General features: G+C 47.1%; 1 protein-coding gene across 1 annotated transcript; it reads left to right on the forward strand.

Moving 5' to 3' along the window:
- Window positions 1-8,947: 8,947 nt before the first annotated feature.
- On the forward strand, window positions 8,948-121,586 carry LOC145338608 (acid-sensing ion channel 1-like). The gene is made up of 10 exons (XM_080182988.1): window positions 8,948-9,015; window positions 12,995-13,179; window positions 28,906-29,033; window positions 33,276-33,426; window positions 52,819-52,875; window positions 67,718-67,871; window positions 83,875-83,966; window positions 89,470-89,549; window positions 109,240-109,344; window positions 117,095-121,586. The coding sequence occupies exons 1-10, from the start codon at window positions 8,948-8,950 to the stop codon at window positions 117,197-117,199; spliced, it is 1,125 nt and encodes a 374-aa protein (XP_080039114.1). The 3' UTR covers window positions 117,200-121,586.
- Window positions 121,587-130,503: the final 8,917 nt, after the last annotated feature.

The raw sequence follows: 130,503 nt of genomic DNA on the forward strand, positions 1-130,503 counted from the left end.
CTTCCTCAGTGGAACAGGGAGATGGTGCTTGGCATTCAAAGGTTTCCACCTTTCTTCCCCTGCATGCAATGTTGGGATTCAGATCCAAGACTGTCCCCACAGTGTCTCACTCAGCTGGCCAGTAGTGTCACTGTTACATGACGCGCGCAAAAAAAATGAACAAATTGCACTTGCTACTGACTTGGGTGAGTTTGCTGTCCCATCTTCACAGCCTGGTGACAACTTAATGCCAACTTGCAGTGAAGTGCAGGCCCTCAATTGTGGGGTTTGCGTCCACAAGAAAGTAGGCCGAGAATCCTCCATTTGAGACTTCCACAGATCAGCAGATGTGCATCCCCTTGGGACGGGATTGGATTCAAGCCCGTGGCCCAGGGCTGAATGGATGCAAGTGCTCTAATCTGCTGCACAGCCCAAGCTCCTGGCAATTCCTTCCAAAATATTTTGATGAGCTGTAATTATTTCAGATAACATTAGCCAGACCTGTGATTAGGAGGTAGCCTTCTATGAAAAAATTACATATTTTAGCTTCCACGAACATTGTGGTGGCATTTATTAAATTGCCATTTATTTCTGCTTTCTAATTAGTCTTTCAATTATGTTAACCGAAATGTAAAACTGTAAAGCTTTGCCCAGTTAATTTTTGGGGAGAATGTTATGCCCAGTTAGATAAGAAGAGCAGCGTCTATTCTGACACTATAGTTAAGAAAGCCCCACCAATGCCTCTACTTTTTCAGGAGACTAAGGAAACTTGGCACGTCAGCTACGACTCTCACCAACTTTTACAGGTGCCCCATAGAAAGCATTCTTTCTGGTTGTATCACAGCTTGGTATGGGCTGCTGCTCTGCCCAAGACCACAAGGAACTACAAATGGCTGTGAATGTGGCCCAATCCATTACACAAACCAGTCTCCCATCCATTGACTCTGTCTACACTTCCCGCTGCCTCGGAAAAGCAGCCGGCATAATCAAGGGCCCCACGCACCCCGGACATTCTCTCTTCCACCTTCTTCCGTTGGGAAAAAGATACATAAGTCTGAGGTCACGTACCAACTGACTCAAGAACAGCTTCCTCCCTGCTGCCGTCAGACTTTTGAATGGACCTACCTCGCATTAAGCTGATCTTTCTCTACACCCGAGCTATGACTGTAACACTACATTCTGCACCCTGTCCTTTCCTTCTCTATGAACAGTATGCTTTGTCTTTTCACTGTGTCCCAATACATGTGACAATAATAAGTCAAATCATTTTTAAAAAGCCAGTCTGCCATTCTTTTTTCAAACACTTGCCCTCATTTTGAATGTATATTCTCATCTTTCCATATGCCTGGATGCCATTCCCTGGCAGAGGGAAAGACAGGTGTTCTTATGTATCTGCCATCCACGACCAACAGCTGCAGGGGAGGACTGGCTTGGAGGGTCGAAGGGCCTGTTCCTGTGCTGTATTTTTCTTCATTCTTTGTTCTTTAAACCTAATTTTAGACTCCCCTACCTTTGGGAAAAGGTATTGACTATCCAGCTGATCTATGCCCCTCATTATTTTATAGACCTCTATAAGATCACCCCTCAGCCTCCTATGCTCCAGAGAAAAAAGTCCCAGTCTATCCAGCCTCTCCTTATAACTCAATCCATCAAGTCCCGGTAGCATCCTAGTAAATCTTTTCTGCACTCTTTCTAAATTATTAATATCCTTTCTATCATAGGGTAATCAGAATTGCACACAATATTCCAAGTGTGGCCTCACCAATGTCTTGTACAACTTCAACAAGTCGTCCCAACTCCTGTTATCTGGTGCCTACAACATCCTAACAAGCAGCAATTATACTTCCTCTCAACTTTCTCTCACCCACTCAATAAATGCTTAATTTACACAATAGTGCACCTAATCCCTCTCTCCCTTCAAATCGTTCTGCTTGCTCCACTCCCTCCCCTATGATGGGAAATGGACTGAGAAGAGAGTGAGGTTAGGCACTGGGTCCCCCATAGAGTAGACAAATCTAGCTGCCCGAGGCTGGCACGCGAAGGGTGCCATCTGGATAGGCTAGTGGGTAGTAGTAGTAGTGTCTTTGGAACAACACCATCACAAGATTCAGAGGAATAATTCTGAGGGGAAACAAACAGCAGGTGGATCACATTATTGCTGAGTGGAAAGACATTGGGCATTTACTCAAGATCTGAAGCTGTTGATTTTGACATTAAAACTAATCCGTGCCAACGTAAGTGCCAGTTAGGGCAGGATATTCCAGCCATACTTGCTCGTACCATCTCTCCAGGCAGTGCGTTCCAGATATTCACCACCTTCTGTGTAAAAAACTTGCCTCGCACATCTCCTCTAAACATTTCCCGACACACCTTAAACCTGTGTCCCCTTGTACTTGACTTTTCTACCCTAGGAAAGAACATCTGACTATCCACTCTGTCCAGGCCACTCATAATCTTGTAGACCTCTATCAGGTCACCCCTCAACCTCCGTCGTCCCAGTGAGAACAAACCATTCCAAGGTCAACAGAGCTTTCCCTGGTCCGCCCCTCGCCTGCTACGATTCCCATGGCAGGTGGAATGAGAAAATTTGCCCCTTAACACGGACAAACTTTCCAACTCAATAGCATTGGCCACTTTCTCAACAGGTACTGCTCTCTAACTCATGGCTAAATGAATAGGGACTGGGCTAATAACAAGGAGCTGGGACTGACATGATGGGCCGAAAGGTCTCCTTCTCTGCTGTAGGAATGTATAATTGAAGCATTTTACCTGCATTCCAGTACTGGCTTGTGCGTACACAGTTCAAATATTCTTTTCCAATGCTCCATTTCCCTCTTATTCCAGGGCACTTAAAACTGACAGTAGATCACATTGCTTTTAGGCCGCGCCACACTATAGGGTAAATTTTCCAGTCCCTCCGCTGCAGGAATCATCAGTTAAAGTTTATTTATTGGTCACAAGACTTACATTCACACTGCAATTAAGTTGCTGTGAAATTCCCCTAGTCACCACACTCCGGCGCCTGTTCGGGCCAATGCACCTAACTGGCACGTCTGTCAGAACCGGGAGGAAACCGGAGCACCCGGAAGAAACCCACGCAGACACTGGGAGAACGTGCAGACTCCACACCTACAGTGACCCAAGCCGGGAATCGAACCCGGGTCCCTGGCCCTGTGAGGCAGCAGTGCTAATCACTGTGCCACTGTGCAGCCTACAGTAGGAGTGTCAAGGGAGGAATGGGCAGTTTGCCGGGCCATTTAGAGGTCTGCTGATCTCGGGCAGAAATTTCCAGTCCCGGGGCAGGCGGGGCAGGAAAATCCCACAAATTATTCTCCATTTCCTGGTGCGCGTGGAGATTGGGATGGGATAGGTCTGTCCCCATTGTAATACTGGGTTTGGGCAAGGACATTCCGGAACCGCATTTGGGTCCACTGCACTGTGCAAGCGGGGGCCTGCCACTTTAATTCCTGCATTTAAAACAAAATAATTAAGTGTGTGCGATGGATGAACAAGAGGCCTCATTACATACACAACCACCAGCAAGGCTGCTGAGCATGGCGTATTAATAGCAAAATCACTGTCAGTTCCCTTTTAAAATGTCTTTGACTGATAGTAACCCAGGATGAGCTCTTGACGTTTGGTTTTATTTATCACGAAGTGGAATAATTTGTAGTGGAGCGTCAGGACATGACAGCCGGATGGAATGCAGCGAGCGCGCCCAATTTTTCAAAGCTAATTTCTCTCACGGTCATAATGGTGATTCATCTTGTACCTTGTCGCCGAGGTACAGGGGCTGGTAGATACCGTGAGCACATCATCTTTAAATCGTTTCGGCAAGGACTGCCTTCGTACGATCCACTTATCACGCAAAATGAGTGAGTTTTCCATTAATTAGTTGGCCTTCAACAAACCTACGAGGATTTCAGCGAATGCCCCCTTTGGATAGGAAGCCTCAAATGACTGTGTTTGACAACACCTTGGTTTCAAAATGATGACCCTCGATTTGAATCCCTCCCTGCTCCCCCACCCCGCCACCTCCTCCTTACCTCTGCATCCTCCACCAGTCCACAACCCTCTGAGGTATCTGCACTCCTCTGTAATAGGCCCTCGGAGGCAGAAGTCCCTTCGCCAAGATCCCTTTATTTACAAGTCTGACTACAGCGTACACAGTGCTTTCAGTTCGCAGTCTACACTCAGAGTGCCAGAGGAACTGACACGCCTGGTTAGGTACAAAGCAAGAGGCTCCCTGATTGGCCCATCAGTTTGGCCCTTAATCCGGGGAGTTCATATTCTAACGGACCCTCACCTCAATTGCCTGATTAAAGTTGTTACATCCATATTTTGGTCTCTTGAGCACTGCCACACCCTGCTTCCATGATTGGCAGCCATGCCAATAGCCATTCCAGATCCTGAGCTTTGGCATTACCTCTCCCTCTCCTTTAAGACCTGTCTCGTTCACCAAGCATTTGGTCACCTGTCCTAATATCGCTTCCTGTGTTCACATTTTGTTTGACAATCGCTCACTGTCGGTCGTTTTACGACATGAAAGGGGCAATGTAAATGCAGTCTCCCCTACACTGTGGAGACTAAACACAGATTCAGTGACTGCTTTGCAGGCCAACTTCACTCAGGATCCCAACCTTCCTGTTATTTCCTTGGATATTAAATGGGCACAGATCATACCAATCTATGTAGGCACAGGTGCCACCACGGAACTCACGGGACCATTTTTTTCACGTGTCTTGAGTGGACACCTACAACAGACAATGGACTCCTCCTCACCGTGGAGACCTCGCAGCTGTTGAAGTACCCCTCAGCAAAATTTGTCACCGATGAGATGCATAGGTTAGGTGGATTGGCCATGCTAAATTGCCTCTTAGTGTCCAAAGATGTGCAGGTTAGGTGGATTGGCCATGCTAAGTTGTCCCTTAGTGTCCAAAGATATGTAGGTTAGGTGGATTGGCCATGCTACATTGCTAAACGCCGTTGTTTAAGAAGGGTGCCAGGCAAAAGGCGGGGAATTATAGGCCGGTTAGTTTCACGTCTGTGGTAGGTAAAATGTTAGAATCTGTCATTAAGGAGGAAATTGCGAGGCATCTTGAAGGGAATTGCTTGATAGAGCAGACGCAGCACGGTTTCATTAAAGGGAAGTCGTGTCTGACAAATTTACTGGAGTTCTATGAGGATGTGTCTAGGGCGGTGGATAGAGGAGAGCCAGTGGATGTGGTCTTTCTAGATTTTCAGAAGGCGTTTGACAAAGTACCTCACAAGAGGTTATTGCAGAAGGTCGAGGGACATGGAGTTGGGGGTAGGGTGTTAGCGTGGATAGAGGATTGGCTGTCAAATAGGAGGCAGAGAGTGGGGGTCAACGGGTGCTATTCGGATTGGCGGATGGTGACTAGTGGAGTGCCCCAGGGGTCGGTGCTGGGGCCTCAGCTTTTTACCATTTATATAGATGATCTGGAGGAGGGAACCGAGTGTAGGGTGTCGAAATTTGCTGATGACACCAAGATTGGGGGAACGGCAAATTGTGCGGAGGGTGTGGAGAGTCTGCAGAAGGATCTAGATAGGCTGGGCGAATGGGCCAGGAAATGGCAAATGGAATTTAATGTTGGCAAGTGTGAGGTGGTCCACTTTGGTAGGAAGAATGGTAGGAAGGACTATTACTTACGGGGCGAAAAACTGCAGCAGGCGACGGTGCAGAGGGACCTCGGGGTCCTTGTGCATGAGTTGCAAAAACCCAGCTTGCAGGTGCAGCAGGTGGTCAGGAAGGCGAATGGGATGCTGGCCTTCATAGCGAGGGGGATTGAATATAAAAGTAGGGAGGTCTTGCTGCAGCTGTATAGGGCATTGGTGAGGCCGCAGCTGGAGTACTGTGTGCAGTTTTGGGCGCCGCACCTGCGCAAAGATATTTTGGCCTTGGAGGGAGTGCAGAGGAGGTTTACTAGGCTGATACCGGAGTTGAGGGGGTTGAGCTATGAGGAGAGGCTGAATAAACTGGGCTTGTACTCGTTAGAGTTTAGAAGAATGAGGGGAGATCTCATTGAGATGTATAAGATGATGAATGGGATGGATAGGATAGAGGTGGAGAGACTCTTCCCGCTCAAAAAAGACAGTAGGACTAGGGGGCATAGCCTCAAGATAAAAGGGGGGCGGTTTAGAACAGAGTTGAGGAGGAACTTCTTCACTCAAAGGGTGGTGAATCTCTGGAATTCTCTGCCCGTTGAAGTGGTGGAGGCTACCTCGCTAAATATTTTTAAGACGCGGGTTGATGGGTTTTTGATAAGAGAGGGGATTAAGGGTTATGGGGAGAAAGCGGGAAAGTGGAACTGAGCAGCGACAGATCAGCCATGATCTTATTGAATGGCGGGGCAGGCTCGAAGGGCTAGATGGCCTACTCCTGCTCCTATTTCTTATGTTCTTATGTTCTAAATTGCCTCTTAGTGTCCAAAGATGTGCAGGTTAGGTGGATTGGCCATGCTAAATTGTCCCTTAGTGTCCAAAGATGTAGTGGTTAGGTGGATTGACCATGATAATTTGCCCCTTAGCGTCCAAAGATGTGTGGGTTAGGTGGATTGGTCATGCTAAATTGCCCCTTAGTGTCCAAAGATGTGTGGGTTAGGTGGATTGGCCATGCTAAATTGCCCCTTAATGTCCAAAGATGTGCAGGCTATGTGGATTGGCCATGCTAAATTGCCCCTCAATGTCAGGGGGACTAACTGGGATAAATGCATGGGGTTATGGGGATAAGGCCTGGGTGGGATAATGATTGGTGCAGACTCGATGGACTGAATGGCCTCCTTCTGCACTGTAGGATTCAATGAGCAGGATAGAATCAAGCCTAATTGACTGGGGATTCTTCAGTATCCCACAGCTGAATGAAAGATTATTCTTTAACTATCCTGTGATGCCAAGTGGTCCCCACTGACTCCAGACTCATGACAATTCCACTGTGTCTAGCCCAAAAATGGACCCAGCCTCATTCCTGACCCCAATGTCCGGGGTAACAGCATTTTCTAGGTCACTGCTGTTCCTCAAAGTTTTTGGAACAAAGCGGAGTTTTCCAATTCCACTCAATAAGTGGAAGAGTGGGCTTGGGAAGCTGCACCATACTACACCAGTCTCAGCTGCACCAAATGCAGTCACAAGCTTATTCCTGCAGAGAGTGTACTGGGCTTTCCCAGTACTATTTCCCCATTAGCCCAATGTTTCCACACCTCAGGTAAAAATGATTTGATTTTGATTTGATTCATTGATTTGTCACCTATATTGGGATACAGTGAAAAGTATTGTTTCTTGCATGCTATACAGACAAAGCATACCATTCATAGAGTACATAAGGGAGAAAGAAAGGAGAGGGTGCAGAATACAGTGTTACAATTACAGATAGGGTGTAAAGAAAGATCAGCTTAATATTTGATTTGACTTATTATTGTCACATGTATTGGGACACAGTGAAAAGTATTGTTTCTTACGTGCTATACAGACAAAGCATACCATTCGTAAAGAAAGGAGACAGTGCAGAATGTAGTGTTACAGTCATAGCTAGAGTGTAGAGAAAGACCAGCTTAATATTTGATTTGATTTATTATTGTCACATGTATTAATATACAGTGAAATGTGTTGTTTCCTGCACGCAAGACAGACAAAGCATACTGTTCAGAGAGAACATAGAGGAGGAGGAAAGGAGAGGGTGCAGAATGTAGTGTTACAGTCATAACTGGGGTGTAGAGAAAGATCAACTTAATATTTGATTTATTATTGTCACGTATTGGAATACAGTGAAAAATATTGTTTCTTGTCCGCTCTGCAGATAAAGCATACTGTTCATAGAGAAGGAAAGGAGAGAGAGCAGAAAGTAGTGTTACAGTCATAGCTAGGGTGTAGAGAAATATCAACTTAATATTTGATTTGATTTATTATTGTCACATGTATTAATATACAGTGAAATGTATTGTTTCCTGTGCGCTATATAGGCAAAGCAAAGCAAAGCATACCGTTCATAGAGGAGAAGGAAAGGAGAGAGTGCAGAATGTAGCGTTACAGTCATAGCTAGGATGTAGAGAAAGATCAACTTAATATATGCTAGGTCCATTCAAAAGTCTGACAGCAGCGGGGAAGAAGCTGTTCTTGAGTCGGTTGGTGCGTGACCTCAGACTTTTGTATCTTTTTCCTGATGGAAGAAGGTGGAAGAGAGAATGTCCGGGGTGTGTGGGGTCCTTAATTATACTGGCTGCTTTTCCGAGGCAGCGGGAAGTGTAGACAGAGTCAATGGATGGGAGGCTGGTTTGTGTGATGGACTGGGCTACATTCACGACCTTTTGTAGTTCCTTGCGGTCTTGGGCAGAGCAGGAGCCCATACCAAGCTGTGATACAACCAGAAAGAATGTTTCAAATGATCAATCCAGTGACAACAGCGCTGAATGAGGAGAAAAATGACGTAACGTAAGGTAGCAAAAAGTACCATCGGATTGATAGTGACTTTATCTCGGCAGAGCGTTCCTAGTGAAACTAAATAGAATTGAGTATCCAATTTTTGAGCTATCCATGCAGCAACCTTTCAATTGATTGCCCATTTAAACAGCAGAAAACGTACATTAGGACACTCTTTCAATGTTTGGAGTGAGGGATGTTGATGCCTTGAAGTTGACAAGCTCAAACTACCTGATCCTTACAATGGACCTGGGCCAGGATGATTTGCAGAGACAGTCAGTGAGGGTAGCACTCCTTATATCATAGAATCCCTACAGTGCAGTCAGAGGCACCGAGCACACCCAGGCCCTATCCTCGTAACCCACATATTTACTAATCCCCCTGACACTAGGGTTAATTTAGCACGGCCATTCCACCTAATCCACACATCTTTGGATGTCATGTTCTCATCTTAAAAGCCAGCTGGCGAGGGATGGGACTGGAGCCAATAATAACACGTTACAAGTGTGCGGCTCCTAACCCAGAGATGCCCAAAATGTTAGTCGCGGTCAATGGGCAGCTAGTTGTCAGTTGGCCGCGTGCTTGCTGCACACCGCGCACTTGGTAAGTATGCGGCATGTGCTTTCTGCGCACGGTGCCTTCGCGGTATTGGCATGCGTACAGTGCGCATTTTCTGTAGACGCGTGGTGTGTGCTTTCTGTGTACGCTTCTTCCGTGGGAAAGGTCAAGAGTAAACTTTGTATAATGATACAGTGAAAACTAAATTACAGACTTACCATTGCGCATTTTTTGTGAAGATAAACATAAGATGCTTGAAAGCAGAACGTCGTTAGCACGGATTTAGAACTCCCCAGGAACTCCCCAGTTCCAAGTGTTGGACAACTCCATTCTATCAAATCATCCTTGAATGTTCTGTCGACCGGAGTAGAACCAATCTGAGATTGAAGGGATTGTTCAGGTTTTCAGTTTATTTATTTGTGTCACAAGTATGCTTACATTAACACCACAATGAAGTTACTGTGACAAAGAAACATTCTGTATTGCATGGAAACATAGAAGATAGGAGCAGGTGGAGGCCATTCAGCCCTTCGAGCCTGTTCCGCCATTCTTCACGATCATGGCGGAATAGCTCAATAGCCTAATCCTGCTTTCTCCCCTTTGATCCCATTCGCCCCCAGTGCTATATCCAGCCGCCTCTTGAATACATTCAATGTTTTGGCATCAACTACTTCCTGTGGGAATGAATTCCACAGGCTCACCACTCATCCCCTAGTTACCACACTCCTGTTCGGATACACTGAGGGAGAATTTAGCGTGGCCAATGCACCTAACTAGTACGTCTTTTGGATTGTGGGAGGAAACCGGAGGAAACCCACGCAGACACGGGAAGAATGTGCAGACTCCACACAGACAGCGACTCGAGCCGGAAATCGAACCCGGGTCCCTCGCGCTGTGAGATAGCAGTGTTAACCCACTGTGCCACCCTGCCCGCTCACTGTTCAAGCAGTTCCACAAGAAGATATTAAATGCAGGGAACACTTTGAACTTCATTGTATGTGTACTCTGCTTGTCTATAAAGTTTTATTAGAGGTGAGAGTACAGGTTAGGTACAATTTTAACCTGACCTGCTTGTCAGCAATCGAAAGGAATTGGGTGTGCAATACTGACCTGGCTGATTTTACTCAGAATAGCTCAGAATATAAAAAAGATAGCAAAAGTTTCTACAAATATATGAAACAAAAAAGAGTGGCGAAAGTAAACATTGGTCCTTTAGAGGGCGAGAAGGGGGATGTAATAACTGGAAATGAGAAAATGGCTGAGGCATTGAACAGGTATTTCAGAGTGGAAGACACAAATAACAAGCCAAAAATTGATGACAGGAAGGCTATGAGGACCTAGAAACTATCATTATCATGAAAGAGATAGTGTTGGGCAAGTTAATGGGGCTAAAGGTACACAAGTCTCCTGGTCCTGATGGAATGCATCCCAGGGTACTAAATGGTAGCTGCCGGGAGAAATAGCAAATCAATTAGTGGCAACTTAGCAAAATTCGCTGGACTCCGAGGTAGTTCCCGCAGACTGGAAAACAGCAAATGTGACACCACTGTTTAAAAAAGGAGGTAGACAAAAGGCAGGTTAGTTTCACTTCTATAGAGGGAAAAAGCTTGAATCTATCATCAAGGAAGAAATAGCGAGACATCTGGATATAAATTGTCCCATTGATAAAACGCAGCATGGGTTCATAAAGGACAGGTCATGTTTGACTAATTTGGTGGAATTCTTTGAGAATGTTACATGTGCAGTGGACAATGGGGAACCTGTGGATGTGGTGTATCTGGATTTCCAGAAGGCATTTGACAAGGTGCTGCACCAAAGACTGCTACATAAATAAAGGTGCACAGTGTTACGGGTAATGTGTTAGCATGGACAGAGGATTAGTTAACTAACAGAAAGCAAAGAGTGGGGGTAAATGGGTGTTTTGCTGGTTGGCAATCAGTGACTACTGGTGTGCCTCAGGGATCAGTGTTGGGACTGCAATTGTTTACGATTTACATAGATGATTTGGAGTTGGGGACCAAGTGTAGTGTGTCAATGATTTGCAGATGACACTAAGATGGGTGGAAGAGCAAAGTGTGCAGAGGACGATGAAAGTCCGCAAAGGGATATAGATAATCTAAGTGAGTGGACGAGGGTCTGGCAAATGGAGTACAATGTTGGTAAATGCGAAGTCATCTATTTTGGTCAGAATAACAGCAAAGTGGACTATTATTTAAATGGTAAAAAATTCCAGCATGCTGCTGTGCAGAGGGACCTGGGTGTCTTTGTGCAGGAATCTCAAGGAGTTGGTTTGCAGGTGCAGCAGGTAATTAAAAAGGCAAATGGAATTTTGTCCTTCATTGCTAAAGGGATGGAGTTTAAAAACAGCGAGGTTATGTTGCAGCTGTATAAGATGCTGGTGAGGCCACACCTGGAATACTGTGTACAGTTTTAGTCTCCTTACTTGAGAAAGGACATATTGGCACTGGAGGGGGTGCAGAGGAGATTCACTAGGTTGATTCTGGAGTTGAGAGGGTTGGCTTATGAGAAGAGACTGAGTAGACTGGGGCTATACTCATTGGAATTCAGAAGAATGAGGGGAGATCTGATAGAAACATATAAGATTATGAAAGGAATAGATAAGATAGAAGCAGAGAAGTTGTTTCCACTGGTGGGTGAAACTTGAACTAAGGGGCATAGCCTCAAAATAAGGGGGAGCAGATTTAGGACTGAGTTGAGGAGGAACTTCTTCACACAAAGGGTTGTGAATCTGTGGAATTCCCTGCCCAGTTGAGGCTACCTCATTGAATGTTTTTAAGGCAAGGATAGATAGATTTTTGAACAGTAAAGGAATTAAGGGTTATGGTGAGTGGGCGGGTAAGTGGAGCTGAGTCCACGAAAAGATCAGCCATGATCTTATTGAATGGCAGAGCAGGCTCGAGGGGCCAAATGGCCTACTCCTGCTCCTAGTTCTTACGTACTTATGTACTCTCCATGCAAGTTCCTTTCCTGGCAAGTTTGATGCCCCCTGGATTTTTGATTTGGTTTGATATAATTTGACTTATTATTGTCACATGTATTGGGATACTGTGGAAAGTATTGTTTCTTGCACACTATACAGACAAAGCATACCATTCATAGAGAAGGAAAGGAGAGGGTGCAGAATGTAGTGTTACAGTCAAACCTAGGGTGTAGAGAAAGATCAACTTAATGTGAGGTAGGTCCATTCAAAAGTCTGACAGCAGCAGGGAAGAAGCTGTTCTTGAGTCAGTTGGTACGTGACCTCAGACTTTTGTATCTTTTTCCCGACGGAAGAAGGTGGAAGAGAGAATGTCCGGGGTGTGTGGAGTGCTTGATTATACTGGCTGCTTTACCAAGTCAGCGGGAAGTGTAGACAGAGTCAATGGATGGGAGGCTGGTTTGAGTGATGGACTGGGCTACATTCACGACACTTTCTGGAATGCCCTCCTTTGTAGTGGCATTTATGTTGGCATGCTATGCCACTAGAACAAGATGCTTTAGATTCAACCTGATTCATGTAGTATGAAGACATTGAGCCATTATCCCTCACCCGTCCTCCCTCCTCTCCTCACCCCTCTCTCTCTCCCCCGCTCACCCCCAGTTTCCGTTTCCTTCACAACCCTTGCCAGCTTTACTGGAATTTGGTTGCAGGGGAAAAACCAGCCAGTAATCTGGCAGACAGCTCCCAAGACAATGCAGCACTCCCGCAGGGTTACAGTAGATGATTAAGGACTTCAACCTTTTGTCCTTTTTTTCCCTTTCACAGACTTCAGTTGTGAAAACAAACGATATTTATTGATAAGAATTGTACAGCAGCATCTTGGCTGTACCGAGCTCCCATAGGATTGTCTCTTTAAGAGTAACACAGCAGAATACAGGTCACATGGCCTGTGTGATCCTTACTCTGCTGTGTTGCCCTCAAAGGGACGATCACCACAGCGCCAGAGACTCAAACTCCTGCCACCTCAGAAGCCTGATCTTGAAACAGAATGAATTGTATTGTGTAAGTTGCTTGATGTTCCAGTTTCTTACCTGAGACATTTTGTTTCCTGCAGGTGTTTACAAGGTATGGCAAGTGCTACACTTTCAACTCAGGGCAGACTAAAGACCAACCAATCCTGACGACATTGAAAGGAGGGACCGGGAATGGCCTGGAACTGATGTTGGACATTCAGCAAGATGAATATCTTCCTGTCTGGGGTGAAACAGGTAACAACTGTCTGATCCAAGAGCTAGTCATTCCAGGAGCTGCATGACATGAAGGTTGTCATTGTGTGTGTCCAAAATGTCAGTTTGCTGTTAAGATTCTACCCATGTTGAGGAAATGAGATGTCACCAGAGCATACTTTAGCAAAACATAACAGAATATAATGCACTTTGAACCAATGACAAAGCTCTTATGATATTACTTGACTTAAAATCCACTGTTAGGGATAACCAGATTTGAAATTAGTTAACCAGAGTCAATTTTTCTTTGCCTCCAGGATGTGGGCTTCATTGGCAAGGCCAGCATTTGTCCATGATTTTATTGAATTGACTGGCCATGCTAAATTGTCCCTTAGTGTCCAAAAGATGTGCGGGTCAGGTGGATTGGCCATGCTAAATTGTCCCTTAGTGTCCAAAAGATGTGCGGGTTAGGTGGATTGGCCATGCTAAATTGTCCCTTACTGTCCAAAGATGTACAGGTTAGGTGGATTGGCCATGCTAAATTGCCCCTTAGTTCCAAAGATGTGCGGGTTAGGAGGATAGGCAATACTAAATTGTCCCTTAGTGTCAGAGGGATTAGCAGGGTAAATATGTGGGGTTACAGGAATAGGGCCTGGGTGGGATTGTGGTCCATGCAGACTCGATGGGCTGAATGGCCTCCTTCTGCATTCTATGAATGGTGGAGTAGGCCTGAGGGGCAGAATGGCCTACACCTGCTCCTATTTCTTCTACTCCATCCATCTTGTATGAGTCCACCCAAATCCCTCTAAACATCAACATTTACAAACTTTGCACAACTCCCGTCGATCAGGGATCGTCCTGCTGACAGAGCAGAGACCCTGCAGAATAAAATTATAGAATCTACAGTGCAGAAAGAGACCATTCGGCCCATCGAATCTGCATAGACAACAATCCCACCAAGGCCCTATCCATGCCAATCCCACTGCCACAAAGGGTCAATTTAGCACCGCCAATCCACCTAACCCGCACATCTTTCGAACTGTGGGAGGAAACCGGAGCACCCGGAACAAACCCACGCAGACACAGGGAGAACATGCAAACTCCACACAGACAGTGACCGGAGGCCGGGAATCGAACCATGTTCCCTGGCACTGTGAGGCAGCAATGCTAACCACTGTGCCACCGTGCATGGTTCCACACTTTTGAAAAGGGCACTTTTCTGAAGTTTCCACTGTAGAATTGATGGACTTGGAAATCCCGGTGTCAAAATGCAGCACATTGTTTCGCCACTCCCAAATAACTTCATGTCCCTAGTTCCCCATTTTCCTCAGGTCCCTGGGCAGAGATCAATCCTCACCCTGCTAATAACAGCTTGGAGCAAATGTGTCCTTCAGATGGCATGTGCTTTTGTTCCCCTGTCCTCTGATGGGGCACGATTAAGTCGGGTGAGACTCCAGTTTGTATGAAGGTGATTTTTAATTGAGTGGCACTTCTGAGAAAGGAACAAATGGAAAGAGGGAACAAAATGGGGGTTCTAAAACACATTCCAGATCATCCCTGCGGCATCTGCAGGCAGCTGGCTCCAGTTAGTCGCTCTGTCTTCCTGACTGGCAGCTCATGTACCATCTTGCATCAATCATTGCCATTGTCCTTATCCCACTTAGCGGATAACATTGTACATCAGTGACATGAGGAACACTGACAGCTGTCGGCTGTGAAAGGTGCTTGAGAGATTCATTTGCCGTCTAGGAGCAGATGAGGTTCGGCTTTAGTTGTTCCTGTCACTCAAATCCCGCGGGATGTCTTCATTGCTTTCTTTCCAATGTCCATTTTCCACCTCCTTCCTGCGGAGTGCGCGGACGGCACTCCTTTTCCTCCTCTGCCACATTCGTGCGATAAACACCAAAGAACAAACACTCGCAACTGCCGACTAACCCCAAGCGCTTGTGTGGCCAAGGAAGTCCTTTCACAAAGCGCAGCCACTGTAGCGAAACGCAGCAGCCAATTGTCACACAGTAAGATCCCACAAACAGCAGCTAACAAGAAAGCCTTGCATTCAAAACTAAACTATCGCTCCAGGGACCCGGGTTCAATTCCCGGCTCGGGTCACTGTCTGTGTGGAGTTTGCACATTCTCCTCATGTCTGCATGGGTTTCCTCTGGGTGCTCCGGTTTCCTCCCACAGTCCAAAGATACGTGGGTTAGGTTGATTGGCCGTGCTAAATTGCCCTTTAGAGTCCTGAGATGTGTAGGTTCAAGGGAATAGCAGGTAAATATGTTGGGATATGGGGGGTAGGGCCTGGATGGGATTGTGGTCAGTGCAAACTCAATGGGCTGAATGGCCTCCTTCTGCACTGCAGGGTTTCTATGATTCTATACTTATTAGTCACAAGTAGGCTTACATTAACACTGCAATGAAGTTACTGTAAAAATCCCCGAGTCGCCACACTCCTACTTGGGTACACTGAGGGAGAATTTAGCATGGCCAATCCACCTAACCAGCACATCTTTGGACATTAAGGGACAATTTAGTATGGCCAATCCACCTCATCTACACATCATTGGACACTAAGGGGCAATTTAGTATGGCCAATTCACCTAACCCAAACATCTTTGGAGTGTGGAAGAAAACTGGAGCACCCGGAGGAAACCCACACAGACACGGGGAGAATGTGCAGACTCTGCACAAACAGTGACATAAGAACATAAGAAATAGGAGCAGGAGTAGGCCATCTAGCCCTTCGAGCCTGCCCCGCCATTCAATAAGATCATGGCTGATCTGTTGTGGCTCAGTTCCACATTCCCGCCCTCTCCCCATAACCCTTAATCCCCTCTCCTATCAAAAACCCATCAACCCGCGTCTTAAAAATATTTAGCGAGGTAGCCTCCACCACTTCAACGGGCAGAGAATTCCAGAGATTTTGAGTGAAGTTCTTCCTCAACTCCGTTCTAAACCGCACCCCCTTTATCTTGAGGCTGTGCCCCCTAGTCCTACTGTCCTTTCTGAGCGGGAAGAGTCTCTCCACCTCTATCCTATCCATCCCATTCATCATCTTATATGTCTCAATGAGATCTCCCCTCATTCTTCTAAACTCTAACGAGTACAAGCCTAGTTTATTCAGCCTCTCCTCATAGCTCAACCCCCTCAACTCCGGTATCAGCCTAGTAAACCTCCTCTGCACTCCCTCCAAGGCCAAAATATCCTTGCGTAAGTGCGGCGCCCAAAACTGCACACAGTACTCCAGCTGCGGCCTCACCAATGCCCTATATAGCCGCAGCAAGACCTCCCTACTTTTATATTCAATCCCCCTCGCTATGAAGGCCAGCATCCCATTCGCCTTCCTGACCACCTGCTGCACCTGCAAGCTGGGTTTTTGCGACTCATGCACAAGGACCCCAAGGTCCCTCTGCACCGTCGCCTGCTGCAGTTTTTCGCCACGTAAGTAATAATCCTTCCTACCATTATTCCGACCAAAGTGGACCACCTCGCACTTGCCAACATTAAATTTCATTTGCCAGTTCCTGGCCCATTCGCCCAGCCTATCTAGATCCTTCTGTAGACTGTCCACACCCTCCGCCCAATTTGCCGTTCCACCAATCTTGGTGTCATCAGCAAATTTCGACACCCTGCACTCAGCCCCCTCCTCCAGATCATCTATATAAATGGTAAATAGCTGAGGCCCCAGCACCGACCCCTGGGGCACTCCACTAGTCACCAAAGTGACCCAAGCAGGGAATGGAACATGGGTCCCTGGTGCTGTGAGGCAGCAGTGCGCACCACTGTGCCCCCATGCCACCTATGACACAGCACTTTTCATGATCAAGATCAGCGCTGTCTGAAAGCAAAGCAGCAGAATGTGTTAATAACAGAATAAAGGTCAGTGCTGTCTGAAAGCAAAGCAGCAGAATGTGTTCATAACAGAATAAAGGGCAGTGCTGTCTGAAAGCAAAGCAGCAGAATGTGTTCATAATAGAATAAAGGTCAGTGCTGTCTGAAAGCAAAGCAGCAGAATGTGTTAATAGCAGAATAAAGGTCAGCACTGTCTGAAAGCAAAGCAGCAGAATGTGTTACTAGCAGAATGAAGGTCAGTGCTGTCTGAAAGCAAAGCAGCAGAATGTGTTAATGACAGAATAAAGGTCAGCACTGTCTGAAAGCAAAGTAGTAGAATGTGTTAGTAACAGAATAAAGGTCAGCACTGTCTGAAAGCAAAGCAGCAGAATGTGTTAGTAGCAGAATAAAGGTCAGCGCTGTCTGGAAGCAAAGCAGCAGAATGTGTTAATAGCAGAATAAAGGTCAGTGCTGTCCGAAAGCAAAGCAGCAGACTGTGTTAATAACAGAATAAAGGTCAATGATGTCTGAAAACAAAGCAGCAGAATGTGTTAATAACAGAATAAAGGTCAGTGCTGTCTGAAAGCAAAGCAGCAGAATGTGTTCATAATAGAATAAAGGTCAGTGCTGTCTGAAAGCAAAGCAGCAGAATGTGTTAATAGCAGAATAAAGGTCAGCACTGTCTGAAAGCAAAGCAGCAGAATGTGTTAATAACAGAATAAAGGTCAATGATGTCTGAAAACAAAGCAGCAGAATGTGTTAATAGCAGAATAAAGGTCAGCACTGTCTGAAAGCAAAGCAGCAGAATGTGTTACTAGCAGAATGAAGGTCAGTGCTGTCTGAAAGCAAAGCAGCAGAATGTGTTAATGACAGAATAAAGGTCAGCACTGTCTGAAAGCAAAGTAGTAGAATGTGTTAGTAACAGAATAAAGGTCAGCACTGTCTGAAAGCAAAGCAGCAGAATGTGTTAGTAGCAGAATAAAGGTCAGCGCTGTCTGGAAGCAAAGCAGCAGAATGTGTTAATAGCAGAATAAAGGTCAGTGCTGTCCGAAAGCAAAGCAGCAGACTGTGTTAATAACAGAATAAAGGTCAATGATGTCTGAAAACAAAGCAGCAGAATGTGTTAATAACAGAATAAAGGTCAGTGCTGTCTGAAAGCAAAGCAGCAGAATGTGTTCATAATAGAATAAAGGTCAGTGCTGTCTGAAAGCAAAGCAGCAGAATGTGTTAATAGCAGAATAAAGGTCAGCACTGTCTGAAAGCAAAGCAGCAGAATGTGTTAATAACAGAATAAAGGTCAATGATGTCTGAAAACAAAGCAGCAGAATGTGTTAATAACAGAATAACGGTCAGTGCTGTCTGAAAGCAAAGCAGCAGAATGTGTTAATAACAGAATAAAGGTCAGCACTGTCTGAAAGCAAAGCAGCAGAATGTGTTAATAACAGAATAAAGGTCAGTGCTGTCTGAAGGCAAAACAGCAGAATGTGTTAATAACAGAATAAAGGTCAGCACTGTCTGAAAGCAAAGCAGCAGCATGTGTTAATAGCAGAATAAAGGTCAGTGCTGTCTGAAAGCAAAAATATGAAAAAAATACTTGGCACCTGTGGTGTTGGGGTGGGTCGGGTTGGGTTATAGTTCCTCACTATAACACTGTGGCAGGCTGAGGACTGAAACGTAAGTGTGAGAGCAAGATAGTGGATTGAAATGGCAAACAGCCGGAAGATCAGGGTCACGCTTGTGGACTGAGCGAAGGTGTTCCACAAAGCAGATTCCTTGGGGGTGTCTATCAGAGCCACTCGCTCTTGTATCAGTTTGGAGGATGTGTGCACAAAAGGTCCCTAGGCTGATACTGGAGATGAGGGGGTTGAACTATGAAGAGAGGCTGAATAGACTGGGTTTGTACTCGTTGGAGTTTAGAAGGATGAGGGGGGATCTTATAGAGACATATAAGATAATGAAGGGGATAGATAGGGTAGAGGTAGAGAGATTCTTCCCGCTCAGAAAGGATAGCAAGACTAGAGGGCACAGCCTCAAGATAAGGGGGGGCAGTTTAGAACGGAGTTGAGGAGGAACTTCTTCACTCAAAGGGTGGTGAATCTCTGGAATTCTCTGCCCATTGAAGTGGTGGAGGCTACCTCGCTAAATATATTTAAGACATGGGTAGATAGGTTTTTGGTAGACAAGGGAATTAAGGGTTATGGGGAGAAAGCGGGAAAGTAGAACTGAGCCACTTCAGATCAGCCAAGATCTTATTGAATGGCGGGGCAGGCTCGAAGGGCTTGATGGCCTACTCCTGCTCCTATTTCTTATGTTCTTATGTCCCCACCTCAGCATTTTCCTCTCTCCTTGGTATCGCCTTTGCTCCACTTGTGATAATACAGACTAGACAGGGAGCCTCCGTCCCTCAGCTGAGTGAGAGAGGCATTCTGATACTGAAACATCTGGCAAAGGGTCAAGGAGCCAGGTCTGTACTCAGTACCTAAGTGTAATCACCTGCCCGGCATTCTGTGACAGCCAAAGGAATCTCAATGAAAAATCATTTCATCATTATAATACATTAAGTGAAGTTGGTGTGATGTTTCCATCTGTTTCTGATGTCATTGAGCTGGAGTGGGCCAAAGTGATGGAACTCTTAAAGGATCTGGCCTTTCTTGTAAACTGTTTTTATTTTTGCTATCCAATGTAGCACCTCTTGAACATTTGTGTTGACATTTGTGTACAACAAAAGTCACAGGTTGACATTTTCAAGGTTCAAACAGGCAAGAAAACAGTAGGTTTTCTTGTCGCTTTTTTCAGCAAGATAAATAATGCATGTTTAAAGCACTCTGTGCAAAAGCCTCCATGTGATTCATGCCAGTAGGGGGAGGGGGGAGTGGAGCCTCAGCTCCCTTGTGAAGCTGGCTGATCACTGTATACTGGGAGATCTGCTGTCACTCCCCTCTACAGCCTCCCCCTCCCCCCACTCAGGGACATCACCCCTCTCCCTGATCACCACCCCGTTATTGCTCCCCAAATCGCCACCCCAACAGAGTTCCACCCACCCCCCCATATCACCGCCCACACTGACCAAATCCACCCTCCGCAAAATTCATCCCTTCCCTCTCCCCTCCCCTACGGAGCCCCCTCCCCCCACCAACCTCTTCCCATCAAGTACCACCCTTCTCAGTCCCTTCCCATCAGGCTCCACCTCTTTTCAGATCCCAGCCCACCTCAGGCCTTGCCCCCTTGGCTGTGCCAGGGGGCTCAGTGGGCACTGCCAGGGTGCCAGGCTGGCAGTACTAGGCTGGCCCCGCCCGATGGGCACTGAATGGCCATGCACCTAACCTCCTCAGGGCATCAATGCCCTCCAGTCCCACAGTTGAGGCCATCAGGTCTAGTTCCCACTGGTGGGGACCATCTGAATCCTGCCGGGGAGTACCTCAATCGGCAAGGGGGTTAAGGGAAGCAAGCCCGGGTGATAGAGTCCGGGACTCATTAATAACATGTAAATCATATTGAAATTTCATCAGCAAAACAGCACTGGCAAGATCGCGGGAGAAGCTGGGCACAAATCCCATTTTTTGCCTCACCCTCTCTTTCTGTCTTACCGCACCAATCGGCCAGCTGGTAAGATTGTGCCCACCATCCTTCTTGGGACAATTATATTCTTTCTCTAAACAAACTGAACATTGTCTGCAAGGCCTCAGCAGAACTGGAATTTTTTATCACTCCTCCAAAGGGTGTGGGTGTTGCTCCCAATGTTGGCCACAATCATACTCTTGCCCATTCTCCACCCCCTACACCTTCCTTCAGATCCAAGGATGGAATGGAGAGATTGCGACTGTTCTCCTTGGAGACAAAGAAGAGATTTGATCGGGACGTTCAAAATCATGAGGTGGGGTGCAGCACAGAGTAGGCAGGGAGAAACTGTTCCCGCTCATAAAAGGATCGAGAACAAGAGGGACACAGATTTAAAGTGATTTGTCAAAGAAGCAAATGTAATGTGAGAAAAACTTTCTTCACACAGTGAGTGGTTGGGGGGTCTGGAATGCTCTGCCTGGAAGGGTGGTGGAGTCATACAACCATAAGACAAAGGAGCAGAATTAGGCCACTCGGCCCATCGAGTCTGCTCTGCTATTCAATCATGGCTGATATTTTTCTCATCCCCATTCTCCTGCCTTTTCCCCATAACCCCTGATCCCCTTATTAATCAAGAACCTATCTATCTCAATGACTTGGCCCTCCACAGCCTTCTGCGGCCAAGAGTTCCATACATTCCCCACTCTCTGGCTGAAGAAATTCCTCCTCATCTCTGTTTTAAAGGATTGTCCCTTTAGCCTGAGGTTGTGCCCTCTGGTTCTAGTTTTTCCTACTAGTGGAAATCCTCTCCACGTCCACTGTATCCAGGCCTCACAGTATCCTGTAAGTTTCAATAAGATCCCCCCCTCATCCTTCTAAACTCCAATGAGTGCAGACTCAGAGTCCTCAGATTCAATCAAGGCATTCGAGAGGGAATGAAATGATTATTTGAATAGAAACAATGTGCAGGGGTACAGGGAAAATGCAGAAGAATGGCACTAAGGCATGATGGCCATTTGGAGAGTCAGTGCAGACACAATGGGCAAAATGGCCTCCTTCTACATAGTAACAATGCTGCAATTCCTTAACCACCACCAGCACTGGTTACTGCCTGGCAAACCACGCTGCTTTGATTGATTTATTATTGTCACATGTATTAGTATACAGTGAAAGGTATTGTTTCTTGCATGCTGTATAGACAAAGCATACCATTCAGAGAGAAGGAAAGGAGAGGGTGCAGAATGTAGTGTTACAGTCATAGCTAGGGTGTAGAGAAAGATCAGCTTACTAACTGATTTATTATTGTCGCATGTATTGGGATACGGTGAAAAGTATTGTTTCTTGCACACTATATAGACAAAGCATACCATTCATAGAGTACATAGAGAAGGAAAGGAGAGAGTGCAGAATGTAGTGTTACAGACATAGCTAGGGAGTAGAGAAAGATCAGTTTAATATTGGATTTGATTTATTATTGTCACATGTATTGGGATACAGTGAAAAGTATTGTTTCTTGCATGCTATACAGACAAAGCATACCGTTCATAGAGAAGGAAAGGCGAGGGTGCAGATTATAGTGTTACAGTCATAGCTAGGGTGCAGAGAAAGATCAGCTTAATATTTGATTTACTAGTGTCACACATATTGGGATACAGTGAAAAGTATTGTTTCTTGCGCGCTATACAGACAAAGCATACTGTTCATAGAGAAGGAAAGGAGAGAGTGCAGAATGTAGTGTTACAGTCATAGCTAGGGTGTAGAGAAAGATCAACCTATTGCGAGGTAGGTCCATTCAAAAATCTGACAGCAGCAGGGAAGAAGCTGTTCTTGAGTCGGTCGGTACGGGACCTCAGACTTTTGTATCTTTTTCCCAAAGGATGGAGGTGGAAGAGAGAATGTCCGGGGTGTGTGGGGTCCTTAATTATGCTGGCTGCTTTTCCCCAAGGCAGCAGGAAGTGTAGACAGAGTAGACTGTCCTCTACAGAGGATACTGTGCCATGCTAAATCAGGCAATCCATATTGCACCCATCTTATGCCAGAGCCCCTCTGCTAACAATGGGCAAAGCGCAACTCCATGGCTTTCTCACTGACCCCATCTCCTGGTGACATGTTGATTTGGACAGCCTGTATTTACTTGTGGCCTTAAACAGCCTTTGGAAAGGCTGAAATAATTTGTTGACCACCACACACTGCTGCTTACTGCTAACCTTTTAGTAGCAGTCCATTAAGTTCAGCTCACTACTTCGCAAATCATCTTTGTGAAATGTAAAAATTTCTGCCCATTTGCATAAATGTTGATTTCCGCTTCACAAAACATAGCGATCCCCGGACATGCCTGAATGGATCAGGCTGTCATTCTTGACAGCTAACATTCATTATGTGGGATCAAGCGTATTAAAGTATCAATCATATGGTTTCAACAAGACTGTTGCCAAGTGTTTTCGACAATTTTTACAGATGCCCCATAGAAAGCATTCTTTCTGTTGTATCACAGCTTGGTATGGGCTCCTGCTCTGCCCAAGACCGCAAGGAACTACAAAGGGCTGTGAATGTAGCCCAATCCATCACGCAAACCAGCCTCCCATCCATTGACTCCCATCCATTGACCAGCCAACTCAAGAACCGCTTCTTCCCTGCTGCTGTCAGACTTTTGAATGGACCTACCTCACATTAAGCTGATCTTTCTCTACACCCTAGCTATGACTGTAACACTACATTCTGCACTCTCTCCTTTCCTTTTCTATGAATGGTATGCTTTGTCTATATAGCATGCAAAAAACAATACTTTTCACTGTATCCCAATACATGTGACAATAATAAATCAAATCAAAATCAAAGTCAGAATTTTTGAGATACACTTCTGCATCTCTCCCCTCTCACGTTAAACCTATGCCCTCTAGTTTCAGACTCCCCTACCTTTGGGAAAAGATATTGACTATCTAGCTGATCTGTGCCCCTCATTATTTTATAGACCTCTACAAGATCACCCCTCAGCCTCCTATGCTCCAGAGAAAAAAGTCCCAGTCTATCCAGCCTCTCCTTAACTCAAACCATCAAGTCCCGGTAGCATCCTAGTAAATCTTTTCTGCACTCTTTCTAGTTTAATAATATCCTTTCTGTAATAGGGTGACCAGAACTGTACACAGTATTCCAAGTGTGGCCTTACCAATGTCTTGTACAACTTCAACAAGACGTCCCAATTCCTGTATTCAATGTTCTGACCAATGAAACCAAGCATGCCAAATGCCTTCTTCACCACTCTGTCCACCTGTGACTCCACTTTCAAGGAGCTATGAACCTGTACCCCGAGATCTCTTTGTTCTGTAACTCTCCCCAGTGCCCTACCATTAACTGAGTAAGTCCTGCCGTAGTTCGATCGACCAAAATGCATCACCTTGCATTTATCTAAATTAAACTCCATCTGCCATTTGTCAGCCCACTGGCCCAATTGATCAAGATCCCATTGCAATTGGAGATAACCTTCCTCACTGTCCACTAGGCCACCAATCTTGGTGTCATCTGCAAACTTGCTAACCATACCTCCTATATTCTCATCCAAATCGTTAATATAAATGGCAAATAACAACGGACCCAGAAGGGACCCGGTGAGCAGGCTCTCTGCATTTAGCCTCCCCCCAGATCACGGGCCACATCAGTGGCAACATTGTCACTGCCTGCCAATGTGACGGGCCACCTCGTCTTTTTCCAGTCCCTGGTGCCAGCGATGGCTCACATCTGGAAAGCAGCTGGCAGGACAACTCAAGCACATCTTGCAGCCAACTGCGCGGCTGTCGTATAAAAGTGCATCGTGCCGTTTCGCATCGCCAATTACAAATGACGTTAGCAAACTGTATCCAGCATCTTGAAAGTGGGATGTAACAGGGCAGGCTGAACCCATTGAGAAATTCTTTCATTGGGAAGGGATGAAGTCCGGTTGATTAAAGAACAGGATGCTGTTATCATTTAGCCAATATGTCCTTTCTTAGCTTGGAACAATTCAATAGTTACAGGAGATCGAGGCTGCAGCTGCTCTTCAGAACCAGATTAATTTGTCAGATAATCTCTTGTGCTGGAAGATTTGGATACTGAATCAGCAGAGTTGCATTCCCTGGGTTGTGACCAGTTATATCACTGGTTCTAAACAGCCTCAGTGTTACACGAGTGCCTGGTAGAAGTGGCCTCACAACATATCTTGGCGCGAGTATTTTTCAGGCTACTGTCTGGATCTGTCTCCCGCCATTTTCATAACCTCTCCCCCCGCCCACTCTTCAGCCCCACAATCCTCCGCCATCTCTGCACTCCTCCAATCCTGCTTTACGAATCTTCAGTACCGCTATTCCTCCTTCAGATGACTGTCTTTGACCAAACTGTTGATCACCTAATATGTGGCTCAGTTTCAAACTTTGTGTCATAATCATTTCTGTGCAGCACCTTGGGACATTTGAACGCATGAAAGGTGCTATATAAACGCAAGTCATTGTTTCATGCCAAGGTAATGTGGAAACCATTATCATAGAATCCCTACAGTGCAGAATGAGGCCATTCAGCCCATCGAGTCTGCACCGGCCACAATCCCACCCGGGCCCTATCTGCATAACCCCACATATTCATCCTGCTAATCCACTGCCAATATTGCCAGAATTTTACTGCCTTGCCCATCTCGGAATCGGGGCGGGCACGGCTCACAGAACGGAAGTCCTAGTTGTCCTTGGGCAGGATTTTACGAGCCTCGAGAGGTCGTAAAATCCCACCATATGGAACAATTTAACTGGCCAATTAACCTAATGTGCATATCTTTGGACACTGAGGGGCAATTTAGCATGGCCAATCCACCTAACCTACACATCTTTGGACACTAAGGGACAATTTATCATGGCCAATCCACCTAACCTACACATCTTTGGACACTGAGGGGCAATTTAGCATGGCCAATCCACCTAACCTACACATCTTTGGACACTGAGGGGCAATTTAGCATGGCCAATCCACCTAACCTACACATCTTTGGACACTAAGGGACAATTTAGCATGGCCAATCCACCTAACCTACACATCTTTGGACACTGAGGGGCAATTTAGCATGGCCAATCCACCTAACCTACACATCTTTGGACACTAAGGGGCAATTTAGCATGGCCAATCCACCTAACCTACACATCTTTGGACACTAAGGGGCAATTTAGCATGGCCAATCCACCCAAACCTACACATCTTTGGACACTAAGGGACAATTTAGCATGGCCAATCCCCCTAACCTACACATCTTTGGACTGTGGAGCACCTGGAGGAAACCCATGCAGACATGGGGAGAATGTACAAACTCCACACAGACAATGACCCAAGCCGGGAATCGAACCTGGGTCCCTGGCGCTGTGAGGCAGCAGTGCTAACCACTGTGCCACTGTGCTGCCCACATCAGCGCAAAATTGGCAGTTTATTTTCTACCAAAAATAACTGGGTCCCTCCTTGCCTGAGGTAAACCTGTTCAAAAATCTGCTTTCAAGTGGTAATCAAATATCTTTTCCTGGCAGATTGTTCAGTGTTTGTGCTCTCACCTCAGGAGAGTGGTGGAGTGTGTTGGAATTTCTGTAGGCTTTGATATCGAGGGTTGCTTGTCTTCAAGCTGGTGCTGTGCCAACCGGGGAACTGACTGGCATCACTGCATTCCCATTGGCACCGGAGACCTGGCAGCAAAGCAGGACATGGTTGTTCAGTTGTGTGGTGCTAACAGTGGCATCAATCACCAAAGCAAAGCGGAGAGGGACTTCTCGAAGCTGCACATTTCTACTTGGAACCAGCCTCCAGCTCTTTACAATGCGGAGAGTACTTCAGTCTTACATTTCCGAACATTATGTTCCAGTTATACTGCAGGTGTCCCAGCTGTAAATGATAATGACAGGCACCCCACAGTGTTACCTGGCCTACAGTGTGTTCTCTGAACAATGTTTACTCTGCGGAGGGAATAAATTGCACAAACTACACAGATACATCCAATCTAAATGACACACAACAGCTATATGATGAAGTAAAGTGTCCAAAATGTATCTGTGATGTACTGTTGGTCAATACAAATGATTCAATATTGTATCCTGACTTGAAAATATATCACCGTTCCTTCACTATTGCTGCATCACAATCCTGGAATTCCTTCCCTAACAGCACTGTGGGTGTACTTACACCACACGGACTGACTGATGTCCAATAACAATCCTGGAACTCCCTCCCTAACGGCACTGTAGGTGTACCTACACCACATAGACTGACTGATATCCAATAACAATCCTGAAACTCCCTCCCTAACAGCACTGTGGATGTACCTGCACCACACGGACTGACTGATGTCCAATAACAATCCTGGAACTCCCTCCCTAAGGATTATATTTATTTATTAGCATCACAAGTCGGCTTACATTAACACTGCAATGAAGTTACTGTGAAAATCCCCTAGTCGCCACACTCCTGTTCAGGTACACTGAGGGAGAATGCACCTAACCAGCACATCTTTCAAACTGTGGGAAGAAACCGGAGCACCCGGAGGAAACCCACGCAAACACAGGGAGAACATGCAGACTCCACACAGACAGTGACCCAAACCAGGAATCGAACCCGGGTCCCTGGCGCTGTGAGATAGCAGTGCCAACCACTGTGCCACCCGATCCACAATGTGGGTGTATCAACATCACATGTCCTTTTTTACAGTCGTGGACAAGACAGTTCCTTACAAACTGCTTTCCTACAGCCCAACAGTGACAGCACTTCAATAATTCTTCATTGGCTGTAACACATTTTGGGATGCCTTGTGGTTGCGAAAGGCATTGGTAATATATTCACCACTGAGATCACGTCACAAAGTCTCTGCATCGAATAATTAAAGCTTCACTCTTCACAATATATGCCTCTATAACATGCACTGTGCATAATATATTGTATATTATCCAATAAACTGTTTACACAATTGGATATACAACAGAAATATCTTTGTTACATAATGAATTGTACATTATTCCATGAACCAATGGAATGAGATTCAGCGCTTTTGGAAATCCTTTATGCTCCTTGTATGATATCATACTCTGTTCAATACAATGGACCATGATATTATTCTATTAAATGTAAATTGTCGCGATCAAGCTTATCAGCAATGGCGGAACTCTGGTTTAAACGGTGGCACAGTGATTAGTACTGCTGCCTCACAGTGCCAAGGGCCTGGGTTTGATTCCCAGCTTGGGTCACTGCCTGTGTGGAGTTTGCATGTTCTCTCCACATGGGTTTCCTCCGGGTGCTCCGGTTTCCTCCCACAGTCCAACAGTGTGGCTTAGGTGCGTTGGCCGTGCTAAATAGCCCCTTAGTGTTCCAGGATAAATACATGGGGTTACGGGGATAGGGCCTGGATGGGATTGTGGTTGGTGCAGTCTCGCATGGCCTCCTTCCACACTGTAGGGTTTCAGAAGCAGAAACCTACAGATCTATGCAAAATGGGTAGAATCGTTGGTTACCTAGCAACCAATGAGATAAGTGTGTTGTACTTTTGCTTTCTGATACGCTGAAGTATAATGATGTCTTTATAGAATCATCGAACTCCTACAGTGCAAAAGGAGGCCATTTGTCCCATCGAGTCTGTACTGACAACAACCCCATCCAGGTGCTATCCCCATAATTCCACACATTTACCCCACTAATCCCTCTAACCTACACATCCCGGGGCACTAAGGGGCAATTTAGCATGGCCAATGCATCTAAATCTGCACATCTTTGGAGTGTGGGAGGAAACCGGAGCACCCGGAGGAAACCCATGCAGACATGGGGAGAACATGCAAACTCCACACAGGCAGTGACCCAAGCCGGGAATTGAACCCAGGTCCCTTGAGCTGTGAGGCAGCAGTGCGAACCACTGTGCCACCCCTAATGTCTTGTACTGGGTGTCACATACAGAGCCCTGAAAATGAGTTCTGAGAGAATGGAGAAGGACTCCAGTGATCTGTGTCAGCCAACCGAATTGACCGCTTCTGACTGTGGAATTTTACTGGCACGTCCACCCCAGGTTCATACTATCCCGCCCGAGGCCAACGGAGAATCCGTTCTCCGAGCCTTGCCCCCCGCCCCCAGAATCAGGATGGGCATGCCAGTAAAATTCCAGCCTTGAGTCGAAGCCAGGGGGTCTTTACTGCCTATTCCTGGCAGTGTCTCAGCCTGCAATGCAGGAGATGGGTGGCAGGGAATTCCATTGTCTGGGCCACCAGAAGAGCTGCATTGGACTGCGAATTCACTCAGAAAGAGAGGTTGCACCGGATCCTCGGGTTAAGTTTAGTTTGAGTGGTTGCTGGCTGCAAGAGAGGGGCTTATTCATTTTGCATTAACAGCTATCTATTCTCTCCCACACAGAGGAAACCTCATTAGAAGCCGGCATAAAAGTTCAAATTCATGGACAAAATGAGCCACCATTCATCGACCAGCTGGGGTTTGGAGTGCCGCCTGGATTCCAAACATTTGTTTCCTGTCAAGAACAGCGGGTATGAGGAAATAACATCAAACTCTCTTTACTAAGAGCTAATGTCAAGGCTCCAGTGGCAATGTTTAGAGCCATATTAATATATCCCAATCCAGACCATTGCCAGTAGCTGAAGCATTGCTACATCCTTTTCTCCAGAGCAAGTGTGTTTGGTACAGTTTAAGTTTATTTATTAGTGTCACAAGTGTTACAAGTCAGATCGGATATTTCAAGATGTTCCATGAGGCTCGCCTAATCCGTACCGTTTTGTGTTGAATTTAGCTAAGATGCTAGGTTTCACTCCAGGTGCAATTCAACTCTCCCACGAGGAACTTATTATCAAAAACAAAGTTCAAATTAAGAATATTGTTGACATATCTTAAAGCTACGCTCGCTTGACAACATCAAGCTAAAAAGAAGTGTTTTCCCTCTCTCCATGTTGTTTTGGAAATGCTGCTGCTTTTCTGAAAGAAAGGTCTTACCTTCCTGCAGTAAAGATTCTCCAGTTGGTGGCTTGACCAGAGAGTCTGTCCCTGGGGTTCTGAGAAGTTGTTTTGACTTCAACAGTCAAAGGACTGCAGACTTCAACCAAAGGGCTCAATTTCCAGTATCACGTGAGCATTAGTCTTTGCTGTGTTGAACTTGTTAGCAAGAACTTTTAACAATTATAAACAACAAACACAACAACCAGGAGAATGTATAACTCTGAAGGAAATATCTCTCCTGTGTTCCAATCAAAGCCAACATCCTATACATAAAACCCTCCAAATAAACACAATACAGCATAGGTTAATGCCCACTTGTTACAGGAATCCAGCCTCCTGATTGACTGCTGAAAACCCAGTGTGGAAAAACTCAGAAGAGGTTGTAGTCGAATCTGTTTTCCAAAACACAGCTTCTTTAAGGCAGGATGGCACGAAGCCTGTCCTTCAGCTAACTGATAATAGCCTCAGAACCAAAGAGAAGAACAGGAGACTGCTTCTTAACTTGTTGCTAAACTGCTTCCAACACACTCCCCCAAACACAAAACTGAAAGACCAAAGGGTAAAAAAACCCTATTACCTGACTGTCACAGTTAGCTCCACCCCCCATGACATCGTTGAAGCTGTAAGTTGCATAATTTTTCATTAAAAATCCTTTCTTAAAGGTACATTCACATGACACAAGTAGGCTTGCATTTACACAGCAATGAAGTTACTGGATACCACTGCATAGCTGCCAATGTTTCAGACCTGAGTCTCCAAAGTTCTTGCCAGGAACCCCACCCAAAATGAGAATCGGGTTTTCCTGCTCCACATGCTGCTATCTAGGGTTACGGGGATAGTGGGTGTAAAAGACATTGCGGTATCCGATCGGCCAGATCGGAACAGATTGAATGGTGGAGCAGGTTCGATGGCCTAATCCCGTTCCTATGGCCAGCATTCTCTCTTCTGATTTCCAATATTTGTGCTTTTTGTCTTGTTTTGAGCAGATAGTGAGAGAATAAGTATTGAGTCTTTCAAAGAATTTAATAATTGCATTTGAAGATTTTTTTTGCGCTGTGGCACCTTATCAAATGCCTTCTGGAAATCTAGGTACGGTACAGCAATTGCTTCCCTTTATCAGAGAATTCCAGCCAAATCTGCATTCATTGCTGCAGGACTGGAAAATCCCAGCTGCGGGCGAGGTCAGAGAATTCCAGCCAAATCTCCATTCGTTGTGGCAGGGCTGGAAAATCCCAGCCACGGGCGGGGTCAGAGAATTCCAGTCAAATCTCCATTCATCGTGGCAGGACTGAAAAATCCCAGCCGCGGGCGAGGTCAGAGAATTCCAGCCAAATCTCCATTCATTGTGGCGGGACTGGAAAATCCCAGCCGCGGGCGGGGTCAGAGAATTCCAGTCAAATCTCCATTCATCGTGGCAGGACTGAAAAATCCCAGCCGCAGGTGAGGTTAGAGAATTCCAGCCAAATCTCCATTCATTGTGGCGGGACTGGAAAATCCCAGCCGCAGGTGAGTTCAGAGAATTCCAGCCAAACCTCCATTCATTGCAGATTTCTTCAAAGAACTCCAATAAATTGGTTTAGCATGATTTTCCTTTCACAAAACCATGTTGACTCTGCCTTGAATTTATCGAAGTGCCCTGCTATAACATCCTGAATAATAGCTTCTAACATTCTCCCCATACAGATGCTACGCTAACTGGCCTGGGGTTTCCTGCTTCCTGCCTCCCTCCCTTTTTGAATAAAGAGTCACATTTGCTATTTTCCAATTGAATGGAACCTTCCCTGAATCGAGGGAATTATGGAAAATGAAAACCAATGCATCAATATCTCGCTAGCCACTCCTTTCAAGATCCGAGGATGAAATCCATCAGGATCTTGGAGCCTGCAATTCCAACAATACCACTTCCCTGTTGATTATAACCTTCCTGAGATCCTCCCTCCCACCCATTTCCTGATTTAAGGCTGTTGCTGGGATGTTATTTATATCCTCCATAGGGAAGACGGATTCAAAATATCTGTTCAGTTCATCTGCCAATTCTTTTATTTTTCATTACCTATTTCCCCAGACGCACTTTCTCTCACACCAACGCTTGCATGGTTCACACTTCTCTTTCTACAATAGCAACAGATACTGGGCAGAATTTTCCCAAAAAATGGAGAAGGGCTGGAATTCTGTGACCTCGCCCCGTGTTTGGGATTCTCCAGTCCCACTGCAATGAGTGGAGATTTGTCTGGAATTCTCTGACCTTGCCCGTGGCTGGTATTCTCCCATCCTGCCGCAATGAATGGAGATTCGGCTGAATTCTCTGACCTCGCCCACAGCTGGGATTTTCCAGTCCCACTGCAACGAATGCAGATTTGGCTGGAATTCTCTGACCTCGCCCATGGCTGGGGTTCTCCAATCCCGCTGCAATGAATGGAGATTTGGCTGGAATTCTCTGACCTTGCCTGTGGCTGGGATCTTCATGTCCTGTCACAATGAATTGAGATTTGGCTGGAATTCTCTGACCTCGCCCACAGCTGGGATTCCCCGTCCCGCTGCAATGAATGGAGATTTTGCTGAAATTCTCTGACCTCACCCGCGGTTGGGATTTTCCAGTCCTGCTGCAGTGAATGGAGATTTGACAGGAATTCTCTGACCTTGCCCATGGCTGGGATTCTCTAGGCCTGCTGCAATGAAGGGAGATTTGTCTGGAATTCTTTGACCTTGCCTGTGACTGGGATTCTCCAGTCCCGCTGCAATGAATGGAGATTTGGCTGAGTGCCAGATTCTCTGTTCTCGCTAATAGTGATGAGTTTTTATTCTTTGATGGGAGTTAGTGAGATGTACAACAGCACCCCTCCTGGCACGCTTGAGATGAGATAACTCAAAACAGATGAAAAGCCCCGCAGGAAGGCACGTTAACAAAGTAAACCGCTTGGTTTAAAAATAAAATGTCTTCAATTGGCACATTATCTTGTTACAGCCTGTTGCACTTTGGCACAGTGGATAGCACTGCTGCCTCACAGCGCCAGGGACCCGGGTTCGATTCCCAGCTTGGGTCACTGTCTGTGTGGAGTCTGCACGTTCTCTCCGTGTCTGCGTGGGTTTCCTCCAGGTGCTCCGGTTTCCTCCCACACTCCAAAGATATGCAGGTTAGGGTGCATTGGCCGTGCTAAATTCTCCCTCAGTGTACCCAAACAGGAGTGTGGCAACGAGGGGATTTTCACCGTAACTTCATTGCAGTATTAATGTAAGCCTACTTGTGACTAATAAATAAACTTTACTTTAACTTTGTCTGTTTCCCCACCATTAAGCACCCAAAAGCAAAGTTTATTTATTAGTGTCACAAGTAGGCTTACATTAACACTGTCATGAAGTTACTGTGAAAAACCCCTAGTTGCCAGATGCCGCTGAGAGAGAATTTAGCACAGCCAATGCACCTAACCATCTTCAGAATGTGGGAGGAAATCTGAGCACCCAGGGGAAACCCACACAGACACGAGGAGAATGTGCAAACTCCACACAGACAGTGACCCGAGCCAGGAATCGAACCCTGGTGCTGTAAGGCAGCAGTGCTAACTACAGTGTCACCGTGCCTTGCACAATGCACAAATGCCTTTGCACAAGTCAGACTGGTGTACAAAATCATTGGCTATTTATCAAACTCCTGCCAAATTGTGTATTGAGTCCGGAAATCTGAAGGTATTTCCATCAGGGTCTCATGATTTTTTTAAAAATAGGTTTTACAGAAATGCCTTCGCAGCTAACCTCCAACTGAATGTTCTTCTTGTCCTCAGCTAATATACTTACCTCCGCCCTGGGGGGACTGTAAATCTACTCCAATGGACTCTGACTTCTTTGACACATACAGTATCACTGCTTGTCGAATCGATTGCGAAACCCGTTACCTGGTCGAAAACTGTAACTGTCGGATGGTACACATGCCAGGTGAGTTGCTATTTAAATCTGATTCCGGGGTGGGGGGCAGATTGATATCAATTTGTATTTTCTGCACAGAAGAATGAGGCTGGAAGGAATTATGACAAGGAATTCCGCTGAACTAATGTTCAGCATCGTCGGATAAAAGCAAATTATTGCGGATGCTGGAATCCGAAACCGAGGGAGAAAATGCTGGAAAATCTCAGCAGGTCTCTGTGAGGAGAGAAAAGAGCTGACATTTTGAGTCTGGATGACCTTTTGTCAAAGCGAAAGAGAGTGGGAGATATTTATATTGCAAGGGGAGGGAATGAAAGATGAGTCATAGCCACAGAAACAAGTTATTGCCAACTTTATAAATTATTGCCACCTTGCCAATCCCGCAGTTGGGATTTTCCAGTCCCGCCACAATGAATGGAGATTTGGCTGGAATTCTCTGACCTCATAAGAACATAAGAAATAGGAGCAGGAGTAGACCATCTAGCCCTTCGAGCCTGCCCCGCCATTCAATAAGATCATGGCTGATCTGAAGTGGATCAGTTCCACTTTCCCACTTTCTTCCCATAACCCTTAATTCCCTTGCCTACCAAAAACCTATCTAACCGTGTCTTAAATATATTTAGCGAGGTAGCCTCCACCACTTCAACGGGCAGAGAATTCCAGAGATTCAGCACCCTTTGAGTGAAGAAGTTCCTCCTCAACTCCGATCTAAACTGTCCCCCCCCTTATCTTGAGGCTGTGCCCTCTAGTCCTGCTGTCCTTTCTGAGCGGGGAGAATCTCTCTACCTCTATCCTATCCATCCCCTTCATTATCTTATACGTCTCTATAAGATCCCCCCTCATCCTTCTAAACTCTAACAAGTACAGACCCAGTCTATTTAGTCTCTCTTCATAGTCCAATCCCTTCATCTCCGGTATCAGCCTAGTGAACCTCCTCTGCACTCCCTCCAAGGCCAAAATATCCTTGCGCAAGTGTGGCGACCAAAACTGCACACAGTACTCCAGCTGCGACCTCACCAGTGCCCTGTACAGTTGCAGCAAGACCTCCCTACTTTTATATTCAATCCCCCTCGCTGTGAAGGCCAGCATCCCATTCGCCTTCTTGACCACCTGCTGCACCTGCAGACTGGGTTTTTGCGACTCATGCACAAGGACCCCCAGGTCCCTCTGCACCGTAGCATGCTGCAGCTTTTCGCCCTTTAAATAGTAATCCCTCCTACTATTATTCCTGCCAAAGTGGATAACCTCACACTTGCTAACAGTGTACTCCATCTGCCAGGTTCTCGCCCACTCGCCCAGCCAATCTAGATCCCTCTGCAGATTTTCCACAACCTCCGCACAATTTGCCTTTCCACTCATCTTCGTGTCATCAGCAAATTTCGTCACCCTACACTCAGCCCCCTCCTCCAGATCATCTATATAAATGGTAAATAGCTGAGGCCCCAGCACCGATCCCTGGGGCACTCCACTAGTTACCAACTGCCAATCAGAATAGCACCCATTGATACCAACTCTCTGCCTCCTATTAGACAACCAATCCTCAATCCACGCTAACACCTTACCCCCCAACTCCATGCCCCCTAACCTTCTGAAGCAACCTTTTGTGCGGCACCTTATCAAAGGCTTTTTGAAAATCGAGAAACACCACATCCACCGGTTCCCCTCTGTCTACCGCCCGTGGCTGGGATTTTCCAGTCCCACTGCAATGAATGGAGGTTTGGCTGGAATTCTCTGATAAAGGGAAGCGATGGATGTACTGTACCTAGATTTTCAGAAGGCATTTGATAAGGTGCCACAGCACAAAAAAAATCTTCAAACGTAATTAGTAAATTCTTTGACAGACTCAATAGTTATTCACTCACTGTCTGCTCAGAACAAGACAAGGGAGAGAGGGAAAATTGAGAAAAGGGGAAAAAAATAAAAATTTTGGAATGTTACCTCTCTCCCATCCCCGTCCCCTCTCCCCCCACATCTCCATGTATCACAGTTTACCCTCCGATTGCAGCTTCTCTGCCCATTCACACCTTCTCTCTCTATGGGCTGCCATTAGCAGCCTTTCCCCTTGTTTCCGTGGCTATGACTCATCTTCCATTCCCTCACCCTCCTGTATAAATATCTCCCACTCTCTTTAGCTTTGACAAAAGGGTCACCTGGACTCAAAACGTCAGCTCTTTTCTCTCCTCACAGCATTTTCCAGCATTTTCTCTTTTTGGGCTCAGTATTGCTCTTTCCTCCCTGCCACACTAAAATCTTCTGAAATTCAAGCTTCATCCTAACATTCGGATTCTCTTCATCTCCTTTTCTCGTTTCAACTCCCGCACTCACCATCAATCTCATTCAGCGGTTTAGACACCTGAAAATGACCAGGTCTGCCCATGGGGTGGTAATCAAATCTTCGGCTCACTGTTCCTGGTGACATTGGTTGGATTATTGCGGGGGGAAAGAAAGGCACCTCGGAAAGAGGCAGAGAGAGGGAGAGGGAAATGTAGGGAGAGAGGGAGGGAGACAAGAGCAGGGAGAGTATGAGAGGCAGAGAGAAGGGGAGAGAGGGATAGAGATGAGAGGCGTAAGGAGGAAGAGAGGTGAGGGTGAGAGGCAGAGAGAGGGAGAGGCAAAGAGGAAGGGAGGGAGACAAGAGGCAGGGAGAGTGTGAGAGGGGGAGAGAGGTGGAGAGAGGGATAGAGATGAGAGGTATAAGGAGGGAGAGGGGAGAGAGAGGTGAGAGCAAGAGGCAGAGAGAGGGAGAGGCAAAGAGAAAGGGAGAGAGGCAAGAGGTAGGGAGAGGATGAGAGGCAAAGAGAGCGGGAGAGAGGTGGAAAGAAAGATACCACAGAGGATGGTGAGTGTCTGGAACAAGCTGCCAGAGGTAGTAGTAGAGGTGGGTACAATTTTGTCTTTTAAAAAGCATTTAGGTAGTTACATGGGTAAGATGGGTAAAGAGGGCCAAATGCGGGCAACTGGGACTAGCTTTGGAGTTTAAAAAAAGAGGGCAGCATGGACAAGTTGGGCTGAAGGGCCTGTTTCCCCGCTGTAAACCTCTATGACTCTATGACGTCTCTGATAGAGATGAGTGGCAGAGAGAGGGAGAGAGACAGGGAAAAGGAGAGAGAGACAGAGAGAAAGAAAGAGACAGAGAGAAGGAGAGAGACAGAGAGAAGGATAGTGACAGAGAGGAGAGAGATAGCAAGAAGGAGAGGAGTACAATGGAGTGCAATGTTAGCAAATGTGAGGTTATCCACTTTGGCAGAAATAATAGTAGGAGGGATTACTATATAAAGGACGAAAAGCTGCAGCATGCTACGGTGCAGAGGGACCTGGGGGTCCTTGTGCATGAGTCGCAAAAACCCAGCTTGCAGGTGCAGCAGGTGGTCAGGAAGGCGAATGGAATGTTGGCCTTTAAAGCGAGGGGGATAGAATATAAAAGCAGGGAGGTCTTGCTGCAACTGTACAAGGCACTGGTGAGGCCGCAGCTGGAGTACTGTGTGCAGTTTTGGTCGCCGCACTTGCGCAAGGATATTTTGGCCTTGGGGGAGTGCAGAGGAGGTTTACTAGGCTGATACCGGAGATGAGGGGGTTAGACTATGAAGAGAGACTAAATAGACTGGGTCTGTACTCGTTGGAGTTTAGAAGGATGAGGGGGGATCTTATTGAGACGTATAAGATAATGAAAGGGATGGATAGCGTAGAGGTAGAGAGATTCTTCCCGCTCAGAAAGGACAGCAGGACTAGAGGGCACAGCCTCAAGATAAGGGGGGGGGCACAGTTTCGAACGGAGTTGAGGAGGAACTTCTTCACTCAAAGGGTGGTGAATCTCTGGAATTCTCTGCCCGTTGAAGTGGTGGAGGCTACCTCGCTAAATATATTTAAGTCACGGGTAGATAGGTTTTTGACAGACAAGGGAATTAAGGGTTATGGGGAGAGAGTGGGAAAGTGGAACTAATCCACTTCAGATCAGCCATGATCTTATTGAATGGCGGGGCAGGCTCGAAGGGCTAGATGGCCTACTCCTGCTCCTATTCCTTACGTTCTTTATGTTCTTATGAGAGCGACAGCGAGAAGGAGAGAGACAGCGAGAAGGAGAGAGACAGAGAGAAGGAGAGAGACAGCGAGAAGGAGAGAGACAGCGAGAAGGAGAGAGACAGCGAGAAGGAGAGAGACAGATGGAAGGAGAGAGACAGATGGAGAGAGGCAGAGAGAAGGAGGGAGACAGCGAGAAGGAGAGAGACAGCGAGAAGGAGAGAGACAGAGAGAAGGAGAGAGACAGAGGGAAGGAGAGAGACAGCGAGAAGGAGAGAGAAGTGAGGCAGAGAGGAGTATGTAGAGGGAGAGAGGTGGAGGGAGTGAGAGATCGAGAGAGGGAGTGAGATGGAGAGAGATGAGCGGCAGAGAGAGATGAGCGGCAGAGAGAGAGGCAAGAAGCAGAGAGAGAGGGCAGAGAGAGCGGGCGGATGGGGACGGCGGGGGGAAGGGTGAGAGGGGGAGGAGGAGAAAAGGCAGAGCGACAGACAGAACGAGAGAGAGACCGAGAGAGAGAGAAAGCGAGACAGAAATAAAACCCTTCTCCACATAATGTTCAGCATCGTTTTGACGTATCAGCATCAAATTGTTTGTGTATTTTGTTTTATAATCCTCTGCGAATTCATCTTATAATCAATTAATCCTGTCATCCTTGAGAGGAAACACCTCAGCAGGCGGATACGGTGGAGAAGGTGTAATTCTCTCACTTGCTAACACTGGAGTAGTGGGCATCCAGCACAGGCTGTGATGCATTACTCACCATCACTGATGTTAGTGATGACTGAATTATATCCAGTTTATACCTCGTGCAGAACCTTGCTGGGCTGCGACATGATCAATGTTTTTTCGAATCCCTTTACCGTGGCACAGGCTAAGGTACTGTGGTTGTCTCGGTTTCTCCTGTGTTTGTGAAATAGGCTGGCACAACAGCAGGAGAGATCTGGAGTCTCTACTGGTGATGGCACTGAGAATCCTAGGTAATATTAAGTCGAGGTGGCCAGGGAAAGGGGATAGCGAAGACGGAGAATGATGTAGCGATAGAATCTGAAACATACCGTCTGAAAGGGCAGTGGAAGCAGATTTGATCGTAACTTTTCAAAGGGGGTGTTGGATAAATACAGGAAGAAGGGGACAAATTAGAAAGCTGTGGGGAGAAAGTGGGGCAGCCTCTTTCAAAGGGCCAGGACACACGTGATGGGCCAAATGGCCCCCTTCTGTGCCGCTCCTTTCTGCGGTTGGAAGTAAAGAAGGCATTTTAGGATGGTATTTCTGGGCAGGATTCTCCAGCCGCGCTTGTCTAAAAGCCTGTCAACGGGGTTTCATTGTCCGCAACCTGCCCGCTAAAATTCCAGTGGCGGGTGGGACGAGAGAATTCCAGCCTCTGAGTCTGTGCCTTCCTGTGGGACCAAAGTGAGCCAGCTGAACATTCGTGTCCTAAAGCAAGCAACATGGCACTCACCGTCTAATGAGACTTACTATTGAATCAGTGTCGAATCAGTCTTACTTACTGAAGAGGAGCTACAATAAACTCCATTCAAGAAGATGAGGAGAATTGAAAGCCCCCATTGTATGGCAGCTGGTACAAAAGATATGCACCAATTTCTCCCTCAAAACCCTAAAATGCCTCTTTCCACCCAGAAAAGGGCTGAATTTTGATACTTCTATAGATGCCCCATAGAAAGCATTCTTTCTGGTTGTATCGCAGCTTGGTATGGGCTCCTGCTCTGCCCGAGACCGCAAGGAACTACAAAAGGTCGTGAATGTAGCCCAATCCATCACACAAACCAACCTCCCATCCATTGACTCTGTCTACACTTCCCACTGCCTCGGAAAAGCAACCAGTATAATTAAGGACCCCACGCACCCCGGACATTCTCTCTTCCACCTTCTTCCATCAGGAAAAAGATACAAAAATCTGAGGTCACGTACCAACCGACTCAAGAACAGCTCCTTCCCTGCTGCTGTTAGACTTTTGAATGCACCTTCCTTGCATTAAGTTGATCTTTCTCTACACCCTAGCTATGACTGTAACACTACATTCTGCACCCTCTCCTTTCCTTCTCTATAAACGGTATGCTTTGTCTGTATAGCACGCAAGAAACAATACTTTTCACTGTATCCCAATACATGTGACAATAATAAATCAAATCAAATATTAAGCTAATCTTTCTTTACAGCCCAGCTGTGACTGTAACACTATATTCTGCACTCTCTCCTTTCCTTCTCTATGAATGGTATGCTTTGTCTGTACAACGCACAAGAAACAATACTTTTCACTGTGTCCCAATACATGTGACAATAATAAATCAAATCAAATATTAAGTTGATCTTTCTCTACACCCTAGCTATGACTGTAACACTATATTCTGCACTCTCTCCTTTCCTTCTCCCCTATGTACTCTATGAACGGTATGCTTTGTCTGTATAGTGCGCAAGAAACAATACTTTTCACTGTATCCCAATACATGTGACAATAATAAACGAAATAATATCAGCAAACTGAGCTAAAGTTTGCTGGCGATTCTCCTTTTTATGGAGAGGGTAAAGATTGTGCTTTTGAGGGGAGCTATTTTCATAAACAATGGCTTCATTTTTGAATGTTGAGCTTTTGCGTTTATTAATGCAAGAGTGTATTTCATGCATTACACATGGAGATCCATACAATGTACAGCACAGAAACTGGCCATTCAGCCCAACATATTCGTGCCATGATTATGTTCTGTACAAGGGATTACCCCCCACCAGCCTGCCCGACCAGCATTTCCTGAAACTCCTTTCTCCCTCACGTACTTATCCAACTTCCCCTTCAGGAACAGAAACAGAAAACGCCGGGAAATCTCAGCAGATCTGTCAGTGTCTGCGGAGAGAGAATAGAGCCAATGGTTCGAGTCTGGATGACCCTTCGGCAGAGCTCTAACAGAAAATGCTGGAAAATCTCCAAGCTGTTTCACACGCACTGCTGCTAACTCAGGTCCCTACTGGAACAAGGCGCAATGGAGAATCCTTCAGGGCCTCTCTGACGGGCAAATTTGCTGGCTGGGTGACTTTGTCTGGCCGACTCGGATGGTGCCACCTGGGTACCATGGGTACCCTGTCCTAGTTCAGCTCTGCAGCCAACATTGCTCCCGGCTGCTTCTTCTGATGTGTGCCAGGAGGCGGCTGCTGTGGGTTAGTGACCAGCTGCCTATCGCTGCCAAGGGACATCGTCCGAATGACAGCCACTGAACTCGGTGAGCGGAAAGCTCTTCATTGCTGATGGACTCCTCATTCTTCCTTCGTGTGGGCACCTCTAAAACCACCTCAATTCAGCTTGATACAAGGCTTGTACAAGCCTTACTCTCCTCGACTTGTGAGCTTTTACTTAAACAAACAGGATGTCGGATGAACATATAGGTCTTACGATGGAATAAAACCAAAGCATTTCTGTCTAAGATTCTGAATAGTGTAGATTTCTTTAACTCTGCCATATTCTACAAGTCTGAGGTCACGTACCAACCGACTCAAGAACAGCTTCTTCCCTGCTGCCATCAGAATTTTGAATGGACCTACGTTGCATAAAATTGATCTTTCTCTACATCCTATCTGTGACTGTAACACTACATTCTGCACTCTGTCCTTTCCTTCCCTATGAACAGTATGCTTTGCCTGTATAGCATGCAAGAAACAATGCTTTTCACTGTATCCCAATACATGTAACAATAATAAATCAAATCAAATATTAAGTTGATCTTTCTCTACACCCTAGCTATGACTGTAACATTACATTCTGCACCCTCTCCTTTCTTTCTCCCCTATGTACTCTATGAACAGTATGCTTTGTCTGTATAGTGCACAAGAAACAATACTTTTCACTGTATCCCAATACTTGTGGCAATAATAAATCAAATCAAATCAAACAATGTGAAGAAAGAAACTAGCTTTACTGATAAGAATCATATTTTAACTGATATAATTGCTTTTATGAGATTTCACCAGCAAATTCAATCCAGTTGCCTGGCAAAAACTTTCATTGAGTGTTTGGAGAGGTCAGATTTTTCCTACACACAGGGACTGCCCAGGGCTTCTTTCCCCAGTCTGTACATTCCACTGTCTAAATATACCAAATGTCAGAATGCCATTTCCTCCTGTAAGCCCAACAATCAATTCTGGAACCATTCATCTTTGCTTGACTCCCAGAAAGTGGTCTACCTTGTGAATGGATAGATCGAGGCTGGAGCATCTAGAATCACAGTGTGGAGAGCTTGGTGCTCTGAGAGAACATTCGCCCCACTCTCAGTTAGCCAGGGGAATGTGTGTGAAGGAACAGAAACAAGTCAAAGAACAAAGAAAATTACAGCACAGGAACAGGCCCTTCAGCCCTCTTGCACCGACCATGCTGCCCAACTGAACTAAAACCCCCTACCCTTCCGGGGACCATATCCCTCGATTCCCATCCTATTCATGTATTTGTCAAGATGCCCCTTAAAACTCACTATCGTATCCGCTTCCACAACTGCAGTGGGTTCCAGGCACCCACCACCCTCTGTGTAAAAAATCTGCCTCATTCATCTCCTTTAAACCTTGCCCCTCACCCCTTAAACCTGTGCCCCCTAGTAATTGACTCTTCCACCCTGGGAAAAAGCTTCTGACTATCCACTCTGTCCATGCCCCTCATAATCTTGTAGACTTCTATCAGGTCGCCCCTCAACCTCCGACATTCCAGTGAGAACAAACCAAGTTTCTCCAACCTCTCCTCAAAGCTAATGCCCTCCATACCAGGCAACATCCTGGTAAATCTTTTCTGTGCCCTCTCCAAAGCTTCCACATCCTTCTGGTAGTGTGGTGACCAGAATCGAACACTATATTCCAAGTGCGGCCTCATGAAGGTTCTCTAAGGTTGCAACATGACGAGCCACACATTGGAAAATCTGTGCTGGATTCGGTGAATTTGCCAGGGAAAACTCGAATAACCATTGCCGCGCTGGTCAGTGAGGGGAAATGAATAATTGCCCGGATTGTGGCCCTTTGGTGGAGTTTATCAAATTTTGCATCTTCCAAATCAAAATCCATCACATTCACAACTTTATTTTGCAAAGAGGAATCGAAAACATGTTCCTCATACTGTTAATACATATTTCGCCCTGCTGAAATAAATCCTTCTGGTCCACATAACCCGGGGATCTGTTGCCAAATAATGTTGTCGCAATACAGTTCAGGCAAACAAATGGCTGTCCTGACCACTGCTTCAATCAGGGCGACCCTGGACTGCTTGTCTTCAACATCCTGGATGGCAAATCTTATTCCTGATTCCAATGATCACGATGTTGGGGTGCCGGCGTTGGACTGGGGTAAACACACTAAGAAGCCTCACAACACCAGGTTAAAGTCCAACAGGTTTATTTGTAGCCAACGACAAAAAAAAGCTACTGGCGTTTGCTACAAATAAACCAGTTGGACTTTAACCTGGTGTTGTGAGACTTCGTCCAGTGGATCATCCATGGCTTTGCACAAGTCTCCAGCATCGCTGGGGCTAACAAGGTGTCAGGGATAGAGCGGGGGAGTGGGGCAGGCTGAATTGCTCCACGTGGAGAACTGACAGGGCCTTGATGGGCAGAGTGGCCTCCTTCTGTACTGTGGGAGGCGGTGGCCTAGTGGTATTATAACTAAACTATTCATCCAGAAATTTAACTAATGCTCTGGGGACGCGGGTTCGAATCCCGCCACGGCAGATAGTGGAATTTGAATTCAATAAAAAATATCTGGAATTAAGAATTTACTGATGACCATGAAACCATTGTCGGAAAAGCCCATCTGGTTCACTACGTCCTTTAGGGAAGGAAATCTGCCGTCCTTACCCGGTCTGGCCTACATGTGACTTCAGAGCCACAGCAATGTGGGTGACTCTCAACTGCCCTTGGGCAACTAGGGATGGGCAATTAATGCTGGCCAGCCAGTGATACCCATGTCCCACTAATGAATAAAAAAAACAGTTCTCTGACTCTCTGAATAATCTGGCTTATACCTATATGGCAGCTGCTCCAAAAAAGTGAACTCAGGAAATTATAACTGCTTTATAATCACTTTCAAAGCAGCTTATAGAACCTTAGGGGTGGCACAGTGGTTAGTGCTGCTGCCTCACAGTGCCAGGGACCTGGGTTCACTGTCCTGAGTTCCGGCTTCGGGTCACTGTCTGTGTGGAGTTTGCACATTCTCCCTGTGTCTGCGTGTGTTTCCTCCGGGTGCTCCGGTTTCCTGCCACAGTCCAAAGATGTGCGGGTTAGGTTGATTGGCCGTGCTAAAATTGGACCTAGTGTCAAGGGATTAGCGGAGTAAGTATGTAAGGTTACAGGGATAGGGCCTGGGTGGATTGTGGCCGGTGCAGACTCGATGGGCCGAGTGGCTTCCTTCTGCGCTGTAGGGATTCTATGATTCTAAGAGGTGGCCGGATACAGCACTTGGGGTGAATGGGGTTAAAGGTTATGGGGAGAAAGCAGGATTAGTCGATTGAGTTGGATGATCAGCCATGATGGTGATGGATGGCGGAACAGGCTCGAAGGGCTGAATGGCCTCCTCCTGCAGTGTCGGAATTCTATGACTTTTATATCGCTGTGTCCCTCAGGTTCTGGGTCAACGGCTGGCTTTTGTTCCTTTTTTTTAAGATGGTTACGCAATCACGACAGTGTGGGGTGTGAGGGATTGCGACACAAGACGTTCACGTTGATAGGTTTTGCTGACACAGCTCAGAAAGGCCAGGGGAATCGGTGTTGTCAAAAGGGGAGGCAAAGGAAACAGTATCGAGCAAGCTCGGTATGAACAAGCAAAGCTTCCTTCTCTCTGTTGCCGTTTTATCCCTAGCCTTGGTGCACCATCTTGAACCAATTTGCTCGGAGGAAGCCTGTGCCAAACGATCACGGGATATGAACCGATAAGGATCTGGGTTGCAAATTCCCCCCAAATTCATTTTCTAGGATTGAGGCAGAGGAGAAGGAGATCCATTCTGCATCTAACTTTGCACAACACTCATACCAAAATGTCCCTGATTCTGATGACTCTCATGTGACTAAGATTGATGAACAATCTGAACTGGTTGAATGGAAGGGCTAGGCAGAGGTGAGTTTCATTTAAATTATGGGCACCGTGGCGCATTTACTCATTCAGACCACAGAGATGCAGAGTACAGTCTAAAGGAAGAGTGACCAAAAGGGCAGGAGGGCATAAGAATGGCCCGAAGAAAAGTCTTGGCAAACAAAATGGAGTCCAATTCATCATGGACCCTATCTCAGTCCATTCTCACCGTCTCCAAAGATGAATCAGAGCCATCCCTGCTTCTCGAGACACATGAGAGAGATAAAGTATGGGTGGGATTCCCCAGCGTTCCACAGTGGCCCACAATTTAGCAGGATCCACCAATCATGCCACAGGTTTTCCTGCTGTTCACACCCTCTGTTGCTGGGGATCGCTGTCGGTAGGACCGGTACATCCCGCCAGCAGGAATTCCCGGAAAACTTTGTGCTTCCACAGCTAGCTTTTCCTTGGATCAGGTCATTTGGGGAGGCCTGGTGGTATTATCGCTAGACTGTTAATCCAGAAACTCAGCGAATGTTCCGGGGGACCCGGGTTCGAATCCCACCACAGCAGATGGTGAAATTTGAATTCAATAAAGAAAATCTGGAATTAAGAATCTACTGATGAAGCCGTTGTCGGGAAAAAACCATCTGGTTCCTTTAGGGAAGGAAATCTGCCATTCTTACCCGGTCTGGCCTACATGTGACTCCAGAGCCACAGCAATGTGGTTGACCCTCAACTTCTCTCGGGCATCTAGGGATGGGCAATAAATGCTGGCCAAGCCAGCGATGCCCATGTCCCACCAATGGATAAAAAAAAAGCTTCTTCCCACATACCACAGTGCAAGAGGTGCCATTCCATATCAAGTATGGTGGACCAGGAGACTTTCCCACTCTCACAAGCTGTCGTCATTATATTTGGAAAGATTTTCACGTTATGAACGCACCTTCAAGTTCTGGAGTGGGACTTGAACCCAGAGCTTCTGGCTCAGAGGCGAAGACACTGCCCCACGAGACCTCACTCCAACAATGAAGCAAGATGCGATACCTCAAAGGATTGGCAACTTTCACGTTTAGTCACTAAACAAACTATTATAACGAGTAAACTATGTACAGAGTGCAAGATAGGTGTGGCTGACTACTTCGATTCCAGTCTCACACTGACTGGGAAAGCTTGGACTCAGTTCTAGGATTCGCGCCCGATTGGTCAATCGGGTCACATGATCCCCCTCCTTGCCCCTAAAAGGGGCTCGCCACAACACAAAACCCTATACAGCTCACCTGACCACACATCCTTCACACGATCCTTATCAATCTTTTCTACAGTATCTCCAGTACCTATATATCCTTTAATTAATATGGAGATCAAAGCTGTGCTCAGCACTCAGACTGAGGTCTGATCAATTTGGGTGCAGCACGGTGGCACAGTGGTTAGTACTGCTGCCTCACAGTGCCAGGGTTTGATTCCCGGCTTGGGTCACTGTCTGTGTGGAGTTTACACATTTTCCCTGTGTCTGCGTGGGTTTCCTCCGGGTGCTCCGGTTTCCTCCCACAGTCCAAAGATGTGAGGGTTAGGTGGATTGGCCATGCTAAATTGCCCCTTAGTGCCCAAAGATGTGCCGGTTAGGTGGATTGGCCATGCTAAATTGCCCCTTAGTGTCCAAAGATGTGCAGGTTAGGTGGATTGGCCATGCTAAATTGCCCCTTAGTGTCAGGGGACTAGCTAGGGTAAATGTATGGGGTTATGGGGATAGGGCCTGGGTGGGATTATGGTCGGTGTAGATGTGTTGGGCCAAATGGCCTCCTTCTGCACTGTCTGATTCTATGATTAGAATATACAGCAGTCAACTTCCAGAGCGCAAGAAATACAGAGCCAGATTTTTTTCAAAATCAGGAGATTTATAGTCATTTGAGGATGGTAATATGAATGTGAAAACCAGTCAATAATGCTTCTATTTTATTACTTGCCAAATGAAGCCAGCTGGATATGGTGATTGATTTAAGGATTCAGACAGAAATGGATTCATTTTGTATCTGCACCTATGACCCTCAAGCAAACAACCAAGAAAACCATTATCGAAGAATGACATTCAAATAACCTTATTGCCAGAAACAACATTTACCCGAGCTAGTCCCCCCAACACTAAGAGGCAATTTAGCATGGCCAATCCACCTAACCTATATATCTTTCGACACTAAGGGACAATTTAGCATGGCCAATCCACCTAACCTACATATCTTTGGACACTAAGAGACAATTTAGCATGGCGAATCCACCAATCATTCATGGCATCACTCTCTCCCCTGCCCAACATTGGATCTGATTTGTTCACTTGTCCAACATCCAGTCCTGGATGAGCAGAAATTTCCTCCAAGTAAACACTGGGAAGATTATTGGCAGGAATATTCTGGCCACTATCTTCAATCCCCCATTACAAACTCCATTCCCGAGCCATCAGTTCCATTCCTCTCCTCCCCACCCTCCACCCGCCATTCTCTAAGGCTCAAGCACACTGTTTGCAACCTCAACATCCTATTCAGCCTCCAGCTAAGCTTTCGATCCCACCCCTGTACTCCTGGGGCGGTGATTTTATGAGAAAAATTCTAAGTGTCCGCCTAGCATGAAAATGGGAGAGTTTCAGGTCTGTTTTTTGGGTGAGTCTTTACTCCCAGTCTTAGGCACTTAGTGCGTGACAAAATGGGCTGGACTGTTCGTAGCAACTCGAGACAGTGGGCGGGGCTTAATTCGGCAGCCAGCTTGAGGAGCTATTGTGCATGTGCAGACCTTTGTGTCTGCACATGCGCAACTGCAACAGCAGAGGCCTGACAGAGAGAGAGTGAGATCTGTCAGGCCTCTGCTGTTGCAGCTAGCCTCAGCGTCCACCCACTATCATGGGGGCCAGCGGCCGATTGTGAGCCCTATACAGTTCGGAAATATCACCCCCACCGCCCCCTTGCCACCCCGACTGATCATGCCCCCCCCCCCCCCCCCAATCACCTGCAAAACAGCAGTGGGGCCCCTCCTGCCCCACCACATGCAGGCCCCTCAGTGTCATAGTGCCCGGTGGGCATTGCCAATGTGCCAGGCTGGCAGTGCCAGGTTCTTTTATGCTTCCCTTTGCTCTTCCATTGGTGCAGTTGTCCAAGGCCCAACTCGCTTTCCTCCTTTACATCTCTCCTTAAAACCTACATATCTGCTTAAGATCTTGGTCAAGTGTCCGAACATCTCCTTATGTGGCTGGGTGTCAAGTTTTGCTGGCCAATGCTTATGTGAAGTGACATGGGATGTTTCACCAAGAGGCTATATAAATGGCAGCTGTTATTGTGCTTGGGTTTTTCTGCAATGTGTTAAATGCTTACTGGCATTCTGAATTTGCCTCGGTTACTTTGCAAGCCAGACTTCAAAGCATCAGCAGCCAAGATGACTGTATTTTCAGAAGATAATGTGTGCATGGTTACCTCCAAGTTGTATGTGTGACTGAACATTGCTGTGCTCTCTCCAACCCTCTTCACTCTTCAATTAGCTCTGCGCTCATCCACCTCCTCTAGGTAAGACCGTAGGAGCAGAATTAGGCCACTCGGCCCATCGAGTCTGCTCCACCATTCAATCATGGCTGATATTTTTCTCATCCCCATTCTCCTGCCTTTTCCCCATAACCCCTGATCCCCTCATTAATCAAGAACCTATCTATCTCTGTCTTAAAGACACTCAATGACCCGGCCTCCTCTGCGGCAAAGATTTCCACAGATTCACTACTCTCTGGCTGAAGAAATTCACCTCATCTCTGTTTTAAAGGATCGTCCCTTTAGCCTGAGGTTGTGCCCTCTGGTTCTAAGAAGACATCTCAGTTAAACATTTTCTATGTGCCTTTTGCAAGTCCAACTAACAACTCCAACCTCACATGTCTTCCTTCAGTCCTTCTTCACCTCGCAACATTCCTGCCTCTCACTACCTCCTGTCATTGTCCATCCTCGATGTGTGATGAGATTTCCCCGATGATACCAAATGTACCACCCTTTTAACGAGTTCCCTCGAAGACTGCATTATTTATCCCACTTCGGGGAGGACCTTCCAGTCACTGGGGAAGCGATGGCCCAGTGGTATTATAGCTAGACTATTAATCCAGAAACTCAGCTAATGTTCTGGAGACCTGGGTTCGAATCTTGCCACGGCAGATGGTGGAATTTGAATTCAATTAAAAAAATTTGGAATTAAGAATCTACTGACGGTTGTTGGAAAAACCCATCTGGTTCACTGATGTCCTTTAGGGAAGGAAATCTGCCGTCCTTATCTAGTCTGGCCTACATGTGACTCCAGATACACAACAGTTTTGTTGATTGAGACTCAAATGCCCTCAACTCAGTTGTCACCACCACTTTCTCAAGGGTAATTAGGGATGGGCAATAAACACTGGCCAGCAGACGGCACCCATGTCCCACAAATGAATGAAAAAAACCTCTCCCCCATCCCTGGATAGGATCCAGGTAAAACTTGGATGAAAGCAAATCACTGCGGATGCTGGAATCCCTTTTGGAATCCCAGGTAAAACTTATCATCCAATCACTAAATCTTCTAAGAACATAAGAAATAGGAGCAGGAGTAGGCCATCTCGCCCCTCAAGCCTGCTCCGCCATTCAGTAAGATCATGGCTGATCTGATAGTGGTTCAGTTCCACTTTCCCGGAGATCTCGCACGCCTCGCCAGCCTCCTCTGTGTTTTACTGCAGATTTCTGCGAATGCTGGAATGACTGCGGATTGCTACGGATGCTGGAATCTCTTTTGGTTCCAGGTAAAACTTATTACCTGGTAACAAAATCTTCTCTCACACCTCCCCATCCTCTTCTGTGTTGCAATGTTCTTGCCCCTCTCTCTCTTTCTCTCACTTTCTTTCTCTTGCATTGACGCAACTGCGTGTCACAAGTACCCTATCCCATCATGAACTCATTCTGTCTCTTGGACTCAAAGCTACACATTTCCTTTGCTCTCCTTCCGACCCTGTTTTAAAAACCATCTGAGTGCCAACTCTTGATTCGATTGTTGTTTTTTTTTCCTTACACTTGGTGGTATTTACAGGACAAATCCTGGCCCTTCTGAATAAGAAAATAAATTCTCCCTAAAGCTCCAAAGAGGCCATACCGCAGGGTACTGTACTGTATTTTAAGTCATGGATAGTAATTTGAGGACAGACTACTGAAGGGGTGACCGTATTTAAGTTCAGAAGTGTTTGAATCCATCCAGGTTTGCTGAAGGCAATGCAGTTAGGTAGAGTAATGGGCGCCATGGCAGCTCAGTGGTTAGCACTGCTGCCTCACAGCGCCAGGGACCCAGGTTCAATTCCCAGGTTGGGTCACTGTCTGTGTGGAGTCTGCATGTTCTCCCCATGTCTGCGTGGGTTTCCTCCAGGTGCTCCAGTTTCCTCCCTGTGTGGGATTGATGTTGGTGCAGACTTGATGGCTTCCTTCTGCACTGTAGGGATTCTATGAAACCCTCGCACAAAATAAGTGTGGGTTGCAACTGGCTATATCACTATTCTATTGATCCTTCTATCTGCTCTCCATTCAGGTGGGGCCACACACACACACGTGCACACACACACACGCATGCACACACACACACACACACACACACACATATATATCTTTGGTTCACTAATGTCCACCATTGTCCAGAGAGTTTTCTTGGTGTGATGTTTGTCAATGTGGCGACAGGAATGGAATCCTCATGGCCGAGAGCAATCATTTGACAACATGTTCAAGAAAGAAACTGAAGGGAGCGACCATTGATAAAACTGGTGGCTGGAGAACTTGGGGAATGATTTTGTTACTCAGAACCTGGCACAGCAACTGAACAGCCTACTCATGGCACCTGTCACCTCCCGCTCCTATCGGCTGAAGGTTAGCCAACCTTGACCTCTCGTTGGTTGACAATGATACCCTGACCTCAGTGATCCTGGACATTTTGACTGGGCTGTACAGTGGAATACTCTCTCGTCAGTCAAGGCATCAAAAACATCGCATGAAGATATCAGCGATGCTTTTGGGTAACCATTCTGGGCACCTCATTGTATCCGTGTCTGGCACTTCTCCCCAGCAGGCTGAAGAGAGCATCCTTTCCTCGAAGGAGTCAGCCATGTAAAGAAATCATAGAAACCCTACAGTGCAGAAAGAGGCCATTTGGCTCATTGAGTCTGCACTGACCACAATCCCACCCAGGCCTTATCCCATATCTCTACAGATTTACCCGCTAATCCCTCTAACCTACGCACCTCAGAACACTAAGGGGTCATTTTAGCATGGCCAATCCACCCTAACCTACACATCTTTGGACACTAAGGGACAATTTAGCATGGCCAATCCACCCTAACCTACACATCTTTGGACACTAAGGGACAATTTAGCATGGCCAATCCACCTAACCTGCACATCTTTGGACACTAAGGGGTAATTTAGCATGGCCAATCCACCTAACCTGCACATCTTTGGACACTAAGGGGTAATTTAGCATGGCCAATCCACCTAACCTGCACATCTTTGGACACTAAGGGGTAATTTAGCATGGCCAATCCACCTAACCTGCACATCTTTGGTACACGAAGGGGAAGTTTAGCATGGCCAATCCCCCAGTCTACACATCTTTGGACACTAAGGGACAATTTAACATTGCCAATCTACCTAAGCTGCACATCTTTGGAGTATGGGAGGAAACCAGAGCACCCGGTGGAAACCCACGCAGACATGGGGAGATTGTGCAGACTCCACACAAACAGTGACCCAAGCTGGGAATCGAACCCTGGTCCCTGGCGCTGTGAGGCAGCAGTGCCAACCACTGTGCCACCGTGCTCCAGGGTAGCATGTCCCACATTCAAAACTTTTTCTGCATAAAGAGGTTTCTCTGTAATTCCCTACTGGATTTATGAGTGACTAGCTTAACACCGGCTTTTGCCCAGCAAATGAAAACGTTTCCATCTTCCCTCTCGAACCCCTTCATAGTTTTAGCATCTTCATCAGGTTGCAGCTCAGTCTTGTCTTTTTCTTAAGAGAAGAGACCTCTTGGCTGCCCAGCCCTTCCTGATGGGTGTGTCCTCTCAGTTTTAGTTCCAGCCTCGTAAATCACTTCTTGGCAAATTCTCTAATGTCTTTTGGCAATGCAGAAAGCAGAATTGCCCACAGCACTCCAGGTTTGTCCTGCGTAGGCTGGGAATAACTTCTCTACTTTTGGGATTTTAGACAGGTTATAGTCATCCTCACCCATGGTCGAAATGAATGATAGAACTGATTGGAGTGACTGAATGGCCTCCTCCTGTTCCTGAGTTGGAAGCAGGGCGTTGGAACATTAAGGCCCTGATTTTACCGGCACAGGACAGCTTGCAGAATGGCACTCCCACTGGTGCTTCCGTGTTGGTGAAATCAAGGCCTAAGTGTTTCCCAGCAACTGTTGGCCAGGATAATTTTTCGCCTTATTTTCTTGGATTTTGTGCAGCTTTGACCTTTTGAATTTGTGGCGCAGCTTTTCCCTCTTTGAGAATCCAGTCACAATCGTCAGAGGCGTGTGTGCGGGCACGGAGGCTGGGAAGAGATCAGGATTTTCCACTCCCGTCGTGGCCTCTTTTGCGGGGGGCGGCTCACTGCGGGATCTTCCAGTCCTGCCGATGTCTACGTCATTTTGTGTGGATCGATCATCCCGGAACCCACCACGGGGGGAAGGGGTGGGGGGGGGGCCACCGTTGACGAGACAGGAATATCCTGACGGTGGGAAGGGCTGGAAAACCCTGCCGTGTGCATGTGTTCTACGTGGCAGGAGGGTGCAGAGCAGGGAGCAGAGGCATGATGGGAAAAGCAGGCAAACAGCAGGATTGATGAGCTTAATGGCTTTTGGTTACTCTTGACGTGACTGTTCTTACGTGCCAGGTTTGAGTGGAACTGCCTAATCTTGCAAGTTTACGACAATTTTCCTTTCAACGTTGCTTCCAGGACATTATCAACGTAAAACATAATTCCAATCATTAGAATTGTATTAAAAACAAAATACTGCTGATGCTGGAATCTGAAACCAAAAGAGAAAATACTGGAAAATCTCAGCAGGTCTGACAGTATCTGTGGAGAGAGAATCGAGCCAACATGTCAAGTCTGGATGACCCTTTGTCAGAGCTAAATTGGAATTTAATTGACGTTTATCTGACAAGGAAGAATGTGCAAGGGTTACAGGGAGAAGGCATGGGAGTGGCACAGATGTTGACGGGCTGAATGGCCTCCGGCTGTGCTGCATCCATTCGGTGGGGTCATTGGGTTGCATTTGTTAATGTGTACAAGTTTCCTGACTGCTGACTTTCTGCTCTGTGTTTAGGTGATGCTCCATATTGCACGCCGGAACAGTATAAAGAGTGTGCTGACCCAGCCCTAGGTAAGGACCTTCTTGTGTTTTATTAAGCTGTTTCTGAGCTCACCGCAGCGGTCGGTGTTGGGTTATTTGCCGGGTTCCTTTGCCTAACTGAACCAGAGATGTTCTGGTGAAGAAAGAAAGCTGCCCTCGGGCAGAAAAGAAGGAGTCTTAAACCACGTACTGTTGGCCAAATGCTCAGCCGCGCAGTTCCTTTCTGACTGAGCTCTCAGTAACTAATCTTGGTCTCAGGGTAGCCAGGTTGGCATTTGTTGAGGAGCTGGGAGCGCCCTTTGGGCATGAGGACTGCGTACGTCACTCGTACTGGCACCCACAACCCAGTGGACGATAAGAGGCAGCAGCACAAACCGGCTGCGTGTCGGGTAAAATAGAATGTTAGAGACATCCAACAGATTCTGTCAGGGGGAAAAGACAGCCTCGTGTCAGGGAGAATGGCCGAAAAGTTCCGACACCAACCTTCTCCTCGGGCTGCCAACCAAGCTGCTGCTTTTTTCCTGTGGGGTGGGAGGTTCAGGGGAGATGTGAGGAAAACCTTTTTCACTCAGAGGCTGGTGCCTGGGAGGGTGGTGGAGGCCTCACATCCTTTACAAAGTACCTGGATGAGTACTTAGCACGTCATAACACTAAGGGCTGGTAAGTGGGATTAGGTGGGCAGGTCTTCCATGCATCGGTGCGGACTCGATGGGCTGAAGGGCCTCATCTGCACTGTGGTTTTCTGTGATTCAAGGCCTGGTTAGTTTTCAGTCAGTAAAATGTTGCTCTGTGGGTCTATTCATGTTTTACCCCCCAGCGATGTGCTTGAGAGTGAGTCGGTGACAGGGGAGCTCATCGTCAGGCTCGAACAGTAAGAAATCTTGAATAACTTCAGTCAGAATTTGACTTGCCGCTGGGAGGAGGATGCTACCTCCAGCCCTTGCTGCAAGTTGACATTTTGTTATGGGGGCCAGTTACAATGCGAAAGGCCTCGGCCAAATTCAGATACTTGGCTAATTAAAACTCTGAGCTTCAGTGTTGAATGGCATGCTATGGTTTGACTGCCCTGGCCCCCAACGAATGTTCAAATCGCTGATGTCCTTAGGGTTCTGCTTGCATGTAATCCTGGAGGTTTCATCACATGACCTTTCCATCTCCAGCTGCCCCACCATTGGTCATGTGACATCTCCACCCTCACAACTCTTTGCCTTCCCAAACCAATTAGAAAGCATTACCTGATTAGAATCTCAACAGTGCAGGAGGATTTTGCCCATCAAGTCTGCACTGACCACCCAGGCCCTGTCCTGCAACTCCTGCTAGTCCCCCTGATACTAAGGGGCAATTTAGCATGGCCAATCCACCTAACCTGCACATCTTTGGACACTAAGGGGCAATTTAACATGGCCAATCCACCTAACCTACACATCTTTCAGACTGTGGGAAGAAACCAGAGCACCTGGAGGAAACCCAAGCAGACATGGGGAGAACATGCAAACTCTATACAGTTTGTATGATCCAAGCCCGGAATTGAACCCAGGTCCCTGGCGCTGCGAAGCAGCAGTGCTAACCACCATGCCACTGTGCCGCCCTATGATTCGTAACGATTCGTCTCATCCCACCACCAATATTTCTTATCATCAATGAACAAAGAACATTTTTTAAAAACTTTTTTTTTTGAGGATTTGTCTTCCAAGTGTTGTTCGCAGTCCCAAAGATGAATCTGTAATTTCAGGTGACCTTCAGGAAAAAAGCAAGATGTCCTCCCATTTATATCAGTAGTCTTCCAGTAACCTCATCACTTTGGGCTGGATTAGGTCAAGATGGTTTTGCCTCAATCCAATACCGTTGACCAATCTTGAGCAAAATAAAATGGACTGGCCCTCACATGGCTGGGTGGCTACAGAGAACTCCTTTTTCCCACAAGCCTTTGGAACAGCGTGACACCTCCCACGGTCAGGCGAACCGTCACATCATGGCGGCTGCGCGATGGGGCAAAGGAACCTCAAGGTGACTGACTCATGACTCCCGGGCCAGCCTGCCCACCATGCCCATGCACCCTGGCGCTTTGCCTCGCCATCTCCGGGTATCTTGGAAACACGCTGCCAACTGGGCTTGCCAAAACCATGCAAATCTGCCAACCACGACAGCACAAGAATTCACAGCCCTCCTCGTCCCTCACTTGTTCATTTGACTTTGTGTTGAGAAGTTTGTGGAACTTCCGCTGTTTTATTTCTTTTGCATGATAAAAATGCAGTACCCCCCCCGCCCCGCTGCCCCTTTTTTGCCACCCACCCGCCGTACGCAGCTCACATTTTCAAGGCCAGAAAGGTTGGTTCAGAACTATGTCCCGTGTTGTCAGATGTTGTCTCGAATGCTGTACTGACTTGTTTCTCTTGTTCCTCGTCATAAGGTCAGGTGAGACATGGAGCCTTCACCAGGTGCCAGTGCCACCGAAGCACCTGTGCTGGAGTGTGGTGCCCAAGCCAAAGGTGCCCCCCTCGGTTTGGGCGGGGGGGGGGGGGGGGGGAGCGCCTGACGTGCCAAAGAGTGCCGTGTGACCTTTCCATGTAATGGCAAGTGGGGGGGTGGGTAGGGAGTGAAGGAGTTCAGCTGGTATCGAGGGGTCTGTCGTTTTGCTGGGTAGATGCATGCCATGCTGGCCACGCACCTTGGCAAGGGTCAACAATTTGTCTCTGTCAGACCTAGCTGCTGGGTTCAAAGTTCCTGCGGGTAAAAAACTGGCAGCCCAAGAGTTCGCCAGTGACGCTAGCATTGATGAAGGTACAAGTCTAATCCACGAGAGGCTGTAGGGTACAACATGACCAAAGCTGGAGGGAGATGACCAATGCAGGTGATTTCCATAGCAGTTATCTGGTTTCGGTGTTAGTTATCGCAGTGTCACTCTGTTCCATGCCCGCAGGTTGTGCCAACTCGCCTCCCGGTGGCAAAACAAGCTTGGAAACGCCACCCTTTGCAAAGCCGGGTGGCACAGTTCGCCCTAACTCCAGCCTGGGGGGCGGGGGGGGTGGGAATTAAACACAAGCATGTGTGATAATTGGCGTGGCCACAGGACGCACGCTGCAGAGGACAGAGAAGGTGGCACGAGGGACTGCAGTCGCTCCACTCACACGGACGGAGTGAGTCGGGCCAGTGCGCAGAGAGTGAAGACCAGATCACAGTCAGCAGCTGGTCACAAGGTGGCATCAGGCGGCCATGAGGTAACCTTGAGGTGGTCAGAAGGGGACCACAAGATCACCATCAGTCCAGTGGCAGCCAAAGAGATCAAGATAGATGGCTTAAAATGTGTAGCCACTGTACATTCAGCCTACCGTCCTATTCGGTAAGTGGGGGACAATGTACAAACAGCAAGCAATACTTCTATCTGACTGGTGCCTTGCTATCCAATAGCATATTGCTTTAGCAGTCTACCCTGTGCCATACACTGTCGTTGTTTGCAGTGTGCAGTTACATGCTGAGTAATCCCACTATTGAGCTCCATAGTGGGTGCTTGTTCACAATTGAGAGCATACATTTCCTTTACAAAATGTGCCACCTTCCCATTTGACTTCATGTCGAGTTGTGCTCTCGGCCGGTAAGCTGGCAATGTTAGCACTGACTGCTCAATGAGACATTGTGTGGAGATACTAGCGTTGGACTGGGGTGGGCACAGTAAGAAGTCTCACAAGACCAGGTTAAAGTCCAATAGGTTTATCTGATATCACAAGCTCTGGGAGCGCTGCCCCTTCCTCGGGTGAGTCATCACACAGCTGATGAAGGAGCAGCGCTCTGAAAGTTTGTGATTGCAAATAAACCTGTTGGATTTAACCTGGAGACTTCTTACAGTGAGTTATTGTAAGCTCAAAGCATTGTACCACACACACACAAGCAGTTACCATTGCCCGTCTATGCTATGTCTGGGACCATCATTAGCGCCTTCCTACAGCGTCATCCAATCCTGAGTGGGGGGCGCTGGTCCTGTCACCTTTCACACTCCCTGTCGCTGTCAGCCATGTGCCACACAAACAAGGGCACACCGACCTTGGCGGGGAACAAGGTGCAGGCTGCGCCCTCCTCAACGCCAACTGGACCAGTCATCGCAATTCTTTTCGATGGGGTTGCCACATTACCTATTCCCGGAAACAAGTCACTTCGCACCACGTGCGTTGTGTTTCCCGACACCAGAATCTGCTAACGGCCAGCGGTGTTTGAAAGGAAAAAAATGATACGTGGCGCTTAAAAATGAATGGCATTGAAATAAATTGCAAACGGTAGCAGCGCAGCAGCTGGAAGAGGACATGCACTGAGCCGCACTGACAGAGAAATAATTTCCAATAGAATAATGGTGCGGTGTAATGCAGCCACAGCGTGCCATGCTGCAGGAAGGTGCGGTGCAAAAGTGACGTGTAAAATGCCCCAGGTGGTTTGGTGCAGTGCAGCAATAATGCAGAAAAAAGCAGCTGCGCTGTGCATTCCAAAAGCAACATTGCATGAGCTAACAAGCGGCAACAAAGTTTAAATGTGGCCCAAGCAGGAACACAAACCATAATACAATGGCAGGGCACAATGCCATCTGAACAGGGCGAAATGTTGCGTCAATATGGGCGACACAGCTGCAGCAAGGTGCAATCCACTGACAAAATATAACGCAGCAATGAGGAGTAATGCAGTCAGACACAGTACAATACACTTGGACCAACACGATCCAATGCAGTAACAGAAAGCTACCGTGCAGGGCAGGTTGCAGCAAAAAATGCACTGCAGCAGCAAGGTATAACGCAACAGTGCAATGCAATAGCAAAGTACAAAGCAATAACAACAAAGCAGTGCAGCAACAGCAATGCACAATGCAGTAGGAGCAAGGTGCGGCATTGGAGCAATGCAAGCAATAAGGTGCACTAAAGCAGCACAAAGTACAGTGCAGCAGCAATAGGGATATTGTTGCAGGAGGGTGCACTACAGCAGCAAAATATTGTACAAAAGCCGCAAGATACAGGGCAGCAGCAATGCACCTAATGCAGCAGCAACAGGCTGTGATGTACACAGTACAGTAGCAACACGGTGCCATGCAAAAGTTCAATGCAAAACAGCAGTGAGTGAGCTGCAATGTACCAAATAGCTGCAGCAATGTGCAATGTCACAGCATATAGCAACAAGGCAGAATGCAGCAGCGAGGTGCAATACAACGTCAACGGGCGGCCATGCCACAGCATCAAAGTGCAATGCACCAGTTGTAAGTTGCAACACTGTAATCGGGTACAATGCAGTAGAAAATGCAATGCAGTCACAACAAGGTGCAATGCCCTTGTGGCAAGATGTAAGACAGTAACAAGGTACAAAATGTACCAAAGTTTGCAGCCACAGAATGCAATATCATCACAAAGTATATGCACCATTCGCAAGATACATGACTGCAGAAGTGCAGTGCAATTCGGCAGCAAAGTAGAATGCAATCACATATTGGAAAGCAGCGATTGATATAATAGAGCCACTGCAAAATGAAACATAATGCAACAATTACAATGCAGCACCACAGTGCAATGCTATAGCAGTGGGGTACAATGCAGCAGCAAGGTGCAATGCAGCATTAAGATACAATGTAGCAACAAGGTACGAAGCAACAACAGCAAAGTACAATGCAGCAGCAAGAGGCAATACAGCAGCAAGGTACAACGCAGCAGGAAGGTACAATGCAGCAGCAAGGTGCAATGCAGCAGCAAGGTACAATGCGGCAGCAAGATACAATGCGGCAACAAGGAACAATGCAGCAGCAAGGTACAATGCGGCAGCAAGGTACAATGTAGCAGTAAGATACAATGCAGCAACAAGGAACAATACAGAAGCAAGGTACAAAGCAACAGCAGCAAGGTGTAATGCAATGGGAGAAGGTATAATGCAGCATCAAGGTACAATGCAGTAGCAAGGTGCAATGCAGCAACAAGGTGCAATGCAATGGGAGACGGTGCAATGCAGCATCAAGGTACAATGCAGCAGCAAGGTGCAGTGCAGCAACAAGGTACAATGCAGCAGCAAGGTGCAATGTAATAGGAGAAGGTACAATGCAGCATCAAGGTGCAATGCGGCAACAAGGTGCAATGCAGCAGCAAGGTACAATGCAGCAGCAAAGTGCAATGCAATGGGGGAAAGGTACAATGCAGCAGAAAGACACAATACAGCAACAAGGTACAATGCAGCAGCAAAGTGCAATGCAATGGGGGAAAGGTACAATGCAGCAGAAAGATACAATACAGCAACAAGGTACAATGCAGCAGCAAAGTGCAGTGCAATGGGGGAAAGGTACAATGCAGCAGCAAGATACAATACAGCAACAAGGTCCAATTCAGCAACAAGGTGCAATGCAATGGGGAAAGGTACAATGCAGCAGCAAGGTACAATGCAGCAACAAGATGCAATGCAATGGGGGAAAGGTACAATGTAGCAACAAGGTACAATGCAGCAACAAGGTGCAATGCAACAGAAGAAAAGTGCAATACAACAACAAGGTATAATGCAGCAACAAGGTACAATGCAGAAGCAAGGTACAATGCAGCAACAAGGTGCAATGAAACAGAATAAAGGTACAATGCAACAACAAGGTATAATGCAGCAACAAGGTACAACGCAGCAGCAAGGTACAATGCAGCAACAAAGTGCAATGCAACAGGAGAAAGGTACAATGCAGCAGCAAAGTGCAATGCAGCAGCAAGGTGCAATGCAACAGGAGAAAGATGCAATGCAGCAGCAACAAGGTACAATGCAACAGAGGAAAGGTGCAATGCAGTAGCAGCAAGGTGTAATGCAGCAGCAAGTTGCAATGCAGCAACAAGGTGCAATGCAATAAGAGAAATGTGCAATGCAGCCGCAACAAGGTACAATGCAGCAGCAAGGTACAATGCAGCAACAAGGTACAATGCAGCTGTGGCAATGTACCATGAAGCAGCAAGGTTGCAACAGAGCACGATTAAATGCACCAACAACAAGACATAAGTGCAGTCCAAGGTGCAAAACAAGGACAATGTTCCTGAGTCACTGGGAATGACAAAACAGCAGCTACAATGTACAACACAGCAGTGCACTGGCAGCAAAGGTACAATATAATAGTAGCAAGAAGATAGACAGCCTCAGGATGACAAAGCACTGCAGCAGTAAACTACTATGGCCACAAATTCTTTTCAAATACACCAGTAATCAATACAAATTGCACAGTAAGAGATAAACTGCAGGTTTTTAAAGTTTAATGGAATGTTCACCTAAAATTCTCATTGTATCTGCAAATACACAGGCAGGATACTGAAAGCTGGCCCATCAATGTGACTCCCCTCTTTGTTTTGGTTCCAACCATTTACTTGTGATCTGGATTGAGGTCTTTCATTCACTTTTCCTTTCTCTTTCATTGCTCCTTCTCAACACATCCGTAAGGGCACCCACAGCGTCAGGAGAGACCTGGAGCTCAAAGGGTAAAGAGTAGCCTACATGGAGCTTGATAGAAGGGTTAAAGGAGCCACTTTCCAGGAAGGATGTAGACAGCGCACTAATCTGACCAGATGTGTGGAAAAAGTGCCAGCATTCATCCGGAGTTCTACAACGATTCTACAACTCCAGAGATGTGTAGGATAGGTGGATTGGCCATGCTGAATTGTCCCTTAGTGTCCAAAGATGTGTAGGTTAGGTGGATTGGCCATGCTAAATTGTCCCTTAGTGTCCAAAGATGTGTAGGTTAGGTGGATTGGCCATGCTAAATTGTCCCTTAGTGTCCTAGGATGTGTAGGTTAGGTGGATTAGCAGAGTAAATATGTAGGGTAACAGGGATAGGGCCTGGGTGGGATTGTAGTTGGTGCAGACTTGATGGGCCAAACGGCCTCCTTCTGCACTGTAGGGTTTCTATGATAATTGTATGAATGATCCCCGACAAAGGAGGGCAAGGTGGGTGCAGAATGGTGAGGTCCCTGGAGTTCAGTGGCAGGACTTGCCCACTTACATTGGTATTCTAAAACTGAGAGACATGCCTGGTCCAAATCCTCACCTTTTAAATTGCTGCTTTGGGTTCTTGCAGAACATGGATCCAATCTGTAGGAGGCCTGCCCTCGTTAGGAATGTAGCAGGATGGGGTTGTAACTTTAAAAGAGATCATGGAACAGAAGCCAGCTTGCATTATGTCCCTTGGTCTTCATGAGGTGTTTGACCTCCTGGGGCCATCAGGAAGAAGATGGGAACTGGGAGCAAACGGCTTTGACATCCAACTCCACGATTGGTGTCAGGGTAGGTGACAAACTCAGGGAAATGGCCTCTGTCATTGAGGAAGAGTGAGACAGTGATATCCACCACTGCCCATCCCCTGTAATGCTCTCAGCACTGATGGATTGGGTGGCATTGTAAGGGGCAGTTGACCCTGGGTATTTCTGAAGGAATGGTAGTTTAATTTAGATAAGTGCGAGGTGATGCATTTTGGTAGATTGAACTTAGCCAGCACTTACTCAGTAAATGGCAGGGCGTTGGGGAGAGTTACAGAGCAAAGGGATCTGGAGGTAGAGGTTCGTAGCTCCTTGAAAGTGGAGTCACAGGTAGACAGAGTGGTGAAGAAGGCATTCGGCATGCTTGGTGTCATCGGTCAGAACATTGAATACAGGAGTTGGAATGTCTTGTTGAAGTTGTACAAGACATTGGTAAGGCCACACTTGGATTACTGTGTACAGTTCTGGTCACCCTATTATAGAAAGGATATTATTAAACTAGAAAGAGTGCAGAAAAGATTTACTAGGATGCTACTGGGACTTGATGGTTTGAGTTAAGGAGAGGCTGGATAGACTGGGACTTTTTTCCCTGGAGCGTAGGAAGCTTAGGTGTGATCTTATAGAGGTCTATAAAATAATGAGGGGCATAGATCAGCTAGATAGTCAATATCTTTTCCCAAAGGTAGGGGAGTCTAAAACTAGAGGGCATAGGTTTAAGGTGAGAGGGAAGAGATACAAAAGTGTCGAGACGGGCAATTCTTTCTCACAGAGGGTGGTGAGTGTCTGGAACAAGCTGCCAGGGGTAGTAGTAGAGGCAGGTACAAATTTGTCTTTTAAAAAGCGTTTAGACAGTTACATGGGCAAGATGGGTATAGAGGGATATGGGCCAATTGGGACTAGCTTAGGGGTTTAAAAAAGAGGGTGGCATGGACAAGTTGGGCAAAAGGGCCTGTTTCCATGCTGTAAACCTCTCTGACTCTTTTAACAGATTGTGTGCCATAGGTAGATGTGTTTGCGAACCTCGTCGCCGTGTTCACCATTTTGTCTTCATGTGTAAGGCTCTGGCTGTACATGACTCAGGCTGGGATCTCTGGATTGCTGATCGGAAACACAAAGGTGCTGTCCCTCGAGTTGATTAGTATCTGTATCAGTCCCCGAATTCTGCTGAATGCTAACTTCAGTCTAGATACAGTCCTGTGGGACCATACTGAGAAGGAATGAGAAGAACTCTGGTCTTTTATACTTTGCTGAGGAGTGACGATACATTTAACTTAAGTTTGTGGATGTAAGGTAGAGATCTCTGAGGTATGTGAGGGGGGAATTGTGCAACAAATAGGGAAATGGGAAGAAGTAGGGAGGGCTTTGGTGTCCTCTAGCCTAGTACCCAACATAGAATCATAGAATCCCTACAGTACAGGAGGAGGCCATTTGGCCCATCGAGCCTGCACCGACAACAATCCCACCCAGGCCCTATCCCCGTACACCCACATCTTCACCCTGCTAATACCCCCGAAACTAGGGTCTATTTAGCATGGTCAATGCACCTTACCTGCACGTTTTTCAGATTGTGGGAGGAAACCAGAGCACCCAGAGGAAACCCATGCAGACATGGGGAGAATGTGCAAACTCCACACAGACAGTGACCCCGAGCCAGGAATCGAACCCAGTTCCCTGGCTCTGTGAGGCAGCGGTGCTAACCACTGTGCCACCCCCAATTGGAGCTGGGGGAGGAGAGGGGGAGGGGGAGGCAGGGGCAGTGGAGGGTGCTGGGAGCGTGGGTCATGTCTCTCGCCAATCTCCCCATGCAAAGGGATGGGTTGAGTTGTTGGTGAGAAGGTGGCATGGTTTGCGGCACTCATTTGCAATGCCAGTAGAACATTGCGGTGGCCAGCACACTGGAAGCTATCCAATGCTGCGTCTTCTGAGTGCACCTTCCATCACTCGGAAGGCAGATTGTCCATGCGGATGATGCCAGAAGACTGAGAACGAGATTGCTTGTCCATGCACGCAGAGTTGGACACGGAAATGGGAAGGCAAACCATCCTGGTTAAATCTGTGCCCACGGACCCAAGTGGAGAGTGCTGTGTGGCCGTGTCAGTGACCGAAAGGATCCTGCTCTGCCATTTTGTGACGGCGCAGACTGCTCAGTTTGTGGGCTGTTCTTGTCTGCAGGGGGCGCAAACCTTTGCAATTGGCTGTCATCGATTGAGCAACCAGTGAGCAAGCTGATTGGGCCAGGGTGCTAGTATGAAGTAAGTGAGGTCTCTGTGGGATCAAGATGGCTCCACATCTGGTGGTGGAGGGATGAACTGGAGATAATCTGATGAGGTAGGGGGTGCTGTAACGTACGCCAGTGTTGCTTCACCAACCGGATCAAGTGGGGTAGACCTCGTTTGGGTTGAGATCGAGTCCCCTCAATTCCAAACAATCCTGGAACGTCAACATTCCGACTGTCCTAATTCATGCTGCCCTGCTCTGTCACACTTTATTGTCCTAACTGACCAAATACCAAACCCCAGTGCACCTCTAAAAGACCCCATTACCTACTTGTTGCCAATCTGTCTGGGATTAGTGAAGAAGGTGGTTCGGGAGTAGTCTGTATTAAGTGAAGAGAAATGCAAGGATTTTTCAGTGGTTGAGTTGAGAGAATCATAAACATGGGTTTCCGCACATCTTAGATCCACAATAAATCAAGGAGAAAAGTTCCAGCTCTCTCTGTCACGCTCATTCTCTCTATCCCCTTTCTTTTTCATTCTTTCTCCTCTCTCTCTCTCTCTTTCCTTATTTCTTCCGTTCTCTCATCCTCTCTTTGTCACTTCTTCAGTTCCAAGAACATAGTCAAGTGGTGACAACAGGCCGCTAGTACGTAGAGTAAGAAATGATGCTGTATCTGGCTGGTATTAGTGACTTTGGATGGAATGAAATGGTGGTGTGAATGCAAAGAGGAGATCAGCTTGGCGTCACTCTCCAGATGACACTCAAAGCTTTGCCCCTGGGAACTCCAGGCCGGTCTTTGTGTTACAGCGATAACCGTTACTCGATTTCTCGTGTGCTCACAAGCCACCTGACTGTTTCAGTGGAAAGAGCAAAGATTTCCATTTCTTCCCCTGCAAAAATGAATGGAGAAAAGAATGCCTTGGCTTGTCGCCACTTCACTGTATGTGGGTCAGTGCCAATGCAGCCCCTCCGCAATGCGTTAATGTCGGCCGCTCTGCGCTCTTGGCAACACTGCGAAAAAGTTAAAGTATACTAGTCACAAGTTGGCTTACATTAACACTGCAATGAAGTTACGGTGAAAATCCGGCACCTGCTTGGGAAGGAGGATTTAGTACGGCCACTGCGCCTAACCGGCACGTCTTTCGGACTGTGGGGGAAACCGGAGCACCCGGAGGAAACCCACGCAGACACGGGGAGAACGTGCAGACTCCACACAGACAGTGACCCAAGCTAGGTCCCTGGCGTGTGAGATGGGTGTGCTAACCAGTGTGCCACCGTGCCACCCACCCCCCTACTGTACTGTCCCCTGTGGATGCCCTTGAAGTCCTGATGAGGGGTGTCAGCTGTATTACCTTAATGAAGTACTGTATTCGGCTGACTGCATTGTTACATCTCAATGCTGTCAAGAACCCAAGTTGGTATAAGACTAACGTCACAACGTACCACATCAACAAGGGTTTGCCAAACAAATTTTTCTGGAGGCAATAACCCTTTGAAGGGGGATTTAAACCTGTGGTGCTAAATCCATTCCATTGCTGCTTCCCTTGCTGTTCAGTTGTTGTGTCAGTCTCTGCACCGATCCTCATTTGGTTTAACCACTTATTTATTCACTTCCATTTGTAAGAAGAATTATAGATAAATCCAACGACACTTTACCGTTTGGGTGGGTGGGGAGCGGTGACTGTTTGAACCAGAGTGCGATCACAACAGATAAACATTTGCGCCAGAAGTCTGTGGTGACTCTGGTTACCCAGAATCCATTGCAGGCAAAACCAAGATGGTGGAATGCTCAGCCTCCATTGCTAAACACAGGGTGCTCTCCTCTATGGTAAGAGGCGAGACACAGTAACACCAAAAAGAAAACAATTATTGCTGAAGTGTATTTGTTATCCAGTTTGCTAAATGAAGTAGTGATTGTGATGTTTCCTATGTCTACAAGTCTTGAATGAGTTAGTCTTGATGTTTGCCGACTTTAAGCTAAGTAGTCCCCCGAGAAGATGCACATTCTCCCCAGATGGCATTGCCACAGAAAGTGGGAAGATCCCAAGTTTGATTTCCAGTCTTGCCAGATTGGGCCAATCTCACTTGGGATGCTAAGGTTAACCTCCAAAAGCTCATGAGCCAGCCAGAGGTTCTCCACTCCTGACTGCTGCAGAGTGACTCCGACCGGAAGGTGTGTGTGTGTGTGAGAACTCGATTTGATGTGCCCCTTTCAACCGTGGTCACACAGTCTGCCAGCACCGGTGTGGAGAATGGTGGGTCCACTTGGGCACAGTATCACATGTTGGCCAGGGTGTTGGGATTGTGCCCCAGGAAGAGTCAGCAGCCTCACAAGGGTGGGGTTGGGGGGGGCAATAAAGAACTTGTAAAGGATAAAGTTGCCACAGATTTGTAAATAAATAGCATTGTCAGTTTTTTTAAGTGTTAGTGTTATGTTGTGTAAAAGTGGGGCAGTGCCAGTCACGTAAGCCTTATTGTGACAGTAAATCATTGCTTTTCAGGCCCATGAAGAAGAGGTGCCAGCATTGGACTGGGGCAGGGCACAGTAAGAAGTCTCACAACACCGGATTAAAGTCCAACAGGTTTGCTTGGAATCACAAGCTTTCGGAGCATTGCTCCTGCACTCACCTGATGAAGGGGCAGCGCTCCGAAAGCTTGTAATTCCAAATAAACCTGTTGGACTTGACCCTGGTGTTGTGAGACTTCTTACCTTTTCAGACCATGATGTTTAATAGATTGCTGCCTCTGACTCAGCAAAACAGTCTCCCTTTTAAACACAACATTACTTCCGTGATTAGAACAAAAGATAGCACTAAGATATTTGAATATGCGCACGGCCAGTGTGATCTGTTTCAAAGGGGGTCTGGCTGATGCACAAGGTTAGAATATTATCCCTTCACCTCTGATTGTTGGGCTCAATCTAGCAGAACTTCAGGTTCCCGCTTCCACCGTGTGGTTTACTAGACTAAGTGGAGGGAGGCTGCAGAGGTAACGGTACCACTTTGCAAAGTGCCCCCAAACACAAGCGAAAGATGCAGGAATTAGGAGCGAGAGAGGAAGTCATGTTGACCTTTTGTTTCAAAGAATATTACAGGATGGATCCAACGGATCCAACAGTTCGTTTAGGTCTCATTCTCAAGCGATCTTGCGAAACATTTTTTTTCATTCGTTCATGGGATGTGGGAACGTTGGCTGGGCCAGTATTTATTGCCTGTGCCTGATTCATAGAATCCCTACAATGCAGAAGAGGCCATTTGGCCCATCAAGTCTGCACCAACCTTCTGGCAAAGTATCTTATTCAGGCCCACTGCCCTGCCAAATCCCTGTAAGCCCGCACATTTACCATGGCCAATCCACCTAACCTGCACATCTTTAGACACTAAGGGGCAATTTCGCATGGCCAATCCACCTAACCTGCACACCTTTGGACACTAAGGGGCAATTTAGCATGGCCAATCCACCTAACCTATACATCTTTGGACATTAAGGGGCAATTTGACATGGCCAATCCACCTAACCTGCACATCTTTGGACTGTGGGAGGAAACCGGAGCACCCGGAGAAAACCCATGCAGACACGGGGAGAATGTGCAGACTCCACACAGAGAGTGACCCGAACCAGGAATCGAACCTGGGTCCCTAGAGCTGTGAGGTCACAGTGCTAACCACTGTGCTACCGTGCCGCCCCTTAAATTTCCATTGAACAGGGTGGCTTGCTAACCCGTTTCAGAGGGGTAGTTAAGAGTAAACCACATTGCCGTGCGTCTGGAGTCACATGTAGGCCAGAGCAAGTAAGGACAGCAGATTTCCTTACCCAAAGAGCATTTGTTTTATTTACGACAATCATTTCATGGTTATCATTAGGCTTTTAATTCCAGATTTTTATTGAATTTAAAATTCAAACTTGGGTCCCTGGAGCATTACCCTGGGCCTCTGGATTACGAGTCGAGTGACAATACTATGACAACCACCTCCCCATGTGTGGCTAAAACCTATTCTGGTAGCCAACAAAATTGCCTCCCTTGCACCTTCAGCCTTTAGTGAAGCCATTAACCAACTAAAACTAAGTTTGTTTAAGTATCCCTGGTTGTTTTAGCTTTCCATTAGAAAGAATCAATCTCATTTTGTCTTATCTTACCTGCATTTGGAAGCAAAGATGTTTGAAGGAGAAATTATAAGCTCCTAAGAAAAGACATGAGTTGGGAAAGAGACAGGGCTGTTGTCTGTTCCAGGACTAAACTACAGACTATAAGACAGAAATGTGATGAACAGAATTCTAATGAATCCCTTAGAACAGGGGAAGGCAGTAAAAGAACAATGCATTAGCCCAGCGCGCCATCAGCCCCCTGCCACCACCCCCCAAACCTCCCCCTTAACAGCAAGCAATACACACTTGCCAATACAATTGTGTCACTGCTATTTGAACAGAGTTCTTGGTGGAGACGGACAGTACATATTGCACATGTGAGACGCCATGCAACATGACTCGATATGGTAAGGAGTTGTCCATGGTAAAAATCCCCAGCAAGGCGTCAGCCAAATACCTGGCCAAAAAGTACAACAAATCGGAAGATTACATCGGGTGAGTAACCTCTACTGTAACTGCTTTTCTGTGTGTGTGTATAACCATGCTTAAAGAGGCAATGCCTTTGTCACTGGGTTCAGCCATGCCTCACGTCAAGTGTGATGCAGTGACAGTTTCCTGACGCTCTGTGGAGTTTCAACATGATTGGATTGTTTGAGCCTGCCCTTGTCCCACCTAGAAACAGATTGACACCACTAAAAGTATCCTGCCTGACTATTCCAGGGTCAAGCATTCTTTCTTCATACTGTTGTCAGCCGCTTCCTCTTTCAATGTCTCTGGTCCACCTCGATGGTGGAGCCCTTTTATGGTCCCATTCCCAGCTGACAGTTTGTAGTCAGCCTCACTCGCATCACGAATTCTCCTCCCGTACTCATCTATAACAAGCTCTCCCTCAGTCACATGCCAACTCTTGACAAAATCACCCACAAGAATGGACTCCGGTTCCAAATGTTGCATCAGCCTTACCTCTCCATGACGCTCAACACTACAACTTTTACCATGCTTCCTGACTGCTTGTGGTGGCTGAGACAGAACTTTGCCCAGTTAAGTATTGGCCTTTTTCTGCAGATACTCTGTACGCTAGTCCTCTGATGCCAATGCCATACTTGACTGTTTCCAATGTTCGTAGAATCCATAGCATCCCTACAGTGCATAAGGAGGCCATCCGGCCCATCGTGTCTACATCGACCACAATCCCACTCAGTCCCTATCCTCATAATCTTACCTATTTACCCCGCTAATCCCTCTAACGCACGCATCCTGGGAGACTAGGGCAATTTAGCATGGCCAATCCACCTAACCTACACATCTTTGGACGCTAAGGGACAATTTAGCATGGCCAATCCACCTAACCAACACATCTTCCATATTACTGTCTCCGAGCACAAAGATTGCAAAACTCTCAATCACAGTTACAAGCTTTTTCCCCACCTACAATGCCCTCTAACCTTACATCTCAGCTCACACCCTCCATTCTTCTGAGTCTTGTCCACTGCACCCCTTCCCATTGCTCCAAACAGCGCCATTCCATGTCATCAATATGGCCCCTCGTTCTGGAATTCTCTTCCGAAACTTCTCTGCCTTCCTGTGTCAAAACCCTGGTAAGATGCAGAGCTGCTGTCGCCTCCTTCACCTTTCTCTCAACTCCTGCTCCCTTTTTATGAAACCGTGACGTTAAATAAGTGGATATTTCTGTGATCGTGCTAAATTCTTGGTCAAAAGACGAGATGGTGGGTGGAGCAGGGAATGAACAAAGGCCTTGTTTCTTTTGGTGGTTTGTGACATTTGTTTGTTTAAGGAACAGATAAACCAGCTGACACTGGGATCAGTTTCCCTTCTTCTCTAACATTCATGAAGCGGTGTGAGTGCAAAGCAGGAAACCTATTTTCTAGACAGTGCACAGATATCAGCACGAATGAGTAACTTGTATTTAACTGTGACTGCCTGATATAAAGCCCGCGTCTGTTTGTGCTTCTTGCAAACAAGAATTTGAATGAATGCATTAATTTTACTGTTTGCTATCAGAGAGGGCTGTCTGTAAATGTTGGAAAGCCCCCAGAAAGGTCCCGGGCACTGGGCAAGACAGCAAGATTTCAGTTGAAGTGTGTGGACATTTGAACATTTGAAGATTGGTGGAGTAGTGGATGAGGTGGAGGCTCTTGCAGGCTGCAAAGAGACATTGATAGGATGCAGAGCTGGGCCGAAGAGTGGCAGATGGAGTTTAACCCTGATAAGTACGAGGTGATTCATTTTGGTAGAACAAATTTGAATGCGGATTATAGAGTCAACGGCAGGGTTCTCAAGAATGTGGAGGAACAGAGAGATCTTGGGGTTCATATCCACAGATCTCTGAAGGTTGCCACTCAAGTGGATAGAGCCGTGAAGAAGATTTACAGTGTGTTAGCGTTTATTAACAGGGGGTTTGAGTTTAAGGGTTGTGGGGTTATGCTGCAACTATACCGGACCTTGGTGAGACCACATTTGGAATATTGTGTTCAGTCCTGGTCACCTCACTATAAGAAGGATGTGGAAGCATTGGAGAGAGTGCAGAGAAGATTTACCAGGATGCTACCTGGTTTGGAGGGTAGGTCTTATGAGGAAAGGTTGAGGGAGCTGGGGCTTTTCTCTTTAGAGCGGAGGAGGATGAGAGGCGACTTAATCGAAATTTATGAGATGATGAGGGGAATAGATAGAGTGGACATGCAGAGACTATTTCCTCGGGTGGATGTAGCTGTTACTAGGGGACATAACTATAAGGTTCATGGTGGGAGATATAGGAGGGATGTCCGAGGTAGATTCTTTACTCAGAGAGTCGTTGGGGTGTGGAATGCACTGCCTGCTGTGATAGTGGAGTCGGACACTTTAGGAACTTCCAAGCAGTTATTGAATAGGCACATGGAGCACACCAGAATGATAGGGAGTGGGATAGCTTGATCTTGGGTTCGGACATAGCTCGGCACAACATCGAGGGCCAAAGGGCCTGTACTGTGCTGTACTGTTCTATGTTCTATACTCATTGAAATTCAGAAAAATGAGGGAAGATCTTATAAAAACATATAAAATTATGAAGGGAATAGTTAAGATAGAAGCAGAGAGGTTGTTTCCAATGGCGGGTGAAACTAGAACTAGGGGGCGTAGCCTCAAAATAAGGGGGAGCAGATTTAGGATTGAGTTGAGGAGGAATTTCTTCACCCAAAGGGTTGTGAATCTGTGGAATTCCCTGCCCAGTCGAGGCTACCTCATTGAATGTTTTTAAGGCAAGGATAGATAAATTTTTGAACAGTAAAGGAATTAAGGGGAGTGGGCGGGTAAGTGGAGCTGAGTCCATGAAAAGATCAGCCATGATCTTATTGAATGGCGGAGCAGGCTCGAGGGGCCAGATGGCCGACTCCTGCTCCTAGTTCTTATGGTATCGGTCAGATCCAGAATAAACCCTCTTCGATCGGGGCCCTTTGTTCTCCCATTTATAAAGTTACTGCAAGACAGAGAAGGATAAAATACTCTCGTTAATTGCTTCTTATTGTCCCGGATGGTGAGTAGAACATTTGCACTGGAACAAGAGATGCTATTTGATGTAAATTATATATTCAGGAACTTTTGGCCAGTGTTTTAACTCAGATTTTAACATGCTGGTGTGGGGTATGCAGTAAGGTTTGCGAGAGTACACAAGGGGCCTCCAATCTCCAGATTATCAGTGCACAGGCATCATCGATCTCTTGCCATGGTAATGTCCCCTAGCATAGAAAAAGATTATTTCTTCTGGAAAGGTGAGTTTGGGGAGATCAGTGAAAGACATCTCCTTTCACTGGACTACAGTCAAAAATGAATCAATCTGCTCCAACAACAACAACAACTTATTTATATAGCACCTTTAACATCATAAAACATCCCAAAGTGCTTTGCGGGGCTATTAGAAAAGTGACATCAAGCCACGATAGGAGATGCTCAGTCAGAAGATCAAAAGCTTAGTCAAAGAGGTAGGATTTGAAGAGTGAGGTAGAGAGGGGTTGGAGAGATTTACGGAGGGAATTCCAGAGCTTGGGACCCAGGCAGCTGAAGGCACGGCCGCCAATGGCAGAGCGATTAAAATTGGGATGTTCATGAGGCCAGAATTAGAGGAACGCAGAGATCTGGGAGGGGTGTAGGGGCTGGAGGAGGTTACAGAGATAGGGAGGGAGTGTAGGGGCTGGAGGAGGTTACAGAGATAGGGAGGGGTGTAGGGGCTGGAGGAGGTTACAGAGATAGGGAGGGGTGTAGGGGCTGGAGGAGGTTACAGAGATAGGGAGGGGTGTAGGAGCTGGAGGAGTTTACAGAGGATGTAGGGGCTGGAGGAGATTACAGAGATAGGGAGGGTTGTAGGGTCTGGAGGAGGTTACAGAGATAGGGAGGGTTGTAGAGTCTGGAGGAGGTTACAGAGATAGGGAGGGTTGTAGGGTCTGGAGGAGGTTACAGAGATAGGGAGGGTTGTAGGGTCTGGAGGAGGTTACAGAGATAGAGAGGGTTGGTGTAGGGTTGAAGGAGATTACAGAGATAGGGAAGGGTGCAGGGGCTGAAGGAGATTACAGAGATAGGGAGGGTTGTAGGGGCTGGAGGAGTTTACAGAGATAGGGAGTGTTGTAGGATTGGAGGAAATTACAGAGATAGGGAAGGTGTAGGGTTGGAGGAGATTACAGAGATAGGGAAGGGTGCAGGGGCTGAAAGAGATTACAAAGATAGGGAGGGTTGTAGGAGCTGGAGGAGTTTACACAGATAGGGAGTGTTGTAGGGGCTGGAGAAGATAACAGAGATAGGGAGGGGTTTAGGGGTTGGAGGAGGTTACAGAGATAGGAAGGGGTTGTAGGTAGCGGAGGACATTACAGAGATAGGGATTTAAAATCAAGATGTTGCCAGACCAGGAGCCATGAATGAAGGTTCATAGAATCATACAGCGCAGGAGGCCATTCAGCCCATCAAGTCTACGTGTCCACAATCCCATCCAGGCCCTATCCCCATAACCCCATGCATTTTCCTTAGTTAGCCCCCCTGACACTAAAGGTCAATTTAGCATGGCCAATCCACCTAACCTGCACATCTTTGGACTGTGGGAGGAAATTGGAGTACCCAGAGGAAACCCACACAGACATGGGGAGAATGTGCAAACTCCACACAGACAGTGACCCAAGGCCGGAATTGAACCCGGATCCCTGGCGCTCTGAGGCACCAGTGCTAACCACTGTGTCACCATGCCACCCATATGGTAGGGACCACAAGTAACAGGAGCAAAGGCCCTGAGTCATGCATCTCAGCGCATTCCACCCTTCCTTCATTCTGAGGCAGTTCAGTGGGCACAGTAAGAAGTCTCACAACACCAGGTTAAAGTCCAACAGGTTTACTTAGTAGCAAACACCACTAGCTTTCGGAGCGCTGCTCCTTCGTCAGGTGACTGGGGAGTTCCATTCACAAACAGGGCAATATAAAGACACACACTCAATTTACAAAATAATGATTGGAAGGTGAGTCTTTACAGGTAATCAAGTCTTAAAGGTACAGATGATGTGAGTGGAGAGAGGGTTAAGCACAGGTTACAGAGATGTGTATTGTCTCCAGACAGGACAGTTAGTGAGATTTTGCAAGCCCCGGCAAGTCACGGGGGTTACAGATAGTGTGACCAGATAGTGTAGCAGTTCAGTGAGACAGGGCTGCCAAAGGCGAGATATGGACTAGCCGATGGCCCTTGCTGGGAGGCCCTATCCATGTAGGATTCTTAATGAGCACCATTTTGGAGTGCTTCAGAGAGGCTTCTCTGTGCCCATGTTCAGTATGCTGCACAACAGAAGTGACGGACAGGGTCTAGGGGTCAGCATGGGCAGACCAGGAAGGTGATGACGCCAAAGAGCGAAGGAGGCCTGACTCAACATGTTGGCAGGAAGCTGGAGGAGGGCATCACAACCACTTCCTTCCCTGGCAGAATGTTTGGAAGGCACTACATACTCTTTCTGACTGGTACTACACTCAGTGTGTGTCTTTCCTACTTCCTAAGACCTGTAGTCCTTTATCAAACAGTAATAAAATCACAGAACGCAGCATTTAACAAGTGGGTGTGTTGTTAATAATCTGCAGTGGTTCCCAGTGTGTCCGTGAGCACGTATCTCAGAAGCATTCTCATTACCTTCTGTCTTACTCACTGTACTTAACCTGCGATCAGCACTCATTTGCCTCTTCACTCTGACCTCCCTGAACACCAAGCATTGGACATTGAGAGATCTCTTTTCATGCAATGCTGGGCTCCCTCTGACTGAAGTGCCAGTCTGATGCCCCTCGCCAGTCCGCGGTCACTCTTGGGTTTTGGAGGCATCCCTGAAAATCATTTCTCTGCACTGTCCGATAAGATTCTTATGCAATGTGGACACCCTTGCGCGCCCTTGCAAGGGGAGGCGACGGCCGAGTGGTATTATCCACTATTAATCCAGAAACTCAGCTCACGTTCTGGGGACCCTGGGTTCGAATCCCGCGCGGCTGAATTTGAATTCAATAAAAAAAAATCTGGAATTCAGAATCTAGTGATGAAGTCATTGTCAGGAAAAAAAAATCTGGTTCCTTGAGGGAAGGAAACCTTCCACCCTTACCCGGTCTGGCCTACATGTGACTCCAGACCCACAGCGATGTGGTTGACTCTCAACTGCCCTCGGACAATTAGGGATGGGCAATGTGCCCATGTCCCGCAAATGAATAGAAAAAGGCTCCCTGCTGGGTCTGACTAGTCCGTGCCTGTTACCCTTCCCCCTGCACTATGGGGGGGCGGGCAATTATTGCTGTGCCATCCTGATTGCTGTGAGCTGGACTGGTGCTTGGTTCAAAGGGGGTGTTGGCATCCAGGAAAAGCAATACTGCATCCTTTATTTTTCTTCTAATCCTTCACAGGATGTAGCGTCACTGGCAAGATACCTTGCCCCATCCCAAATTGCTCTTGAACTGAGTTTCTCGCTCAGCCAGTTCAGGAGGTCGGTAAGAGGCAGCCACATTGCTGTGGCTCTGGAGTCACATGTGGGCCAGACTGGGTAAGGACGGCAGATTTCCTTCCCTCAAGGACACTAGTGAACCAAGTGGGTTTTGACAACAATCGCTGACCGTTCTGTGCAGAGACTGAGGCCTTGATTTTCCACACAACCCGCCACGTGTTTCGTGGTGGTGGAGGCAAACCGCCATTGGCCCACAGTGGAATCTTCTGGTCCCGCTGTTGTTGAAGGGCTTTCCCGTTGAAAGCGCCCCCTGCCACCTGGAAACCTAAAGTGCAGTAGTTTATTTATTAGTGTCACAAGTAAGGCTTACATTAACACTGCAATGAAGTTACTGTGAAATTCCCCTAGTCGCCACACTCCTATTTGGGTCAATGCACCCTAACCAGCACGTCTTTTTGACTGTGGGAGGAAACCGGAGCACCCGAAGGAAACCCACGCAGACACGGGGAGAATGTGCAAACTCCACACAGACAGTGACCCAAGCCAGGAATCAAACCCGGGTTCCTGGCACTGTGAGACAGCAGTGCTAACCACTGTGCCACCCAAACTTGTGGCAGGAGTGCACCATCGACAGGACTGGAAGACCACGCTGACTTGAATAGTCAGAAATTCCAGCCGGGCTTTTACCAATTTTCGATTGGATTCAAATTCCACCGGCTGCCATCATGGGATTTGAACCCAAGAGCATTAGCCTGGGAGTCTGATTACTAACCCATTAGCGTTACTACAACTGCACCATCTCCTCTGCCACGCCATCTGTACAGAGAGCAGAAGTGAAGTTACATTCGGACGCATTCTCAATGCACTGGCACCTAAGAGGCCTTGTAACCAAGGTCTGCCTTTTACAGCTTTTCAGAAGCAAGAGACTTTTGTTCAGAGGTTGCCAGGGGTTCACTCTGCCCACCCGGTTTTATGCCCTCCTTTTCTGTCGGAAGGGGCATGAAGAAACATTGGTGGTGTCTGGGCCTCATATAGTCCTCCATTGGTTTTGAGAAGAGGCGTTTAATGATAAGAGGCGCCCTTTCAAAGAAGCAGCTTCATTGAGACACCGCCAAACAAATATCTGTCTGTCTGTCCAGGGTTAAGCGGGATTGATGTTGACTCTACTCCCTGCTGTTGCATTTGAGGAGTGTGAATCCATTGCATAGTCGAGGCTGCAGTGTTCACAGCTCCTTCCTCACATGCACCCATATCCTTTGGCCTCTTGTTAAGCTCAGCTGTCAGTGTCCAGCCTGACTGGTCCTGAACTTTGATCTCTGCTGCAAAAGGTCCAAATTGCCAGTCCTATTTTTGAGGAGGGTCGCAGTATCTTTCTGTACGTTTGAATATCGCAAGCAGCTAACATCAACACCTCCTGAGTTCCTCGCAGCTGTTTCCATCCAGATTTGAGAAGCGTGGCCAAAAGCAACAATATTCTCTTTATTGGCCTATTTTGGATGACAATTCCCTTTGTAAGATCCAAATCCAACTGAACAAGGGGACAGTCGGAATTTCTTCAGCCAGAGAGTGGGGAATCTGTAGAACTCTTTGCCACAGAGGAGGCTGGGTCATTGAGTGTCTTTAAGACAGAGATAGATAGGTTCTTGATTAATAAGGGGATCAGGGGTTATGGGGAAAAGGCAGGAGAATGGGGATGAGAAAAATATCAGCCATGATTGAATGGAGGAGCAGACTCGATGGGCCGAGTGGCCTAATTCTGCTCCTATGTCTTATGGTCTTATGACAATGATTAGGCCCTGGCTTGATAATGATCTTCAATTTTGGCCTCTGCACTTTTGGAAGGATACCAAGGCCTTGGGACGGACATTTTCCAGAAAGTTCCCAGGCATGAGGTCCTTCAGTTCATGTCGAGACACTGCAGAAGCTGAGATTGTTCTCCTTAGAACAGAGAAGATTAAGAGATTTATTGGGGGCATTCAAAATCGTGAGGGAGAGGAGATGATGAATTGATTTGGTGTGGCCTGAAAGGGCAGCAGATGCAACTGTAATGTTCCCAGGAGAATTGAATGGAAAAGAAACATTTCCAAGGCTGTTGGGGGAAAAAGCAGGGGGAATAAGACTAATTGGGTAGCTCGACCAACGAGCTGTATAGACATACAGAGCTGGATTCTCCGATCTCGCCCGCAGCTGGGATTCTCCAGTCCCGCTTCATGGAATGGAGATTTGGCAGAGCGCCATGTTCTCCACTCTCGCTGGCAAGGGGATGAGAGACATCCAGCCATGGTAGGTGGAATAGTCTTCCTCTAGATGTATCATTCTGTGATTCTAATCAGAAAGAGGTGAAGTTTAATACTTATTTCTAAAGCAAAAAAATACACCAGGCCAGTGTTATGAGTCTGAGGACATGGTGATCTGTGTTTCTGTTACACCAAACTTGGCTTTCCTTCATCTTCAAGACCCACTGAAGGATCTTGCCTGTCTCTCCAGTGGGTGGGTGTTGCATTGTTGGGGTTGTGGTTTTTTTTGGATGTGAGGCCCTGTATGCCTGTTTCAGTGCAAGTTTGAGAACTCTCGGAGCCATTCAGCAAAAAATCAGTCTTCTCCCAATGTCCCGGCTTAAATTAGACCCATTTAGCCAACCTCAACCCTAAAAGCAATGAGCCTTGTCATTTGTCTCCACACTGCTGTGTTTCTTTGTTGTCCAGTACTTCCCTGGAGCGGAGAAGCTACGACATCTTCTCCAGAGTCTTCAACATATCATTGATGAAGACGAACATCTTGCCAGGGCCATCCCCACACTCCTACTTCTTGCCTTCAAACAACCGCACAACCTCAAACACACCATTGTCCGCAGCAAATTACACAGCCTTCAGGTGACCATGACACCACACAACCTTGCCACAGCAACCTCTGCAAGACATGCCGGATCATCGACATGGATGCCATCATCTCACGTGAGAACACCATCCACCAGGTACACGGTACATACTCTTGCAACTCAGCCAACGTTGTCTACCCGATATGCTGCAGGAAAGGATGTCCCCAGGCATGGTACATTGGGGAGACCATGCAGACGCTACGACAACGGATGAATGAACACTGCTCGACAATCACCGGGCAAGACTGCTCCCTTCCTGTTGGGGAACACTTCAGCGGTCACGGGCATTCGGCCTCTGATCTTCGGGTAAACGTTCTCCAAGGCGGCCTTCACTACACACGACAGCGCAGAGTCGCTGAGCAGAGACTGATAGCCAAGCTCCGCACACATGAGGACGGCCTCAACCGGGATCTTGGGTTCATGTCACACTATCTGTAACCCCCACAATTTGTCTGGACTTGCAAAATCTCACTAACTGTCCTGTCTGGAAACATCTCTTTAACCTGTGCTTAAAGCTCTCTCCACTCACATTGTCTGTACCTTTAAGAATTGATTAGCTGTAAAGACTCACATTCCAATCATTATGCATGTAAATTGAGTTTGTGTCTTTGTGCCTTGTTTGTGATCAGAACTCCCACCCACCTGACGAAGGGACAGCCTGTTCTGAAAGCTTGCGGCATTTGCTACAAATAAACTTGTTGGACTTTAAGCTGGTGTTGTGGGATTTCTTTCTTGCCTCACATCAGAGACAATATTGCTTCTACTTTGTTCACAGTGAAGCACTGTGGAATGCCCTGAGGTTGTGAAAGGCGCTACATAAATGCAAGTTCTTGCTTTCACAGAATCCCAGAAAGAGGCCATTTGGCTCATCGAGTCTGCAATGACCACAATCCCACCCAGGCCCTATCCCCATAACCCCACATATTTACCCTGCTAATCCCCTTGACACTAAGGGGCAATTTAGCATGGCCAATCCACCTAACCTGCACATCTTTGGACACTAAGGGGCAATTTAGCATGGCCGATTCACCCAAACCGCCCATCTTTGGACACTAAAGGGGAATTTAGCATGGCCAATCCCCCTAACCTGCGCATCTTTTGGACTGTGGGAGGAAACCGGAGCACCCGGAGGAAACCCACGCAGACAAGGGGAGAACGTGCAAGCTCCACACAGACAGTGACCCAAGCCAGGAATCGAATACTGTGAATCGAATATGGTAACCACTGTGCCACCGTGCTGCCGCAACTGCTGATTCCCTTCAGACTAACTCCTAAGTCTGGCAAACAGGATTATCTGAAGACGAACACCCTCAATGTTCAGAGCATGGTGTATTTTCCTCAGCCGGGAATTGAACCTGGGTCCCTGGTGCTGTGAGGCAGCACTGCTAACCATTCCGACCAGAAATTTTCATTCCCTGACCGGGAATTAAACCCAGGCTGCGGCGATGACAGCGCTAAATCCTAACCACTCGACCACCAAATGCAGTGCCAATTAGCAGACGGCAAAGAAAGCCAGCAGGTGGGCTTGTGCTTTTTCATTGTCTATTCCGCTGCGAGTGCAATTGCTGAGTGAGATCCCCTCACTCTCTCTTCATCGCTAAGAGTAAACGGAGCTATTTTTCTCCCTTGCTCCTTCTCCATGTTCCTTGCCTCTTTTCCGCAATGCGTTGACTTATACTGCGCTGTTTATCCTTTCCTATTGCTGTCTGCGATCGTACAAAATGGTGGCCAGGTTTGCAAACAAAGCAAAGTTGCTGCATTAAGGCAGTTCCTCACACATGACGTGCTCTGAGACATCACCGTGGAGTCTGATGCGGCACTCTGCGTCGACTTTACGTCGAGTTTTGCTGTGTTGTCATTGCGCTGTGTGTGTTGATGGGCCTGTGGTATTCTGCAAAGGGGGAAAAAGGTTCATAAAACCTCTTTCTGCAAAAACGCGCGTGGAACCATGCAGGGCCAATCCTCAGGTCATTAATGCAAGCGCTCCTGACACTGTGGATTAAATGCTGGATTACTGCAAACGCTTAATTCTTTTTTATTCATTCATGGGACATGGGTGTCGCTGGCTGGTCCAGCATTTATTGCCCATCTCTAGTTGCCCGAGGGCAGTTGAGAGTCAACCACATTGCTGTGGCTCTGGAGTCACATGTAGGCCAGAACGGCAGATTTCCTTCTCTAAAGGAACCAGATGTCTTTTTTCCGACAATGCTTTCATGGTCATCAGTAAATTCTTAATTCCAGATATTTTTTATTGAATTCAAATTCCACCACCTGTTGTGGTGGGATTCGAACCCGGGTCCCCCAGATCATTAGCTGAGTTTCTGGATTAATAGTCGAGCAATAATACCACGAGGCCATCGGCTCCCCCACACAAAATATGTAAACGGGTGATTGCCCATTCTCATACCCCTGACAAGGAGCTTTGTCTACTGAGGGAGCATGTCAGAAATTTAGGCCCACATCACATCAGGTGATGTTTCGTATAACATTAGAAAATATTCTTTGCATGGATGAAATAGTTGACAGCTTAAAATAGTTAAGAAAGAAAGCTTTTAGGAACTGTATCAAACCATAATAAAACGCTGAAACATTGACATATTTTTCAGGTAATATTGCCCCTTTCAAATCTCCCCCCATCACCCCCTGCTCAAAAACACCCCATGCTCGATCCTCTCTGTTCTCTCAAACTCTTCTCCAACCTCATTCCGTTCATGCCCACATTTCCCACAAATCCAGGCTGGAACTGCTCCACTTACGCCCCAGCCACACGAAGACAACCCTTATCAAATTCGCACAAAACACTCTGTGTGACTGCGAAAGATATTTCTTCTCAACAATATAGAATCATTGAATCCCTACAATGCAGAAGAGGCTATTTGACCCATTGAATCTTACCCGATTCTCCAACAGAGAGTCCCCTATCCCCAGACATTTACCCCACCAATCCCCCTAATCTACACATTTTGGGACAGTAAGGGGCAGTTTAGCATGGCCAATCCATCTAACCTGCACATCTTTGGACACTGAGGGGCAATTTTAGCATGGCCAATCCACCTAACCTACACATCTTTGGACTGTGGGAGGAAACCGGAGCACTTACAGGAAACCCATGCAGACACAGGGAGAATGTGCAAACTCCACACAGACAGTAACCTAAGGCCAGAAGTGAACCTGGGTCCCTGGCGTTGTGAGACAGCAGTGCTAACCACTGTGCCACCTAGTCACCCACGCCAACCTCCTCCGGTGACTTTTCCCCTTGTCTAGCTGAGTGGGATTACCCTGAGTCTTGTTCCGTTCTCTGATCGAGTCGCAGACACAGAGTTGCCTGCGATGGTTTCTCTTCCTGATCCTGTACCATTACTTCTCCCAGAGGGTTTATCCTGAACTCCCTCTAATTCCCACCTACAGGATTCCACACCGTCCCCCCCTGCAATATCATCTGAACACAACTTCCACTCAGACACTGATGATTCTGTCACCTCCCTTGAGCCATCCACTCGTTTTAAATGGATAGCTTTGACAGCCTAATTTTCAGAGTCCCATTTGCTTATCACTGCAATGCTCACTGACCTACAATAGCCCCTGATCCAACAACGCCATGATTTTGAAAGGCTCATTCTTGTGTTCAAATCCCTGCAACACCTTGCCCCTGCTCATCTCTGTAACCTCCTCTATACCCACAATCCTCTGAGACTGTGTTCCTCAACTTTGACCTCTTGCACGACCCTACTTCCTTTGCTCCGCCATTGGTGGCCGTACCTTCAGCCACTTGAGCCCTGACGGAGTTGCAGACAGTGATGAAGATTGTGTACGAATACAGCAGGGTATTGATAGGCTGGAAAATTGGCCGGAGAAATGGCAGATGCAACTTAATGTGGACAAGTGTGAGGTGATGCATTTTGGTAGAACCAGTTCAGGTGGGAGCTCTAAAATAAATGGCAGAACCATCAGGAGCATAGACACAGAGATCTGGGAGTACAGGTCCACAGATTCTTAAAAGTGGCAGCACAGGTGGAAAAGGTGGTGAAGAAAGCATGTTGCCTTCATTGGCTGGGGCATCGAGTATATAAAAGTTGACAAATTATGTTACAGTTGTATAAAACGTTGGTTAGGCCACATTCAGAATACTGTGTCCAATTCTGGTCACCACACTACCAGAAGGACATGGAGGCTTTGGAGAGGGTACAGAAAAGGTTTACCAGGATGTTGCCTGGTATGGAGGGTATTAGCTATGAGGAGAGATTGAATAAGCTGGGATTGTTCTCCCTGTAAAGACAGAGGCTGAGGGGGTGACCTGATAGACGTTTATAAAATTATGAGGGGTGTGGATAGGGGGAACAGTTGGAAGCTTTTTCCCAGGGGCAGAAATGACAATTACAAGGGGGCACAAGTTGAAGATAAGGGGGGAAAGGTTCAGTGGAGATGTGCGGGGGGAGTTTTTTACACAGAGGGTGGTGGGGGCTTGGAATGCACTGCCAAGTGAGGTGGTTGAGGCAGACATGCTAACAATATTTAAGGCTTATCTGGACAGATATATAAACAGACGGAGAGTAGAGGGATACAGGCACTTGGTGTAGATAGGACAACGTGATCGGCACAGGCTTGGAGGGCCGAAGGGCCTGTTCCTGTGCTGTACTGTTCTTTGATGCTTTGCAATTCCCCCTCTAAACCTTACCATCTCTTCACCTCACTTATCTCCTTTAATACATAAAGCCTACCTTTCTGACCATGGTCACCTGTCCTAATATCTCCTGATGTCAAGCTTTGCTTTACAACGCTCCTGTGAAGCACCTTGGGATGTTTGTACAAGTTGTTGTTGTTTCCATCTGAGTCCAAAATTCAGGGAGTGGTTCGAGACAGCTCGAACCATTTATGGACATATTTCTGCCTCACTCGAGGTTAGCAACTCTGCAGGACGTGGCTGCTGGTGTTCTGACTGGGACCTCAGCTTTTCCCCCACATTTATCAGTGACTTGAGAGAGCTGGGGATGACAACATTGTGAGGTGTCACAATAATGAGCGCAGATAGGAGCAAAAGATGGGCAGCACGGTGGCACAGTGGTTAGCACTGCTGCCTCACAGCGCCAGGGACGCAGGTTCGATTCCCAGCTTGGCTCACTGTCTGTGTGGAATCTCCACATTCTCCCCATGTCTGCGTGGGTTTCCTCTGGGTGCTACAGTTTCCTCCCACAGTCCAAAAAACGTGTTGGTTAGTTGGAATGACCGTGCTAAATTCTCCCTCAGTGTACTTGAACAGCAGTTTGGCAACTGGGAGATTTTCACAGTTAATTCATTGCAGTGTTAATGTAACCCCACTTGTGACACTAATAAATAAACTCTAAATTGTTTGGAAGAGACGGTGGTCGAATTAAAGTGGTTAATTTTTTCTTAAGTTTTATTTATTAGTGTCACAAGTAGGCTTACATTAACACTGCAATGAAGTTACTGTGAAAATCCCCCAGTTGCCACACTCTGGTGCCTGTTCGGGTACACTGAGGGAGAATTTAACACAGTCAATCCACCCTAACCAGCACGTCTTTCAGACTGTAGGAGGAAACCCACGCAGACATGGGGAGAAAGTGCAGACTCCACACAGACAGTGACCCAAGCTAGGAATTGAACCTGGTGCCCTGGCGCTGTGAGGCAGCAGTGCTAACCACCATACCGCTAGGATTGATTGGGTGGATAGAGAGAAATTATTTGCTCTGGTGAGGAGAGTCCGGAATAAGGGAGGGGACAGAAACTTTAAAATTCCAGCTAGGCCGTTCAGGGGCAACATCAGGAAGCTTTTCCTCACACAAAGGGGAGTGGAAATCTCGAACTTTCTCGTAGTTGTCGAGGCTGGGATATTCAAATGCCTGAACTGAGATTGATAGACTTACGTTGGGTTCAGGGGATTAAGGGTTGTGGAACCAAGGCAGGTAGATGGAGATCAACCATGATCTTATTGTATGGCGGGGCAGGCTCGAGGGGCAGATGGCCCACTCCTGCTCCTAGTTCTTATGATCGAACTAAATGGAGGAATGGGCTCAAGGGGCTGAATGGCCTGCTCCTGTGGCTTGAGAGATCAAATAGATACTATAATGTAGATGGATGCCGTGTTGGAAATGTCACTTAAGCCAAGAACATGTTATGTGTGTCTAAGTAATGGGAAGAGTAAAGGAGCTTCGAACCAAGCATGATGTTTCTTGAATAGAATCCAAGTCTATTATAGAAAAGTGAAAGCTAAAAAAAATCAACTGCGCGACAGTGGCTTTTGTGGAAGGAAAAATAGGCTGCAATCGAACTTGGGATTATAATTGCTTTTCAAAATTGCCAACCCAGAGTAATATTGTTTTCCCAAACGTGTGCCTTGATTTTATTTGAAATGCACATAATTGTTTGCAAGATCTGTGTGACCTGTAGTGCAAGACTAATGTAATGTGGCCTCTGAATCAACAGCAGGCGGGACCATTAAGAGTTTTGTGAGAACGTGTACTTCAGAAGGATGCATGACCTTGGCATTCTGACTTTGGCCTGGGAAGGCAGAATTATTCTGGGACACAATGGCTGTTTAAAATTCCACTTTGGCTGCGGGGAGGCTGAGCAGAGCACACGCTTTCTCTCTCTCTTCTGCTGAAGAGCTGTAACTTTCTTCCCCGACACGTACAAAAATTGACCTGACGCAACGCCCTTTCTTTTCAAGGGAGAATATCTTGGTCCTGGACATTTTCTTCGAGGCCCTCAACTATGAGACGATCGAGCAGAAGAAAGCGTACGAGGTGGCTGGCCTGCTGGGTGAGTTTTTGCCACTGAAGATAACCCGACATCTTTGATGCCTCTTCCAGAGGCATGAGAATGGCGGGGAGGTTGGGGGAGGGGAGGACGTGTTGAGGAGAGGGCGTCAGATTGGGAGTCCATCCACAGCATTTATTGTGGCGAATGACAAATTGCATAGAATGGTTTGATTTATTATTGTCACCTGTATTATCACAGAACCCCCTGCAGCGCAGAAGGGGTATTAATTTTTTTCATCTGGCGTTGGGAGACTGGTGCCCAACCCCAGTCCAACGCTGGCATCTCCACATCATCGCAAAACAGCTTGACACCAGAACGTGGCAGCATTTGACACAAAAAGACCACAGAACAAAGAAAATTACAGCACAGGAACGGGCCCTTCGGCCCTCCAAGCCTGCACTGACCATGCTGCCCCACTGAACTAAAACCCCCTACCCTTCCGGGGACCTCTATTCCCATCCTATCCATGGATTTGTCCAGACACCCCTAAAACTCACTATCGTATCCCCTTCCACTACCTCCCCCGGCAGCGAGTTCCAGGCACGCACCACCCTCTGTGTAAAAAAAGCTGCCTCGTACATCTCCTTTAAACCTTGCCCCCGCACCTTAAACCTATTTATTCGTGTCACAATTAGACTTACATTAACACCACAATGAAGTTACTTGAAAATCCCCTAGTCGCCACACCTGTACACAGGTACACTGAGGGAGAATTTAGCACGGCCAATGCACCCAACCAGCACGTCTTTCAAACTGTGGGAGGAAACCAAAGCACCTGGAGGAAACCCACGCAGACACGGGGAGAACTTGCAGACTCTGCACAGAACCAAATGAGATATTTGGACATTTGATCAAAGGCATGGTTTAAAAAAAGGGTATTAAGGAATTCTGTAAGTCCTTGAAGACAAAAATCCCTTCACCAAGATCCCTTTATTTACAAATCTGACAACAGCATACAGAGTGATTTCAGTTTGCAGTCTACACTCGGAGTGCCAGAGGAACTGACATGCCTACTTAAGTACAAAGCAAGAGGCTCCCTGATTGGCCCATCAATTTAGGAGTTCACCTAGTAACAGGCCAAGCTCATTCCCTGATTAAAGTCATTGCGGGAATCTCTTAAAGGAGAAGCGACAATTGAGAGGGGTAGGGAGGAAATTCTGGAGTTTAGGATCTGAAGGCACAGCCAGCTCTCATGGAGATTGGGGATGTTCCAAATTAGGTGGATTGGCCATGTTAAATTGTCCATTAGTGTCCTAAGATGTTTAGGTTAGGTGGATTGACCATGCTAAATTGCCCCTCAGTGTCCAAAGATGTGCCGGTTCGGTGGATTGGCCATGTTAAATCATCCTTTCCTGTCACCTGTGTTAGCTGTGTAAATACAGACGTTTACAGGGATAGGGGCTGGGTGGGATTGTTGTTGGTGCAGTCTCGATGGGCAAAATGGTCTCCTTCTACACAGTCGGAATTCTATAATTCTGTGATCTCCGACCTTGCCAAACCTCCTCACCTCAAGATGGGAAGAGAGCTGCCCCATCAGAGCAGCACACAGCCCTGGCTCAGCCGGCATCTCATAGAGGTGAGATCCAGGGCACGTAAATTGGGCTCTGCCAGGCTGGAATGTCAATGCATGCCCACTGGGTCTTTCAGTCGTTGAGGAATGTTCCATAAGCGAATTGTGAGTTGTGGAGCTGTCTCTTGCATGCCTGCTGGAGGGCCAACTTGGTTTCTGTCAGCAAGAGAGATATTGAGCGCAAATATTTTTCATCTGGAAACCAGCTCAAATGCTCCCAGCCCCCTGCTTGACTGTTAACATTTATTATTTATAATTCTTGTGTTTGTTGTAAAGTTGACATTCTCGTCAGGCACCGTGAGGAGTTCCAAACGGGGCCTAATTAGACTGCCTGTCAGTGTAATAAATGGCAAGGTAGGTGCGGTGATAATATTTTACCACAAATATCAGATCAAGCATAAGAAGAGAACCAGAAGCAAGGGGCAGAGACATTTCTTCATGAGTGGTTTGCGCTGATTTGCCACAGACTGCTGGAAGGATGGTGAAAAACCATCCGGAAAGAGTTTCAAAAGAGAATTGGATAAATGCTTGAAAGGGAAAGAATTGGAGCGCCACAGAGAATTAAATGGCTCTTTCAAAGCACAGGCACAATGGGCTGAATGGCCTCCTGCTGTGTTGTATTTTTCATAGAATTAGAGAATCCCTACTGTGTAGAAGGAGGCCGTTCGGCCCATCGAGTCTGCACTGACCACAATCCCACCCAGGCCCTATCCCATAGCCCCACACATTTAGCCTACAAATTCCCCCTGACACTAAGGGACAATTTAGCACAGCCAATCCACCTAACCTGCACATCTTTGGGACACTAAAGGACAATTTAGCATGGCCAATCCACCTAACCTACACATCTTTGGACACTAAGGGACAATTTAGCATGGCCAATCCACCTAACCTGCACATCTTTGGACACTAAGGGACAATTTAGCATGGCCAATCCACCTAACCTACACATCTTTGGACACTAAGGGGCAATTTAGCATTGCCAATCCACCCTAATCTGTACATCTTAGGGTGTGGGAGGAAACCAGAGCACGAGGAGGAAACCCATGCAGAAACGGGGAGAATGTGCGGACTCCACACAGACAGTGACCCAGGCTGGGAATCGAACCCGGGTCCCTGGGACTGTGAGGCAGCAGTGCTAACTACTACGCCACTGTTCAAGCGAATCGCTGACATTACCACAGTGCTTTGTGCTTCACAGCATTGTAAAGTGACACTTAACTCAGCAACCAACAAGGCTGTCAGGTACAGCAGCACGAGATATCCCTGAAGAAGTTGTCTACACCAGCTGGTGTCAGGGTAGAGTTAACATGCCTCAACACTTGTACTGAGCGTTTCTCTGTTACGTGTCTTGTCAGTTGCATTGCTAAGGCTTGTTATAACGGAATGTCAATAACATTGTTAGGGTTCGGGGAAACAGTCCACCTAACCTGCACATCTTTGGACACTAAGGGACAATTTAGCATGGCTAATCCTCCTAACCTGCACATCTTTGGACACTAAGGGGCAATTTAGCATGGCCAATCCACCTAACCTGCACATCTTTGGACACTAAGGGGCAATTTAGCATGGCCAGTCCACCTAACCTGCACATCTTTGGACATAAAGGGGCAATTTAGCATGGCCAATCCCCCTAACCTACACATCTTTGGACACGAAGATGGATAGAAATTGTCTTTGAGCACATATAGAATCCCTACAGTACAGAAAGAGGCCATTCAGCCCATTAAGTCTGCACCAACAACAATCCTACCCAGGCCCTATCCCCACAACCCCAGACATTTACCTTGCTAATCCCACTGACACCAGGGTCAATTTAGCTTGACCAATCCACACATCTGTGGGAGGAAACCCACGCAGACACGGGGAGAATGTGCAAACTCCGCACAGACGGTGACCCAAGCTGGGAATCGAACTCGGGTCCCTGGCGCTGTGAGGCAGCAGTAATAACCACTGTGTCGCTGTGCTGACCAAGTGGTGGACCATCCGGTGTGGACGGGGATTATGGAAGATGCCTGATCCCGGGCCTGAACAAGGTAGCCATCGACAGGTTCGGGCAGTGGGCAATCGAGGGGGTTGCCCACCCTGACTGCCCACCTTGTGAACGTGGCAATGTTTGTGGCCAGGTGGCTTTGGAAAGAGAGCGTATCCGTCAGTACATTTCAGGCTTTCCACAACCGAGGGGCGTTGCAGGGACTGGGGTGCACCATCACCCTCGGAAGTGATATTTTAGTTTCATTAGTAAAGTTTCCATTGATGTTTTGGTCTGATGTCAGGGACACTGGGCAGAGTGGGAGGGGGGGCTACAAGACTGAGTGAGTCAGTATGAATAGGGGATAGCTGGGACACTGGGCAGAGTGGGAGGGGGGGGCTACGAGACTGAGTGAGTCAGTATGAATAGGGGATAGCCGGGACACTGGGCAGAGCGGGAGGGGGGCTACGAGACTGAATGAGTCAGTATAACTAGGGGATAGCTGGGACACTGGGCAGAGTGATGGGGGGGAGCTACAAGACTGAGTGAGTCAGTATGAATAGGGGATAGCTGGGACACTGGGCAGAGTGGGGGGGGGGGCTACGAGACTGAATGAGTCAGTATAAATCGGGGATAGCCGGGACACTGGGCAGAGTGGGGGGGGGGGGGGGGGGGGGCTACGAGACTGAATGAGTCAGTATAAATCGGGGATAGCTGGGACACTGGGCAGAGTAGGAGGGGGGCTACGAGACTGAATGAGTCAGTATAACTAGGGGATAGCTGGGACACTGGGCAGACTGGGAGGGGGGGGCTACGAGACTGGATGAGTCAGTATAACTAGGGGATAGCCGGGACACTGGGCAGAGTGGGAGGGTGAGGCTCCGAGACTGAACACAGTCAATAAACTCTCTCAATGAAGAAAAGCTCTGTGCCTTGGTTCCAACAACACTAGTCAGCTTGGATCTCATTAGCATTTTGCCCTTGGGAAAGTAGATGCTGCCCCCATTGTTAAAATTTGACTGGGCAGGGAGCATGTGTACAGCCCCTGTTGTGTAGATCTCCCCTCCTGCATTGGCTCACAGCCCCACCCTCCCCTCCCCCTCCTCCCGAGCTTCCTCCCCCTGCCTGATTTTCCCATGAGCCCTTTCTGCTGATGTCAGGCACTGAATGTAAAACGTTTGCGATCTCCTCCGGTTGCCCCTAGCCTTTTGCCGAGTTATTTATTGCACTACCTTGAATTCACACAGCCAATTGATTTGTGGTCTGCAGGCTACAGTGTTTGGTGAAGGAAAATCAATATATTCCTAATCTGGACAAATACCGTCCCGAAAGTATTTTATTCAAAACATCCTTGTTTCGGTTTATACAAGTAAATGGTGTGTAAAATGAATTACATTTTCAGAAAGGCCTCAGTGTCGTACCCTCTCCTTTATTTATGATGAACACAGTGAGTGCAGCCATATTAAAAATCAAGATTGCTTCGAGAGTAGCCTAGTGCTTCATGTTGTTAGTGTCCGCTTAAACTGGACCATCTGACGGGCAACACGACAGCTCAGTGACTATCACTGTTTGCTGTGCAGACACATGGATTTGGGCCGGTGTCTGTGGGAGTTTGCACATTCTCCCCGTGCTTGCATGGGTTTCCTCCGGGTGCTCTGGTTTCCTCCCACACCCCAAAGATGAGCTCTTAGGCTGATTGGTGTTAACAAATTATCCCTAAATTAGTCTTCCCTCAATCTTCCCCAATAGGCGTAGACAAAGGTCATAGGTGATGTTAAAATGGCGGCACAGGCTTGTTGGGCCGAAGGGCCTGTTTCCCATGCTGTGTTGTTCTTTGTTCTATATTGTCAAGTGGTGACTCATTCCTGATGGACTATTTGTATTTATTCTGTGAAAGGAGTGTTTGACAGCCAGTTACCTGCAGCTCCCAAGCCTGAACTCCTGTTCTTTTCTGTCCAAAGGTGACATTGGAGGACAGATGGGCTTGTTCATTGGTGCCAGTCTCCTGACTATATTGGAACTTTTTGACTACATGTATGAGGTAAGCTTTGGGCTGGCTTTCTGCAATCAGAAGGGAGGGGCTGTTTTGTCTTGCTTTGCTGAACAGAGGCAGATCCATTTAAGGGGAAAAGAGCAAATTACTGCAGGAATCTGAAACCAAAAGAGATTTTTGGAGGGGGTTTTAGTTCAGTCGGTCAGCATGGTCAGTGCAGGCTTGGAGGGCTGAAGGGCCTGTACCCTGCTGTAATTTTCTTTGTTCTTTGCTGGAAAATCTCAGCAGGCCTCTGTGAGGAGAGAAAAGAGCTGACGTTTCCAGTCCAGGTGATCCCTTTGTCAAAGCTAAAGAGAGTGGGAGATATTTATACAGGAGGGGGAGGGAATGGAAGATGAGTCATAGCCACGGAAACAAGGGGAAAGGCTGCTAATGGCAGCCCATAGAGAGAATAGAAGGTGTGAACGGGCAAACGGCAGAGAGGCTAAAATCGGAGGGTAAACTGTGACAGGTGGAGATATGGGGGGAGAGAGGAGAGAGGGAAAATTGAGCAAAAGGGGAAAAGGGGAAGCAAGGGGGGAGAAAAAGGGATGAAATAGGGGGAAAGAGAGGGGGAAGAAAAATAAAGAAATAGAAGGTTGAGAACAGTTAAAAATTAAATAAAATGAAGACAAAGGGGTTGGGGTGGGACGGAGCGAATCATCTGAAGTTGTTGAATTGAGACCAGAAGGCTGTAAAGTGCCGAGCTGGAAGATGAGATGTGGTTCCTCCAGTTTGTGTTGAGCTTCACTGGAACACTGCAGCAAGACAAGGACAGACATGTGGACATGGGAGCAGGATCGTGTGTTAAAATGGCGAACAATCGGAAGGTCAGGGTCCTGATTGCGCACAGACCGAAGATGCTCAGCAAAGCGATCGCCCAGTCTACACTTGGTGTCTCTGATAGAGAGGAGAACACATTGGGAGCAGTGAATGTAGTAGATCAAATTGAAAGAGGTGCAAGTGAAACACTGCTTAACCTGGAATGAGTGTTTTGCACCTTGGATGGTGAGCATGGCAGAGGTAAGGGGACAAGTGTTACACCTTCTGCGATTGCATGGGAAGGTGCCATGGGTGATGGGAGAGATGTTGGGTATAGTGGAGGAGTGGACGAGATTATCCCGGAGGGGACGGTCTCTGCGGAATGTTAAAAGAGGGAGTGAAGGGAAGATGAGTTTGGGGGTGGCGTCACACTGGAGTTGGTGTAAATAGCTTATGCTTTGCATGCGGAGGCTGATGGGGTGAAATATAAGAACAAGGGGAAGGTAGAAACAAGGAATCTGCAGATCCTGTGAGATGCAGGGGGAGCATCAGCATTGGTATAGAGTGTTTGAACTGGACTGCCCGTTGCTGTACAGTAGACTCGATGGCCAGGAACGCCCCCACGCTCCTCCACGGGGTGTTTTGCGGCGACCGTGGTGGATCTTCCAGTCCCGCCGCTGTTGATGTGGTTTACTGGTTTTTGCACCTTCTGCCGTTGGGGGAAACCGTGGTGGGGCTCGACCTCGGCAGGTCTGGAAGATCCCACCATCAGGAAGAATCTGAAAATCCCTCCCATTGTTAGTTGTTGAGCCTCTCGGTTGCAGTCCAGTAATAAAAGATAATGCAAGTCCAGCATCTTCACAAACTCACTTCTCTTTCTACAACTCCACATACACAACACCCAGTGCCCCCTGGAGCCCCTTTGATTTGATTTGATTTATTATTGTCACATGTATTGGGATACAGTGAAAAGTATTGTTTCTTGCGCGTTTTTCAGACAAAGCATACCATTCATAGAGAAGGAAAGCAGAGGGTGCAGAATGTAGTGTTACAGTCATAGCTAGGGTGTAGAGAAAGATCAGCTTAATATTTGATTTATTATTGTCTCATGTATTGGGATACAGTGAAAAGTATTGTTTCTTGTGTATTATACAGACAAAGCATACTGTTCATAGAGAAGGAAAGGAGAGGGTGCAGAATGTAGTGTTACAGTCATAGCTAGGGTGTAGAGAAAGATTAGCTTAATGCGAGGTAGGTCCATTCAAAAGCCTGACAGCTGCAGGGAAGAAGCTGTTCTTGAGTCGGTCGGTACGTGACCTCAGACTTTTGTATCTTTTTCCTGAAGGAAGAAGGTGGAAGAGAGAATGTCCGGGGTGTGTGGGGTCCTTAATTATACTGGCTGCTTTACTGAGGCAGCGGGAAGTGTAGACAGTGTCAGTGGATGGGAGGCTGGTTTGTGTGATGGATTGGGCTACATTCACGACCTTTTGTAGTTCCTTGTGGACTTGGGCAGAGCAGGAGCCCGTACCAAGCTGTGATACAACCAGAAAGGATGCTTTCTATGGTGCACCTGTAAAAGTTGGTGAGAGTTGTAGCTGACATGGCAAAAAGAAAGTAGGGGGAGAGATCACTGAATGACAAGGCAGGGCTGGGTAGCACAGTGGCTTGAATAATGCTGCTTCACCTCTGAGGCCCAGAATAGGATCTTGAACCATTAAAGTTAAAAATTTTAAAGTTTAATTATTATCGACACAAGGTTTACATTAACAATGAAGTTACTGTGGAAATCCCCGAGTCACCACATTCCTGTTCGGGTACACTGAGGGAGAATTTAGCATGGTCAAGCTACCTAATCTGCATATCTTTGGACTGTGGGAGAAAACCAGAGCACCCACGCAGACATGGGGAGAATGTGCAGACTCCATATAGACAGTGACCCAAGCTGAGAATCGAACCCGGGTCCCTGGTACTGTGAGGCAGCAGTGCTAACCACTGAGTCACCATACATGATGGCTTGGATTTTCATAGAGTCGGGTTGACTTGGGAGCGGGCTCCTGAAATTGTACAGTGGACCAATGAGCACAGAAAGTCGAGGACGAAAATCCAAGTCGATAAGATCAGTAGATGATGCCAACTTGGGTAGCCTTAGACTGCCTGAATTCATTTCCCAAAGGATCCATACAGCTGCCTGGTGACTGAGGGAGCAGCTGTCCAAAAGCAGGTGCTCTGGTTTCCTCCCACAGTCTAAAGGTGCGTGGGTTAGGTTGATTGGCCACGATTAATTACCCCTTAGTGTCGGGGGATTCAGAAGGTAAATGTGTGGGGTTACGGGGATGGGACCTGGGTGGGATTGTTGTCGGTGCAGACTTGATGGGCCAAATGGCCTCTTTCTGCACTGTAAGGATTCTATGATTTGATTGGCCATGCTAAATTGATCCAAGTGTGGTGTTACAGTAATCGGGCCTGGGTGAGATTGTGGTCGGGACAGACTTGATGGGCCGAATGGCCTCCTTGTGCACTGTAGGGATTCTATGATCTATTCGATGATGTGCAGGTTGGGTTGACTAGTTAAATTGACCCTAGTGTGGTGTTACAGGAATAGGGCCTGGGTGGGACTGTGGTTGGTACAGGGCTCGATGGGCCGAATGGCACTGTAGGGATGCTAATGTTCGATTCAAAGTGACCAAACTGGCAAAGGGCACCTGGCAATCTAAAGGCACAGAGCGAAATATGCAAGTGGGTCGAACAATGGCATACAAAATTTAACTGTGCCAAGTGCCAAGTAGGAAGGATGGACACATACCCCAGCAATGGTGTTGTAATAGCCGAAGGCTGAAAGAGATCTGGGAGTGTAAATAGACCTGTCGCTAAGTTTGTGATGTTCATGTTTGTCTAAGTGAACATTATGCCTGGATTAGTGCAACTGACAGTTATTATTGCCTTCAAATTTGTTTATGGATTGAATTTATATGACTCCAATTCCATTCATTACGATTCATTTACAATTATAATTGCACTGAGTTTCGAAACAAGACACAATGCCAATAATAAACTGAAGAACACGCACTTGTAAGAGCTCTTACCAAGGCAATGATACCCTAAACAACAGCTGTCATAGCAACCGCCACTGCCCCTTATACGCCACCAACCAAAATTCTGTAAACTGCCAATGCGGAACAGCACAATGTCAATTAGCCCACATCAGTGAAGAGATTGCCAATCATAGCATTGTTAAATTTATGATGTACTCACATTGCATTTAGATTAATTGTGTTGCCCGTGTGTCTTCATTATTGTCTAATGAATTACGAGTAAGGCGTATCGACTGTCAATCAGGCAGCCTTCACAAGGGCCTTAACTTTGCAGCTTTTTATGTCAAGCCCTTTATAGTCAGTGACATGCCAGTGAAGGTGAGCTGCCATGAAATTAAAGCTCGCTGCGTTTTTCACTCGTCCTGTTCAATGCCAGGCTTATGAACAACAAGTGATTTAAAGTGTCGTAAGACATGCTCAACAAGACAGGAGCAATTAACTTGACATTGAGCCACAGTGGAAGACACCAGGATAGGAGACAAAAAGCTAAGTCAAAGAAGTCGGTTTTAAGGAGTTGGAGGTGGAGAGGTTTAGGGAGGGAATTCCAGAGCTTGGGGCGCAGCCTCTTTGGGTGAAGGCACTGTCGAAGTGTTAAAATTTATTTATTAGTCACAAATCGTCTTACATTAACACTGCAATGAAGTTACTGTGAAAATCCCCTAGTCGCCACACTCTTCAGGTACACTGAGGGAGAATTTAGCACGGCCAGTCCACCTAACCAGCATGTCTTTCAGACTGTGGGAGCAAACTGGAGCAAACTCACGCAAACACGGGGAGAATGTGCAGACTCCACACAGACAGTGACCCAAGTCGGGGATCAAACCCAGGTCCCTGGCGCTGTGAGGCAGCCGTGCTAACCACTACACCATCTACCAGTGATGAAGTTACTGTGAAAATCCCCAAGTCGCCACACTCCTGTTTGGGTGCACTGAGAGAGAATTTAGCGTGACCAATGCACCCTAACCAGCACGTTCCGGGGATGGGGGGACTGATGTACGAGGAGAGATTGACTAGGTTAGGATTGTTTTCGCTGGAGTTCAGATGAATGAGGGAGGGAATCTCATAGAGATTTATAACATTCTAACAGGACACAACAGGGTAGATGCAGGGAGGATGTTCCCGATGGTGGGGGGAGTCCAGAACCAGGGGTCACAGTCTGAGGATTCGGGGTGGACCGTTTAGGACGGAGGTGAGGAGACATTTCTTCACCCGGTGAGCCTGTGGAATTCATTCCCACAGGAAGTAGTTGATGCCAAAACATTGAATGTATTCAAGAGGCGGCTGGATATAGCACTGGGGGCGAATGGGATCAGAGGTTATGGGGAGAAAGCAGGATTAGGCTATTGAGTTGGACGATCAGCCATGATCGTGATGAATGGTGGAGAAGATCTTCCATGTCTTTTGGACTGTGGGAGGAAACTGGAGCACCTGGCGGAAACCCACACAGACACGGGGGAGAACGTGCAGATTCCACACAGACAGTGACCCAATCCAGGAATCAAACCCGGAGTCCCTGGTGCTGTGAGGCAGCAGTGCTAACCACTGTACCACCGTCACATCGAATAGTGATGGAGCGATTAAAATCAGAAATCAGAATGGGAGGAGGGGAGGGATCTTGGAGGGTCAGAGGAAGTGAGAGATGGGGAGGGGGGGAGGTGAGGCATTGCAGCAATAGATGAGAATGTTAATGGTTCCGGGAGATGTAGCCGTATAAGACAACCACTGCAAATTAAAAGCAGGTCGCTAATGAACAGCTTAAAGTTGTTGTTAATGAAGATGTGCTGCCTGAATGTGGTCGGCAGAGACCTTTTCAAGTTTTTCAGACTTTGGAAGTGGCCAAACAGGGTAGATTATGAAGATTGTGATTTATTATCTGGTGAGCTAGCTTCCGAGTAATGGAGCTCTGAGTGAATTATAACGAGTACCACAAGTGGGATATAAATGGTATCCTTCAGGTTTGATCATGCACTTTGCCTCAAACAATATGTTATAAGTTAATTAAAACATTAAGTGTCATTAATTAGCTAAAAGGGTAAAAAAAGGATGGCTTAATGATGGGCTGGAGCACTTCACAGTCTCGTTTCCATGGAGCTGCAGGCAGTGTGAAGGCGAATTGGTCTGTTTTGGGCATAGATTTCAAATTGTGACATTTGCAATGTTCAACATAGAAGAACGCAGTTGGAGAATTGTTCACACGCTTGGCACCCCATTACATAGAAAGCAAACCATGGCTTGATAAACGTACAACGATGATTTACTAGCTTGATACTGGCAGTAAGACCTAGTATTTATACAACAAAGCACAGTACAGCACAGGAACAGGCCCTTCAGCCCTCCAAGCTTTCACGATCACGTTGTCCTATCTAGACCAACCGTCTGTATCCCTCTACTCCCCGTCTGTTCATGTGTCTATCCAGATAAGTCTTAACTGTATCTGCCTCAACCACCTCACTTGGCAGTGCATTCCAGGCCCCCACCACCCTCTGTGTAAAAAACTTCCCCCCGCACATCCCCACTGAACCTTTCCCCCCTTATCTTCAACTTGTGCCCCCTTGTAATTGTCATTTCTGCCCCTGGGTAAAACCTTCCACCTGTTCCCCCTATCCACATCCCTCATAATTTTATAAACTTCTATTGGGTCACCCCCTCAGCCTCCGTCTTTCCAGGGAGAACAATCCCAGTTTATTCAATCTCTCCTCATAGCTAATACCCTCCATACCAGGCAACATCCTGGTAAACCTTTTCTGTACTCTCTCCAAAGCCTCCATGTCCTTCTGGTAGTGTGGTGACCAGAATTGGACACAGTATTCCAAATGTGGCCTAACTATTTAATATAACTGTAACATCATTTGTCAACTTTTATACTCGATGCCCCAGCCAATGAAGGCAACATGCTTTCTTCACCACCTTTTCCATCTATGCTGCCACTTTTAAGGATCTGTTGTCCTGTACTCCCAGATCTCTCTGTGTGTCTATGCTCCTGATGGTTCTGCCATTTATTTTATAGCTCCCGCCTGAATTGGATCTACCACAATGCATCACCTCGCATTTGTCCGGATTAAATTCCATCTGCCATTTCTCCACCCAATTTTCCAGCCTATCAATATCCTACTGTATTCTCAGACAATCTTCATCACCATCTGCAACTCCACCAATCTCAGTATCCTTCGTAAATGTAGCTGCTACATTTTCTTCCAAATCATTTCGGTATATGTTGTAAAGAATATTATATATAGAACATAGAACACTACAGCACAAACAGGCCCTTCGGCCCACAAGTTGCGCCGATCACATCTATACCTACCAGGCCATAGAACTATCTGTAACTTCCAATGCCATTAGATCCCATATACTCATCCAGAAGTCTTTTAAAAGACCCCAGTGAGTTTGCCTCTACCACCACCGACAGCAGCCGATTCCACTCACTCACCGCCCTCTGAGTGAAAAACTTTCCCCTAACATCTCCTCTGTACTTGCTTCCCAGCACCTTAAACCTGTGTCCTCTCATAGCGACCATTTCAGCCCTGGGAAATAGCCTCCGAGAATCCACCCTAACTATTCCTCTCAACATTTTATAAACCTCTATCAGGTCGCCTCTCAACCTTCGTCTCTCCAGGGAGAAGAGACCTAGCTCCCTCAACCTAACTTCATAAGGCATGCCTCCCAATCCAGGCAACATCCTTGTAAATCTCCTCTGCACCCTCTCAATAGCTTCCACATCCTTCCTGTAGTGAGGCATCCAGAACCGCGCACAATACCCCAAGTGGGGTCTGACAAGGGTCCTATAAAGTTGCAGCATTATCTCCCGACTCCTAAACTCAATCCCTCGATTAATGAAGGCCAGTACACCATACGCCTTCTTGACCGCATCCTCCACCTGCGAGGCCGATTTAAGAGTCCTATGGACCCGGACCCCAAGATCCTTCTGCTCTTCAACCCAGCTAAGACTCCTACCCTTGATATTGTACTCCTGCATCCTGTTGGTCCTGCCAAAATGGACCACTACACATTTATCCGCGTTGAAGTCCATCTGCCACTTCTCCGCCCAGTCTTGCATCCTATCTATGTCACGCTGTGACTTCTGACATCCCTCCAGACTATCCACAACACCACCAACCTTCGTATCGTCAGCGAACTTACTAACCCATCCCTCCACTTCGTCATCTAGGTCATTTATGAAAATGACAACCTTTCACAGAAGGTTTCACAGAAACAGAGAAGGCTAAGGCAGGGGCTAATGTTCTGAATTATAAAAAGCTTGCACAGTGTAGAATGAAGTATAGGAGTGGGGTCCTTGATTATACTGACTGCTTTGCCAAGGCAGCGGGAAGTGTAGACAGAGTCAATGGATGGGAATTGGTAACAAGTGATCACACACTTAGTCAAGATCATCACTGGAAAGTTGATGATAACATTCAAAGAATTTTCTTCACGTTGATTTGATTTCGTTTCATTTATTATTGTCCCATATATTGGGATACAGTGAAAAGTATTGTTCCTTGCGCATTCTGCAGACAAGGCATACCGTTCATGGAGTACACAGGGGAGAAGGAAAGGAGAGGGTGCAGAATGTAGTGTTACAGTAATAGCTAGGGTATAGAGAAAGATCAGCTTAATATTTGATTTGGTATTGTCACATGTATTGGGATACAGTGAAAAGTATTGTTTCTTGCGAGTGATAGAGAAAAGGCATACTGTTCATAGAGAAGGAAAGGAGAGGGTGCAGAATGCAGTGTTACAGTCATAGTTAGGGTATAGAGAAAGATCAACTTAATGCAAGGTAGGTCCATTCAAAAGTCTGATGGCAGCAGGGAAGAAGCTGTTCTGGTATGTCCAATTGCCCCTTAACCAGGTGGTCAGATGTTTCAGAGGGCAGTTGAGAGTCGACCACATTGCTGTGGCTCTGGAATCACATGTAGGCCAGACTGGGTAAAGACAGCAGATTTCCTTCCCTTTTAGGATAATCATGATCATTAGTAATAAGACTAGCATTTTACCCCAAATTCATTAATTTAATTAATTCCGCAGTAATTTGCTTTTATCCAAAGAAAGGCTTGAATTTATGTAGCGCCTTTCATGACCTCAGAACCTCCAAAGCGCTTTGTAAGCAATGAGATACTTTTGATTTTGATTTTTTGAGTTGATTTATTATTGTCACATGTACTGGGATACAGTGAAAAGTATTGTTTATTGCACTATACAGACAAAGCATACTGTTCATGGAGAAGGAAAGGAGAGAGCGCAGAATGTAGTGTTACAGTCATAGCTAGGGTATAGAGAAAGATCAACTTAGTGTGAGGTGGGTCCATTCAAAAGTCTGACAGCAGCAGGGAAGAAGCTGTTCTTGAGTCAGTTGATATGTGACTCCAGACTTCTGTATCTTTTTCCCGATGGAAGAAGGTGGAAGAGAGAATGTCCAGGGTGCGTGGGGTCCTTAATTATACTGGCTGCTTTTCCGAGGCAGCGGGAAGTGTAGACAGAGTCAATGGATGGGAGGCTGGTTTGCGTGATGGATTGGGCTGCATTCACAACCCTTTGTAGTTTCTTGCGACATCAGTCAGTCCATATGGTGTGGGTACATCCACAGTGCTGTTAGGGAAGGAGTTCCAGGATTGTTATAGGACATCAGTCAGTCCATGTGGTGTAGGTACACCCACAATGCTGTTAGGGAGGGAGTTCCAGGATTGTTATTGGACATCAGTCAGTCCCCCTGGTGTAGGTACATCCACAGTGCTGTTACCAATGGATTTTGACCCAGCAACAGTGAAGGAAAGTCCGGACGGTGAGTGGCTTGGAGGGGAACCTCCAGGTGGTGGTATTGCCAGGTCTCTGGATGGTGGGTCTGGAAGATGCTGGTGAAACTAATGGCGAATAGTCCATGGGATAAGTGGGCAAATGAAGTGTCTGCCTTGTTGACTGAAAGGTGACAGGGTGGAGTTCTCCCAAAGAATTCCAAGTGTGGAATTCCAGTGAAAACCGGAGTAATTCATGCTGGTTTTTTTCAGTGGGAATTCAGAGAAGAATCTCCCACACTGTGTACACTGCAGACAGCACCAGTGTGAATATTATTACATTTCAGAGGGTGGGGCCTATCCCCGCTGAAGACACTGAGATCAGTGCACTGAGCGAGCCATTGCGCACGCGCTGATCTGTCAGTGCTGAGATCAGCACTCGTGCGGTGGTCCCGCACTGACAGCCACCCAATCACTGATCAGCCCCATGAACCCTGCATTGCCGGCTCTTAAGCCCCCAACAACCAGATCACTGGCCTCCCCGGCCATTCCTGGGCCCAGCCACGAACCCCCCCCCCCCTCACCCAACCCACCCCGATCGCCGGCCTCCCTGCTTCCCCCACCAGTCCTTTTATAGAGTGGCATGGGACTGTCCGTCCCCCCTGCCCCCCCCACCTCCCACCTCCACCGATTGTCGCCTAGGCCCTCCCCCCAAGGCCCCACTCAATCGGGCCCACCCCCTTGGCACAGCCCCATGCCCGATGGGGAGTGCCAAGGTGCCCCTAGCCATTGGTACTTTGTCCCTCGGGCAGTACCAGGGGGCCAGGCTGGCATTGCCAGGGCACCCATGCCCAGACAGCAACCCCCTGCCATCTGACCCCATGGATGGTCCTGATTGCCCCCCTCCACTCCACCGGGTCAGGCCCCCAGCTCCCGAAAAGTGAGGAGTTACTCTCAGCCCTGCTGGAGTGAAACACTCTGGCAAGGTGGGGGAGAGGCTTGAGGGCCCAGACACTCCGTCCCAGGCCCACTAATTGTATTCAGATTCTATTACAATGACCATGTCAATGGTCTTTGTGTCTCCCCGCCGATTTCCGGTGCAGAGCAGATGCCGTCAGAAATCTGGCACTGGAGACGGAAGCAGGGCACGAACACTCGCGCAAACCTCGTGAATCGGCCAACACGAGAATCTTCCGGCCCGCTGCGCTAAAAAATTAGTGCAGCAGGATGGGAGATTCGCGCCCACTGTGTGAAAATGAACTTTGCTCATCCCAACCTTCAACACAAGCTTCAAAAAAGCTGCCAGTAATTTAATGTAAAATTCGCAGCACCCCTCAGGTTCACACTGTTACAGTGTGGGTTGCTGTCAAGGGTTCGGTTTTTGTAATAAGTCTTCGGAGGCAGAAGTCTTTTCACTGGAATCCCTTTATTTACACACTCTAACAGCAGTACACAGAGTGCTCTCAGTCAGCAGGCTACCTTCAGGAGTGCCAGAGGAACTGACACGCCCCGGTTAAATACAAGGAAAAGATTCCCTGATTGGCCCATCAATTGGATCCTGAATCAGGGAGTTCATATTGCAATAGGCCAACCTTAATGGCCTGATTGAGGTCGTTACACTTTTTAAACTATCTGATCAGGGCCCGAGTAAAGGGCACCTTTGCTGTATTTGACCCGGGAATGCTTGATGCAAAATGTCAGGAACATATTCCATCCCCCAGCAAACATGGCCAGAGTGGGGGAGGAAGAAAAACCTCATTGCAAATAAAAAGCAACTGAAATAATTGTATCAATTTATAAGTTGTGCATCCCTTTAAGCGAATTGCAGTCAGGAGCTCCAAGCTGTCTGTTGGCTTTTCACCAAGTCATTCCCTGCTGTGTTGCAATTTATGATGAATCAACTCAATCTGATTCACTATTGGCTCAGTAAGAAGCATATATCAACTCATGTCAAGTTTCTCAACTCCCTCGTTCCTTCAATAAACAAAGCCAATTATGTGGAGGACAAGCAGTGTCTGGCAGCAAGCTCCAAGCTTGTAATGTGCTCCAGGGCTCAATCGACGCTTAGAACCTCAAGAGCCCCATTGCAAGAGGCTTATCTTCTCTCCAGCCTCACTTGCAATTACCTTTCCCACATGGCACTGCTTACAAGTATTCAAGGCTCCGTAAGATTTCTGTGCGGGCTTTCCCAATCCGTGCTGTCAGTTGGGTGGAAGATTGGCCGTAAAGTCCAGAAATATGGGCCTGGAATTTCCAGTCCCACTGTGGCAGAATGCAGTGAGCCAGTCCAAAGTCCATTGACTTCGGTGGCACTGGTAAATCCCACAGCGGATGGGACTGGAAGATCCCACTGATGGAACATAGGAACAGGAGTAGGCCATTCAACCCCTCAAGCCTACTCCATTCAATAAGATCATGGTTGATCTGTGGCCTAACTCCATATACCAGCCCGAGGTCCATATCCCTTGATAACCTTGCTCAATAAAAATGTATCTATCTCAGACTTAAACCTAACAATTGGAATCATCGAACCCCTACAGTGCAGAAGGAGGCCATTCAGCCCATCACAATCTCACCCAGGCTCTATCCCCATGGATTTACCCCAGCTAGTTCCCCCGACACTAAGGGTTAATTTAGCAATCCACCTAGCCTGCATATCCTTTGGACTGTGGGAGGAAACTAGAGCACCCGGAGGAAACCCACGCAGGCACAGGGAGAAAATGCAAACTCCACATAGACAGTGACCCAAGCCGGGAATCAAACCCGGGTCCCTGGCACTGTGAGGCAGCAGTGCTAACCATTGTGCCACCGCGCCACCCACAATTGAACCAGCATCCACTGCCTTTTGAGGAAGAGAGTTCCACCACTCTCTGCGTGTAGAAGTGTTTTCTAACATCTCTCCTGAATGGCTTGGCCCTAATTTTTGGATTCTAGAGCCTAATAGAGATATTTTAACCTTATCCACCCTGTCCTTCCCTGTAAATATTTTGTGGACTTCTATCAGATCGCCCCTCTACAAAGAACAAAGAACAATACAGCACAGGAACAGGCCCTTCAGCCCTCCAAGCCTGCGCCGCTCATGCGCCCAACTAGACCATTTGTTTGTATCCCTCTATTCCCAGTCTCTTCATGTGACTATCTAGATAAGTCTTAAACAATCCCAGCGTGTCTGCCTCAACCACCTTGCTTGGTAGTGCATTCCAGGCCCCCACCACCCTCTGTAAAATACGCCCCCCACGATATCTGTGTTGAACCTTGCCCCCCCCTCACCTTGAACTTGTGACCCCTTGTGACCTGGGAAAAAGCTTCCCACTGTTCACCCTATCTATGCCCTTCATAATTTTATACATCTCTATGAGGTCGCCCCTCATCCTCTGTCTTTCCAGGGAGAACAGCCCCAATTTACCCAATCTCTCCTCATAGCTAAGACCCTCCAGACCAGGCAGCACCCTGGTAAACCTTTTCTGTACTCTCTCCAAAGCCTCCATGTCCTTTGGAACGCAAAAGAATAAAGGCCTAATTTGTCTAATCTCTCCTCGTAACTTAACCACTGAAGTCCGTGTATCATTCTTGTAGACCTTTGTTGAACTCCCTCCAGGACCAAAACATCCTTCTGAAGGCTTGTTGCCCGTACCTGCTCACAGTACTCTAAATGGGGTGGCTAGCTTGTTAATCTTAAATCTCCAAGAAAGGAGAACTCCGGTTAGATGGAAGTTAACGACATAATTAATCTCCAACCCTTGTTACACCTACACTCTTCCAATTTTAACAGTGGTGTCAAGGAGATTTGTTACATAAAATATTTCTTTATAATTGGCTGGACATACATATGGATTGAACATTTTTGAAAAGAACACTTTCCCTAAGCGAAGAACACTGGCTTACACCAGCAACAATATTGCATTTACAGAGGACACAAGCTGCTTCTATGATGACACAGAGACCAGAATTTTACCTGCATGCCCGCCCGAGGTTTGTAAGATGACGCCCGAGGCCGTTTCAGGGTGGACATGCCGGTAAAATCAGGACCAGAGGCTATGAAGCGCTCAGAGGGAGGTCATGTGATCCAACTCGGGTGAAAAAGTGCTGGATTTTTGGATAGTCAGAGAGAGACTATCACATGGGCAACAGCCTTTAACCCCACCACCAGCCCCGCCATTTTTTTCTACTGAAAACTCTCTCAAAAAACTGAGCAGTTCATGATTTGAAAAACCCACCGGAAGACCTCATTGCTGCAAGGCAAGATTTCTAAAGAGAGAATTCTGAATCAGCACCACTGTCTCCAGTGAGAAACCCCCAGAATCAACAGCTTCTGTTGACCCTTCAGCTGTGAACAATCATCTGGACGCTCTGTAAATACATTTTTCGTGACTTGTTAATTGGCCAAGTTTTTAATGCAGAGTTTATCTTGTTTTTTGCTGTTTGGGAGAGATTGTATGTATGTTGCTTTTGCATTAGTGGGCAGTTGGACGTATTTGTACATTTTAATCCTTTTGTTAATAATTTCTGCATCTTCACTTGAGGGAGTTTTAGCGATAAACTCTTTACTTGTTAACATAATGGGACAGCATGGCAGCACAGTGGTTAGCACTGCTGCCTCAGAGCGTCAGGAACCCGGGTTCAATTCCTGGATTGGGTCACTGTCTGTGTGGAGTCTGCACGTCCCCCCCATGTCTGCTTGGGTTTCCTCCGGGTGCTCCGGTTTCCTCCCACAATCCAAAGATGCGTGGATTAGGTGGATTTGCCATGCTAAATTGCCCATTAGTGTTAGGAGGACTGGCTAGGGTAAATGCATAGGGTTATGGGAATAGGGTGGAATTGTGGTTGGTGCAGACTCGATGGGCCAAATGGCCTCCTTCTGCACTGTAGGGATTCAATACTGAGCGTGGCTGGCTTATTTCTTGCATTAAGCTACACACAGTTAAATTTTAATTAATTTGGCAATATCACCTCCCTTTTAGATTTAAACTGTTATTACCAACTTAGGCGTGGGACTAAGTCTCAGTTTTACTCTTGTTAACCTGGTTGTAACAGCGGCAAGATGGTGTAGCCGGGGCAGGTGACCAACTTGCTCCCAGAAGACAGCTGAGTTGGTGAAAGCTTTTAAGGAGCCTGTGTGCCTCCATTTTTTCAAACTTTCTGTTTAACTCCTGCTAGTTGTGCTTCCCTGGCCTCAGGAAACCCGGCAGGTAAGAGGAGGCAAAAAGATACAAAAGTCTGAGGTCCCGTACCGACCGACTCAAGAACAGCTTCTTCCCTGCTGCTGTCAGACTTTTGAATGGACCTACCTCACATTAAGCTGATCTTTCTCTACACCCTCGCTGTAACTGTAACACTACATTCTGCACTCTCTCCTTTCCTTCTCTATGAACAGTATGCCTTGTCTGTATAGTGCGCAAGAAACAATACTTTTCACTGTATCCCAATACATGTGACAATAATAAATCTTGAGAAAGGATATACAGGCACTGGAGGGGGTGCAGAGGAGATTCACTAGGTTGATTCCGGAGTTGAGAGGGTTGGTTTATGAGGAGAGACTGAGTAGACTGGGGCTGTACTCATTGGAATTCAGAAGAATGAGGGGAGATCTGATAGAAACATATAAGATTATGAAGGGAATAGAGATGATAGAAGCAGGGAAGTTGTTTCCACTGGCAGGTGAAACTAGAACTAGGGAGCATGGCCTCAAAATAAGGGGGAGCAGATTTAGGACTGAGTTGAGGAGGAACTTCTTCACACAAAGGGTTGTGAATCTGTGGAATTCCCTGCCCAGTTGAGGCTACCTCATTGAATGTTTTTAAGGCAAGGATAGATAGATTTTTGAACAGTAAAGGAATTAAGGGTGAGTGGGCGGGGTAAGTGGAGCTGAGTGCACGAAACGTTCAGCCATGATCTTATTGAATGGCGGGGCAGGCTCGAGGGGTCAGATGGCCGACTCCTGCTCCTAGTTCTTATGTTCTTATGTTTAAATCAAATCAAATCGAATCAAAGGCTGAGATCCATTGATAAGTGTTTTTACAGCACTGTTTGTGGGTCGGGCGGAGAAGGAATGTTTGTCCAGACTTCAAACTTACCCTGTCAACCTCCTCCATCCCTTGTGATCTGTCAGGAACGCACCCCAGCGCGCGTGCGCGCGTATACACACACACACACACAGACGAGGCGGAATTTTACCAGCACATCCACCTGAGGTTTGTGTGATCCCGCCCAAGGCCAACGGAGAATGCTGTTCTCCGAGCCTCACCCATCCCCGGAATCGCGGGGGGAGGGGTCGTGCCGGTAAAACTCTATCTGCCCCTTTCTCAGTCTTCTTCTCCCTCGTGAAATTGCCAAGAGAGTAAATCTTCAGCTGCAACTCCATTTTCCCACTCTCTCCCCACGTCCCTTGATCCCCTGAGAGATTCCCTCCCGGAACTTTACGAGCGAGAGAACGGGAGAGTTTCAGAGCCATTTTTGAGGGCAAGTTTAGAAATGCAATCTTATGGCACTTTGTGCAAAAAAATGGAAGCAGGATGTGATTCTCGCCAGCAAGACGGTGGGGGAGGAAGCAGAGCCTGAGCTCACCGGGGAAGCCGGCTGCTGAGTTCCAGGGGCACCATTGTGCAGGCGCCCTGATCTTTCAGGTCTCAGTGGATGAGAAGCCGATTTCTGCGGTAACACAGGGCTGGTATGATTGGGGTAGGCGATAAACCAGGCCTGAACCGGATTTTTTGCCTCCTGCCCGATCTTACCACCTTGCCTGTCTGAAAGTCAGGCGGGACGAGGTCATAAGATCACACCCCTTATTCTTGGACCTTGGCATCCTTCCCTTAAAGATTAGTGTGAAGCAATGGAAGGATTGCAAATGTAGTACCGTTGTTTAAGAAGGGTCAGAGGGATAACCCAGGGAATTATAGGCCGGTGAGCTTGACTTCAGTTATAGGCAAGCTAATGGAGAGGATCATCAAGGATAGGATGTATGAACATCTGGAGCGCTGCAATCTGATCAGGGATACGCAGCATGGCTTCGTTACAGGGAGGTCGTGCCTTACGAATCTAGTGGAATTTTTTGAAGAGGTGACAAAAACGGTTGACGAAGGACAAGCCGTTGATGTCATCTATATGGATTTCAGTAAGGCGTTTGACAAGGTCCCTCATGGTAGGCTGATAGAAAAGGTGAAGGCTCATGGGATACAAGGCCAGGTATGTAGATGGGTGGAGAACTGGCTTGGGAGGAGGAGACAGCGAGTAGTAGTGGAAGGCTCCTTTTCCAATTGGAGGTCTGTCACCAGTGGTGTGCCGCAGGGCTCGGTACTAGGACCTCTTCTATTTGTGGTATATATTAATGACTTGGAAGAGGGGGTAGGTGGTGTGATCAGCAAATTTGCTGATGACACTAAGATGGTTGGATTGGCAGGTACTGAGGAGCAGTGCCTGGCAATGCAACAGGACATAGACAGGCTGGTAGATTGGGCAGATAGATGGCAAATGGAATTTAATCCGGAGAAATGCGAGGTGATGCACTTTGGCCGAAATAATGTGGAGGGGAGTTAAACGATAAAAGGTAGAACTATCCGGAGTATAGATACGCAGAGAGACCTGGGGGTGCAAGTGCACAAGTCCCTGAAGGTGTCGGTGCAGGTGCAGAATGTGATGAGGAAAGCGTATGGTATGTTAGCCTTCATAGGAAGAGGTATAGAATATAAGAGTAGGAGTCTGATGTTGCAGTTGTATAGAACGTTGGTTAGGCCTCACTTGGAGTACTGCGTCCAGTTCTGGTCGCCGTACTACCGGAAGGATGTAGAGATCCTGGAGAGAGTGCAGAGGAGATTTACCAGGATGCTGCCTGGTATGGAAGGGCTGTCTTACGAGGAAAGATTGAATGAACTTGGGCTGTTTTCCCTTGAGAGACGTCGGCTGAGGGGGGATCTAATAGAGGTTTATAAGATTATGAAGGGGATAGATAGAGTAAATGGTGGTAAGCTTTTTCCGCTATTAGAAATGGATAGAACGAGGGGTCACGGGCTTAGGGTGAGGGGGGCTAGGTATAAGACAAATATTAGAGGGCAGTTTTTCACGCAAAGGGTAGTGGGGGTGTGGAATGCACTGCCGAGTAAGGTGGTGGAAGCAGGCACGCTAGGGTTGTTTAAGAGTCACTTAGACAGCCACATGAGCGGGCTACATATAGGGGGATATAGTAGGCCTTACTAAACATTGTAGGCTTGGGAATACGTTTTGCCTCAGGATGTTACAGTCTTTGCCTGTTTAATAATGAATTTTTTTGTCTCCACAGGCATTTAAGTCCAGCAAGGGGCATGCATGCGGCAGGTTGTAGTGGGCTGCTCTTGGACGTTGCTTCGGGAGTTGCCTATTGCTTCATGTCGTTAGTGTGCTTAAACTGGACCATCTCGAGGGCAACATGACAGCTCAGAGACTATCTCTGTTGCTGTGCGGACACATGGATTTGGGCCTGTGTCTGTGGGAGTTTGCACGTTCTCCCCGTGGTTGCGTGGGTTTCCTCCGGGTGCTCCGGTTTCCTCCCACATCCCCAAAGATGTGCTTTTAGGCTGATTGATTGGGTACTAAATTGTCCCTAAATTGGACCTCCCTGATCCTCGCACATTAGGCGTAGACTAAAATCACGAATAGGACACTGAGACAGTGGGACGGCGGCGCGGGCTCGTTGGGCCGAAGGGCCTGTTTCCCGTGCTGTGTTGTTCTTTGTTCTTTGTTCTTTGATTTGTAAGTCGATTAACAGCCCCACAGACAGTGTGAACCAGCTTTATACAGATGGTTGATATTATATGGTGGGAGGGTTTTATGGGCTCTCTCGTCCCTGGGAATTCTGCTGGATTATTAACCCAGCATTCAGAGCTCCAGCCACCAGGGCTGTTTGACATGGGGTTCAAACCCTATGCTTTCTGACTCAAAGAGAGGCCCAGGGACCTTCAGACCAATTCCACACGTCTGCTGGCAGAGGGTCTAACCTGGAATGTCTTGTCTATTCAGCTCCATAACGCACTGTGGGATCCACCAATTCAAACCAACAAGGGAATGAGAGGCCCTTTAATTCCATTTTCACTGGAGACTCCTTTGTGGACAAGTTGCCTTGAATTATACGGTTTAAAGTGTTCTTTCCATCACTCCACTGCACCAGAAGGTGCAATTCTAGAAGTTGAATATATAGAAACATAGAAGATAGGAGCAGGAGGAGGCCATTCGGCCCTTCAAGCCTGCTCCACCATTCACCACGATCATGGCTGATTGTCCAACTCAGTAGCCTAATCCTGCTTTCTCCCCATAACCTTTGGTCCCATTTGCCCCCAGTGCTATATCCAGCCACCTCTTGGATACCGTAATCAGGGCAGATGCTTAAGTAGAGTACTGAAGGGGTGCTGCATTGTCGGAGGTGCAGTTTGTTTGTCTGTTCAGTTGTTGTAAAAGATCTCATGACCTATCTGAAGACAAAGCACACACTCTCTCTCTCACATTCTCTCTCTCACACTCTCTCTCACACACACACACTCTCTCACACACACACTTTCTCACACACACACACCCTTTCACACACACACACTCTCACACACACTCTCTCTCACACACACTCTCTCACTCACACTCTCTCACACACACACTCTCTCACACACACACTCTCACACACACTCTCACACACATACACTCTCTCTCACACACACACTCTCTCACTCAAACACTCACTCAAACACTCTCTCACTCACACACTCACTCACACACTCTCTCACACACACACTCTCCCTCACACACACACACACTCTCTCACACACACACTCTCTCTCACATTCGCTCACACACACACACTCTCTCACATTCTCTCACACACACACACTCTCTCGCACACACACTCTCTCGCACACACACTCTCTCTCACACACACACTCTCTCACACACACACACACTCTCTCACACACACCCTCTCTCACACACTCTCTCTCTCACACACACACAAACAGAAGAAACTTCCAAAGCCTCTCCTCGGTATTTCACAGTTCTGGGACCGAGAATAATAAAGGAAGCTGAGTTGCACCTTCCAGCTGGGATCACTCAGGGTTTTGCTGATTGAAGCAGTCAGTAACACTGTGTGTTTTATGTTGGCAGGTGTTGAAGCACAAACTGTGTGGCATATTGAAATACGGCAAACAGCAGAAGAGAAACAACAATGATAAGGGAGTAACACTCAGCCTGGATGACATCAAACGCCATGCAAGTATTGCTTCTTCGTTTCTTCGTTTTAAGGTGTTTTATTCCCTTTGCCTCTTATAGACAGAGCCTCACAGAGTCCATAGGCTGAGAACCAACACACAGGCACCTGCGAACGTTATCCTATAGTCAACCACGAGGACAACGCACGAGAGCAACTCCCCAGAACATTTCTTTCATTCCCTCTCCTCCATCGATTGGGAAGGAACCTTGTTCCCTCCTTTCATTGACGTGGCTAGGGTGAAGAGCACCCCACACCCCTGCCAGTGAACACTGCACGGGTGTGGGGTGGCAGAGAGTGATGTTGAGGGGGGGCTAACTTTGGCGCAGCTGGTGAGGTGTCTGGCAGGTGGCATGATGCCACCAATTTAACCTCTCAGGGCAGCACTGGAGGAAAGCAAGAATTGGGGGGAGGTGGGGGGAAGAGAGCGAAAGAAAGCCCACATTTGTGCTTCAGAAATGAAATTCTCAACAACTTTCGATGAAGAGGGGCAGTGCAGTCTATTAGTGATCTGTAAAAGGGTGTATGCTGTTGTATACCACAGACTATGTTGCAGTCAATGAGTGCAGTTGATGGCAGCAAATTAAACCTTTAACCTTCATCATACACAACTGAAACTTACAGGATACTGCGAGGCCTGGATAGAGTGGACGTGGAGAGGATGTTTCCACTAGTGGGAAAAACTAGAACCAGAGGGCACAACCTCAGGGTAAAGGGACGATCCTTTAAAACAGAGATGAGGAGGAATTTCTTCAGCCAGAGAGTGGGGAATCTGTGGAACTCTTTGCCGCAGAGGAGGCCAGGTCATTGAGTGTCTTTAAGACAGAGATAGATAGGTTCTTGATCAATAAGGGGATCAGGGGTTATGGGGAAAAGGCAGGAGAATGGGGGTGAGAAAAATATCAGCCATGATTGAATGGCAGAGCAGACTCGATGGGCCGAGTGGCCTAATTCTGCTCCTATGTGTTACGGTCTTATGGACCCTTCTTCCTACCTTGGCATGGGTGATGATGGAAGCACGTGAGAGGGTGGCAAAAATTCTGAGATTTGTGGACAAATAAAGCCTCCATTTTGTAAATGCAGTCTTGCTAACCGTATGAGATAGCTTGACATAGTCACGTGACTCTGCCGTGAGGCAGACACCACAGGCTGCCATTTCTATCCAGTTCAACAAAGCTTCTCGCGGAGACAAGGCACTGATGAAGACCGCTGCCCTTATACATGCAGCGTGGTGCACAGAGGTGGAGAAAAAATAGATTTTTTTAACCCTGGAATCGATGCGGAGAAGACACTAAAAATCCAGGAACACAGAAAAATCCAAATCTGCAAAAAACAGCTGCTGAAAAAGGGGAAAAAAAGTAAATACCAAGGGAGTAAAAAAAATGGCTACAGTAAATGTTCCCATCCCATTTCCAGTAAAATGAGATGGTGATACACGGCAAAACTGGCAGTTACAATGGTAAAATAATAAGATTGCAACAGGCTTAATTAACAAGTCTGAACGGTTAAGAAGAGTGAGGCTTTTAACAGCATGGGACAGCGACAAAATACACCTTAAATCTAACTGATGAGCAAAGAAAACAGAGGCAAAGCCTTGAAGACACATTTTAAACTCCAAGTGAACGTTACATATGAACAACATGTATTCAATACTAGAGTTCAGGGTGAAAATGAGACCAGTGAACGGTACATCCACAGCAGTAAAATAGCTGGCAGAATCATGTGAATTCAGACAGCTAAAGGATGCTCTGATTAAAGGCCTTAGGGATGGGAAACGCTTCTGAAAGATGAGAATCTGATGCTAAGGAAAGTAAGAGGCATGCGTCGAAATGTAGAAGTAGAGAATATGTATGGCAGACCAGACCAGTAGATGCATTAGGCTGAGAGCCAGTCCAATCCAAAAGAGCAGAGCAATCGCAGACAAAAGGCAGAATGCAGATACTGTGAAGGACGTAGAAATCATAGGAACCCTACAGTGCAGAAGGAGGCCATTCAGCCCATCGAGACGTATGCACAGGAAAAGAAGAATTGCCCAGCAAGAAGCAGAATCGTTTGTTATTCACAATATATATTAATGATTTGGATGAGGGGACAAAATGTAACATCCCAAAGTTTGCAGATGACACCAAGTTGGGTGGGAGGGTGGACTGTGACAAGGATGCAGAGATCCTTCAGAATGATCTGGACAGGCTGGGTGAGTGGGCAATTCAATGGCAGATGCAGTATAATTTGGACAAACGTGAAGTTATTCACTTTGGAAGCAAAAACAAGAAGGCAGATGACTACCTGAGTGGCTGGAAATTGGGAAAGGGGAGTGTGTAGCGGAAACCTGTCGCTGAAGGTAAGTGTGCAGGTGCAGCAGGCAGTAAAGAAGGCAAATGGTATGTTGGCCTTCACTGTGTGAGGTTTTGAGCACAGGAGCAGGGATGTGTTGTTACGATGATACAGGGCCTTGGTGAGGCCACACCTAGAGTATTGTGTGCAGTTTTGATCTCCTTTTCTGAGGAAGGATGTTCTTGCTCTCGAGGGAGTGCAGTGAAGGTTTACCAGGCTGATTCCAGGGGGACTGATGTATGAGGAGAGATTGACTAGGTTAGGATTGTTTTCACTGGAGTTCAGACGAATGAGGAGGGAATCTCATAGAGATTTATAACACTCTAACAGGATTAGACAGGGTAGATGCAGGGAGGGGGTTCCCGATGGTGGGGGGAGTCCAGAACCAGGGGTCACAGTCTGAGGATTCGGGGTGGACCGTTTAGGACGGAGGTGAGGAGACATTTCTTCACCCGGTGAGCCTGTGGAATTCATTCCCACAGGAAGTAGTTGATGCCAAAACATTGAATGTATTCAAGAGGCAGCTGGATATAGCACTGGGGGCGAATGGGGTCAAAGAGGAGAAAGCAGGATTAGGCTATTGAGTTGGATGATAAGCCATGATGGTGATGAATGGTGCAGCAGGCTCAAAGGGCCAAATGGCCTCCTCCTGCTCCTATCTTCCATGTTTCTACAAGTGTTTGTTGAGAGTAGGCAAAACAAACCTCTGCAGAGGGCCACTGAAGCAATATCAGCCGACCTGCTGAAGAAACATACACTGCCCAACAGATTCGTTCAGTTAAACCAATCACCAACTTGTGACTGTTAGCACAATGATCGTAAAGGAAAAGTAGCAAGTGAAGGAGAAGTGAAAGGGAGACTCTGATGTGTCTCACAACATCATGACCCTCACAGGCTGGTGTGAAGTGGTCCAACATGGAGATCTGGAGACAAAAATCTCTCCAAAGGAAGGTTGAGGCGATATGATGGCACGCTCCGCATGCCGGGAAGACAAATTAATCTGAGAGCGTGAAGGAAGATTTCGAGTTTCAGATCACAGGTGGGATGCCACAGCCATTGGTTTTAACTGAAGCTTGTCGAAAGCTTGGGGACTTTGAATGCGTCAACAGCGATTCATAATGTGTCTTTGCACACAACACCAGTGAGAGCAGAACAGATCCTAGAGGAGTACATGGATATGTTTATTGATTGAGGGCCGGATTTTTACTGTCCTGCCTACCATGGGAATCAGAGTGAGTGGGGCGGTAAGTGTGCCCTTGATACTCTCAGACCAGCATCGAGGACACATTTGCGCTCACAAGAACATATTGGGCATACTGAGATGAACTGACCTCCCAAGCTGCCTTCTACAAAGGAAATTGAGTCATCATCCCTCAGGAGATGAGAAGAGAGATGCTGAGGTTTATCTATTCAAGCTATCAATGAATTGAATGAGCCCTGAGGTAGGCGAGAAAAGTGCTTTACTGACAAAACATGAGCCACATAATGAAAGACAACAGCTAGCACAGTAACCAGCACCAAACTGATCAAACTAGAGGGCCACTGATAATGCATGACATCCCAGACAGACCATGGATGAAGCTCGGAGTACATCTCTTTCACTTTGGCAGGAACCAATTATCTCATCACTGACTATGGGGAATTAGCTTCAACTGCAACAAATAGTCAAATACTTCAGAGCACACTTCAGTCAGTACAGCATTCCAAACATTGTGATGAGTGACAGTGGCCCTCAGTTCACAAGTGAAGAATTTAGCCGTTTCACAAAGGATTGGGAAACTCAGCACCACACATCATCTGCACTCTATGAATGGAAAGGCTAAGGCATCAGTGAAAATCACCAAGAAATTGAGCAGACCTAGAACTGGCGTAATAGAAGGCAGTCCTCAAGTGGAGAAACACACTGACTGAAGGCAGGGGGAAAGTAGTCCAGTTCAGACACTGGGGTCATGCCGCTCATAAACTAATCTTTCAATAGCCAAAAATCAACTGAAACCAGGAGTAGTAAAAGGTACGAGTGAAAAGATCGAGATGAAATGACAAAAAGACAAATTTCAGTTTGACAAGATTTCCAAACCAATCCCCGGAATTGGACACTGGAGAGCCAATCAGGGCACAAACCTTCTCAACAGGAGCCAACCCACATTGAAACTTCGCTCGTGTGTGGAGAAATTGTCACCCCCATCATACACAGTGGAAGTAAATGACCAAATATACCAGCACATCCGCAAACATAGTGAACAACTAGTGAAACCGTTCCTTCACAGCAATCAGGGACAAGGGATCTCACCAGCCGTACTGAGTACAGAACTATCATCAATCCCAGAGGTCCATGAATCCCAACTATGACAACAGCCACCAAGGGCTACAGGAATGATACTCTCCGGATAAGGAACATCACCCAGACAGACAGCCAGAGTCAGGGTGCACAATTCAAAGATCATGGGCGGGATTTTCCTGACCTGCCTGCCACGGGAATCGTAGCAGGCGGCACAGTAAATTCGGAAGACCACGCAAAGGTCCACTGACCTGGAGCGGGAATTTCCAGCCTTGGAGGACGAGCGCAGCTGGAAAATCCCACCCATCTCTGGCTGATTAGTAGAGCAAACAGGCGTGGGGATGGTGGGTAACTTGGGTAACTCACAGTCACACAGTGCATTCAGATGTATCTTTGGTTTACTCTGAAAGGGGAGAGGCTTGTATCTTTCACTGAACATGAAAAGGGAGATGTTTGGGGTTTTGAAAATGCAGTCTAACTAAATATACTTCCTAGCCTGTAATAGTCTTGCAATTCTGCCATGAGGCAAGCACTGCCATTTTTATCCAGTTCAGTAAAAAGTCTCACCGAGACAAGGAGAAAAGACTTGCTGTCCCACCTCCAACCCCCAATTCACTTCTTTCCATCCATGGCTCGGTCACGAAAATAAGTCCGGAGTCTCCCTCGACTGCACGGCAGTTCTGCTGGTAATTTTTACCGCTGTGCGGAGAAAAGGCACCTCGAGATAATCACTGAGGCAAAATGTATGATTATACTAATGATTTAGCAATAATGTAATTAAAATCCCACTCACACGATCAGAAGTGAAATACTTTGAACCACTGGTAATTAAATAAAGGCAGCCACCAGACAGCACCGTCACAATAAAAATCAGCGGATACCTCATTAGAAAGCTGGATCACAGCTCATTTAAACAGAGTGAACAAATGTGTAAGGGGAATCATTTGGACTCGTGAACTGCATTTATTGTATGCTTTGTGGGTTCTGTGTGAGCTGGATCATACAGCATCATCCAATCTTACAGCACAGAAGGCCAATCGGCCCGTTGTGCCGAGACTATCTCTTTTAAAGAGCTGTCCAATTATTTGCACTCCCCTCAGCCTGAGAGTTTCCTTCCCCCCTTCAAGGATTCATCTAATTTCCCTCGTGAGTGTTGCCATTGCATCTGCTTCCAGATTAAGGCACCACCTTCTGGGTCGCAATAACATGGAAAAACATCCCCCGCATCTCACTTCCACCTTTCTTTGCCAATTACCTCCTCATCCAGAGTCTCTTTGCATGGGGTTAACTCTGAGGAAAGGATTCAGTCAGCCTGCCTCTCTCTAATGGGTCACACGCTCTGAGTATACAGCAGACCAGTCAAGGGAGGAAACCAAAATTCTGTGGATGCTGGAATCTGAAACAAAAAACAGAAAAATGCTGGAAAATCTCAGCAGGTCCGACAGCACCTGTGGGGAGAGAACAGAGCCAACGTTTTAAGTCTGGATGACCCTTTCATGTGTCAAAGGGTCATCAAGACTTGAAATGTTGGCTCTATTCTCTCCCCAAGCGGGGAGTAGAGATTATTCTGCTGGAATACCGTCCTTCCTACCTCCCTTTCCTCGGGACCCCAGTTCAAACACAGTTCCAGCCAAAGAGATGAAACTCTCCTCAGTTTGCTAGCTGTGCTTTAAAGCTGCGATACATCACACTGGCTGTCAAAACCCTTGCGCGTTAGCCCCACATCCCTTACCTTGCTCAGCCTAACTCTTTGAACTTTTTTTTTTCAAAAGTGCACCTCAGAAAGTGATGGCCCAGTGGTATTATCGCTAGGCTATTAATCCAGAAGCTCAGCGAACATTCAGGGAAACAGGGGTTCGAATCCCGCCACGGCAGATGGTGGAATTTGAATTCAATAAAAAACATCTGGGATTAAGAATCTACTGATGACCCATTGTCGGAAAAACCCATCTAATGTCCTCTCGGAAAGGAAATCTGCCGTCCTTACCCGGTCTGGCCGACATGTGATTCCAGAGCCACAGCAATGTGGTTGACTCTCAACTGCCTCTGAAATGGGCCTCGCAAGCCAGTCAGATCGAGGGCATCTAGGGATGGGCAATAAATGCTGGCCAGCCAGCCATGCCCATTCCCCGTGAATGAGTTAAAAAAAACTTCACCCAAACAATTCGATGAATTATAGCCTTGCCCTGCCATTCTAACTGGACTAGTAATCCAGGGTAATGCTCTGGGGGACCCAAGTTCGAATCTCACCATGGCAGATGGTTATAATGGAATTCAATCAAAATCTGGAAGGGGGGGGTTATTTTCAACCAGTGTTCACCGTGGGCAAAGATAGCGGTGGAACATCCCACCAAACCCCTGGACTGGAAATCTCATTCTGAAATTTCCCTTGCTCCTTGCTGGTGATGGATCAATTTAAATGTGTTTAACGGGCTCCAGCATCATATGCTTCCCCCCCCAGGTAGGGAATTCCACTCCCCACCCCAGCCCGCTAATGCATATGATAGCTTTAACAAAACGTGCAGCTATTGAGGGGAAGGTGCAAAGGTGAGGATAGTCCCCCACCCCAGGGGGACAGAGAGAGACGTGCCTGGGTAGTACCAACCCCTGAAATGGCTGAACAAGGGCAATGTTCACTGAATAAATGGCTACGGCCATGCTAAATTCTCCCTCGAACAGGAGTGTGGCGACTAGGGGAATTTTCTCAGTGACTTCATTGCAGTGTTAATGTAAGCCTACTCGTGACACTAATAAAAGATAAATAAATAAGAGTGAACCACATTGCTGCTTAGATCTTGAGTCACATGTAGGCCGTAGCCAGATAACATCACTCGACTTTGAACTCCAGATTTCTATTGAATTGAAATTTCACCATCTGCTGTGGTGGGATTCGAACCCAGGTCCTCAGCGCATCACCCGGGGTCTCTGGATTACTAGCCCAGTGATAATGCCACTGCCTCCACAGGATAAATTCTGGTGAATCTTTACCCCGTTTGATCTTGCGGCATATCTGGCTCACTGCGCTCCTGTTGACCCAGGCAATGAATTAAATCCCCAAGATGCAGGGAGGTTGAATTTGGAGCCCAGATATTCCCAACCTTTGACTGTGGGTGCATGGAATTGTCCCCCTCTCTCCACAGAACCCGTGCGAGAACCTGAGGAGCCATCCCGTGGGAATGACGTACCCGGCGAACATTCTACCTCACCACCCACCGCGCAGCACATTCGAAGACTTCACCTGCTGATAGAGGAAGCTCACGACTGGCGACCACGACGACACACACTTATCTCACAGTTCAACGTAACGGCGACTGGACTGTCCACGGAGACTGGAGCTGTCCAATTCTGAACTACCAAAGTCATTGAACAAACCTTCTGGAGACACACTCAAAAAACAACCCGACTACACTTTTGAAACAAAATGGCAGTTTTGGGGATGACTGTTCCGTGGACTCCACTCATTCTTACACTAACTTTGCGAAAAGAAACCAACTTTTTTCTCTCATCTAGAATCATACTCCAGTTTTGTAAAAGGAATTTTTTATCCACTGATTATCGTGAACGCTTCTTGTAGGCCGCTTGTACCGTCTTGCGTGGTCATGTTCTTAAGATAGAGACAAAACAAAGTTAGAGCACATTTCACGTCATCTCGTTCCGTATCGCTGATGGATTTTTGTTCGTTAACAACATATTTACACCATTTTAACACCATCGCCAAATGGTCACTTTACATTGTAATTCACTCAGAGTTGGGATGACTGGACACCCCAGGTGGGGGAAAGTAGTGTAGGCTTGATTGATAGGTCTCATTCCCTTGAGGAATTTCCAACAGAAAGTGGGAGGCGGGAAATCTGTCTCAGACGGCAGGATTCAGACGGCCCTCGATGTCAACAGATTGGAAAACAGGCTGGCGCTTCGGCCATTTTATGCTCCCGCCCCAGACAAATTTCTGTGCTTTTTTTAATCCAGCCCCTGTGCCAGTCACTGAGATTCCGGCCTACCTTTGGTTGAGATGCGAGGAAGGGATTCTAACCAATGTTGCCACTACACTGTAGTTGGAAGTGTAAGGAGGCTGGGGGGAAAGAAAGTAGCTGGCCCCGATAAGTGTAACTCTGTCAGTGGACTCTGTTTTTCATTCCATAGAATCCCGACAGTGCAGAAGGAGGCCATTTGGCCCATCGAGTCTTTACTGACCACAATCCCACCCTATTCCCTTAACCCCACATATTTACCCTGCTAATCCCCCTGACACCAGGGTCAATTTAGCATGGCCAATCCACCTAACCCGCATGTCTTTGGAGTATGGGAGGAGACCAGAGCACCCGGAGGAAACCCACATAGACACGGGGGGGAGTGTGAAAACTCCACACAGATAGTGACCCAAATCGGGAATCAAATCCAGATCCCTGGAGCTGTCAGAGAGCCTTGGGTACCAACAACCTTAGGCACACTTACTCAACTCTGAACACAAACAGTGCTGAACACCATGCATCCAATGCATGGTCTTTAATTACCTGTGCACAAAGAGAACACCTCTTCCTCCTTTGAAATGGCTCAAGTGGTTCTGACGTTACAGAGAGCTAGCTCAGCAGTTGCTGTGAGGCAGCAGTGCTAACCACTGTGCCACCGTGCTGCCCATTTTTAAACAGGGAAACAAAGGAACAACATAAATCCTTCCGGCAATCTTTATAAAATTAAGTCTGGATTTCCCCAAAGCACAAACACAAAACAGATAACTCAACAAAAGTGATCACGTCCAGTGAATCAAGATGGGGTTTCAGTACCTTGGACAGTTCCCAGGACAGCCTTGCTTGCTGCTGATGATCCTTAGAATGGGTTCAACCCTAAACACTACACCCCAGTCCCTAACCCATTATCCTGGAACTCCATAGTGCAGCATGCCCCCAACACTAAATGTAAATATATATATATATGCGTTTTACAAAGTATTGACTGATTCCAAGTTTGGATTTTAAGTCTGTAGTTTGTAGGGAGGGAGATAAAACGACCGTGGATAAATGGAGTTCAGGTACAGATTGGCGATGGTCCGATCGAGTGGCAGATCAGGCTTGAGCCTCCTCCCCTTCCCCATGTTGAACAATCTTCCAAAGGCACTCGCACTGCAGAGATAAGCCAGCAACTTCTGTTAAGGTGCCCCCTTATTTACAGAATCCTTCAAACTTCCCATTTGGAGTTGGCTTGCCGATTTCTCGATGTTGGCTTTGCCCATGTCCCATGACATCTGGAAGCCCTCATGCAGGTGATGTGATTCACTAGCTCACGCCTAGCTTCCTGAGATTCTTGGCTTCTCTTAGGCCTCACGGGGAGAAGCAATGAAAAGAAACAAAGCATTCCATGACTGGCAACTGGGAGAACTGGGCAGCTGGAGGCCCTTTAATATAACATCCAACAAAATGTAGATGCAACTCCATATCTATAGAAAGGCAGAACTGAATGATGTGATCCTCAACTTAATTCCCAGCCTGATGCTTGACACTAAAGGTGTCTGAGTCATGAAGAAAAGCTTAAAATTTGACTCACTTGACCTAAGTTAGGCGCGACCATCATCCTGGAGCAGTAGTGGTCATTATATGACGAAGGGATATTTGCCCTCCATCTCCAGTGTGCCTATGATTTTCAGCAGACTTCCTGAACATTCTGTCCAGCTGTAGCGTGTTGACTGAACTAAGATTCTGCACAATCTCCTGACTTTAGTTTCAAGAAAGCCTCCAGCAGTGACTAAAGAAGGGAATATTAATTGAAGGCACAGTTATCCCTCCTGCCTCATCATGATTGAATATTGGGCCAAGATAGTTGTAATTCGGAGGCAGAAACCCCCTTCACCTTTATTTACAGTTCCAACAGCGGGACACAGAGTGCTATCAGTCAGCAGGCTAGCCTGAATTTAACCCTGAAGAGGGTGAGGTGATGCGCTCTGGATGGAGTAATTTGACAAGGAAGTATACTATGAACTGGAAAGTGTACTCTGACACTGGGAAGTTCTGAAGAACAAAGGGACCTTGGTGTGTTTGTCCATAGATCTCTGAAGGCGGAAAGGCAGGTTAATAAGATGGTGAAAAAGGCATATGGCACCTTTATCAATCAGGGGATAGGTTACAAAAGCAGAGAGGTCATGTTGGAGTTGTGTAGAACATTGGTGAGTCCACAGCTGGAGCACTGTGTGCAGTTCTGGTCACCACATTATAGGGAGGATGTGATTGCACTGGAGGGGGTGTGGAGGAGATTCACCAGGATGCTGCCTGGGATGGAAGTTATGAAGAGAGGTTGGAGAGGCTTGGGTTGTTTTCTCTGGAGCAGAGAAGACTGAGGGGCGACCTGATCAAGGTGTACAAGATTCTGAGGGACACGGACAGAGTGGATAGGGACCAGCTGTTCCCCTTAGTTGAAGGGTCAGTTATGAGGGGACACAGGTTCAAGGCGAGGGCCAGGAGATTTGGAGGGCATTTGAGGATAAATGTTTTTACTCAGAGGGTGGTGAGGGTCTGGAATGCGCTGCCTGGGAGGGTGGTGGAGGTGGGATGTCTCACATTCTTTAAAAAGTATCTGGATGAGTATTTGGCACATCATAACATTCAGGGCTATGGGCCAAGAGCTGGCAGTGAGGGATTAGGTGGGCCCAGGTCAGGGCATTTCATGTGTGGGTGCAGGCTCAATGGGCCGAAGGGCCTCTTCTGCACTGTAGGATTCTGTGATACCTTCGGGAGTGCCAGAGGAACTGACATGCCCCGGTTAAATACAAGGCAAAGACTCCCTGATTGGCCCATCAAAATCCCTTTATTTACAAACTCTAACAGCAGTACACAGAGTGCTATCAGTCAGCAGGCTACCTTCAGGAGTGCCAGAGGAACTGACACACCCCAGTTAAATTCAAGGAAAAGACTCCCTGATTGGCCCATCAAAATCCCTTTATTTACAAATAACAGCAGTACACAGAGTGCTATCAGTCAGCAGTCTACCTTCAGGGGGTGCCAGAGGAACTGACACGCTGGGTTAAATACAAGGTAAAGACTCCCTGATTGGCTCATCAATTGGATCCTTAATCAGGGAGTTCATATTCCAGTAGGCCAACCTCAATGGCCTGATTGAAGCCATTACAATAGTTCTCTTGCTATGGGCCTATTCTCTGTCTGGGAACTGTACAAAGGCAGGATTGAATGTGGGCCAATGGTGTTTGGATTGTGACCATGAACAAAAGAAAACTCATTATAGAGCAATTTGCGCATTCTTGTAATACAATGTCAAGACAGGACACTGCACCATGTTCAGACAGTAGTGTACAGTGACCATTGATATAAGCAGAACAAAGCACTTTGGTACGTATTATCATCACCTTTGTGGCTTTGCGCAGCTACAGAACAGCTGCTGAACTTAAACAATAACATGTTGTATCAGGTAGAAGCTGGAAGATTTCCATCGTATGGTTTAATGTCATTGGAATTTGTCGTAAGGAAACTTATCCATGGGGTATTCCATTCCCCCCCTCCCCCCACTGCAGTGTGTTTTGCCACAGCAGAGGTTACCCACAATTGGCTGGCCGTAGGACCTCCTAAAACCTCACCGCTGTCGATAGGGTTCCTCATTGATCCCGACCTGCATCACCAGGGTATCCGTGGCAAGAGGGATGGGGGGTGGGGCGCGGTTGGACTGGGGTTGGGTGGAGGAGGAGTGGGGGGGGAGGAGCAGGTTCCCCTTGGTGGGACCGGAAGATATGCATCCAGTGCCAAGCTTGTTCAGAAGAAAAGCAGATTGATGGTTTGACTCAACAGAGGACTAACAATCCCATTTAAATTGCAGCGGAAATCATTCAAAGCTAGCCTTATGTTAAATACAATGCTAAATAACACATTTGGCCGCATTTAAAACAACCACCCCAAAGCCAGAGGTGTGTAATGTAATCAGTTGCTGATTCCCGCAATGATTTACAGTGGCTACATTGTCGTCGAGAGTCCCTACTCTGCAGAGGGCGCCCTGCACAGACAACACAATCATGTTGTTTTTCATTTGTGGGCATCGCTGGCTGGGTCCAGCATTTATTGCCCCTCCCTAGTTGCCCCTTGAGAAGGTGGTGGTGAGCTGCCTTCTTGAATCACTGCAGTCCATGATCTGTGGGTGACCCACAGTGCTGTTAGGGAGGGAATTCCAGGATTTTGACCACAAACTGTGAAGGAACAGCCGATATATTTCCAAGTCAGGATGGTGAGTGGCTTGGAGGGGAACTTGCAGGTGGTGGTGTTCCCAGGTATCTGCTGCCCTTGTCCTTCTAGATGGAAGTGGTGTTGGGTTTGAAAGGTGCTGCCTAAGGAGCCTTGGTGAGTTGCTGCAGTGCATCTTGTAGATGGTACACACGGCTGCTACTGAGCGTCGGTGGTGGAGGGAGTGAATGTTTGTGGATGGGGGGCCAATCAAGCGGGGCTGCTTTGTCCTGGATGGTGTCGAGCTTCTTGAGTGTTGTTGGAGCTGCACCCATCCAGGCAAGTGGGGAGTATTCCATCACACTCCTGACTTGTGCCTTGTAGATGGTGGACAGGCTTTGGGGAGTCAGGAGGTGAGTTGTAATGCCTGAGACACCAGTGACCGATGACAGGATAAAGAGACCCAAGACAGAAATGAACCACCATCACTATGAACCCAACAGCCAGCATTAGAGGCTGACAGAATGTTATTGCCTGGTGCAGGACAAAACTGACATGCAGCCATTCCCAAAGCATCTCCCACCACCTGAGATACCCCTCTCCCCACGCAAATGAAGGGGGGGGGGTGCGGGAAGTAGAAAGCATTTGAATCCCCCTTTAACTGAGTATTGGTGCCACTTTGTCACATGTCACTGCCCAATCTCTGAGTGAATTACCCTCTTTCTTTTGGCTTCAGATGGCCTTTGTGAAGTGATCACAGGTGATCTCAATTCTGCTCTAACTGAGATCGCAGGATAAAGTGGGTGCGATTTGGCATTCAATACAAACCCAAATCACCACTGAACTGCCATTCTCACTGTTGGAGAACAGGGGGAGGAGATATCGTGGACTGGAGGAGTCATGTTGATTCTGGGCTGAGATTGGGAGTTTATGATGTTGATGAGGCAATGTAGAGCGTGGCTTACTTACTGGTTTGAATTGTGTCATAACTCTGCGGAGGCAGAAATCCCTTCACCAAAATCTCTTTATTTACAAACTCTAACAGTAGTACACAGAGTGCTATCAGTCGGCAGGCTACCTTCAGGAGTGCCAGAGGAACTGACACGCCCCGGTTAAATACAAGGAAAAGACTCCCTGATTGGCCTATCACTTAATCAGGGAGTTTACATTCCAATAGGCCAACCTCAATGGCCTAATTGAAGCCATTACAAATTGAACGTGAAAGTACACCACTGCTGTTGGATGTAAAATAAAAACCTTCCACTACAACCGATATTCTTTCCCAAAAAGAACCCTCCATCCTGCCTCTTCCCTCCTCACTTGCCCATTATTCTTTCTCAAAGCAAAGTGGAATTTATTTCCATGCTGGGGGGAGTGGTGATTAAAGAAGATTACTCCAAGACATTTCCAGGCGTTGACACATTTCTAATTAAATGGCCACAGTTGACAAAGTAACCACTGGGCTGAGCACCTTAATCATTGTTCGTGTAGGTGTTTCTTGGTGTTTCATTTCTGCTCCTGGGATTTGAGATACTGTGTAAGTCCCCTCCTTTAGCCAGGAAAGGACTGGGATGATATTCCACCCCTGCCCCCCACCCAACCCCTCGCTCTTCCCCAAACAGATTCTGCTGCTAAAGTCAAGTGCAGTCAATTCACAATTGTCAGGGAGGGGGATGGGGTGAGAGATGAAAAAACAACTCTAAGGCACGGTTGTTTATGCTTCCTTTATCGTAACCCGTGAACCAAAAGAGTTATGGAAATGCGGCCTTCGAACAATGGCCCGGATTTTCCAGTCCTGCCCACAGCGGCAATCATCAAGGATGGGATGGAAAACCCTGACGGACTGGGCAAACGTCATAGAAGTTTACAACATGGAAACCTTCGGCCCAACTTGTCCATGCCGCCCAGTTTTTTTAACCTCTAAGCTAATCCCAATTTGGCCCATATCCCTCTATAGCCATCGTACCCATGTAACTGTCTAAATGCTTTTTTAAAAGACAAAATTGTACCCGCCTCTACTATTGCCTCGATCGGCCGACTCCAGGCCACAGTTTAACAACTTGCATTGAAAGCCCAGCTTTGAAGTGGGGAAAAGCCTGCCAAATTCCATAGCCGTGCGACATCTGAGTGGCACTCCACAGGAAGGCTCTGACAGACTTTTCAACGCTTTCTTTGAAGATACAAGAGAAAAGAGTGGCGTGAAATGAAGCCAAACCAACAGTGTCAACCCTGTGTAACGCTTGTTCTGTATAAGTTTCGCCAAGCAACATCAGATACATTGACCTGCATTCATTTATTCATTTAGCTTAATGTGTTGTTATGTGTAGTAACCATTAGATGCTTGTAATATTACAAAGCTGTTGTGCCCTTCCTTGTTACTGACTTCAGACTGCCTTTAACTGTATGAGGAACAAAAAGAAAACATTTAGCCTTTAACATGGGAAATATCTGTACTATGTACAAGTTTTATTCAGATAAAGCACAAGAGTATAGAATGGTCGTGTATGACAAGTGACCGCGATTTTATCATTATAAACATGATTGTTCAGTGAAGCAGCAATGAGTGGTTTCTACGGAGGAAGCCCCCATTGCCTCTCCTTGACTTTTGATGCCATACTGTGAAGTTTTAACAAGTCTGGAAGAGGAAGATGGTTTCCATTTTGATTTTCTAGTTATCGAAATAAGTAAAAAAAAATGAACAGGTTTTTGTGGTAGACTTAGAACGCGAGGTTGAAGACCGGACCCAAGGATCCTCATCGTCACCCGGTCTTCAGATCTTCATTTCCGTTGCTTTGCCGAAACCCCCAGATAATGACTGTTCAAACAATGAACCCATCGGAGCAAAGCGTCTCATCAAAGGCGGTGGTGTTGGCGATTCCATCGACTTTAGCCAGGATGGACTTGCAGAAGTAAAAATGCGGAAGGGCGTGTTGGGAGGAATCAATGTATCCCGCGCAGATATGTGTCAATTTTGAATGCAGAGCAGTCAATGATGTTGGAGCTTTCAAATCAGAAATCATGGCTTCTTGTGAGAAAAACAAAATTTTCAAGTATATTATACCTGCCATCAAAGATGCCCTTCTTATATGATAATAAATATATATCATAGTATGCCAGTGTAAATGTGAGTGTGTATTCATTGACCAGTTGGCTTCACTTCTTTCATCGTATCCAGCAACAAGACACCATATTGAGTCCAGCTGTGCACCAATGACTCGATGGATAAATGAGCCAAAAACACCATGGCGGAATTTAATCCAGCCATTGTGGCAGGAAACATGGCAGCCGCGCCCTCTCAGCCACGCAAAAAACCGTGCATTATTCTGGGAAAAGCCCCCTGCAATAATGTCAGAAGACAGAAGGGGGCGATTGCGAGAAGCTCGCCCATGTAATGGCATGTAAATAAGGCTCGGTATCACACCAAGAAACACCAATTGACCAGGATTGAACTGTGGCTCAGGGGTCAAATGGGTTTGCATTTTCCTCCCAAAGACTGCCCAGAGCAAACCCTGTCACTTCGTGGGGGGCACCCTGCCCACTCGAGGGACCCATAAGAACATCAGACCTAGGAGCAGGAGTGAGGGGTGGGAGGTTTAGAGGGGACTTGAGAAAAGATTGTTTTACCCAGAGGGCGCTGCCTGGGAGGGTGGTGGAGGTGGGGTGCCTCACATCCAGTACCTGGATGAGTACTTGGCACATCATAACATTCAAGGCTGTGGGCCAAGTGCTGGCAAGTGAGATTAGCTGGCAGGTCAGGGTGTTTCATGCGTCGACGCAGACTCGATGGGCTGAAGGGCCTCTTCTGCAGTGTAGGATTCTGTGATTCTGTCAGTAGGCTATCCGGCCCCTCGAGCCTGCTCCGCCATTCAGTAAGATCATGGCTGATCTTTTTGTGGACTCAGCTCCACTTACCCGCCCGCTCACCCTTAATTCCTTTACTGTTCAAAAATCTATCTAACCTTGCCTTAAAAACATTCAATGAGGTAGCCCCGACTGGGCAGGGAATTCCACAGATTCACAACCCTTTGGGTGAAGAAGTTCCTCCTCAACTCAGTCCTAAATCTGCTTCCCCTTATTTTGAGGCCATGCCCCCTCCCCCGCAATTCTACTCCCTCCCTGTTACCCCACCCCCCCCCCACCCCCCACCCTCACTTCACTGAGTCCAGGTATCCAACGCTGATCCCTGATGAGGTCCTGAGAGCAACACCGGTAACAGGCACTGCCAGCAATGGAGAACTGCTGGCCTCTGATTGGCTGCCAGCTCTTGGGAGGCAGGACCATAAATCCCCAGGAAGGCCCACCATTGGTCAGCTAAGTGCAGGACTGGCACTTCCCACACAGAAGTGACATGGGGTTCCCATTGGTTCTCTAAGAGGTTGGCAAGACCCTGCCCATCGCCAATATTAAATAAAGCCCCAGATCTCAGATGGAAAAAAGCAGATTGTTGGAAGTACTCAGCAGATCAGGCAGCCTCTGTGGAGGTAAGAGTAGACGTTGATGACCTTTCACCCCAGGGTTGACCCCACCCCCAGTTCCTTTAAGCAAATCTACAGCCTCTGTACTCCTTCACCGGGGCAGGTAAGAGACAGGGCTCCAGTTCCAACGCCTTCGGGGTGGCACAGTGGTTAGCACTGCTGCCTCACAGTGCCAGAGACCCGGGTTCAATTCCCGGCTTGGGTCACTGTCTGTGTGGAGGCTGCATGTTCTCCCCATGTCTGGGTGGGTTTTCTCTGGGTGCTCTGGTTTCCTCCCACAGTCCAAAGCTGGTTAGGTGGATTGGCCACACGAAATTCTCCCTCAGTGTAACCTTGATGTGGAGGTGCTGGTGTTGGACTAGGGTGGGCACAGTAAGTAGTCTCAACACCCAGGCTAAAGTCCAACAGGTTTACTTGGAACCACCCGATGAAGGGGCAACGCTCCGAAGGCTCGTGCTCCCAAATAAACCTGTTGGACTTTAACCTGGTGTTGTCAGTGTACCCGAACAGGAGTGTGACGACTCGGGGATTTTCACAGTCACTTCATTGCAGCGTGACTGTAAGCCTACTTGTGACTAATAAATGAACTTTAAAACATACAAGTCCTGCATTTTCACAGAGATTGTCCCACTGACACATTGGCAGGAGGACAGCTGGACTCCCAGAGGCATTGGCTGAAGGCGGCTAATGCTCCGAGCGTTGGCTAATCTACAACGGGAGACTGGAAGCGTGCCACTTGGACTGGCACCGTTGAAAGAATGGAGACCTGCCAGGAGAGAAGTTTGGTTTGCTTGTCAAGCTACATGTCCATTTGCCATCGTGTTCTCGCAACACTAAGATTCAAGCTTCTTTTTTAAAGGATGCAGCTGTTAAAATACAAATTGGAAACAAGTGCCCCGGATGGTTAGTCCCTGGGGCTCAGCTTGGCAGACAGGGATGCCAGCTGCGATGTCAGCGTGGCAGGAAATGTTTTCTGTCAGCAAATCGTGGGGAAAATGCATTCCTCATATCTACATAAGAACTAGGAGCAGGAGTTGGCCATCTGGCCCCTTGCTCCACCATTCAGTAAGATCATGGCTGATCTTTTCATGGACTCAGCTCCACTTACCTGCCCACTGACCCTTAATCCCTTTACTGTTCAAAAATCTATCTAACCTTGCCTTAAAAACATTCAATGAGGGAGCCTCAACTGGGCAGGGAATTCTACAGATTCACAACCCTTTGGGTGAAGAAGTTCCTCCTCAACTCAGTCCTAAATCTGCTCCCCCTTATTTTGAGGCCATGCCCCCTAGTTCTAGTTTCACCCACTAGTGGAAACAACTTCCCTGCTTCTATCTTATCCATTCCCTTCATAATCTTATATGTTTCTATAAGATCTCCCCTCATTCTTCTGAATTCCAATGAGTATAGTCCCAGTCTACTCAGTCTCTCCTCATAATCCAACCCTCTCAACTCCGGAATCAACCTAGTGAATCTCCTCTGCACCCCCTCCAGTGCCAGTATGTCCTACAAAGGGACAGCCTGACCGAAGGGACATTTGCTTTCTGTGATCATTGTCCAAATACTGAATGCTCACTAAATTCCACGGTCTTCTATTCCAAAGGTATTAACCTGCTTTACACTCCTTTTAAAAAAAGCAGATAGATTGAAATACACCAACATAAAGTGTGAGGGATGACAAAAATTGCTCAGTTAGTATTCAGCCTCAGCTGAATATACTTTCCCCCGCCTCTATCAGATGCAGTGGGATGATGAGCTCCCCATGGATTGGTAACAGAGTCTTGCTGGAAATGTCCCCGTCGTAACGAGAGGGTTCGAATCGTACCAGCAAGCAGCCGTTAATAAAGGGGAGCTTTATCCTTATGGAGCGGTGCCTTCAATTTGAATGGAATCATAGAATCCCTGCAGTGCAGGAGGAGGCCATTCGGCCCATCGAGACTGCACCAACCACAATCCCACCCAGGCCCTATCCCGTAACTCCACGAATTTACCCTAGCTAGTCCCCTGACACTAAGGGGCAATTTAGCATGGCCAATCCCCCGAACCCGTACATCTTTGGACACTAAGAAGCAATTTAGCATGGTCAATTCACCTAACCTACACATTCTTGGACACTAAGGGACAATTTAGCATGGCCAATCCACCTAATCTACACATCTTTGGACACTAAGGGGCAATTTAGCATGGTCAATCCACCTAATCTGCACATCTTTGGACACTAAGGGGCAATTTAGCATGGCCAATCCACCCTAACCTGCACATCTTTGGATATTAAGGGGCAATTTAACATGGCCAATCCACCTAATCTACATATCTTTGGACACTAAGGGACAATTTAGCATGGCCAATCCACCTAACCTACACATCTTTGGACACTAAGGGGCAATTTAGCATGGCCAATCCACCTAACCTACACATCTTTGGACACTAAGGGGCAATTTAGCATGGCCAATCCACCTAACCTGCACATCTTTGGACACTAAGGGGCAATTTAACATGGCCAATCCACCTAACCTGCACATCTTTGGATTGTGGGAGGAAACCGGAGCACCCGGAGGAAACCCACGCAGACACAGAGACTCCACACAGACAAGTCGTCCAATGGAACCTGGGTCCCTGGCGCTGTGAGGCACCACTGTGCTGCCCCATTTCACCCAGTCACACCGTTGATGGGCCAGACTCATCACATTCAATCACACAATGCCAGGAAGGTTCAAGTCTGCACCATCCGCTGCATCTGTCAGAATAGCTGGTGCACACACCCGTGTCTGAACACTGTTAAAGTCTTGAGACTTGAAACCAAGGCTAGATTGGGAAGCTTCTATTTCCAAGTGGAATTTAATTTGCTCTCAGTCGATTCTGCTACTATCACAGATTGATCAATAAAAAAATACACTCAATGTCTCAGCCAGTCAATTTGCAAGCAGAACCTAACATTCCACTTTATAATTTACTGGAATAATCAGCAGAAAATGCTGGGAAAACTCTACAGCATTCCAGCATTTCCTCCTTATATTTCAGATTTCCAGTATCTGCAGTATTTTGCTTTCAATGCAGGATACCTATGTCTTAGCTTGGTGAATCCTGTAAATTCTTAATCAGGTACACTGGGGCAGAATGGTGGCACAGTGGTTAGCACTGCTGCCTCACAGCGCCAGGGAGCTGGGTTTGATTCCCGGCTTGGGTCACTGTCTGTGTGGAGATTGCACATTCTCCCCGTGTCTGCATGGGTTTTCTTCGCGTGCTCCGGTTTCATCCCACACTCCAAAGATGTGCAGGTTAGGTGGATTGGCCATGCTAAATTGCCCCTTAGTGTCCAAAGATGTGCAGGTTAGGTGGATTGGCCATGCTAAATTGCCCCTTAGTGTCCAAAGATGTGCAGGTTAGGTGGATTGGCCATGCTAAATTGCCCCTTAGTGTCCAAAGATGTGTAGGTTAGGTGGATTGGCCATGCTAAATTACCCCTTAGTGTCCAAAGATGTGCAGGTTAGGTGGATTGGCCATGCTAAATTGCCCCTTAGTGTCCAAAGATGTGCAGGTTAGGTGGATTGGCCATGCTAAATTGCCCCTTAGTATCCAAAGATGTGTAGGTTAGGTGGATTGGCCATGCTAAATTACCCCTTAGTGTCCAAAGATGTGCAGGTTAGGTGGATTGGCCATGCTAAATTGCCCCTTAGTATCCAAAGATGTATAGGTTAGGTGGATTGGCCATGCTAAATTGCCCCTTAGTGTCCAAAGATGTGCAGGTTAGTTGGATTGGCCATGCTAAATTGCCCCTTGGTGTGAGGGAGACTAGCTAGGGTAAAGGTATGGGATAATAGGGCCTGGGTGGAATTGTGGTCAGTGCAGACTTGATGGGCTGAATGGCCTCCTTCTGCACTGTAGGGATCCTGTGATTTCCCCAAAGGGTAAAAAGAAAAG

The sequence above is a fragment of the Carcharhinus amblyrhynchos genome, unplaced genomic scaffold (genome assembly GCF_965287045.1).
Source record: "Carcharhinus amblyrhynchos unplaced genomic scaffold, sCarAmb.v2.hapA chromosome_107, whole genome shotgun sequence".
Taxonomy (NCBI): Eukaryota; Metazoa; Chordata; class Chondrichthyes; order Carcharhiniformes; family Carcharhinidae; genus Carcharhinus; species Carcharhinus amblyrhynchos.

What these genes read in the sequence shown, in the direction of transcription:
- LOC145338608 (XM_080182988.1), top strand. Translation starts at nt 8,948, where the DNA reads ATGTTAGTCGCGGTCAATGGGCAGCTAGTTGTCAGTTGGCCGCGTGCT. An exon ending in CGAGGTGGCTGGCCTGCTGG is followed by an intron (nt 83,967 to 89,469) that starts GTGAGTTTTTGC and finishes TTCTGTCCAAAG; the next exon opens with GTGACATTGGAGGACAGATG. An exon ending in TTTTTGACTACATGTATGAG is followed by an intron (nt 89,550 to 109,239) that starts GTAAGCTTTGGG and finishes TTATGTTGGCAG; the next exon opens with GTGTTGAAGCACAAACTGTG.